Genomic DNA, 121,896 nt, shown 5'->3' on the forward strand with positions numbered 1-121,896 from the left:
TATAGACTGTGATCAAATCATCCCTTAACCTTCTCTTTGCTTTGCTGAACAGATTGTGTTCCTCGAATCTGTCACTATAAGGCATGTTATCCAATTCTTTGATCAATCCTGTGACTCTTTGGTGAATCCTCTCCAATTTTTCAACAGCCTTTTTGAAGTGGGAACACCAGCTCAACTTGACACTGTATTTTAGTAGCAGACACATCAGTGACTAGAATATAGAAGTAATCTAAGCTCTCTATTCCTATTCAATATTCCTCTGTTTATACATCCAAGGATCACATTTTAGCCCTTTTGGCCACAGAATTGCACTAGGAGCACATAGACTCATAGAAATGTATGACTGGAAGGTATCATAAGAAGTCATGAAATGCAGTCCCTTGTGCTGAGGTAGGACTAGGTAAACCTAAACCATCGCTGACAACTGTTTGCCCAATCTGCTTGTAAAAATCTCCAGTGATGGGGATTCCACAAGCTCTCTTGGAAGCCTATTCTAGTGCTTAACTGTCATAATAGTCAGAAGTTGAGTTAGAGCAGATCTACCAGCTTGCCCTGGGTATCTGCCCCTTTAGTCTTTAACCCTTTTTCTCACACAATCTACCATTTTCTGTACATAATACCAGTGATTTAACTTAACAACCATCTTAAGATTTCTGAATTTGAGTCAATATGACTGGTGCCATTTAAAACCATTTTAACAGCAACACTTAAAATATCATACTTCGTAGCTTCATTTACGTCATATTAAACTCTTTCAAAGCTCTGCCAGACTGTCTAGAGAGCAAAACAGTCTTTCTCCAGTTATTTCAATCATTAGTACAACCATTCTTCCTCTAAATAAGGCACATTTTGTCCTAGCAATGGGATTTCTGGAGAGAATTGCTTGCCATCCGAAGGTTCTGTATTTCCAGCATCTTGCTCCCAGGATCTCTTGCCTCATGCTTTCACTCCTTCAGTTCCTTGGCTCACTGAAGTGCAACATGGACCATATTCAGTGCTCTCTGTTGTGCCTCTGTCTCTGCTGCCCATTTCTATTTCTTGCTTTCACTTCTTAGCTTCCATTTCCAGTCCTTTGGTCCACTCCATGAATACCATCTTCTGGACCTCTATTTCTGCCAGTCTGGTTTCCATGGTTACCACACACTGAAAACTGAGTCATGTTGGTCCTTTGAGAATGTTCCACCATTGCACTCAACTCCCTTTGGTGGATCAATCTGATTTCTTTACTGTTGATCCTGGTTACGTGTTGTGATGGATAGGAGGAGTGTTGGCCAACTCTTGGTGACTAAAAGGTTAAACTCAGGTAGCTAAGGGGTTGGCAGGGAGCCAAAAGAACCAATGCAATACAGTGCTGAGATCTGAATTCTAAAAAATATACCTACTACCATTTCTCTGTGCGAGAATTTTAAGTTAGGAGCTATAGGAAGCAAGATGAAGTAATCAGACAGAATTACCATGTTTACAGGGAATATTGGGAATGGAAATGGAATGGGTCTTGAAGTAAGGATCAGTATGGATCATGAGTAGATAGAGAAATGTATGTTTAGTCACAATTAGGGTATTTTTCTTTGTTGTGTTGTTTGGTTAAACTTCTCTGTGTGAAATCCATGTACCTCCCTTCCCCCATTCACTATACCTAAGCTGTGCCAGAGATACCATTTTTTTTCTTAGTGTTTTAATCTGCTCTTTTCTCAGTTGCTTTGTAACACCTAGCAAACAAGTATGCTTTATTAAGTATATCTTTTTGTTTTGTTAATAAAAGTCACCTTTTTAGGGTGATGATTTGATTCTTGTGTCGTGAAAACTAACAGGTCTATGTGCGTGCCTGACTAAGACTAAGAGGTCACCTATTAAAGACTACAGTTTGTTTTCTGAGGGTTTCTTTTTTCTTTTTTCAAGCTCTCTTGGGGTAAACCTTGGGAAGAAGTTCAAATATTTCTTCCTGGTTTTCAGGATTTTAATTCAGATGATGGTGGCAGCTTATTTCCCAGGGATAGTGAATCTGTAACTCTGGGGAGTTTTTGTAAGCAGAAGCCTGTAGAGTCAAGGTATTCAAGGTCTTTTGCAGGTCTTCACCTTCTGCACTCAGAGTGCCAGAGTGGGGAACAGCCCTGACACTTGTACTTTCCTTTGTTTCCTCACCTTTACCCAAAACATAGAGAAAATAACAAACTGATCTTTTCTGGATTGTTTTCCAGATTTTTTATTTTTGAATCTCCCAGCTTTTGAAGAGTGGCTGTCTAGAAGTGGGATATCAATCCTACCAGGTACACCACTGGGATACATCTCAGGGTGCCCAGCATTGTGAGTTACCTTGTTACTACCTGCCTCCAGAGTGAGGAAGTCTCTTGGAGGATGTGGGGCCCAGAAACACTCCCTCTGGCACTTTACTCTGGGTCCTACTCCCACCCTGCTTCTTTCCACCCCTGCTCCATCCTCATCCCATCTATTCCCCCAAGCCTCTACCTTGAGTGACCCGGGGAACTAGAAGACAGCAAAGAGGGGCCCTCCCCCAAACTCACTGGTGTCAGAGGCTGGAAGTGCAGCAACCTGGCTTAAGCTTGCTCTGCTGGCTCCCAGCTGTATTGCTCTGGGCCACAATCACTATATTTACCTCCATCTCTACAGGGATGGGTGCTTGCAGCTCCTGTTGGATGCAGATCACTGTTCCTGGCCAATGAGAGCCACTGAAAGAGATGTCCCAGTCCGCACCACTTCCCACAGCTCCCATTGGCTGCAAATGGCGATCCACAAAGCTAACTCTGGCAAACTGGATCCAGCCTGCAGGCCAGTATTTGCCCAGCACTATTCTAAACTATTATGCAGAACCTGGTTCCATTTACAAAAATGAGGTTAAATCCAGATGAGTTAAATATCATTTACTTAATTGAAAGTAAATGTAAAAGGCTTTATCAGTCATGGGCTAACCCTGCCCTCTTATTGTCCACCCTTGGTTCAGAAGATGTTGTGACCACTCTTTAATCTTCAGTATTTTTCATTTATGCAAAAGACTGAAAAAAGAAGCCCATTTTTCTCCATTGGTCAGTGTAATTGAGTATGTAACAGAAAGAATATAAAATGTACTTTTAACACAAACTCATGCAAGAAATAGAGTTTCTTAAACTATATGGGTATGTCTACACTACCACCCTAGTTCGAACTTGGGTGGTAATGTAGGCAACCAGAGTTGCAAATGAAGCCCGGGATTTGAATTTCCCGGGCTTCATTTGCATCTTGCCATGCGCTGCCATTTTTAAATGTCCGCTAGTGCGGACTCCGTGCCTCGCGGCTACACATGGCACGGACTAGGTAGTTCGGACTAGGCTTCCTATTCCGAACTACTGTTACTCCTCGAGGAGTAACGGTAGTTCAGAATAGGAAGCCTAGTCCGAACTACCTAGTCCGTGCCGTGTGTAGCCGCGCGGCACGGAGTCCGCACTAGCGGACATTTAAAAATGGCGGCGCCTGGCAAGATGCAAATGAAGCCCGGGAAATTCAAATACCGGGCTTCATTTGCAACTCTGGTTGCCTACATTACCACCCTAGTTCAAACTAGGGCGGTAGTGTAGACATACCCTTTGACATTGAAGGTTGTGTTATCCTATTGAGGAAACTACATTTGCAAATCTTTTATCAAAAGTAAGATTTGCAAATCTTTTATCAAAAATAAATATGCACAATTAAAATATTTGCATCTATATTCCAAGAAGATTAAGAAACATGTTTTGTGTGATTATCTTAGCAATAAAAATCTGTAGCAGATCAAATTTTTGACAGTCTGCATCTATAGGGAGAGCGTGGCCTTCCTGAGCCTCACTTAGTCCATGGGCCACACATACCTTCAACCCCATGGAAGAGTGACCATAAAATAAGGGACTGCAGACTGTCATACAAACCACAAAAAGAGAGCTCCTTAAATGCAGAGAGAAATTTGGAAGCATATGAATTTATAAAATTGGTTGAAATTAGAAATCTAGCCAATTTTAAGAGGGTTTCTTTAGATCTTTCATACAATGGAGCTTCAAACTGTCACCACATGGTCCCAAATATTTAGGTCTTCAAATACCAACTGTTACTACATATAATTAAAATCAGTTTGCAAGCATTAATCAACCAAATCAATCTAACTAGTGAAAGGGGTAAATTGCTACTGTCTTGATTTATGGAAGACAGCCAATATTATTAAAATACCTCACTTGACCTATACACCCAATATTTCCCATTAACAGTACTGGGTTATTTATTTGTATCGTGAGAACCCCACTCTGGAAGCATCACATTTATTTTTTAAGAAAGTTCTTATAAGAAAAGTCTTGTGGGTGTAATCAAGAACATGAATTAATCTTCTTTTAAACATTTACTACAACTTTTATTGTGAGCAACATGGAAAAAATGAAACTAAATATGTCATATAATAATTATACAAACTGGTATAGATATATGTAAGTAAAATATATCTGGTTAAGGAACACAATTTTTTTTTATTCACAGGCAGGCAAATTTTACTTGCATATTTCTTCTAGTGGTCTCTCAGTTCACAACTGACTTTATTGAGGTACTGAATATTTGTTTGTATCACTAAGTTAAATAGCTATTTTCAAAAACTATGGTCCTTCCTATTTGGAATATTGAGAAAAAGTGATGTCTACCTTTATGTAGCAAACTGTTCACTATAGGTGTGTCTACACAGCACCCTAAACTCAAAATAAGATATGCTATTTGCTGGCCACTCTGTCCACACTCATCAGTACTCTATAGCTACTCTTAAAGCTGCAGATACAGGGGACAAGGTTTGCGGCAGGAAGACAGCACTCACAGCTTCCAGCCACAATGCAGCTACTAGTGTCTCACATCTGGACAGCAAATCCCAGCCCCAAACCCCACAAGAGTACCCTGCACATCCCTGGGAGCACTCCCAGGGCTCCCAGGAGTCTGCCAGGGGCTGAAAGAGGTGTGCACAGTCGTGCTCTGGGGCAGAGATCCTAGCCATCTTGGAGGTATGGGGTGACGAGGAGAACTTCCAGGATCTCTGCTCCAGATGGTGTAGTGCCGACATCTACAGCTGGATGGCCAAGAGTCTGGCCACAAATGGCTACACAAGGAACCTGGAGCAGTTCTGGACCGGTATGTCTACACTACAAAGTTAATTCAAAATAACAGTAGTTTCGAAATAAACAGCTATTTCGAAATAAATTCAAAATAGTGGAGCCTTTATTTCGAATTTGGTAAACCTTATTCTATGAGGAGTAACATCAAATTAGAAATAGCTATTTCGAATTAAGTGCTGTGTAGACACTTAATTCGAAATAGGAGGCCTCCAGCCCTTCCCAGGGAGCCATGGTGGCCACTCTGGGCACAACCAGGAAAACTTACTCTCCTCTCCTCCAGCTCCGGAGCCATTAAAGGGGTAGACCCTTGCCACAGTGCCTGTGCCAGCTCCAAGTCTGCCAGCCCAGAGCCAGCAGTGGCCATCGGGGCCCCTGACCCAGTGGCCCCAAAACATGAGCCAGCAAACCACTGACAGCCAGTCCTCCACCGCTTCCCAGGAGCAGTCTGCCAGCTCCCAGGAGTCTGACAGGAGCTGGAGAAGGTGGGCGCCTTCCTGGTCCAGGGTGGAGATCATGGACCTTATTCAGGTTTGGGGGGGATGCCCCCAAGTCCATGATCTACGCACTAGACAGAGGAATGTGGCCGTCTATGGCAGGATAGCTGCCAGCCTGGCCACCAAAGGCGACATGCGAACCCAGGAGCAGGTTAGTATGAAAGTCAAGTTGGTCTGGCGAGACCCCCACTCCTAAGCCCTGAGCTTCCCCTCCCCCTTCTTACCCTTGCTTCCCCCTTCCAACTCCCTCCTCCCAGGTTTCCTCCTCCCCTCTTGCACCCTCTCTCTTCCCCTCTCCCACCTCCTTTTCTCACTCTCCCCAGAGGTTCATCCCCCCCTGTTTTGTTCAATAAACCCAGTTTCTGTTTTTGAACATATGTGTCTTTTATTTGACATCAGGAAGGGGGGCTAGGGTGGAGTAAGTGGAAGGACATGAGGGAGGAATCGGGCACAAGCCCCTGGTGGGGAGGATCGGGGAGGCTCTGAGGGCTCCTCGGGGTGGACACTCTCCCTCAGGGCCTCCTGGATCCTGACAGCCCCTCGATAGACTCCCCGGATGGCAACCTTCAGCAAGTGCAGCCAGGCTGATGGCAACGACCCCATGAGACACACCAGTGTGCCCAGGGGCAGCTCTGGCTCCATGTGGCCGGGTGCTGTGGTGTCCCGAATGCAGGTACTCAGGGCACTCCAGGACAGGACTGCTTTGCTGTCCCTCATCGAGGTAGACAAGCAAGCAGGGAACCCTGACAACTGTCTGTCCGGGGTAAGGGTAGGGTCCCTTTAAGCACGGAGCTCAGTTAGCCTCAGGCAGCAGCCCCAACCACTAAGTCCTAACCTGATGCCCTGCCGGCACTTGTTCCGGCCAGCCTTAGCTTTGGTTAAGGGTCCACTCAGTGTGAACGTGCTATTTCGAAATAGCAAAACACTATTTCGAAATAGATTTTGTGTATAGATGCATTATTTCAATTTAGCTTAATTCGAATTAACTATTTCAAATTAAGTTAATTCAAAATAGCACTGTAGTATAGACATTCCCAAGCAAAGTTAAAGAGCTCGGGCAGGCCTATGCCTGGGCAAGGGAGTGCAGCTCATGCTCCAGGGCAGAACCCCACTACTGCCCCTATTATGAGGACCTGCACCACATCCTGGGGGGCGGTGCAGCCCCTTTCCCACCCCTGGTGGTGGACTCAGGGATGGAAACACCTGTCGTTGCCTGCCCAGGGGTCCCAGCCTATGAAGACGAGGAAGTGGACAGCATCGTGACCATGGGATGGGGGATAGGGGATGGGGGGGGAGGCAGGAAGCATGGTCCCCAAGGGGACATCTGGGCCCCTATAAAATAGGGCCTGCTGTCCAGGCCACACGTGACCTTGCTCCTGTTGCTCTCAGCTCACAGATGAGGGCAAGGCTTCAGAGACACTGTCTCCAGAGATGACTGACCATCTCTCTTTATTCTCCACAGTCAAACCATCTGTGACTGAGTGGCGCACCTGACCCTGGGGGAGTCACAGGCACCGGAGGATCCAGGAGGACCTTATGAGGGAGCACCTTTCCATCCTGTGGGACATGCAGCAAACACTGGCCCAGAAAGTCCAGTACAATGTGCAGTGGCAGACACAGATGTGGAATGAGCTGCAGCAACAGGGACTAAACATGTGTGTGACCATCCAAGATCTCCTGACCCACCTGGAGCCAGCTCCTGCTCCTGCTCCCTCTCCCCTTCCTAACTCCATTCCTCCTCCCATGCCTAATCCCTCTCCAGCCCCCCCTCCTGCCTATCTCCCTGTCCTTCCTAGATCCCACCCCCGAGGTCACTGAGGTTCCCACACACAAAGTGGGGGAGGCACCCAAGCCATGCGCCATTCTCAGCCCCAGCCTCGAGCCTCTCCTCCCCCTCCAAGGTTCTCAGCCCCCTTCCCCATGTCTAGGTTCTTATCCCCCCTCCTTCCCAGTTACTTCTACCTCAAATAAATCACGACAAAGTTTTTAACAACCAAAATTTTTTTCATTGCACCTGCAGGGAAGAGGATGTAGGGGGGAAGGGAGGGCTGTTGGAGGAAAGGTGGAGAGGGCAAAGCACAGGCCTCTAGTGGGGAGGCCTTGGGGAAAGTTACTATGGTCCTTGAGTGAAACTCTCCCTCAGGGTCTCCTGGATGCGCACTCCCAACTGATGGGCCTGCCAGATGGCAGCTGTGCATGGCTGCTCAAAGGCCCTTCCCTTCTGGCCGGCCTCTGCCCCCTATCCTGGAAGGAAGGCTTCCCCCTTCTTCTCCACGATGTTGCGGAGCACACAGCATGTGGATATCACCTGGGGGATGTTCTGCTCCCCAACATCCATGCAGGTCAGGAGGCACCTGAAACTTGCCTTCAAGTGGCTGTAGCTAAGTTGGCAAGAGACGCTTTTGCCGATGTAGCATTGTCCACACCTGCACTTACGTCTATGTAACTTAGATCACCCAGGTGGGTGTTTTTTCACACCCCTGAGTGACATATATTGTGCCAATATAAGTGGTAGTGTAGACATAGCCTCCAGTAGACTGTAGAACAATCAGTCTCTCATTGTGTTGTTGATCATTTTTACTTCAAATCTGCAGATCATGAATTTCTATTCTTATACACCCTCAAAGATCTTCAAATGACTTCCTGTACTGTTATACATCAGTTGCTAAGACCATATTGAAGATAAGTTGATCAAACATATTTGAATCAAATCAGAACTGACATAACCCTTGTGAAAACTGAAAATAGTTTTGGAGTACATTCATATGCTCCTTATCTGTTCTTGTGGGGTAGTGCAACTCTACTGTGATATCTGTGCTTGTGCAGATATAGGCCAGTTTGGCTTTGCCCATGAGTTTCATTGTGTGCTTACAACATGAAACAATCCTGGCTTTTGATTTTAACAGTAGGCAGTCATTAATTTTTTTGCAGATGCTGACTGTGAATTATGTTGCAGTTAGCTCCAGTGTCATTTTTTAAATGGCATGTTGATTAATTTATTTCTAAAGTCACAACTGATTAGTTGTAGAACCTTATTTTGTAAATTTATTAAGAGAATCTGCACAGACATCTTTCTCTTTATCAGTCATCTTTATCATCATTGCTTTGTTCTTCTGTAAGTTCATAAACATATTTTGCTTTTGTATATATTGTCAATTTGTGCTGAGAACAGAGCAACACACTTCTGCAAAATGGTTGCTTTTATTGTGCGCATAACATTGCACCCTTTATACTGGACCTTTTTGCCATGGGTGATTGCATCTATGCTTACTGAAAACAAATCTAGTCACTGCCATTTGTTTACTCTTGTATTTTATCTTTATGCCTTAGTATGCATTTTTAATTAGATAGACTTCAGCTCTTTCACTGCTTTCTAACACTTTCAGTTGGGAAACAGTTTTCATTAGCTCTACAAATATCCACTGCTCTTTTCTCACCATAACCTTGTTTTGACTTGGTTATCACTTATATCTCAAATAACTTGTCCATCTGTTAACTGGTCAAATTCACATTGACTTGGCTTTATTTCTGAAGATCTGTAACAGCGGTCTCCTCTGGCAGCTGGTTTATTGTAAAAATGTACCTTTCCCACAAGTGACATCCTTGTGTGGATAAAAATAGTATTGTTTTGAATGGCTCCATCTAGCAGTTTGCAGTCCCCTCATGAATGTATGTATATCTCCAGTGCCTTTGGTCCTGCAGTGTGGAGGACTTCATCCTTGCCTATTCCATTTACCTCTCCAGTTTTTGGGCAGATTCCTTTCCAGATCCATTCAGTCGACTTTATTGGCTAGGTTTTTTTTACATATTCAGACCCTGTATAAAACAAAAACAAAAAAACCCCTCATGACACACACAATTCTGATAAGTATGCAATTACCTCCTTATTTCTTGGCCTCAGTCAAATAATATGGGCAAGGGGTACAAGAAATTATACTCAGTGACTGGCAGGAGGCAGTTATTTAATGATTCCAGAAAATAATGACCAGCACCTATTTGTCATCCCTTTAGTATAGGCCCCACGCAGCTCTCTTCAGAAGATGAATTACTGTAATGAAGGGTCTGAAAGAGTTTGGGATGGCTAAGCCTAGAAGAATACTCAGGAACCTAGCACCACCACCCCCTTAAAAGTGTATATAATCAACAACGTTGTAACAACTTATAGACAACTTGCTGATAAACATCTCTTCAGAGGTAAAATTCATGTTAGCAATGTTATTTTGAGAATTTTTACTCTAAGCTTCAGTGAAAGCCTAAACAATAGGTATATTAAAATGGAGGTCTTCTCTTATGTATTTGGACTACAACAGTGAGGAATTTGGTGGCACTACGGAGAGTGCCCTTCATATTAAATGACAATTTGGAAGTGTTTAACAACATATGGTCTCTTCTCCTTGACATATATGATTAAGAATATATCTTTTGTATATCAAAATATAAAATACCATCTGTCATAAGTAACAACTATGATATTGGCTTTATATAGCCAATTAATTCACTGTACTTTCTAATGTAAATATTTCTCCTGTTTTCTCTTTTTTCTTGTTCAGTATCTATATTTATTTATAAAATTTCAATAAATGTATATCTAAAAAAAGTCAATACTATGACTCGGAATGTAATTAAGAATAACAATGAAAGTCTGTTTTCATTTTGTATTTTAAAGATCAAGGGCCAAATCTGCCGTTGGTGTAAATCAGCTCCCTTGGTATCATTGGATTTATATGGATTTACATCAGCTAAGGATCTAACCCAGCACATTACTTTTTCCCTTTAAAAAACCAGGTGTACCCATTAATGCAGAGTTTCACAGGTCTTTCTCCAAAAATGTAGTATTCCTTTGAGTTTATATAAGACATTCATGGCTAGTTAGGGATGTACGTTGCCTGAATGTGAATAAACTCATGGGCTGTATCTACACTGGGCCACTTATTCCGGAAAATCAGCCACTTTTCCGGAATAAGCTGCGAGCTGTCTACACTGGCCCTTGAATTTCCGGAAAAGTAACGACGCTCTACTGTACAAAATCAGCTGCTATTCCGGAAAAACTATTCTGCTCCCGCTCGGGCATAAGTCCTTATTCCGGAACACTGTTCCGGAAAAGGGCCAGTGTAGACAGCCCAGTAGTCTTTTCCGGAAAAAAGCCCCGATCGCGAAAATGGTGATCGGGGCTCTTTTCCGGAAAAGCACGTCTACATTGGCCACAGACGCTTTTCCGGAAAAAGGGCTTTTCCGGAAAAGCAGCCTGCCAATGTAGACGCTCCTTTTCTGGAAAAACTGAAAACGGAAGAGCATTCCGTTTTAAGCAGTTCCGGAAATTCATGCCAGTGTACACACAGCCATGGTGTTATAAGGGTTAATATCAAAAGCTCCAGAAAAATCAAGAAAAAGTATATAAGAATCAGGTTTAATTGAATTCAAAGCATTCTTGACTCTTGTAATTTTACAGGCAAAAAATGAACCTTTTATATTTTATTTAAATGGGCTTTTGACCATGTCAAAACTTGGAAGATTCTCAGGCAGAAGCAGTGGCCAAGCTTTGCCAGGTTAAATGAGTGAAATTTTAATAATCTAATTGAAACATGGTGCAAATTCTCTTATTGTCTACATGTGATAGTCAGACATACCTCTGAAATGTATCTCATTATGAGATACAGTGAAGACAGCTAAAAAGTGTTAAAATGTCATGCAAGTTCTGTAAAAACCTGCAGGGTGGAAACAATGCATTTTAATGGAGTTTTCTGTAGAGATAAGATACTGATATTAGGCACAAATTTATCTCTGTCATATGTACCTGCTGTTACCTGCTATTATCTGGCTATTTATTAGCACAAATTGACATCAGAAATACTAAATATTTTAGCGGAAAGTCATATATATCTGTATAGTGTGTTAAATTCCCTTGTAATGCTTCTGATTTTGGGCATATCCTTATTTAGGGTTTTAGTTATACATGTTAAAGAGCCTGGGAGATTGAAAGTGCAACACTGAAGGCATTCAGAAACTACTTGAGAAAACCTAAAATACACAACATGGGGGCACTAGTTCAGATTAAATAACACATTGTTTCAATTTTTGCTGAAAATTCAAACCAATCCCTTTATAGAGTTTGGAAAAAATCATTTATATTTTTTTCTTATATCTGAGCTTCCTGAATTTTGCTGGGTTTGGAGGTAGAAATACCAAGCAAATATGAAAAACTAGTTTTGCAATATTTCTCAGCTAAATGAAATCAGATCAGTTTTTCAGAGAATCATCCAAGGGCTAGAAATCTTATTTGATGCTCCTCTCCTGTTTGTTTAAAGCTAAGGAACTGTAAGAAATAAAACTAAAAGAAACCTTGAAATCTTAAACTTCAGTGAGGCTTGAATAGCTATAGTCTGCTCTTCAGGAGAGTGTACAAGGACACACTTTCTCCTTTTAGTTATAATAGGTAATCTCCCCAACTTCTTTGTGCCTGTTTACAGTGATTGATAGAACTGGCTTCAGACACAAGAAATATAAGTGATCACTTCAGGGAACTGGCTTCAGACACAAGAAATATAAGTGATCACTTCAGGGTATCAATCAGCATTTGAAATCTATATATGAGAACATCTGGAAAAAATAAGGACACATTTTATTTAATTTACTGAAATACTTTGGAGTGGGAAAGATCTGGAAGGGCATAAAATGTAAAATTATAAGAATATTGCTTTAAAACCAATGATAGTCTTGCTAATTAGCATTTATCTATCTAATTCATTTCTCTGTTCATCTATACCAGGGGTGAGGAACCTAAGGCCCGGAGGGCTGCCCGTGCTGGTGCTCCAGTCCTCTCTCTGTCCTCCATGGATCTGGAGCACACAAAATCTACTAGCCTGGACTCCCAAGACTCTGATTTGCAAGGGCAATATGGAGAATGTCTTACTCCTTCTCGGTGGGGGCAGGGCTCAGTGAGGGTTTTGTTGTTGTTTGTTTGAGGTTTTATGTTGCTTCTCACTTGTGTGCGGCTCCTGACAGATTTTTCTGTGAGTCAGCAGTCCCCAACCCAAAAAAGGTTCCCCACTTCTGATCTATACCATGCTCATTCCCATCCTTTGCACACTTAGTATCAGAGCTACTGTGTTCCCATGACAGTACAAGACATCAGTTAAGTTACAGGTTATTTAAAGGAGAGAATAAGAATCTGGGTTGCTGAAGCTATATCACCAGTTTATAGCATGTTATCTCTTGCTTCTTCCCTTTAATTCCCCATCTTCTGAGCTGCTGACATCTTCAGCTATTGTTGCTTCAGGCTCTGAGATAGCCTGGGACCTCACAAATCATAATATTAGCTTTGCATGTAAGCACTGCAGAGATCTCAGGGACTGTCATAGCAAAACAAAATTGCCATACTGGATCAGGTTCAAGATTGATCTAGTACATTATCCAGTCTCTGACACTGGCCAGCAGGGAAGCCGACAGCCTCTGCAGGGCTCTGGGCACAGTGGAATAGGGGTGGGGTGGGGCTCTGTGCTCCTGGAAGGGGCCGAGCCTGGGCAACCAGCCCTTCTTAGTAGTAGCTGCAGCAGCCAGAAGCTCTGGGCCTTTGAATCACCAGGCCCCGGGGCAACTGTCCCCTTTGTCCCTGTTGTCAGTGGGCCTGCTGGCCAGTACCAAATGCTTCAGAGGAAAGTGCAAAGTTTAATATCCCTTTCAAATTTTGTTGCAAATAATTATAGCTCCAGATATTCTTGATATCCAGGAAAATATCCAATGCCTTTTTTTTATTCTTGTCCTCAACAGCTTCCTGTTGCAGCAAGTTCCAGGTTAATTAGATGCTGTGTGAAATAAATCCTTTTATCAGTTCTGAATTTCCCATCTTTTAATATAATTAACTGTCCCATTGTTCTTGTAAAAAAACCTGAGCAGTCCTGTAGCACCTTAGAGACAAGCAAATTAGAGAGAGAGAGAGAGAGAGAGAGAGAGAGAGAACCATGAGCTCTCATGGGCACAACCCACTTCTTCAGATGTTATGAGATAAGGAGAACAGAAGCTGCCTATTTACCTTGTCCAGACTATTCATTATTTTATATAATGTATCATGTCCCCTCTTATTTGTCTCTTTTTTAAAGGTAAACAATCCCAATCTCCAGGGCTGGCTTTAGGAAGTGCGGGGACCAATTCAAACAATTTCAACGGGGCCTCGCAGCAATTTTGGTTGAGCAATAAAATAAAATAAAAATAACAGCACACAAAAGATCCCCAGCTACCTCCCCCGCAGAGCCCCGGAGGTAGCTAAAACCTCCCCCTCCTGTGGCGCAGGGAAACTCAAACCTCCTCCTGGGCCAACGCCCCCTCCCGCAGCACACCTGGCACACTTCTGGGTTCAGGGTGCAGGGCCCCTGTAGGCACGGGGCCTGATTCAGAGGAATTGGAGAAATCGGCCAAAGGCAGGCCCTGCCAATCTCTTCATCATCTCTTCATTTGAGAGTTTTTCCAAGTATTTAATCATTTCCATGCTCTTCTCTGAACCTCTGCCAGTTCTGCACTCATCTTTTTTAGATGAAATGGCCATTACTGTAAATAGTATTCCAGATGAACCTGCACCCGATTTATAGACACTAGAATATTCTCTGTATTATTCACTATCCCATTTTGATTCCTAACATTAGTTTTTTGTTAACTACAGGTGCATATTAATATGTTTTCACAGAACTGTACACAGTGATGCCTATGCCCATTTCTCCCTCTAACACAGAACACTGATTGAGAACAAAGTGTCTGAGTACTTGTTTCCCTCCAGCGCGTATCACTTTTCATAGGTGGACATGGAATTGCACTTTGAATATGTTGCCCATTCACCTAATTTATGAATTTTTCCCCCCTCTCCCGTTCTGACTAATCTAAATGATTTGGGGCCATGCACACATTTTAGCGGAGACGTGGTGCTGGTGAAATGCGCCTGGGGCTGGAATCGACTCCATCCTCTCGCTGGCTATGTCTAGACTTCAGGCTTCTTTCGAAAGATGCTCTTTCGAAAGCATCTTTCGAAAGAGCATCTTTCGAAAGATCGCGTCTAGACTGCACGCGGATCTTTCGAAAGAAAAATCCGCTTTTTCGAAAGAGAGCACCCAGCGAGTCTGGATGCTCTCTTTCGAAGACGGCCTCTTTACATTGAAGAACGCCTTCCTTCGAAAGAGGAACTTTCGAATGAAGGCGTTCTTCCTCGTGAAACGAGGTTTACCGCCATCGAAAGAAAAGCCGCGTTCTTTCGAAATAATTTCGAAAGAACGCGGCTTGAGTCTGGACGCAGGGGAAGTTTTTTCAGGAAAAGGCTACTTTTCCCGAAAAAACCCCTGAGTCTGGACACGGCCGCTGTCAGGTGTTTCCAGATACCTGGCCGGCACTATTGCTGCCATGGGCTCGGGAGTGCCGGATGCCCCCCGCCAGCCTGTGTCACAGGCCGTCTCTGCTTGGGGAAGGGCATGGAGGGAACAAGCAGGGGCGCCCAGGACGAACGGCGCGGGGCCTGCAGAGCAGCACGAGAGGGTCTCAGCCACCGCCTGTGCCACCAAGCGGGCAGCCCGCCTAGCGCTGCATGGACCAACCTCCTCGCTCCACCTCTCGGCAGAGGGAGGAGGCCACTCCACGGGCAGGGGCGCGAGCGGCTACGTGCCCCGCGAGCCAGTCGCCTAGCGCTCTCCGCCCCGCCCGCCCGCGTCGGAGGTTGTTCCCGGAGCTGGGGGCGGGGCAACGTTGCCATGGCTGTGACCCCACCAAGCTATTGGCTGTTGGTATGGGAACGGAAACTGAGAGGTGCCCTCTGAACCCGGAAGTGTTTTCGGAAGGCCTGGGCGGACTAGGTTTGAATGAAATTCGGCTGATTCATCGCGGCCCGGAGCGCAGGTGGAGCGGCCTCAGAAGGGTCTCAGCCCCAGGTAGAGTTAGAGGCCGCTCGGAGGCGAAGGCCACAGGCCTTCCCGCGGCTTGGTTTGGCGCCTGGGCCTTCCCGCGGCCTCGTCTGCGAGGTGTAGGGCCCGGGCCCGCGCGGCACTGGGCGAGGAGGGGTTGAGCGGGGCCGCGGGAAGGGCTGGGGGGCCGGGGGACAAGGGTTAGAGACGCGGCCCGCTAGGGAAGTGTCGCCGTTTTTGCCTTTTATGTGGAGAGTGTTAACCCTTCCCTGCGCCAGGCTGCTACCCTCGACGTGCCTTAGCCAGTTACAAGGGCCTAGGTGGCAGCGTGTTTTGCTTCTTCTTGGCAGTCGCTAATGGCTGATCGTCTGCGCTGATCGGTGCTATTTCCAAACACCCGAACGTGCCTTGGGTAACTGGCAGAAACAAGCCTGTGCGTTGCCGCCGCCTGAGCGAGCTGGTAGTCTGCGCTTAGCCGGCCCTGATTACTTAGTTGTGAACAGGAGCGGGGGGCTACAATAGTTCATGTGGTTAATCAGTAAAGCATGTACACAGCTTGATGGTTATTGTAAAGCTTGTTTTTAATTTCATGGCACTTTATTAGCTTTGGTGTAAGGAAAACCTGAGTGCTGCAAGATGCTCAAATGTGCTGGTAATACTATTAGTATTCTGTTCTGGGAGCACACTGGCTGTATGGTTTTCAGTGCTAATAATGGATCCTAGTACCATAATAAATAATCAGAGACTGCTCTGTTTGCACGTTCATGCCACTGGCAGCAGTGATCTTTCTGGTTCCCTAGCAAAGTTATCTATGTAAGGTCTCAGAGGGGTACCCATGTTAGTCTGTATCTGCAAAAACAATAAAGAATACTGCAACACCTTAGAGACTAACAACTTTATTAAGGCAAGATTTTATTCATGAAAGCTCATGCCCTAATAATTCTGTTGTTCTCTAAGGTGCTACAGGACTGCTCATTATCTGTGTAAAGGTTACTCTCCTGGCAGCTGCAATGATGTGCAACAGCACTCTTGTGTTATGTTTAGGGACCTACTTAATGGCCAGTTCAATCACTATCGCCAATTTCATGGATTTGAAAATTGGTAAATGTCATGTTTTCAGCTGTTTAAAACTGAAACTACACAGTGTTGTAACTGTAAGGTTTAGACCCAAAAGGAGATGGGGGGGGGGGGGGGGGGAGAGGGGACGGTTTACAATCCTGTTGGTGGGGGGTCATGGTATTTCCACCATCACTTCTGTGCTATCTTCAGACTTGGACCCTGAAGGCAGTAACTGCCGAGCTTCCTGCAGCTGCAGGAGGTAGAGGTGGGTCTAGTCTGGTCCTCCCTCTCCCTTCCAGAACAGTTTGCAGGGGAGGGACAGGTCCTGATCTTTCCCTGTCCAGTGGGAGGTAAAAAGCCCTCTTTGATGGGGGCACTTCTAAGAACAAGGAGACATCCCATTTCATGGGGACGGGGGGGGGAGGTCTATGAAATGTTTGTCACTACTCTGAAATTAGTAGGTCCCTACTTACGTTTAACAAATATACTTGATCATACTCCTATGTGTTTTGTCTGTCTTGATTCTAAAGAAAACACTTCTGAAAGTGCCCTTATCCTTTTTGTTGAACCCTCCAAATAAAGTGGAGCATAAACTGGTCATGTGTTGTCTTGCAAAGTCTGCCGATATCCCCAGTGATTTTACACTTGCTCTCTGCTTTGTCAAACAGCAGCAGTAGTGAGTGAAAACTGACTTGTCTTGGCAGCTTTCAGTGCAGCTATTTATGTAGTACTAGATAAGCAAGATGCAGAAGACAAGGAAATAAGCAGAATTCAATGTAGAGAATGGGCTAAGGAAGAGGATGAAAAAGCAGGAAAAAGACACTTAAGGTAACAGGAAGGTGGGGGGATAGAAGGGAAGAAGACCATCTGTATAGGAAAGAAAATGGAATAAAGCTAGCAAAGAAAATATAGTGAACAAAAATATTAGTATAGAATAGTATTCAGCTAATATTATACAGCAGGTTTCACTAGTTTTTGTAGGTTGAATTACTTTAGGAATAATTGGATACTGGTAAAACAAATAAAGTATATCTGATAAATATGAATCTTTGGCTTTTTGTTCAACATGTATCAAATATATTTATAGTGAATAGAAACATTGGGTGAGGCATAATTTTTTTTAGATAGCTTTTCAAACAGAAATAATTTAAATCAATGTGGTGAACTATTGCGAATCTGCCTTAGTTTTGTTAGCATTTTGAAAATGGTCTCGTCCCTCTTGGGTGGTCTGTGCTGCTGCATGTCTGAACTAAGAATGTGAATGGTTAACCAGTGGAAGCTGTAGCAGCACCCTGCCCACTGTGGGCAGGGAGCTTGCTTCAGCCCAACTGGGCTGTAGTGGCCCCCCACCTGCCTCTCTTTTAATCGGTTAAACACTGTTAAACTAGTTAACCAATTAAATGGGATTTTACATTCCTAGTCTGAGCTGTGAATCACTTTTCTAACTCTAAAGCTTGTTAGTCTTTAAAATGCTACCAGACTATTTGTTGTGTTTTAAGTTTAACAAAACATGTAGATGGTATCATGAGCTTTTGTGGGCACAGCTCACTTCTTCAGATGACCAGAGTAGAATGTTCAGAACCAAAAATAAGGGAAGGAGGGAGAGAGAGGGGAGAGGAAAAAAATGGGGTGGGGAGAGGCAGTGGGTATATAAATATCAAAGGGAAAGCGGAGCAGTATGTAACAGGCAAAACTGATAGTTAAAAGAAGCAGATAAGAACCATTAGTTAGCAATTACAGAGGAAGAGTACAAACACCTGTGGTTCTCAACTGGTGGTCCATGGTGACTTTTTCGGTGGTCCACGAGAACATTGTCCAAAGTCACACGGTGTGAGCAGGTGCCGCCATTAGGCTGTTTTACACCGTGTTCACAAGCATGTGGCGTGTCATCCATAGCGTCACGTAGGACGCAACCGCATTGTGTTGCCAGTAACTTCCGTCTGAGGCTCTGAGCGTCAGTGTAGCTGCCGCTGTCATGCTGAGTGGTTGCTGTCATTCGTCCTGTGTTACATGTGCTATTTTACAGGTGTGTTGTAGTTTGTTTATAATGGCAACGACAGGAAGAAATGTCAAGTGCAAGCATTTGGAGGACTATATCAAATTCGGCTTCACTTGTCAAGAAAAAGAAGGTGTGGATTTGCCACAATGTGTTATTTGTTTCAAAGTCTTCATGACTCAATGAAGCCGGCTAAGCTGAAACTTCATCTCAAAAAGTATCACCCCAACTTGGTTGCAAAAGGATGAAGATTATTTTGAGTGGCAATTATCAGGTCTGAAACGGCAGCGCCTCGACTCAAAGTGCATTCTACAATAAGGCAAGCAATGCAGTGCACGCTCCGTACATTGTTGCATACAGAGTTGCACAGGCCAAAAAGCCTCGTACCATTGTAGAGCAACTTGTGCTCTCCTGTGCAAAAGAGATGGTGTGGCTTGTTCTTGGCGAGGAAGCAGCAAGGAAGCTGAATGATATATCTGTCTCTAATGACACAGTATCGAGACAGATAAATGAGATATCACAGGAACATCAGTGAACAAGTTGTGGATGAAATAAAGAAGTCTCCATTGTTTGCCGTACAGTTGGATGAATTGACCGATGTTGCATTGTGCTCTCAGCTATTGGTGTTCGCACAATACATGGTTGAGGGAGATTTCAAAAACGAGTTTCTTTTTTGTAAGATTCTTGATACCACCACAAAGGCTCAGGATATGATGGAAATTGTTAACAATTTCTTTGAAATACATGGTCTGGATGGGGTAAATCTTGTGCGTGTCACCACTGCTGGTGAAGCAGTGCGCTCCAATGGTAACAGGAGTTTATTGCTTCATTCATTCATTCATTCATTCATTCATTCATTCATTCATTCAGGGAAGCTTTGGCATAAAAAACATTGCCTGATGAACTGAATGCCGTTTTCAAAGGGTTGGTGAAAGTGGTGAATCACATCAAATCATCGGCTCTGAACACCAGGCTGTTCAAAAAATTTTGCCTGGACGTGGGTTCTGACTTTGATGTGTTGCTGTTCTACACTTCTGTATGGTGGTTGTCAGCAGGGAACGTACTCAACAGAGTTTTTCAATTGAGAGAGGAGTTGGATTTTTTCTCCAGGCTCAAGGGAAAGAGGAATTCCAAACTGTGCTGACACACAAATTCTAAATTTGACTGCATCTTGTCGATAGTTTTGGAATCTTGAACAAACTGAATTTTCAGCTGCAAGGGAAAGGTGCAAATCTGTTCTCTCACCAAAGCATCATCGAGGCTTTTCTTGACAAATTAGAACTCTGTATCGTAAAAGTCGAAGGCAATAATGTGGTTCCATTTCCATATGTGGATGCCATGTTTGGGGAAAAGGAAGCCATTCAGACGCAAATTCTCGATCATTTGTGGAAGCTACGAGATGAATTCCAATGATACTTTCCGGAGGTGGACAGGACAAGGGATGGATTATCTTTCATCAGGAATCCATTTATAACAGATGTTAATAGTGTTCCAGAGGATCTGCAGGAGGAATTCTTGGATCTGAAAAATGATTTTGCGTCTCAAGACGTGTACCAGCAGTCTACCATAGAGAAATTTTGGGCCAGCGTGACTGAGAGTTACCCAATTCTGTCAGTGCACACGGTCAGATTTCTTTTGCCATTTGCATGAACTTGTGTGAGACTGGATTTTTCATGTTTGTTGCACATTAAGTCCAAACAGAGGAATTGGCTTGCAGTGGAAAGCCATATTCGTTGTGCATTATCAAGTACCGCTCCAAACACTGAAAACTTGTCAGTGAGAAGCGAATCCAAAAATCTGTTAGTAAGAAATAAATTTCAAACCAAAATGTTTGTAGTCTGCTCTTTCTTATGTCTCAAAAAGGAGGTAGTCCATGAAAATTTGATTGGCTTGGTGGTCCATGGACTGAAATGAGTTGAGAACCACTGTTGTACACAAAGAAACATTGGCACCTTCATTGTTTGATAATGTCCCTTATTTTTGGTTCTGATAATCTTCACTCTGGTCATCTGAAGAAGTGGATTGTGCCCATGAAAGCTCATGATACCATCTACATGTTTTGTTAGTTTTTAAAGTGCTACCAAACGATTTGTTGTTTTTTTTAAGTTTATCCTGTACAGACTAAGTTGGTTAACCCTCTGAAGCTTCTAAACTTTGACTGGACAGAAGATACTACTGACAACAGCATTGTTTTTGATCCATGTAATATGGGAAGATATTATTTTGTGAGATTCATAAAGCAGTCCAGAAGTTGGTTGGCAAACATATTTAACAGCTATAACTTTCTGAATCGTTTGGAATGGATGGGGCCTCAAATGGGTAATCTTTGTATATAAATCACTTTATTAGGTGTTCATGACAAACATAATCATTTATGTACTGTTGTGGTCGATCCTTGCTACTCTTGCATGCTGATACTACTATGAGTTATCACTTTAAAACAATTGCATGGAAATTAGACACCGGTTTGTAAATATTTTGAAGTAATCAGTTAGGAGGCACTGTTCAGTAGAAGATCAAAACACGATCTGTATTTGTTAACGCTAGGTTTTAATCTTTCATAGAAACTACATCATAGAATATAAACTACTAGCATAGAATACTTCTTGTTGAGTTGTCAAAAAAATCACAATTGAGAGAAGTCACAATTGAAGTTTTAATCACACTGTTGTTAATACAATACATTTAAATTGGTATTCTATATGCTTCCACCTGTTTTTCTACAGTATCAAAAATACTTATTTCAGTTACAACACAGAATATAGTGCTTGCTTGATATTATTTTTGAAGCCAGTTCTTGGCTGTTGCATCCCAGCCACAGCCGCCAGCCCAGTCACAACTTGTCTCCTGGTCTGTGGTGTTGGAGGGAAGAGGATACATTTTATTACTGGTAAGGAGAGAGTATGAGGGGATAAGTGTAGGGACTACAGGTGTATTCTTTAGTTATGTTTTTTGAATATGTACTTATTTCCTAAATGTTGTAGATATTCCAAACTTCACGGTCATCAGATTTTTAAAATAATAAATGTTGTAACTAGGGGTCCTGCTGGTTTTAGAGCTGGGTCTTTAGTCAGCAGCCGCCACTCTCCAGCCACACAGTTCTGAAGGCAGCACAGAAGTAAAGGAGGCACTACTACAAGCTACTTAGTAAATTAACCTTGTTGTCCAGCCCTGCAACTCTATTTTGGGTCAGGACCCTCAGTTTGAGAGATGCTGGTCTCTCCTATAAAATCTGTGTAGTATAGAGTAAAAGAACATACAAGAGAACAGGTTTTATGGGGGAGACCAGATTTCACGGTCCTCGATACATTCCCCTGCGGAGAGTGTCGAATTTTAGCATGAATGCCAGTTCAGAGGATTCCCTTTCAAGTGCAGATTTGAATGTCTTCTGAAGTAGGATGCAGGTTAGCAGGTCATTCAGACAGTGTCCTTTCTGGTTGAAATGTTCACTCCCCCTGGCACTCTCCGCAGGGGAATTAACAAAGACTCCAACTATCTTACCCATTACAAAGATAGCTTCCCTAATTATCACCTCTAATACTATTAACTCACAAACATTTCCCCTTCCCCACCTCTAATATCATTAACTCACTGGCATTCACCTTCCTTCCCCCTCCCCCCCCCCCCACATCCTTCTTCTGTTCTGTAATGTGATTTGTCCTTTTCATGTGTGTTCATTTTTTTTAAATTGTATCCTTTGGTATATATGGTTGTGACTATTTTCTTCCATTATTTGATCTGAGGAAGTGAGTCTGGCCCACGAAAGCTCATCATCTAATAAACCATCTTGTTAGTCTTTAAAGTGCTACATAGTCCTGTATTTTGTTTCAGCTACACCAGACTAACACGGCTACATCTCTATCACTATTCAACCTGAATAAATACATAGTTGCAGAAAATCAGTGCATTATTAATGTAGAAACCCAGCAATGGAGGAACACGCTTGAGCATTTGATCTCCATTACCCTCTTTTTTGAAAAGAACTATTTGGCTTTCCAAGACTCATCAGGTAAATTCACTGAACATAACAGTAATTTGCTTGGTTTGGTAGGACTTCTTGGGAAATATGTCATCTGTGAGCACCTGTATAAAGTAGTTCATAAAGGTGTGGACCTTTGCCTGTTGATGCTTCTTGAAAGTCCATTAAAGAAAGGTTTGGACAAATGAAGCACTATGAAGACACCTGTATTGTTTTTTTTCCCCCCTGGCCTTTGTAAGTTACTGGTGGATAGCAAAATCACTCTCAAGTAATTGTACAGACTCTTCATAGGATGCTACAAGTAGGAATGTAATAATGTAGTCGATTAATCAATAAGCAAAAGCTTATAGGTTAATGCTACAGACTACATGCGTTTTCTCCACCTCCGCCCTCTTCCCGCCTCCCTCTCTTGCCAGCAAATTTTTTAGCAGGCTGGCTAGCAGCCTGGCTCAGTCCTGGCTTGTGTCAGGTCCAGGACCTACCCCCACTGCAGCTCTGAATTTAACTTGTATTAGGAGCCAGGCAGGCAGGCAGCCTGGGAGCCCCACCCCACACTGCTGCCTCTGTTTTGGAGGCAACAACGTGGGGCGACAGGCAGGTGGTCCATGAGGGGACTGGTTTTAAACTGGCTCTCCTCTCAGACCAGCTCCCCCAGCACACCACACTGGTGTCTCTGATACAGAGGCAGCAACACGGTGTGGCAAGGTGCTCTTTGGGAGTGGGGCTGGAGCTTAATGGCTGTCAGCCCTGCCTCCAGAGACTATAGAATAGTCGAGTAACTGATAAGAATTCATGAGGTTAACCAACTATTCAATTAAGCAATATTTAAGATCCCTAGCTACATCATGGGGAATGTTTGGCTATCGGTGATAAAGACCTCTATGTCGAATTGGACAATGTCTGTAGCATTTTGCCACATGGGAAGTGCACTCTACTCCAAGTGCTCCTGTTCATTTATGATGCACAGTTGAAGGACTCTTTTTTTTTTTTTTTTTTTTTTTTTTTTTTCCCCCTAATGTGTGGATAACTTTCAAAATTCTGTTCATATGGCTGGTCAATTGTGAGTGGCAAGCACACTTTTTCAAAGCTCAGGCTAATTAAAACATGTCTTTGACCAATGGGAGTGACATCGCTGTTTTATTGCTTGAAAATACAATTGGCCAGTCATCGGCTATGACAGTGTACTTCAGTTTGGGGGGGCAAAGAAAAGCAATTTATTTTTTAAACTAATGGGCTAGAGTTAACATTCTAAGGCTGTCTCCTACTGCTACACTATTTAATACTGGTACACCCATTGTTGGTGTATAGTTCAATTTCTTGATGTGAATACATTTCAGTTATTAAAGTTAAAAAGTTAATAGAAACTTAGAGGAAACAATTTATTGTTTACATATACAAATTATACATGTATATGGCATGAATAAATACAGATTTACAGATCCTAGAATTCAAGTCTGTCTTACATGATAGGTATAACTCATTCATTGAAATAATGTCAAAGTTTTTTTTTTTTAATGGATTATAAATGCAATAAAAATCAAGTATTCAAAAGTTTAACAAATGAACGAGTGGTGCATTTGATCTAGGGCAAGTCCTGCATGTGAGGAGGGATCCTTGGGGTGAAGAGGTAGGGCAGTCGTGGGGATCCAGTTCCCAGACATTAGAAAGGTGGCAAACCATACTGTAGACTAGGGTTGTTAGTGTATAGCCAATCAAATGATTAACCTATAAGCCTGGGCTTCTCAGTTAATCATATCAACTATACTCACCTCTTTCCTTGATCCCTCCTGATATAGAGGAAGTGAAGTTGTGGGGCTGAGGTGGGAACTGATGCCCATGGGGAGCTAGCTTAAGCAGGCTCTCCCAGAGCTAGGGTTGCCAGGTGTCCAGTATTCACCTGGACAGTCTGGTATCTTCACCTCCTGTCCGGTTTAAAAAAAAAAAAAATTCAGAGAATACCAGACACCTAAAATGTCCTGTATTTTTCTGGTCCCGTCCCCCCCCCGCCCCCCACGGCCCAGGAGACGAAATGCTGGGCACCTGGCAACCCTACAGTCAGCGCCCAGGCCTCCCTCCTCTTCCCCCCCCTCCCCCGAGTCCCCTCCAGCTCCCAACACCCCCAGCCCCCTGACCCCAGCCCCCATGCTTACCTGGTTTCGCAAGGCTGCCGGCACAAAATGGCTGCCGACCTCTGGGTCTTACTGCTCATCTGCTCCCCTGTTCCTATCCCTGCACTCACTCTTAAAGGGGACATGCTGTTGTTTTATTTAATTTTTGCTCAACAACTTTGGCCTCCCCCCCCCCCCACCTCTTCCCCCCTCCCTTCAACAGAATATTTTCCCTTTTTTGGGAGGGAGGTCAGTATTTTTGTTTCAACTATCTGGCAACCCTACCCAGAGCCATCTCCTCCCCCCCATACCCCAAAGATGCAACAGGAGTAAAGGGGGCAGGCACTGACATGCGCGGGGGTCTAGCTTTTAAGGAATTGGGAGGGGGGGAAACATGCCTTCCTCCCCCACCATGCTTTTGCCTCTGTGAGGCAGGGGGAGCAGGTGGCTTCACAGAAGCCAGCTTTCTGCTCTTGTTGGCTCCTGCCTCGCTTCCCCCCCACTGTTGCTTCTGTGGGAGGCAGCTGAGGGCGGAGTGGAGAGGAGAGAAACAGCTCTGTGGGATCTACCTTGTACTGGGAGCTGTCTTAAAAACACCGGCTCCCACTGCTTCCCCCCTCCCAGTGTTGCCTCTATTACAAAGACAGCGGGGGGTGGGCAGGTGGGAGCCCATGCTCGTGAGGAGCTGGCTCTTCCAAACACTGGCTTCTGCCTTCTTCCCCCCCCCCCTCCCCCCCCAAACATGTAATGGCTAGAAATTCTAGCCATTAAACTTTTACACCAATAAAAGACAGTTAACCTTCCTATTAAAGACACATGTAGTTGACGGGGGCGGAGGGTGTTTCAAAAGTGCTTGTCTGCATCTTTAGATGGCTAAACATCTTTGGCAGATTTGGCCCCTGGTAACCAGACACAATCTGTTACTAATGACAGTTAATGCTTCCTTTTGTTTAATAAATCAGTTTTAAATACAAAACATGTTTTGATGAACTTAACATCCTCTCATGTAAAAAAAAAACCCTTTAAAATGATGTTTTTAAAATTTTCAGTTGAATTTCAGTTTCTGTGCAAACACAGTTTGATACAAATCCCAGGTAACAAAAAATGTTGTAAATTGTTCACTTTCTAATTAATAATCTTACTGCATGTATGTGAAGGTATGTAATTGGCTAATTGTGTGTAGTTATAGTGTGTCCTCTAGGTTAACAAAAGGAATCAATTTTTAGTGTAAGGGTGATAGTTGATATAACCATAAACACATTTTGATTGGCAAACAATGAGAGAACCTTTTTTGTTGGTTAGGAAAACACTTTCAAATGCAAAACAAGATTAAATGGATGTATGTTTGTTGATTTAAATCAATACCCTGTGTTTGTATTGTTCTTGGCAAAATAAAATTAATGTGGAAAAGCATAGCTGTTGAAGCTTGTGATAGCTTCTGGTGTGCAGAAAAGAGACTAAATTTTAAAGTTGGAGGATTTGAAACCCTTCAGAAAGGGTAGCAAATGTCTAAGCAGACGATGTAATAAACTCTATCTTGAACAACTTTGTTAGACCTGCGGATTACATGTAATTAGTGAAAGGTTTAGTTCCTCTATAAATTTGAGAAACTCATAAGGTTAGCTGCTGATGCCTCTGGTAATCTTTCCAAGTTTAAGCTAACCAATTAGGGACAAATATTTTCCTTTTAAAGATTGCGTAGCACTTACCTGTGGAGTTACCAGTCAAGGTTTAATCTGTTTAGCTTTCTGGGGAGAAGAGAGGCTATTAAAATGCTAACTTGAATTTTACCTTTCCATATTACAGTGAGGCTCTGGGAAATTTCTACCCATGTGATAATTGTGTAGGCTTTATGCAGTACATGGAGTTCTCTTGCTTAGAGGTTCCAGATGGCATATTAAAAATCTGAAATAGAGGTTATGTAGTTAAAACTCAGAAAAGTTCAGAGTACAATGCTGGGGGTAACTCATTTTTGTATTTGAGCCTTTCCAGTGGCTTGCTTACTTGAAAATCGTAGCAATGAAACTACTTTCTTTTTCTAAATTACAACTGCATTCTTTTTTAGGAAGAAGGCATAAGCAACTTCTTTATACACATCAAAAAAGTGGGAGCTTCGGTTGGGGTAAGAATTACTATTTGACTCTTGACAAGAGCAGGCAATCTCTAGTACAGTGCCAGGTGAGCAACTAAAATTTGTTCCTCTTCATATACTCATCTCAAACTTCATTACCTGATTCTTAATCAATAATTTCAAAACAATACAGGTTCACTTTTTTAATTTTGTAAAAGCATTACCCAGGAGACTTACAGCTACATAACTCATGGAGTGGGGCCTTCCTCAACTTAATCAAAAGTTACTATCCAGCCCAGATTAGCAGTGAATAAAAATTATCCTTGATACCTGCCTGGTCTACCTGAAATGAGTTATGGGGTCATTCTAGGTTCCATTGGACAAGTGGTATTTTCATCACAGAAAAAGCATAGTTGGCATTCATTGGTAGGCTTTTCTGTTTTATCAGAAGCAGCAGACAATGAATGATTATGCATGGTGAATTATCCTTTCCACATCCACTTTGAGATTGCTTCCCCCGGTCAGGTTTGAGGTCTCTTCCCCTTCCTCCCCCCCCCCCCCCCAAGTGAGCACTGAACTCACCTGAAAATGAAGGCATTAACTTGTGGCTTTTTTATTTCCTTGGTCTTAAGATGATGTAATTTTTATTCTAGATACCTGAAAAGTGATGTTTTCTAGCCATGTAGATCCCAAAAATATGTTATTTCAAAGAATACTTTTAAAAACACCAAAAGAAATCCAAACACAATACTACTCTGCTAGTGCACTAGAACTAGTAAGTGAAACTGACTACATTAAAAAAGAGATTCTGGCCAGACTATTTTTATTTAAGATGTTTGAAGTACAAAAAGTAAATGATATAAATGGTAAAAACTAGTAAGCTTAAGTGTTTATTTTAATAATTTCATGGTACTAATAACACAGGAAAAGACAATTGAATCTGTGCCTTAAGTTGGAAGAAAAATAATTCTAGTTAAAACTGTGTTATAGAGAATAAATCAAATGTGCAGATATCCACAGGTAGCTAGTTAATAAATAATGAATGGTATGTTCTCTAACATGCCTTCAACTTCACGGTCAAATTTGTTACGGTTTTTGCAGACTAAAATTATTTCTCAGGACTTTAAGACCCTTCACACTTTTCTTTTTTCCAGTTCCCAAGTATACCTTTGATTGTATCCCATTTTCTTTGTACTTTTGGCTGCATAAAGAAAATTCTGGAATTCGTTTTGTTTATGTGATTGCTGATGGTATTTTCCATGTGGTGGGAACAAACTCATTTGCTGTGGAAATATGGTCACTTGCTGTTTTCGTTCTGTTTTTATAATGTGGGGGTATGATGATAAGCTTGAACAGGCTTTATAGTCTTGAGCCAAAGTTGTGCAAGATGGGGTTTGCTCAGAAGTCGTATGGTATTAAGGAATCAGTTTTTGGCCTTGTACTGTATGTCTTTCATTTCCAAGTAAGTGTGATAAAGCAGTGAATGCTCAGAATTTGTTTCTTGAAACATGGTTTTAATTTTATAGTTTTATGTTAAAATGTAAGGTTTAGAACTTATTGAAGAGTGAGCTGTTAATGCCAACACACAACTGGGTTTTAGTGCATGCAACTAAGCAATGTACGGTAAACCAAGCAAGCCACAAAAGATTCCTGATTGTTATAAATGGAACAGTACACTTATAGTGTGTGTGTGTGTGTGTGTGTGTGTGTGTGTGTGTGTGTGTGTGTGTGTGTGTATTAAATCTAAAAATATGTAATTTCTGAATAAAAAATTGATTTGAACTTTGAAATGAATTGTCATTCAGGTATTTAACAGTGACATGGTTTAATGGTCAGTTGACACAGTATAAAACTATATCAAAGATTTGTCTTGTCATAGAGATCAGAAAAGAGGGGGAGTGCAATTAGGAATGTAATACTTTAATGGAAAGAGCTGCTAAGTTCTGTTGCTGGAATAGTCTCATTCCAAGGTATTCTATGTGCAACACTTTAAATTCATGAAATGACTGTATTGCCCCCATGTATTCAAGCTAAATGCATTTGATGTTTACTTTACAGTGTTTCTTTTAGTATAATGAGTTCATTTAAAAAAAAAAAGCTTTGCATGCTAATTCAAAGATCCATAATCTGCTCAGTGTCTTTCACATGCAGTTTTTATGATAACTGACAAGCTGTAAGTTAATTAGCACAGAACTTACTAATGAGGAAGTAAAAAAGCTTTACTTTTTAAATTAAGATTTATTGATGTACACTGGACAAAATTGAAGGAAAGTCAGTTATACTTTTAATAAGTTTCAGGCATTTCCCCTGTGCAGGTCCCTTACTAGGTAACAGCAAAACATTATTGTATGATAACCAAGTTCTGAAAAGTATGACAAAAATGCTTATCTTTAGATATTGGGATAACCCAAAACCAAAGCAATAAAATAAGGTCTGTTAATTAGCGAGGAAGACAGCTTCTTGAATTAATATGTGGTGTTAATTAACAGGAAGTCTGATGTTGTGTTGTAATTACCACCAATATTTTTGACATACTGAGTGACTGAAGGTGAATTACATAGATAACAATTTAGTAAATACTTCAGAGCTTGGGAACATTTTCCTTTGTTTCTGTTCTCTAGAAATATGGACAGACTTCTACGACTTGGAGGAGGCATGCCTGGGCTGGGACAGGTTAGTATATCACTTGTATATTTTTTCTTTTTTACATTAATCATAGCTTATAATTACAAAAACACTCAACCTTTTAGCATCAAACAACTGACTTCAATTTTGTAATAATGTAGGTATATAGAAAGCATGCTGTATAGTCTGTGCATAATGTTGATTATGTGAAATACATTGACACTGAGTATGAACTTTCAAAAATGTATAATGTTTGTAAGCATGCCGTGCATAAAAGTATAAGATGTAGTCCAGTGGTGGGCAACCTGAGGCTCCTTGGGGTTCTGTGTGTGGCCCCCACAACATTTTGTTTACCATTGTTCACGTGCAGGGTTGCCATATTCCACGGGTTTCTATCTGCGTAGGTTTTTTCCTACCAGTGTTAAAGTGTCATGCACATGAAATGAGGTGCATGCTGATTGCACATAATATAGACTGTGAGCTGTGTGCTCCCTCTGCATCCACTCAGAGCACTGCTACGGTTCAGTCGGCACATCCTGCAAATTCTAGGTATTCAAGCACAGCTAGCAAAACTTACCCTTATCCTAGGATACTGTCTTTGTTATGACAAACTTGTGGCCCATTGAGATGTAGAGCCCCTCATGTGGCCCACTCACGAGTGTGGATTGCCCTTCACTAATATAGTCCATAGAATTCAGATTTATCTGCAAAATTAAACATTGACTAATATAGAAATTGCAAATTAAACTATTGTCAATAAAATTGATTTTGTAATCTTTGTTTTTGTCAGTAAAAATACCTTTTAAGTACCATTCATGTGGTGTAAGGAAGTAGATTTCATAACACTTGAGATAACATGGTGATGTGTTCTATCTGTTTGTGGTAGGGATGTGAATAGTTAACCAGTTAGCACCACCCTTACTGATGCTTACTGGTTTTGGTTAACCAGCAGGGGCGCCCTGTCCACTGCTGGCTTGACCTTGCAAGTCACAGGCAGGGAAGTGTGTGCTTTAGCGCTGTCTCGGTGGTTATGGGGGCATCCCACTAGGGATGTTAAAATTAATCAACTCGTCAAATAGTCAATGGAATTTCCATCAACTACTCGATTACCCGATAAAGGCGCTTCTGCTTTGAAATGTAGCAACAGCCAGGTGGGCGCTTACTATATTTCAGAGGGGAAGTGCCTCATGGCATTCTGCCTTAGAAATGTACAAGAGTACGGTGGGGACTCTTGTATGTTTCAAAGACTGAAACGCTGGGTGGAGCCCTGGGCCAGTAGAGGAATCCCTGAGTACCCCTCTGGCCCCAGGCTCCATGCAGCACTTCCACTTTGAAATGTACAAGAGCCTCAATGGGGACTGCGAAATTAAACATTAACGAATTAAACAAACCCTAACCCTCTTCTCTCCTCTTCCCTCCTCCAGCTCCCCAACCTCCCCCGTTGGTGCTTCTGATAGAGGCAGAAAGTGGGTGGGAGAAGCGACTAGTCTATTAGTCCCCTACATTGTGCCCACCCCCATTTAAGTAGTTAACTGGTTAAACATTATGTTTATCAATTAACTTTATTAAATGGGATTTTACATCCCTAGTTTGTTGAAGCTATTAGAATTGTTTCTAAAAGACTCACGTGCAAGTAACATTTGCTTACGTATATATCGTTCTTAAACACAGTAATGTTGTTGTCTTTAGTAACCGGCCTGCTGTGGGGTCAAGGCCTCTCTGGTAGCCTTTTAGTTCCTGTCAGAAAAAATTTCAACTAATGTGTGGCCTCCTCCATTGTCTCACTAGATGATACCATCTGTTGTGGTTTTTTTCCAGATGATTTGCCCAGAGGTCTTAATGTTGTTTGTGTACGTACATCTCTCTTCAGAGAGGTGAGGGCAGCTTTGTCCTGGGGTGTAGCACTCTGGATGTAATGGAACTAGTTAGGGTCTGCCATAGGAGGGTGGATAGGACCTGGAGTTTAAGAGGAATGTATCTGGGGCCATGTTGGTGGAACCATTGCTATTCAAATACTGTATATCAATCTTCTTCCCAAATAGCATGGGTAAGTAAAGCTTTGTGAGCAATGTCATTGTCTCTATGTTTACTAGAAGGATTTCTTTTCTCATGACTCCAGTGGAGTTTCCCTGGGCTGTGCCCAGGAACTCATTTTGGCATGGTGGCCTGGGTTTACTGCCCCTTAATGCCCTTTCATAGTTTACAAACATTAGCTTACTCTGTATTTCCCATTTATATTTGGCTCCTCAGTCTTCCCAGTAACGCGTTTAAGTCCTTGGTTCATTGATGTAGATCATGGGATAGTTGTGAACGAATCTTTCAGATTCATAGTTTCTTACCTGTATATAATGTGTTCCTAAGTGTCTACCTGTAAACAGAAAGATATACATCTGTGATCCCAGTAACGGGTGATGCTTACTGGGTTCAGATGTACTGGGTGGGTGGGGAAGGTGGCTGGAGCAGCTTCCCATCCATGGACAGGGTGCTATAGCTGGAGCAGCCCCTCTCCATGATGAGCTCTGGCACGTTGCGGGCAGCCCACCTCCCCTTAACTGGTGAAATATCACATTTAACCAATTAACCAATTAAATTGGATTTTATATCGCTACCATGGGTATGCATCAAGTTAAAGCACTCAGTAATGTGTTTTATGCAACATATATACAACTACATCCACTAGCTGGGTGGCCAGGTCTCCTTAATTTTTTTTAATATGTGATTGTTCCATTTTCTCTTTTTGAGCTAAAATGTTCTTCACGCTCCTTTAATGCATCTTCAAGCAGTACTAAGTTATTTTTAGTTTCGCTTTCTTAAGCAGTTCTGAGATTTTTCTTGTTCCTCTGTGCTGCCAGTCTGCTTTATGACTCTTCATTTTTCTAACATATGCGTAGTCTAATCACTCAAGCTTTCACTTCTTAATCCTCTCTGAACTTGATGCATATCAAAGCTGTTCTTCAGATTTACAGTTAACTCTCTAGGCTAACTCTCTAGAATTTCCCAATTTTAATCTGAAGACAAATATAAAATATAGAAGACAATAAAATGATATTCAAAGTAAGTCATACAGACTTCTTCAGCACTGGGCCTTCAGAGCTTTTATCATATTTAAACATGGAAATGTCTCCTGAACAACTTGTGGGAGAGTGAGGGGATTAAAAAAAAAATTCTGGGTATTGAAGAGGAACTATATTGCTGCTATTGCAGGTTGCAGCTTCATATGAGCAATGTCATAGTTACTTTAGCAGTTCTGTGGCTTATTAAATAAATAGGAGAGATGTGCAGAAGATCATTTATGCCCATAGTTAATGTATTGGCATATGTCTAAATTGAATTGGATATAGACAAAGTTATCAGTTTGTATCTTGAATATTTTTGCTGGTAGCAAAGAAACTCCAGACTGAATCAGGTGGCTGTTAAACTGAGAACAAAGGAAGGTATTCCCCAGAAATACTTAGTTGTGTTAAACAAAAAATAGTCGTGTGGCACCTTAGTGCATGTCTACACAGCAGGGTAAAAGTCAAATTAAGCTACGCAACTTCATCTATGTCAGTCAAAATATCTGTTTGGCTTTTGATGCTGTCTACACAGCAGGAAGCTGAAGGAAGAACACTCTTCCTTTGACTTTCCTTACTCCTTGTGAAATGAGGGTTACTGGAGTTGGAGTAAGAAGTCAGCCAGCTCACCATTATTTCAAAATAATGGCTTGCTGTGTACGTATTCTCTTTGTATTCCAAAATGACGCTGCTGTATAGACGTACCCTTAGAGACTAACAAAAATATATATGTATAGTATCATGAGCTTTGTGGGTAAAAGCTCATACTACTACAGTAAACTTCCGATAATCCGGCACCTTTAGGACCCAGCGGGTGCCGGATTATCAGATATGCCGGGCTATCGGAAGGGGGGGCTAAGAGGGGTCTAGGGTGGTGTGGGGGGGATGCCACCCCAGACCCGTCATAGCCCCCCCCTTCTGATAGTCCGGCTCCGCCCCAGGCGTCCTCGATTGAGCCACTTCTGGTCAGTTTCAGCAGCAGCTGAACCAGGACACCTGCGGCAGAGCAGCTGGGGTGCTGCCGGGTTGGTCCCACAGTGCCAAGGGGCAGCGCTACCGGACCAACCTGGCAGCACCCCAGCTGCTCTGCCCCAGGCATCCCAAGTCAGCCGCCGCTGAAACTGACCAGCGGCTGACTCCAGGAAGTCCAAGGCAGAGCTGCTCTGCCGCGGGCTTCCTGGAGGCAGCCGCTGGTCAGTTTCATCAGCGGCTAAATCGGGGAAGCTGGGGGCAGAGCAGCTCCAATGGTCCAGCTGCCCAGAGCACTTCCGGGTTCCTGATGGTGCTGGACCATCAGGAGTGCCAGACCATCAGATGCCGGACCAATGGAGTTTTACTGTATATAGATATATATTTTTGTTAGTCTCTAAGGCAATGTTTACACAACAGTGTTATTTCAGAATAACTGACATTATTCCGAAATAATATAGTCCGTATCTACGCACAAGCAGTTATTTTGACATAATGTCGAAATAATGTCCTGCAGGAAGACTTATTACTCTGTGGGTATGTCTACACTACCCCGCTAGTTCGAACTAGCGGGGGTAATGTAGTCATCCGCAGTTGCAAATGAAGCCTGGGATTTGAATTTCCCGGGCTTCATTTGCATGAAGCCGGCCGGCGCCATTTTTAAATGCCGGCTAGTTCGGACCCCGTGCCGCGTGTAGCCGCGCGGCACGGGGTCCGAACTAGCCGGCATTTAAAAATGGCGCCGGCCGGCTTCATGCAAATGAAGCCCGGGAAATTCAAATCCCAGGCTTCATTTGCAACTGCGGATGACTACATTACCCCCGCTAGTTTGAACTAGCGGGGTAGTGTAGACATACCCTCTCTCATGTAACCTTCATTTTATGAGCATTAAGTGAAATCGGAAGAAAAATGCTCTATTTTGAAATAAGTGCTCTGTAGACGTAGCCAAATTCGAAATAAGCTATTTTGACTTGAGCTATGCTAATTGCATAGGTTAAATTGCATAGCTTATTTCGAGTTTAGACCTGGTGTGTAGATGTACCCCTAAGGTGCCACAGGACTACTTATTGTTTTTAAAGTTATAGACTGACACTGCTACTACCCCTGTGAGACTTTTAGTCCTTCTACAGAACTAGTGAGATCACTTTCATTATGACCCTAAATTGAAGTAATCTTGAAACTATTGTGAATTTCTTCATCTGATCATTTTCTTACAGATGACTTCTGGTTTTGTTGATTTTATTTTATAAATTAAACCTCATAGTATAAAAGCCTATCTAGGTCAGCTACTTCTGTTTGTTCCTCTGCTAGTATGAATATGTGGAGAATTTTATGAGAGAGTGTAAACTTAATACCTATAGCTATATAATACTGCCCTCAGAAAACTGTAACTTGTTTTTTGAACCATTCTTTGAAGATGCTTGCTTAGCAGTTGAAATGGATTACTCTAGGGCAGTGTTTTTCAAACTGTGCTCCACGGAGCCCCAGGGCTATGCGAGACATCTCCAGGGGCTCCGTGAAGTTGACAAACTGGAAACATCGATAGTTAAAACACATACAACCATGGACTGCTGGGGCTCCACATAAATGTTTGCGCATGTAGAGGGCTCCGGAGCCCAGAAGTTTGAGAACTGCTGCTCTAGGACAATAGCCCACCTCATTTGATATCTAACAATGGATCAGTTCTTATTTAACAAAACAGCTACTCAGTTAACCTTTACCAACCAAGCACTGTAATGTCTTTGGTGTCTCCATCACAAATTTCCCTCTCTGACACTCCCTCATCTCCACCTGCATTGCTACCAGATCCTTCCATAACCTTCAAGCCATCAAAACTACAAGTTCCGTCTTTCCTCCTTTTGACTTTGTCGTCTTTTGAGACAAACAACTGTACTTCTCGTCACTTATCAAATCTTACACTTGGCTACAGTTGCTTCTTGTACCACCTTTGACTTTCTCCTCAGCCCTTCCTCTACCTGTTTTCTCCATGTGGGATCTTGGTGGTTTCTTCAAAGAAAAATTATTAAGATTTGGCATTACCTCCCTCTTCCTCCCATCGCTGACAGTGAGACTTGCTGCTTGTTGTCCAACTCCAGCCTTTCACGATCAAATAACTTCTATCATCTTTTAACTTCTCTTGTTGTTCTGCTTACCCCATCTTTCACTCTTCTTTGCCTTATGCTCTCATCAGATTTATCTGTATGAGCAGGTATTGGTCTCCACAGCTTCAGAAAACAAACAGCACCAGTACAAAATTCAACCCAATCTTCCATTTCTACTGTCATTCAGTATCTCATTAAATGTGCTGCATACAACTGTTTTGAGTTTTTGTTTACAATTCCATTCTTAACTGTCTCCAGTCTGGTATTCATACTTTACTGCAAATGCATTCATTCAAATCCCTATTAACCTTTTTTTTCTGGCTTAGTCTCTTAATCTGTACTCCACTATCCTCATCTGTCTTTATGGTGGCTTTTGATACCTTTTTTAAAATATTGTTCTCCATTGGTTTTTGTGGTTTTTGTCCTTTCCTGCTTGTCCCATGGCCTCCTGTATTGTTCTTTTTGTGTCCGATCTGGAGAGCCATCCTTCTTCGCTCTTCTCCTTTCTGTGGTTCTCTCTCAAGGTTTTGTCTTCAGCCCCCTCCTTTTCCCTCCCTACACATTATCTCTACCTCTCCTACCTCATTTATCTAGTAACATGTTGCAGTGTCAACCCCTGCCATCATGCTGCCTACATTCCCTAGTCAGCTTCTGTTTCAAACATCTCTGGGCTCTCTTCCACATTGCACCTTTTGCAGGGGAAGAATTCCCTTAAAAATGAATAATTTGTCATATTCGTCCTTAGAATCACCTCTGCTGATCATGGGTAGGTAGGCAACTAGCTGTGACTCTTCCTACTCTTTCCTTTCTGCCCTAATTTAAAGCAAACCATGGTTGTGTAAATAACAAAATTGCTGTTCAGTATATGTGCATATATGTTGTATCTCCATTCTCTTCCATGTCTGATTTTTAGATTGTAAACTGTTCATGGAAGTGGTTCTTTTTTGTTTGTACAGCACCCAGCACCTTTGGGTGCCACATAATACAAATTACTGCAATTAAATAATCTTCCCAATATTGGGTCTTTGTGCAAACAGAAGGTCTGGAATGAGTGACACTCTCTATCAGTTAATAATAAATTGAAACCTAAAATGAGACCAGCGGCTTGGATTCCTGTAAATCATTTATGTATTTAAATCTCATTTTTCCCATCATTTTCCTGTGAGAGCAAAAGAACCACCCTGAAGAATTTAGTTCATGTTAATGACAATTAATTGTTAGAGTACCAAAGTGATTATTTAGAATTTGAAGACATTCCTAACTTCAGGTATGGTCAAGGAACCTATGATTAGTGTAAAGCTAATATTGCATGTATTTTTTTGGAAGCCTGATTTCAGTCAAAGTGGCATTGGACCTAATGAGAAGCAAAACCACCTTTGTGGGGCTACCTTTCTGTGTTCAAGAGGTACAAATATTTATAAATTAAAAATAAAAGTCTGTCTTAATGTTTTTCTTATACCCTCACTACTATTTTCTTTCCTTATTTCATTGCCTTCCACCTATATTATTTTTCCTTCCTTTGTAGTGTTGGAAAGCTATGCCTGCTGCATAGCTGACTTGTACCTCACGTCTCTGTTCTGCCTAGGTGTTTGCAAAAGACAAATTAGGGGGTGTAGCTCAAACTTTAAGTTCTATTAGGGCAGCAAGATAATTGATATCCCTGGGATGTGGAGGAACATCCCTTTCATTTTGCACACAATTTAATGAAGTACTAGTTGAATCCATTATACTCATCTTTACTAGTCCTTGTCCTCCATGCTACAGAATGTGTAGTGAAGTCATTTCTGCATATGCATGTTTAGTTAGTCTTGTTGTTTACTCCACTATTCTTTTTGTTATCCCAAAGGATACAAGAGATTAATTTAATAAGAGCATTTGTTGGAGCTGTCTTCCGTGAGGCTTGCAAAATAGTAACAAAGCCATGTGATTTTTACCCAAGCTAACACATCCAACCTAGTTATTTTTTCACCTAAATGTGATCAGAGTAACACGTAAGAAAGGCGTATGTTTCTTCTGTACATGTGTTAGTTAACAAAGCTCTGATGTAGAGAGCAATGAGATCATTTCCAAATATAACTTATTGTTCTTACACAACCAATTTTCATTAGTTCAATATTTTTTAAAACTTTGCTCCATTATTTTTTCATATATGTAATTGCTTCTTTGCAGTTAAACCAAATAATTGTTGTTCTGATGTGATGCTTTAAAGTAACCCATTTGATGCAGAGTAGAGAGTAATCCAGTTTTTGAGGGAGTGACCTGTATCTTATGCAGAGTGTTTGCACCTTGACTTGAAATAAAGAAAATAGAAATGTAGTTAGCTAGTTTATTTGAATAATGGACTTGCCAATTAGCCATCAAGTGCTTCCATCTGTGAAATTGTTGATCAGATGGGTTAGCTGGGATCTTTCCAGATTAGGGCATTGTAAATGGCACTTGAAAACTGTCACTTTTGATTATGAGGTTTCATGCATTGCATTGCTTGATGCAGTGGAACCTTCTTTCGTTGTTATTCTTTTTTTTTTTTTTTTTTTAAAGAACACAATGATCCCATTTATAAAATTTGTGGTGCAAGGGGGAACCTGGAAGACCTGCCTGCCACTGATCTAAAATTCTGCATATCTGCTGATCAAATCAGTGCAAGGATTAAACAAGATGTTACCAGTTTTATGAGTTTCAGAGTGAGGGTTAGTGATCTGGCAGGCACAGGTGGGTGAGATTCAATGTAGATCCTTTCCAATTTGCAAATAAAATGCAAGTTTCCTTTATATTAAGAAGAGCAACTGTTTTATTCCTGCCTTTAAGTAAATGGTGCATTGGCTTTGGCCTGTCTATACACTAATGGATATTTATGCATATGTAATTAAGCAGTTGTAGACATTTTTGTTGGTTAATAGCACACTTTGTGGATACAACACATTTCAATTACATGGGAGGAAGTCTGCAACTTTGAGCACCACTGCCTAATTAGATTAACTAGAAGACTTACCTGGTGGTGCTTGGGTCCTTCAGAATGGGAGAGCGGCAGTGTGAGGGATGGAGGAGTCAATGCAGGGCCTTTGGTTTGTGGGGAACTTAGGGCAGGAGGCTGGGAGTATGGGAGATGCAGGAGTCATGGTGGGGAGTTGAGGAGAGGCTTGGGGGGTGGGTGGAGGCTTTCTCCCTCCCACTTCCCTGAGCCTGGGGAGGGAGTCAGCGTGGGGTTTTCTCCCTGTTCTCTCCTCCCTCCCTGCTCTGGTGCTATGGCCAAGGACATGGGAGAGGGACAGGGAACCACTTACCCAGCTTGGTGGCAGACCATGTGGAGCTCCATTGCCAGCTGTCTATTCTCTTGGTGGTGCGGCTGTCACCCGTTGTAGTGCGGCATATGGCTCTCCTCTGATCAGCCTCCTTTTGGAAAACCATCCCATTTTCCTGGCACAACCAAACCCTGACTTTGTTTTAAGTTAGAAGAGGAAGCTGTGTACCAAATTTGGTGATCTTACTCATACCATTTAGGAGGAGTTCTTGAGGAAATGGACTTAGACAGATGCACATTTCTAAAATGTGTAGATGTCCATCTGCTCATTCCACTTTTAAAAGTGAGGAAGACTAAACCATGCGGATTTAGTATCCATAGGCACTTAAGCAGATTCATCTTTTTTCAACCACTGTCTACCTGGGCCTGTATGCTTCTCGTGGCAAGGGTTGTGCTACTCTGTGGCCTTTCTCTCCCTCCCCTCCAAGCTCCAAGTTTTGGACAGTTCTGCTAGGGAATACCACATACACTGGAGTAGGGTTAATTGTACCTGTATTTCATAAGATCTGTTTATTACTAGTTCATTAATAGTTATAAACTTTGGATAAAAAAGGCACATCTATATCTTAAAAACATTATTTCTCTCAAAATCCTTTATATCTGTATTAAAGATGAGGAAACTAAGGAACATTGCTTACATGATTTATCTATTGCAGAACTGTCATTGAAACCTATTTCCCTAGGCTGTGTCTAAACTACATTTTTTCCTCGAAAAAGGGATGTAAATTAGACTCTTTGATATTGCAAATGAAGCCGGGATTTAAATTTCCCACGCTTGATTTGCATAATGGCGGCCACGTTTTTTTCCTGAAATGGGGCTTTTCTAAAGAAAAATGGCCGTTTAGACGGGGATCGTTCGAAAATAAAACCCTTTTTTGAAAGAACCTGTATTCCCTCTTTCCGGAAGATCCTGTACTCCAAAAGATGGAGTACAGGATCTTTCGAAAAAGGGTTTTATTTTCGATTGATCCCCATCTAAACGTCCGTTTTTCTTTCGACAAGCCCCATTTCGAAACCCCCTCCATGGCTGCCATTATGCAAATGAAGCGTGGGAAATTTAAGTCCCAGCTTCATTTGCAATATCAGTGTCTAATTTACATCCCTTTTTCAAGAAAAGGGGTGTAGTTTAGACACCGCCCTAGATTTCAAACTTCAACAGAGATTATTTTATTTGAGTGGAATAGAACTTAATTTTTTTCCCCACTGCTTAAATCGATTTGGTTGGAAACTATTCATACTAATTCATTTCCAGAAATATTGCCAACAATGCAGCTATCCCATTGCTAAGTTTAGTCTTCTATGCTTTGAAGTCTTCAGACCAAGAATAAATATCCAGGTTGTATATACCTGATCCAGCTTGTAAGAGGTGGGCCTGGAATAGTCATGTAATTGCTGCTTCCCATAGTAATTTGCATCCACTCATTGGATTAAATATCCTTATTTCATGATTAACATTTGTTTTAGCCCTATTGAGTTTTCAGATCATTGCTGTGTCTCCAGATAAAAAGCTAAAAAGCCTGGAAAATACAAACCATCTAATGTGTTGGCAGCAGAGGTGGTTGGGACCCATCACAAGTGCTTGAGAAAACAGTTATTTTAATGTTATCCTACTTCTTCATTGCTGTACATCCCTCACAAATAGTTATTGCCAAATTTCTTTTGTTTAGTGGTTGGACTGAGATGTGATGCACCTATTCCGTGCCTTTGATTTCCTACCTGAAAAATCTTTTCATTCACATTCTTCCTAAAGATGCCCTTTTTTCATAATACATTGTCATAACAAAATGAAAACAAACAAAAATATGACAAATCTTACTATCTGTTTTCAGAGCCTCCTAGAGCATCCTATTCTTTCACACTGTATAAACTCATTGGAGCAGGGAATGCTGTATTTACATATAAAATACTAGAACTGGAAAGGACCTCAAAAGATCATCATGGGTTGTGCACCGCTGGTCTAAATCATCCCTGATAGATGTCTGTCTAATCTGCTGTTAAATATCTCCAGTGATGGAGTTTCCACAACCTCCCTAGCCAATTTATTCCAGTGTTTAACCACCCTGACAGTTAGGGTATATCTACACAGCACAGCTACTTCGGGATACCAGAGGTATCCTGGAATAGCTACCCTGCGTCTTAACAAGCTGCTCATTTTTTCAAAATATTTTCGAAATAATGGGTGTGCTATTTTAACCCTTGTTCCACAATGATTAAGGGATGTCTCTAAATAGTGCATTATTTCAAAATTTGGTGCTGTGCAGACATGCCAAATAAGCTATTTTGAAATAGAATCGAAATAAGATACGCTATTTGTGCTACGCAGATTGTGTATCTTATTTCAACTTTAGGGTGCTGTGTAGATGCACTCTTAGGAAGTTCTTCCTAATGTCCAACTTAAACCTCCCTTGCTGCAATTTAGGTCCATAGCTTGTCTTATCATCAGAGGCCAAGGAAAGCAATTTTCCCCCTTCCTCCCTGTGACACCCTTTTAGATACCTGAAAACCGCTATCATGTCCCCTCTCATCTTCTCTTTTCCAAACTAAACAAGTCCACTTCCTTCAGCCTTCCCTCATAGCTTATATGCCACTGCATATCCACAAAGCATGAGGTTCCCCTAATTAAGATGTGATGTCCGGATAGGGTAGAAGGAAACTTGTGTTTACCTATTGAATTTCTACATGAATATAAGTTTATACAAACTAAATTCTATCATCTTCCTTGAGGCTTCCTCTTGTCCATAACCAGGCGATGTTATTTCTAGCCAAGAAATAACCCCAAAATCCCTTTGGACAGTGGGGAAGGAATCTTGAAGGCAGAAATACTGGAACTTTGCAAAATGAACTTCTAGATGGTTTATATTTTCCTTAAGCAGAACTTTAACCGAATTTTTCAGGCTTTTTAGCATTTTGGGGATGAGAAGTATGATTTTTTTTTGTGTGAGAATTTACAGCATTTTCAAGGGTACTTTCTACCTCCACCCTCCTGATATCTTCAAACTTAATGCAGTCTTAATAAATTTTTATATATCCTCAAAATTTGTTTTACATTTTCAAAAATGAGTAGGAGTCTGTGTCAACTGCAAGTGCTGCTGTCTGGCCTTAGGTTCCTTACAAAGTTTTAATGACTGAAGGAGTTTTTTATTTAAATAAAGCAAGAGTACTGGAAATAGCTGTGTTCAAGTGGACACTTTATTTTAATACATTTGTTAGAAACATTATAAAATACCTTTTGATTATAGGCTCCCTTTAGCTATACATATATATTTTACTCTGCAATATAAGGCATATTTTTAATGATGAAAAATAAGCTGTTTGTAACAAAACATGCTAATTAGGATTCTGGCTGGTCATCTTTAAAATAAATTGTACTGAGATCAAATTTCAAGCCTAACTTTGATCCCATGGGCACAAAGGCATTGCTTAATCTGATTGGATCCTTGGATCCCCAAGTGTTTAGTTTATAGTGGAAAAGGCATGAGGCAGTAATTTAAACTGTGATGAAGAATAGAAAGCACATGAGTAAAATCATTTTTTCTGGAGTATAAACTTCAGTTTTATAGATCTAGCCTGACTAGCAGCTTCAGAAAATATTAACACTTTTTTTGTAAGAAATTTTTGACATTTATTTAAAAAGAAAAATTCATGGTCACCAGTTGAACAAAGCATATTTCAATTGTTTTATAAGTTTATAGAAAATAGAAACTATACTTAGGCTTTTCTGAATGGGCAGCTCACCCAATTCCTTAAAACTCTTTTAGAAGTTATTAACAGAGGCAAAGAATTTTTGTGCAAACTAATCAAAATTAAAATTTTGGGATAGATCATCCAGAAACTGATACCAAATAATTTGCATGGATATTTTGTTGTTGATAATTTTATTATGAACAAGGCCTGACCTGTCTCTGGCTATGTGGTTGCCCCAGAAGAGGCATATGCTACATATTTTAAAAAATTATTTTACTTAATGTTCTTAAAGCTGTCGTTTTCAACCCAAAGCTTTTCTGAGTTTGAGTTACTGTCGCAGGCCAATTTTAAACACTCATGTTCTGAAGCCTATCAAAAGCTTCCTGACATAATGTTGTGTTCCACATTTCACAATCCTTACCTGCATGATTTGTGGTGCTAGACTTTTTTTTTTATTCCTAATGCAGATAGAGTTGCTATTAATTTGGGTTCTTCATTTTGCTCTGGGGTATACCTGAACTATTGAATTTCTTTTTGCAGAGGAAATGAGCAATTGGCAAGTGTACTGAGACATTGAATTTTTTTGTGTAAAGTTTGATCTTATTCTAGCTAGTTTGGGGTTCATCACAGTACATGCTTTAAAAAATTAGCAGAGGTCTTGATGTTTGTCCAAGATTAGTGCTCCAGTTTTTTTCTTTGATAGTATGTGAATCAACCAGAGGGGCCATGGTTAGTTTATACATACACAATGTTTGTAGAAATATAAGCCATTGTATAGCTATAGCATGTTTGTTACTTTGGTAGACATACGGACCTAATCTTACAAACAGTTCTAAGGCTACTGCTTATTTGCAGAAGTAAATCTGGGAGATTAAGTATTTTAAAAAAACCTGAGAGCCAGATTCAGACTGAATATTTTAATTTTACTCTAAAATTCGTTTTCCCTCTGAAAATTCCTCCGTTTCTTGATTTGTTGTTCATCCCAAATTTTTGTTGGTGTTGGAGGGCCATTTATTAATTTGCTATACTGTGGGATCAGCAATATATGGTTTCTTGTTCCATTACATTATATAAAAAGAACTTTTTAAGTCTGAAGAAGCTTTTTTTTTGTCAAAGGGACTGAATAAAACGTCTATTTTTAATTCAACTATATTTTATTATCTTTTTATATGATAAATATCCTGATTATTTTACAGCAGAAATTGTACCTGTGGGTTCAAGCTCCATTTTTGTGTTTCATGGATGTATATTTTAATTCTAGGAATTACTGTGCAAGTGAGATCACACCTTTAAAGGAGTCTCTTAGGTTTTTTGTCAATTGATCAGAGTATACAGTATACGTTAGCAGAACTAAAAGGAATGTATGAAGTCCAACAAACCAATTATACGTAGCTTTTGTGTTATTACTAGTACCTGTCTCTGTAGATTGTCATATTCTTATGAACTTTAGGCATGTAATAGTCTACAGTGTGTTACCTGTTACTCACTGTTTGTAAACTTTGTTCTCTTTGGTTTAATATTTAGAAAATATAATAGTTCCCATAATTTAAAATGCTTATTCTATAAGAGTCTCTTCAATATGTAAAACAAAATAATTCTTACTCCACAGTAGTAGGTTTTCTATTTATGTCCTGATGACTTACCCTTCTACATAGTGACTTTTGTCCAGAGGATTTCTTCTGGATCGAGTGGGGGAAGTGCTTTTCTCCATACTCAGAAGTAATGTAAGTTTTAAATTAATCTTCCTCAATTGTCTTTAGGTGTAACAGCTGAAATTATGTACTCAAAGGGTTAAGTCAGCATGAAAGAATTCATTTCCACTTTAATGACCTAGCCTTGCTGGGTTAGGACGATGGGGAACATGCTTCTGACTTGTACTCCTATTGCCAATTAACACCTCCTATAACAGGTGTCCTCGGCTAGTCATTGAAGCAGAGGCAGTAGAAATAGTTTACATGCGGCTTGTTTTTCACACTAGTAGTTTAATACTCACAAAATTAAAGTATTAAAAGGTTTTCTTGCCTTGCTGGTTAAGAGATAAACATGATAGATTTGGGTATTAGTACGTTTGCTTATCTTTGTCTTGTTTTTGTATTTTAAATAGTCTAAGTTGTACAATTGGAGGTCTTGGATGCAGTGGATGGTTCTTAACATATAAGAATATAGAGTTGTTGGATATCACCACAAAGAAATATATTTGTACATCATGATATTCTCGTATTGCTTCTTTATACAGCTGTGCCCATTTGGTCAAATGTCCCTTCTTTGTTGAAATCCCTGTTTTGTTGAAATGAGACATTTTAAAATCCATCTTTCGTACAGCTGTGATGAGTAATATTAATAGAAATATTTCAGATATTTTCTATTGTTTAATTCTGACTTACTGTCAATCTCAAGTCCACTTTTATATATGTATTTTGAAGAAATATAAAACAAATAGTACAGGTGACAGGCAGTGCTTGAAAATGACACTTTAGTTCACATTTAATCAGCAGGTATTTTAATAACATAAAAAAATTGGCTAAATTGATACCAGTTCACACTAAGAGAAAGGTGGGGTAATATACCTAAAGTGTTAACAAATTTGCTAAAAGGCCTGAATAGATAACACTTTAAGGCATTAGTTTTCTTGCTGTTATAATGGCAAATGCCTTTTGTAACACTTAATCAACAAGGGCTGCCCAAGTAAAAGTCACAGCTTCTTATACTGGATAATATTTTAAACATGTGAAAGAGAAATGAAGACTCTTGGTAAATTTGTACTATTTATTTCTTATTTAAGTGAAATAAAATTAAGTTTTCAGTAAGTCGTCTAAGCAGTAAGGGTCCATGAACAGAATGTCAGAATAAACTAAATGAGGGATTATTTTTCTAAGTGATAGCTTTTATTAAAAAAAAAAAAAGCCCCTCATGCGTATGGATGAGATGATCAGCTTGAAGACAAGTCAGTTCACTAATTATCAGTTTAGAGGTAGCAGCATCTATTATTTTCTCCCTCCCCTGCTCTCCCTCCTCCCCCCCAGATCCTGGATTGATTTTAATGTGGCTGTATGCTTTGTGCTTGCTATATGTGTTGGTTGCTAAAAAACAGTTTTCCTTTGACTTTGTATAGTTATTGTATTGTCCTTATTCAAAAAAGAACAAATGAAGAAATTTCTCAGATTTTCCTCCTGTGTTGTTCATAATCCCCATTTACTCTCCTGTTTTTTCCCCAAGAAATTATCTAATAAGAATGAGGAAAAAGCAATATTTCCTGTATCTCGTGTGAAATACACTAAAAAACATTTAGGATTTTGGAAAGGACTTTTTCAGCTATCTCTAAACATCAAAATGAAGCAGAAAGGAACAAAAGCACACTTTTTTCTTTTGCTGATAAATAAGCAGATAAATCAAGTTATATATAAAATGTAAATATCTAAAAGTTCAGGTTTAATACTCCATTTACCGTAATTTAGTATTAAGGTTTATCAATACTGTGCCCCTTTGCTCAAGTTGGGAGGCAGATGTTTACTAACACTTGGTATGAAGGGTCATTGAAGGCTCTCTTTCTCTTCTTGGAGCTCACTGAAGAGCTACACAAGCCCGTTGAAGGCTGTAGTGGGAATGGGCTAAAAAAGGTGCTTTGCAATCTGGGCTATTGAACCAATAGCCCCTAGATACCAGATGCATTAGACTTGTGACCACTATTCCAGTGTATAGGTTGTAATGGCAGCCGCTTGTGGATGACACTGTGGCTCCAAATGAACTTAATGTTTCCATATGTTGAAAGTTAAGAGAATTGACAAACCAGCATTGTAAACCATAAAGTCTGTTTTTCAAAAGTCAGTGAACTAGATAATTATTTAAGAGGAATGGTATCTCATTAGTTTATTCCCATGTTTTTTTAAAAGTATTCCATTCAGTTATACTAGAATAAGTCTTTTTCTTATTGATACAGTAGCTGAGTGTCAGTATCCAACCTCCAAGAACATCTACTGAACAAAAGAATTATGTGGAAAAGTAGTAGGATTTAAGAATTCTTACGACAAACTGATAGAATTACAAGATTAGTGGATGAAAGAAAAGTAGATGATACATATATGTGATTTGATAAAGTATTTGATACTTTTTATTACTAACTTCAGCTCTCAAAATTAAAGAGCCATCTGTAGTAATATGTGGCATGAGTTGGCCTTTGCAATGAAATACTTTAGAAAAAATACAGATTTGAGTTCTTTACAGAGCAAAGATGTAAAAATCCCTCCCTATGTGGTTCTGATGTACCTACATTTGGAATCTTATGCTTATTTTTGGCCAATTCCTTTCCAAAAAGTTTTAGACTAATTGGAGAGACATCGGCAAAAATGGAAAGGGGGCTTGCAGAATGATTTTTTGTTTGTTTGTGTCTCTAATTCAAGAAAGCATGCATACTCAGAGCAACACTTAAGCATCTGTTTCAAGTCAATGTGACTTTTTCATGTGCTTTAAAAACAAGTAGTCTGTGGCACCTTAGACTAACAAATATACAGTATCATGAGCTTTCATGGGTAAACCTACTTCATCAGAGGATGAGCATACAGTTACCGCTCTGAGACTTCTTAATTTAAAGTTAAGCATATGCTTTGTGATTCTGGACCTTCCTGGGGAAAGATTGAATTTTAATATGCTGCTTGGCCATGCAATGATTATGAGTTTGTACCTGGAATGAGGGGATTATTGAGGCTTGTTTTATGAGAGGGTTGGGCAAGTCACTTAATCTCTCTATGCTTCAGTTTCTATAAAATGTGTATAATACTAATGACTCAAGTTCCCTGTAAGCCATGCACTTGTGTGGCCACTCAAGGATAGATTCAAATGCCACCCATCTGATAAGCAGCGCACCAACAGCTAGTTGTTGGGTTTTTTTTTTTCCTTTACTGGTGGTACACATGCCTTTGTGCACATAACTATTCTGCACATGGATGGAAAAGATTAGAGGGAGCATTACTATTGTAAAATACTTCAAGATCTGCTGATTGAAAAAAGCAAGAAGAGCTAGATATTTATTATTCCAGAGTCTAATAAATCAAAGTGCAAAAGATTTACTCAAGCGATGTTTCCCCTTTCTCAAATTTCATCCCGCTAATTCCAACCATACCTATTCTCTCACTTTCTATGGAGGTCCCACAAGGTCCTGTCTTAACTCCTTCTCTCCCTCAGCATCCCTCTCTTGAAGCCACCCATTCACATAATTTCCGTTGTAATTTTTAGACTAAAGATTCACTGTGTGGCCATGAGAGAACCCATTGAAAGATGATGGAATGGCCAAAGAGGTAACAGGAAAAAAAGGAAGAAATAGAGTTGTGAAAAGCGAGGGAGGCAATTTCAAGAATGATACTGTTGACTTTAGCCTCTAATAGGGTAGAAGTCAAGAGGGTGGGTTGAGAGTTTTAAGAGGAGACTTCTTCTGGTGGCTTCTGATGGTATAGTGAGTTTGTTGTTGGGTAAGTGATGAAACCATTCTATCATGGCAACATAATCCAGAGATATTTATCCACCATCAAGATAATAAAGGTGGCTGTCCATTACCAAATGTCATACTGTTTATTCTTGAGCTCCAAAAGGGACAAGAAAAGGAGCTCAGGAAGTCCAAGTAAGTTAAATTGCTATGTATCCTGTTGTAATGAAGAAGGATCTTTGTGTTCCTTTAATTATTCTAAGGAGCATGTGAGAGGTGAACTAGAGAGAGTGGGGAGCACAAGCGAGTTGTCTGTCTCTCTCAAGAAATGCACTAGCAATCTAAAATGAAGTCCTGAATCCCCTTCTGCCGCTATCCTTTAGAAAAAGTGGTTCCTGAGAAGCTCAGCTATTTCAGAAAAGAGGTGTCTTCACTTTAGCTGGTTTTTTTGGCATGGCTTTAAGATAAAATAATGACATTAGCTGGCTGTATGTAGTACAGGCAGTCCCCGACTTACGCGGATCCGACTTATGTCGGATCCGCACTTACGAACAGGGCGAGAAAAGCTTCTCCCGGTCTCCCTGGTCTGCTGGGGGGTCCAGCAAAGCCGCTGGACCCCCTGCCTCCCAGCAGACCAGGGACACCTGAGCAAAGCCGCCGCCTGGGCGGCTGGACCCCCCCAGCAGACCAGGGGGACAGAAGCAAAGCAGCCCAGAGTACAAGGTAGCAAATAGGCATATAGGATTGTGGCTGCTAGAGTCTGAGAGGTTAGGGCTACTGCTGATTGAGGTAAAAAAGGGGAACATTAATTTGTAGCAGAGGAAGTCACCTGGAATTATTCCATGTCTGGTTTGTGAGTGGGTGTGGATATATGAGATGGGGAGAGACAAGTGTGCATACATAAATGAAAGTAGATACAATAGTTAAATGGCTTTTATACAAACTGAATTTACTAATAGTTTTAACTCTTGATTTTTATTTCCAGATTTTATGCCACATAAGATTGGTCAATAGATCTCACTTGGATCTGTGTTGGGAGCATGTTCCAAATTCTACTGTACTTCACGAAGAGTTGTTTAATGAAGTTATCTATGTCTAGTCTTATACACTGTGGCATTGGAATGTTTTCAAAAATTATAACGTACATTCTTATATAATTTTTCCCTTCATCTATCATGGATTGCGCTCTTTTTCCTTCCAACTGGATTTTTTTCTGGAATTATTCCATGTTTACACAGCATTACTAAAAGCAGATGTGCCCTGTTGTCTCCTTTTCACTAAGACTATAGTACATACACACTTGACTAATGATATGCTTTGGGTTGTGAAGGGATAAAATCAGATGTGATTGCTGAGAGAAAGCCCTCACTTCTCAAGAACTACATAGTTTTACTTTAAACAGCCTGCTGTACTTTTTTACATTTCAGTAGCACATAGTACCTTCCTCAACCAATCATTCACACCTGGGACAATTGTGCTAATTTTTGAATAACTCATAAAACAAAGAGAAAATGTTTTGTTCACAGCTTTTCCACCTAGGGATTGGAGGTCCATTTTATGCTTACTGTACCAGTGTATCTGAAAAGTGCTCCTGTTGCCTTTATCTGCAAGTCTTCGTTAACTGAAAACAGATGAAGCAAAGGGAAATTGCTGTTTGTGTTGGTGCCAGTTAATCATGCTAGCCCAGCAGCATTTACATTCACACCACTGTAAGAAACACGTAGTTAATTGGTGAATTGGAGATATTTTACAGCTGAGCAAGGTTAGCATTGCTGGAAGACTTAACTCTCACTAATGGAAACTCATCACTGGTCCTGTATGTTTTGTAACAGGTTTGCACCTAGTGCAGTATTTACCAGTTTATTTGGGTTGATTTCTGGCTAGATATCTAAATTGACTTTTACGTTTAACTAGATATCATAGGGAACTTCCGCTAAGTTGCAAACAAAGATTAGTATAAAAAAGTGCTTTATGTATTTTTTCACTTAAAACACTGCAACCAATGGATTTACTGTACATAAAAGCACAATCTACACATTTAGTCTTATAATGTTGTGCAAAATAAAATAGAAATAATTGGAAAATGATGAAACGTGGAATAAATAGATAATTTATTCTGTTTTTGTAGGGGCCACCTACAGATGCTCCTGCAGTGGATACAGCAGAACAGGTGTATATCTCTTCCCTTGCACTGCTGAAAGTAAGTCTTCCATGCTCTTTGCTATACGTAGCATTTAAGAGACACAACATTGTATTTGTCCAGTATTCCATAAAGAGAAAAGCTTATAGACTTGTGGTGTTTGCAACTTTTTTGACCCGATTGCATAGAATCTTACTGAAAATGTTCCATTTATTATATTTCTGCCAGTTTTTGTTGATTGTATGATTCTTAGTAATATTCCAGTCCTTTATATTTTCAAAACACACATTTACTTCACGGAGTAAAATAAAAATAAGGGTGATGGTATTTTGGCTGAAGTTGAACTATCCCGAATCATATCCTGATTCTCTTCTAAATCATACCATAGTATGTGATTGGAATTTTGTTTTCGCTTATAGATGTTGAAACATGGTCGTGCCGGTGTTCCCATGGAAGTTATGGGTCTGATGCTTGGAGAATTTGTTGATGATTATACAGTCAGAGTGATTGATGTGTTCGCTATGCCACAGTCAGGAACAGTGAGTACTTTCAGTAGAAACTTAAGTAAATGTTTTCTCTCACATTAAATAACTGTACATCATGTTTTCCTTCCCCTCATCCCAAAACAAATAAGGTATAAGAAAGTTCTAATGATATCAATGTCTGGTTTATACCCATATTCATATTAAATGTCTAAAATCTATTCAAATAATGTTTTTTGAAATTGGTTAGTGGTTTAAGTCAAACCTATAGATCTCTCTAAGTCCTTAACTAAAGCTTTGAAATAGTCCATATGTATAGTACCACAGTGCTTAAAGTTTGTAAACTGGTGACTTTAAGACCTTGTATATCCAGTATGAAAAAAAGTATGAAGACCATGTTGCAAATTCTGGAAAGTAAGAGTTGGATGGAAATGATCTCATGCCCTTTACTGTAGTGGCACTGCTGAAACTGTGAATTTGAATCACTTCTCTGGGGCAGAATTTGTACTCTAGTGGCCGGACTGTTAGAGATATTTCCTTAGTGTGGAAAGGTGATTGGTTTTACTTGAGGTTAAGAAATTGAATTTTATGAAAAGAGGGCAGTGAACTAGGAGCTGGAATTAGAATTTATACTGGTGCTGTGTGTAGCTGAAATGAAATAGTAGTCTTAGAGGCACAGTTTCCTTAATTGCCATCAAAATTGCATGTAACTGAAATATTAGAGAATTTTGTCTTGGTTTATTTTACATAGTCACTTCACTACCTTTGTTGATGGTGTATGTCCTTTTCCAGGGTCTGCAAAAAGCTTTTTTTTTTTTTTAATCTCCCTAAAAATGGCAACAAAAGCAAATGTGAACTGGCAGTAAGCAGGGGACAAGGGTGTGCACAAACAGGAATGGAGGGGAGGACGGATGGATGGACGAATGTTCTTTTGAATGTTTTGTTGGTGGTACAGGTTGAACCTCTGTAAACTGGGTCTCTCTGGTCTGGCAACATCTGTGGTCCAGCATGACCGTGAATGTTCCAGGGCCAGAGAATCCCTGGGGAGTGCTGGTGCCTAGGAGCCCTGGAGATGGCAGGGTTGCAGGTTGCTGGCAACAAGCTGCCAGCAGGACCTGAAGCCTAAATCCCCAAAGCTGAGAATCTGGAAGTGCCCCAGCGGGTCTGCTCGGTATGGTTGGGAGCCCAGCATGCCACAGCGGGGCTGCTCAGCGTGCCCCACCTGGGCTGCCTGGAGGGGCTTGGGAGGCCAGTGTGCTGCAGCAGAGCTGCCTGGAGTGGTGAGCCACAATGGGGTTACTCAGCTAGGCTGCCCGACATGCCCCAGCTAAGCTGCTCAGTGGGGCAGGAACCTGGTGTCCTGCGAGCTGGGTTACCTGGCATGGCAGGCATGGGTTGGGGGAGGGGGGGCGGGACTGGCAGGGCAGAGGGGCCACATATGACCTCCCCGGGTCTGTCAAAATCCTTTATCTGGGACTGGTCAGGTCCAGAGGGTGCCAGACCAGGGAGGTCCAACCTGTACTTGCCGAAGAGACCCTTCTACACAGAAAGCGTGGCATTTTTTCAAGGAATGCGAGGAATATGTTCTATTTGAAAGATGCTGTGTTAGAACTTCAAAAAAATTCTCTTATTTAATTAAGCTATTAAATAATTTTGTCAGATTGTTTACATGTATGTTTATTTTTTTAAGTTACTTTATATGTAATTAACTAATGCTGTGTCTCTTCCAAAATCAGGGTGTCAGTGTAGAGGCAGTTGATCCTGTATTTCAAGCCAAAATGTTGGATATGCTGAAGCAGACAGGAAGGTAACTGTTTCACAGCAACGTCTGGAAGTTAAAGTGGTACACTGCATGGGTTTAGCTGCACATTCCTTTATACTTCATGCAAGAGCTTTGATTTGTGGGGTGTTTGTTAATGTTAAAGAAGTAATAATTGACCCAGTATTATGATGAATATCACGTGTTATGCAGCCCACTTCTCCCCATGCTTTCAGGAGATAGATTTCGGATCCAAGTGAGTGTTATAAACTTCCATCTCTGACTAGAGTAGTAAACTTTGGTTTGAATGCCCCTCTATTTAGTATATGGACTTGCTGGAAAATAACTCAATTTAAAGGACCTGTTAACACTTTCCTATTTTATGAAGTACTATCAGTTTGGATATTTTAGCTTTATTTATAGGGCTAAAGTTACATTTTTATATATAAAAGGAAAAAAATTGATAAAAGCATATGTATGTTTAAAACATTTTTATTTCTCTTTGTATCTCTCAACAGTTGTCATCTGCTTGCTCAAATTCTTTTACTGTGGAAAAAACTTCAAAATTAATGTTAGCAAAAAGCTCAGCAGCTGAGCAGAACAGTGCAAATTGCTTTTTCACTGAGTCTCTAGTTCTACTGCTGGTTTAATTGATATATTTAATCCTTTCCCGCCGTTTGTTCCCATCATCCATGTCTGAAATGGACTTTCTGCCACGAAAATTCAACTCTTTGACTCCAAGGAGTTAAAGAATAGATATTTACTTGAGCTGAAAGGGTAAAAACTGATTCAGGGAAGGTGTGGTAACAGGGTGAAAAACTGAAAGCTTGATCTACCACTGCTAATGTGCGTCCCTTAATGATAACACTCCTTTGTCGCGCACATTCATTTCCATGTTTTCACCATACTATAGTGAGTAATTTAAATGTTTCTAATGGTGCTTTTTCACACCTGTGTCTCTTCTCTTATCCTAATTGATACCCTGGTACTTCAGTGTTTCTTTTCATATCATACGTTTTTATTGCTAGGAATTTCTTAATGCCCTCTTTGTTTCAGGCCTGAGATGGTGGTTGGTTGGTATCACAGTCATCCTGGCTTTGGCTGTTGGCTGTCTGGTGTGGATATCAATACTCAGCAGAGCTTTGAAGCTCTATCAGAAAGAGCCGTAGCTGTGGTGGTGGATCCTATCCAGAGCGTAAAAGGAAAGGTACAGTAGGTTTTAAATTTTGTGAAACTACTTAATTAAAATTTAAAATAAAAACAATGTAAAATGCATTAGTTCTTGAACGTTAGACCCACCTTTCTAAAGTTTACTAAAAGTGTACTATTTTCATTTACTCCAACACGTACATCAAAAGTCCCTGAGCAAGCTTGTAGCCTTAATCCATGTTGTATACTTGGAATAATTAGCCCTAGTCAGCTGTTCAACACTTCTACCACTTGTCTTTTTTTTTTTTTTTTAATAAACAGATAATCCAGGTCTACTAGCTCAAATTTAATATACTGTAAGCTTTAACTATCTGTCCAGAATTTAATAGCAAATTGGGATGAATTCATTCCCTGAACATGAGAAGAAATAGTGCCTTATTTTATAAACATTGCACATAACTGTTTCTGGTGGTATCTGCATTACAAATGTTTTAGACGATTAAAAACTTCCCTAAAGACGTGGTCCTAGCCTTTTAGATTTTTGAGTAAAGATGTAGATGAATGATTAAGTATGTTGAATGATTATGAAAAGATTAACTTGCAAAGCACATTGGGTTGTAGTTGTCCTTTGTTGAAATCTCTTTTGTTCTTGTTTAGTTCTTTTTTTATTTCTTTCTAGCCCCATATGCCATTTTCCTATTTCCTGCCTCATGACAGCAGGGAGCAGCTCTATTATCACCTTCACAGAGCTGTCTGCAAATGTGAGAGGCAATTCGATTTTGCTCAACCACAGGGAGAGTGGATTAGAAAAACTACAGAACATACAGAAATTGGCTAGGTGGTTACTGCTTTAAAATACTGCTGAGGTGTTTTGTTTGAGCATGCACTTGCATTGTACTGTAGGCCAATTTAAAATAAATCATAATTTCATATCTATATTAATATTTTATAAATAGTTTGAAACTCTTTACTGCGTATGAAATACAGCCGTTTATATAACAAGATTACATTAAAGCTACCAACCAGTTCTTCTAAATATTGCCATTACCTCAGAGTGCTCATCTGTTATAAAATTATATATGAACTCTTTGACATCACCTCATTATGACAAAGCAAAACTGAGATCCATTTTAAATTTGGGGTCTGTTCTTAGGTGGTTGGTTGTTTGTTTGTTTGTTTTCCCAAAGCAGAAACCTTGCCTATATAAGCATTCATCAAACCAAAATATGAGTGATTACCAGAAACTAGTTTTTTAAAACTCTGGAAAATACTGTAAAGGAATTAAATTGACTTAAATATCTTAAATTCCTGAATACATAATGTACGAAAGGGGAAAGGGAAATATTTTGATTAAAATATGTACTAGATTTCCTTACTCATCAGTTTTCCCTTTGTTCTGATGTAATAAAAATCAGGACAAGTTGATTTATATTTTATCAAACTCGAATAATGTGCATTATATTACTGTGTTTTAAAATTAGAGTTCATATTAAATTACTTTAAAATGTAATGTTCTCTTCACATAATAGTTCTGATCTACAGTACTTAAGATCAAGTGTATTACCTGCTCTTTGCTACTGTGAATATCATCTTTGGGGAAGAAACCAGACTTTTTGACTTCTGTCTTTTTATATTTCCTAATATTGATTATTAGCAAGTACAGATATAGTCTGGTATTTTTTGTAAATATAAAAATAGTTCCCAACTTCTCTTATGACATTGTCTAGCTATGCCAGAAGGAGGAGAAGTGTCACTGGATGTGGTTTATTAACTGCAAGTTCATTTGTAAATGTCAAGGCGTATCTGGCAGGTAAAAGTGTAGAATGCAGGTGTAATTCCATAATAATTTACATATACCTTAGGGGGTGAGCCACATCTGGGCAGCACCCGGGAACTTGTTTCCAGCCAACCAGCTACTGGGGCTTCACTTCCTCCCCCTTTGAAAAAGGATATAGGGGGTTGGCTACCTGCTATTTCAGTTATAGTAACATGAACATTCCATTCCCAAATTCCTCTCTCTCATAGAATAACTCCTTTACCAATCCTCTTTATCTGATTATGGCATTCTTTCCCTACAGAGTATCTGCACTGGACTTCTGCCCCCACACTTACATAATGAGTTGTGATGACATAGCCTAACTTGTTTCATGTTCACACCAGCTAAACTACCAATCTGTTGGTTAGGGAAAAAATCTACCCCAGATCTCTGAGAAAGGAGTGTGACAAGTGTAATGCCCATAGCGGATCATGACACAACCTGATATTTAATAACTACTTCTATGGGTGGGGGTGTAGCTGCTACTATGCCTGTTTCAAGTGTATGATGAGAGCTTTTCCTGCACTGGCATGGACCTAAATTGTCTCTGCTCTCTTCTGGCCCCTTGGGTGGGGTATGGGTCAGTGTCCCCATGCTGATCTACTCTGAAACTGCTACAGCAAATCACTCTTGAGGAGTTTAGCCTTTGAAGGGGGGACTCCTTTTCCTAAAGCCAGTCAACAAGCCCCATTGTTTAATTTGCCTTGTTACCAGCTTCTGTGATTTATATAGCTTCATTAATGAAGATAATTTTTGTGACTGTCTAATACAGCATCTTTTAAATATAACATTCCTCTAGTCCCTTGAAAAAATTCCAAGTATTCTATTTAGATGGGTCTTTTGGGGATGTACAGGTTGTACCTCTCTGGTCTGGCACCCTTCGGTCCTGACTGGTCCCAGATGAGGGACCTCCAAGGGCAGGTAATTTCTGGCCTGCCTACTGTTGGCCTCCCTTGCTCTAAGTTTCCAGGCTTCTTGCCCCCCCCCCCAGCCCAGCTGAGCCACGCACAGGCTCTTGGTGCCCCTTTCTCCCGCATAGTGCCTGGCTACTGACCCCAAGCCACCCCACATGGTGCACCAGGACTCTCTGATCCTGGAACTTGGACTTGGGAAAACAGTTGATCACTGTCATCTTTTAAAACAAATTTTTATGTTTGAAGCCTCAGACTTCTTTTCCTTTGATTAAATGTGCCCATTTTTTTAAAACCTTTTTATCATTGTTGCTTTTCCTCTTTACTCTCTTCAAATTGTCCACATCTTTCATAAAGTGTGGTTTCCATGCTCCAGATGAGGCCTCACCAGTACCCAGTAGAGCAAAACAATCTTATGTGTCTTACATATGGCACCGGTGTTCAAACAACACAGAATGTTTGCCTTTTATGCAACCTGCATCATATTTTTTGCTCATATTTAGTTTGTGATCCATTGTCAGCCCCATATCCTTTTCAATGGTACTAGTACCTATACTTTTGTTCTCCATATTGTAGTTGTACATCTGATTTTTTTTTTTCCTTTCTAAATGGCTTGTATATATTAAATTTCATGTTGTCAAGGTTATTTTTCATTCCATTATCCATTAGGGATGTTAAAATGCGTGGTTTGTGTTGTGTGTTTGGGTTTTGTGTGTTTGGGTTTTTTTGTAAACTGGCAACTGCTGAAATTTTCAGCAATTAAACATTTCCACATGGGGAAGAGAGGCAGCTCCCCATAAGCACCAGCTCCTGCCTGCTCCTCTCCCCACACTGCTGCCTCTGAGACAGGGACAGTAGCAGGAGGGGGGCAGGAAGTTTGTGTGGAACAGTGAAGGTTAACCTATGAGCCCAGACTCATTGGTTACCTGTTTAAAGTGTAACCAATATGTAATCACATCCCTGTTGTTCATTAATGACAACGCTGAATATTCCCAGATTGCCTAAAGAGATCTGTGCAAGCTCCCCACTAAGTGTATCTGCCCTGTTTGCCTGTGTCTAAATAGCAGAGCAATTCTGTGTCTTTAAATGCACCTTTTATTTTGAAATGTATTTCGAAATAACAGGCACGCTATTCCGGCATCCCTGTAACCTTTGTTTCAGAAGTGTTGAGGGACTTGTTGGAATAGCGCTTTAGACACAGCACCAAATTTCTAATAAGGGTATGTCTACACTGCCACCCTAGTTCAAACTAGGATGGTTAATGTAGGCATTCGAACTTGCAAATGAAGCCCGGGATTTAAATATCCCGGGCTTTATTTGCATGTTCCTGGGCGCCGCCATTTTTAAATGCCCCGTAGTTCGAACTTCCTGCCCGCGGCTAAATGCGGCATGAGTTCGAACTACGGGGCATTTAAAAATGGCGGCTCCCAGGAACATGCAAATAAAGCCAGGGCTATTTAAATCCCGGGCTTCATTTGCAAGTTCGAATGCCTACATTAGCCACCCTAGTTTGAACTAGGGTGGCAGTGTAGACATACCCTAAGTTATTTCAAAATTACCTTGAAATAAGCTACGCCATTCGTTTAGTGCAACTTGCGTAGTTTATTTCAAGGTAAGGGTGCTGTGTAGACGCACCCTTGGAGACCAGAACCATTGAAAACTATTCTCTGAATATGGTCTTTCAACCAGTTATGTACTTATATTCACCATAATGCCCTAGTTTGCTTAAGAGACGATCACGTGTAACTGCATCAAAAGACTTACTAATATCAAAATATATCACAAGTACAAGTTCACCCTCATCCAGTTGGCCAATAACTATTTCAAAGAGAGAAACTATCCTTTAGGATAAATTGATTTAGTAATTTGTTCCAGTAACTTTCCAGGTATCAAAGTTGGACTGAAGCACTCTAATTCTTCTGGTCTTCCTCTTCTCCTTTGAAAAGATAGCTGCTATGCTTTCCTTCTCTGATCATCTAGGACTTCATCCATCCTTCATGTGTTTTGAAAGAAAATTGCTAATAGTTCAGCATTTGCCTTGGCTAGCTCCTTAAATATTCTGTGCTGAATTTCTTCAGGCCCTGTCTACTTGAATCCATTTAACTTACCTAAGTATACTTTAACTTTGTTCTTTTCCTAATCTTGCCTGAGAGCCTGCTCCTTTGTTAATATTGTGTTACAATTAACCTTTGCATTGAAGTAAGAAAAGGAATTAAACACTTGTCATCCATTATTAGCTCTCCTAGGTAATGGACCTACATCTTCCATTGTTGTTTTCTTATCGACAATATATTTGAGAGAATTTGTCTGTGTGAGTCTGTTTTTGTTCAAGAACTCCTGAACAATAAGAGCTAGGGCCACCAAACAGCTTGCTGTTATCATAACTTAAAGCAAGGTAAGGGTTTGGCTGTGCCAGGTTCACAGGATATATGCAGAATGGGACTGCTTCTCATAAAATCATACAGAAGAGAGAATTGCTAGGCAGGTGAAAAGGGCTGGCTGGTGGTGCTCCACTCCCCCTCACAGCCCTCCCCTACCCCCAACCACCAGGCATCCTTCAGGGGTGGCGGGCCGAAGCACCTTCCCTTTCCCCAATTCATAATGGTATGTTGCTGGCTGTTCCCTTTCATCAGGGAGCCAGGAGAAAGTATATAGTTTGCTGCATTCCTCACTCTCCCTGAGTAGCTTAGGAAGCAGATGAACCTGGACCTGCCCCATCCGGGGGACATGCACCCTTCCCTCAGCTGCTGGAGCTGTAGCAGCCTTGGAGATGCGCTTCTCACCTGGCCCTGAGCTGCTGCGGTAAGAGAGCTGGAGTAGTCCTCTCCCCGGGGCAGCTTGCAAACTGAACCCCTCACCCCCAATTCCACTCCAGAACAATGATTTAAGTGAAGAAAAACAAAAATGCATTTGAGTTAAAGATCCAAGTAACACTAGGTAAATCTTCTAGTTTCTACTATATTAATAGAACATCTTCTATTCAGTGGTCCCAAATAATATAGATGTTTCAATGACTTGCTGTCTTGGAATAGCAGCAGAGGTATTGATTGGGGTTGTCTGTTTTGCAGACTCGGAAAGACAGTACTGTATTTTTCTACACTAAAGCTGTCTTCACATCCATAAATGCAGAAACATTATTTTCAAAATGAAAGTTACATTCTGAAGAAATGGATGCCTTGAGTTCCTCACTGGTCAAGGAGCACTCTTTCCAGTGGTGTGCTGTATGTTTTCCATGCCCTTGCCTTTTTTTGCTTCACTTCAGCTGTTTGCTGCATGGGATACTGTGCCAAGATATAGTTGGCAAAGTTACAGATAATTAATAGTCTAAATACTTATTGATCTTTATTTTTTTTTATTAATTTAAGTCTATATCCTTAAATGTTTATCCCAACTTTCTCCATAGCTGTGATACCAGCAATTCTAATACATTGTCTAATGGTATTCCAGCTGTCTATAAAACAATAATTCCCAGCAGGTTTATCATAACACAAGTCACAAGAGTGAAACTTGAGTTGTTCTGATTTAAGTTGGTTGGCTACTGTTACCAGGGGTTGACTCATTTTAAAATTCATTTTAGTCCACATAGGCACTAGGATATGGGAGAAATGATGGCAGGCAGGTTTCGTCCTAATTGTAGCTACTCATTTGCTTGTCTGATTGTATACCTGTCACTTAACTTCTTTTTTCCCCAGTTTACCAATCTGTAAAATAAGGCTAACAGTGATTAACAACCTTTGTAGAGCATTCTATACTACATGGATTAAAAGCTCTGTTGAATTGCTAAATATTAACATTTTTATTTCAGTTTCTCACATTCTCACCAGAGTTCACCATGTCTTTGCCCAAAATTGTCAGATTTTTAAAAAGCGCAATTTGCAACTATTTCTCATCTCTAAATCAAAAAAATACTACAATAAATCCAATATAATCAGTACCTTTTTCCTCTCCAAAACAGCAGTCTTGATCAGGTCCCTCTTTCCTCCAAAGTGTGATAGACAGGCCTTGCAGAGCATTTGTATATGACCATCTAAAAGCCATGGCACCATTAAAAACTGTTCTGGTGAGGTTTTTTCCCCAAAAAAGCACTTTACTGGTTTTTCATTATTAAGATTTTAAAAAGTTATTCCAGGGTATTTTACCAAGAATTTCAGCTATTAGGGGTCTATTTGATCTAAGAATCTGTTTTTACATCAAAATAGGATTTGGTTTTGTTTGCACTCTTTCTGCATTAGAGTACATAGGAAAAAATCTCTCTGAAAACAGTGGTTTTAAATGCCCAGGTCATTGTAGTCAGCACTTTTAGTAAGAACAGTGTCAAAATAACTTAGCTTTTCTATTACAAATTATAGATATTTTCTCTATCTGCATTTTCTGAAGACATCAATTTTTGTTTGAGAAAACACTTCTGTTATAAAAAAATTACATTTATCACACAAAACTATTACGCAACTTGTCAGATAAAGCAAACATTATCACGTATTTTGTTTTTGAGCCAAATTCTGTCATTTACCTGAGATACTTTGAGAGCTTGAAAGATACTGAAATGTTGTTGTTTATCTCATTGGGAGAGGGCATCTGGTTTGTGGACTGATACAGAAATTGTGTCCTAGATGGGTAGCTTGCCATTTTCATAATTTCAGTTTGTTTCCAATGAGAACTTTAAATTACATAGTCCTTTTGTGTTTTTGGCTTCTTTTTCTAGAAAAGAGATATTCTGTAGCTATGAAACAGGCCAGATACATATTCTTTTCAAAGAAGAGTTTTGAAATGTGACATGCATTATTATTTATTTTACAGTAGCACCTAGAAGTTTAAACCAATACTAGGACCCCATTGTGCTAGATGCTGAATAAATACATGGTCCCTGCCCTGAAAAGCCTTCAGTCTTAATAGAGAAAAGTTGGGAGGAAGAAAGAATTCTCATTTTACATTCTGTGCATCAGTTTCTCATCTGTAAGTGACTTGCCACTGGAGGTCTATGGGAGAATGGAAATTGACCCGGATTTCCTGACTCTTAATGCAAAGTGTTAACCACATCATCATAAGCATCATATTTCCCTTGGTCACTGGTTTATGTGAATTCAAGTTTTAATTTAGAATGACAAAGAATACTGTAGCTACCATGAGAAAACATTGGATCAAATTGTGTCCCTTAGAATTTTTTGTTGACTTCCTTTATCCTGCATAAATTAAATATAATCTCTTAATTTAGTTCAAATTAACCATGACCATTCTTGAACTAAAATGCTACACAGAAACTGATATAATCTCTTTCATCTGCTTGTGTGCCAGGTGACCTCCTTTTCTTAATGGAGATCTCTCCTAAAAACCATTTCTTGCATCAAGTTCTAGAAGTCTGATTCTGCCTAAGATATGTACATCATTTCTAGATCTTGATTTGAGCCTTTGTTATGTATCTGAACTATATGTTGTCTGTTTCTGACTTAAATGTTAAGATCTTTGGAGCACAGGCCTGTCTTCCTTTGTTTAGTTTTTAGCACTGAACATTCCGTTAAATTGCATAACTTTATTTGCTATTTTCAGATGCCATATATTAAGACTAGATTTCATTAACACATAATTTCCCAAACAAGAAGAAAGCTGGACTGATCGCCAACACATTCCTTTATGCTATAACTACACAGCATGCCATCTAAATCATCCATAGCCATAGTCTTACTGACTTGGGAAAATTATCTAGTGATCTAATGGGGTCAAATGAAGGCTAGTCAAACAATTATCAGTTATGTCGTACCTAAAATAAGGACACCGAAGACCATTCCAACAGAGTTCTTCTGCTGAGTGTAAAGGCTCAGTTAGTTTCTTGAGAGGCTTCATCCTTTTAGCCATAGCTGTCTGTCATTGATTTCAATGGGCTTGTCACTATTGTATTCAAGACAGTGGTCCCCAATGCGGTGCCTATGCGTGCTATGGTGCCCGCCGGGGCATGTATGTGCACCTGCTGAGTGACCAGGGCCAGCCCAAGCCATTCTTGTGCCCTGGGTGCGTGGTGCATGCGCGGCCCTGTCCCCGGGCGCCCGGCAGCCCCAAAAGGTTGGGGACCACTGATGTAAGGAGTAGCATTTCCCCTGCTATGTATATATCAGTGTCTTTCCCCTTTGTTTGGACTGGACAAATAGCAATTGAAGAGAGAATATTTAAGTAGTCAAAATAATTTCTATAAATTAGAATTGGAGGGACAAATGTAGTATCTGAGACTTGACATTGAGATTGGCCCTTGAAAATCACTTCAGAGTATTTTTAAGCCATCTGATAATTTTTTGGTAGTCAATTTTATTCTTTTCTAGATGTGTATATATTATAAAGAATACATCCATGTTATGTTCTATGTCCCCTTATGAGTCATTAAAATCTGGAAGTATTAATCTCACATCCTGATATTCCTCTCCCCCCCCCCCGCCCCCGCCTGTGGCCCTCCAAAGGTTAATAAAGTAACCAGCCACATAAAGCAAACTTGATATCCCTTGAGTTACCTTTGCATTGCTTATTGGGTGATTTTTTTTAATTACTATTTTAAATCCTGTAGTAGATTAACAGAACACAAGATTTTGGCTGCTTTTTAATTGTGATGTTTAGTTCCTTAAATGGCCAGATTAGGAGAACTTGAAAAATGAAGTCCTCCATTTACTCCTGATAGTAGTTTCCCCTACATGATCACTCCAGTTGTGCTTCAAATCAGATCTAGAGTGATGTCCCTGGAGGTCAAAGTAGTTAATTCTGCATGCCTGATCAACTATTGACCAATTCAGTGACATTCAGGAAGAATGCCAATTGTAATACTGTACTTTTTTGGGGATGTGGACACCTGTCCACTATGAGCTAGAATGGGATCACCAGTTGATTTTACAGATAGCCCAAATAACCTACACAGATCTGTCTAATGGTAGCAGCTCAATCCCTATTGAGTGAAAGGTGGGTTCAGTGCAGTGACAAGTGAAAGGCTGAGGCATCCTAATCTAAGCACAGTAAAAATTCAGCCTTTAGTTCTGACTTGTAGAAGAGAAAAATAGAAATTTGTATTGGTTTTGATTTGTAAAAACAAAAACCAGCCAGCTGATAGCTGTTGAGTCATTAGAGAATTAAGGTTTTTGAAGCATCACATTTTTGTAAATAGAAGATCCTACACATTTGATTGTTATAGGTATCAGGTTCATATTTGTACTTCAGAATATACCATGTACAAACTATATTACTTTTCACTGGTTTTTCTTGTCCTTTGACAAGTCATTAAAAAGTTGAAATTTACATTCTCAACACTTTTGTGCATTGTGTACTCTGCATACAGAACGTTATATTCAGAAACTATGATAAAATTAGAGAACTTGCATTTAAATACATCATTGTTAAAGTAAATATTAATATTCTGATTTTTTTTATATGCTGTGCTCTAAATCAGGTGATAAATGCTTGCTTGGTAAACTGTTTTCATAGGTTATTTCAGTTCATTCTCTTTCCTGAAATAAAAGTTCAAAGTAGACTTTTCATTGAAAACTATTAAATGTTTAAATACCTTTTACCATGGTGGATGTAGAATAGTCCATTTATCTTCATTAAGGCATATAGCTTTAAAACTTGTGGCTTTGCTACTTGTGAGTTATGGATGCATGCCCTCACTTGTCAAGATAAATGTATTATACTGTAGTTGCTTCCCCTCCCAGTAAGGGTATTCAAGTTGTGCAGCTGATTTGACCACAGTAAGCAATTCTCCAAGGATAAAGAAAGAAAATGTACATACTCCTAGGAATCTCTTTCCCAGAAATAAAATTGACATTTTATAAATAATTTCCATGTTGCAAACTTCAAACACACAATCACAGCAATTCAGCTATATGAATTTGGCATGAGTCAGTTTCAGTTCTTAGTGCTTTTCATTGGAAATGGCATAAAAAGTAAGATTTCTCTGAATTTTTTATGCTGTGGGCTTACAAGGGACAGAAGATGTTCTTCACTTGTGGTTGTCTAACAGTGCATGGCAGCATAAATAACGAAATGGTCATAAACCTCAGCTGCACTTCTAAGGTCACATGTTCCATTTAATTTTTAAAGAATCTAGAAACAAACTAAGCAGTTGATAACAGGTCAGTTGCAGGTGATAAAAGATATTTTAGATGGGACATTACTTCTTTTTCCACACCTGGAATAACCATATTGTATCTCTTGCAGAGGTTTTTTGTCTTATGCACTGATAGACTTGTACGTAAACAAATTCTTGAATTTCAGGGTAAAAATGCATTTTTTTTTCAAGACCGCTTTCATATTGCATCTGTAACTTTTTCATTTCTGCACAAATAATAATGTCAGGAAAGCTTAAGTTGGAATAACAAGATGACTTATTTCTGTCTGAAGTTTGTCACTTTGTGTAGAACAACATGCCAAATACAAGTATGCTTTTGTAAAATGAGTTTCTAGATTTGCTATTGCAAAAATTTGTAGAATTGAAATATTTTAAACATTTCTATGGAACTTTGGACCTAAAATTTCCACTGCAAAAACAAACCCCCTCCCGAAGCTGTGCTCAAATGGGTCCCACTATGTAAACTACATTAATTTTCATTGGCAATGCAAAAAAATCTTTTCCTTTAAAATAAAAAAAAAAAATCTGTTGTGTGACTCTGGTATGTTAATCAATTCTGGCTCTATAAATTAAACATCATATCTTGATCTCATTTTTATACTTTCTTTTCAAATAAGTGTAAAGAAGTAAACAAGATTTTTTTTTAATGGGCAGTCTAAAAAATTGCCCTCTGTAATTCTTCAGCCTAGCACTGAATAAAAGCATAAATAACATATTGGATCATATTGAGCATAGCTACCTACAAACAGCTAAGATTATAGATGACATTGTATTTGGAGATTATTTGAAATTTGACTATGCAAAGTACATTACTCAAACTGTTGTGGGTCACTGACCCAGGGACATGTTTGCAAAAAATGTCAGTTATTGTTTTTCAGATGATTATGGTTCTTGTAGCTAAGACAGATGTACAAAAAGATACAGTTTTTATTTTGTATTGGCAGCTTCCAAATATTTAGTATCTATTTCCAAGAATTGCAATTAGTAAAGCATCTATGGTACTGAAATCCACACATCCCACAAGCTAATTATATTTGCAAGGTCAGATTGAATACATATTTTCAGAAAAATAAAGGGTTATATAAATGTGTCTTCCACTTGGCTGTTATATCACAGTTTGTTGATCTGGAGTATAATGTGTACAATTCACAAATTTGTCTGATAACAGAAAGTGGTGTGTGATTGTGTTTATTTTACTAACCAGTATATTCACAGCAATCACTTCCAAATATCTCTCCAGTAAAGATGTGTTAATTACAAAACAGACAAGGTCTTCTATTATATTAAAGCTACTAACAAGAAGACAGCAGGAATCACACATGTAAATAGCATCATCAACCCCTATTTTAGTCCTCTGTTTTGATCTGCGAGTTGTGCATAGACCAAAGGTGCTATTAAAGACTCAGTGTATGAAATAGGCAGCATTATATGAACAAAATTTATTCAACAAGAAAACAGACCTTTAACATGAATTTAACAAGCCTGAGAAATTATAAACTATCATATGCTGCAGATTCATGCAGTGATAATAAACAAAAAAGGAAAGTAAGAGGTTTTCTTAAACTAGCCAAACTGCTAATGGTTTTGTTATAAGCTGTCTACTGTTGAAATGACCTCTGAAAAGTCTTGCGACACTTTGTACCGGGAGAAATTAAATGGTCAGGATGGTGAAAGAGTTGCAGCGTGGAAAAGCATATTTATAAGTGCTACCATGCTAATCTGGAAAACATCCTAATACTATAGGCGTGTGTTGGCCTCCCACCTTTCCTCCCGGCCCTCCACCCCTTACACAGAGAGGTAATCTAAAAGCCTCATGAAAAGCTGTTACTATTTTTGTTACTTCCCTAAATCATGAACTGTATTAATAAGTACAATAAAAACTATAAATTTGGAACTACTGTAAATCCCTGAAATTCTTTAACTCCAAAAAGTGGATTTTTCCTCTGCTTTAATTAATCCTGGGAGGTTCTCTGTTCAGATTACTGTCTCTAAAGTTCCATTGTTAAATATGAGGTGACCATGTTGCTGTCATTTGATTGCATCATGCTGTACTTCAAAATAAACACAGAAAAAAGACTTTAGCTTGTACACACCTTCAAGTGTTCACCAGGGCTTTTTCCTTGAATCTTACTGTGGCATAATTAGCACCTAGTTCACCCATTGCTCATTAGTGCTCTGGACATTAATGAGTCTATTTATTTTGATATGATGCTCTAAAGGAGGAACCGACTTATTCTCACTGTGCAAAAGCAATTAGAAGATTTCACAGAAATGTAAATGTAGAGTATATTGCTGTATTTATGCTTTTATTGCGTACTAGATCTAAATTTAGATTGCAGGTTGTTGAGCATGTTGGTTTCCTTAAGACAGTTGCTATAGTGATGGCAATGAATTCCTTTTAATCTTGGTGTAGCTAAAGTATGTAGTTCTTATTGGTTGTCATAATTCTACTAACAAGCAAAATATTATTCAATTCATACTTTGTGTATTCTGTTTAGATAGGATACATGTTCAAAAAACAAGGGTAAGATTTGTGAGTTTAGGATTTCACATTGGAGTTTGAACACACAAGATGCTATTTTGGTTTCCTTTCTCCAGAGTTGTGCACACAGAGCCTGTAACCAGCCCTTACTAATGTCAGTAGTGCCATTGAAATGATGGCATTTACTTGCATGAATAATGACTGCAAACTTAAGTAGTTCTTAAATATTATATTTTGCTTTGACAGTTATACAAATACGGCATTGTGAATAGTAGTTAAAATATTTGTTGTATTATCAATATAGTGTTATAATGCCTAATTTGTCAGGAGATTATTTTTCTTTCAGAAATATACCTTGGAAAGTATACATAGATTCCAAATATTGGAACAATGATTAGTCAAAAACACCATTGCATTTTTTTATTAAGCTCCATGAGTTCTAGTGGAGTAGTCATTTAAATTTCATTCTACCAATGTAGCCATTAGAAAGTTAAATTATGGTGAAGCACTAAGTGGTGGTATCCGGCCAAATTAATGCATCTTGCTCCTCAAAGTAAATTCTTATTTGCTTGATTTTCATATCTAGAAGTCTCTGGAGGACTACACTGTGTCCCCCTGCCAGTCCCCCACCACACATACTTGCTTTGCTTTATTTGTACTCCTTCCTTACTATAGTTGGGCATTTGCTGATGTTTCCAGTTTAGAACATCAAGTAAAAATAGAAATTCAGGAGTTGGAAAACAGATAAGATGTACTTTTGATGTATAAAAAATGAAATATACTTTGATATTTACAAAAACTGTCTTGAGTAAAAGCAAAGTATGCTGAGAACATTACAAATAATTGATCTTTGTATTTCAAAGGTGAAACAGTAGATATGTTGAACTGTTTTAGAGGGACTGATGTCTTATAGGTACATTAAGTTTAATGGTTTTAAAAATCATTAAAGGAATTAAACTTTAGATTAAAATTCCATATGCTAAGCTAATTGCGTTAAATCAGTCAATCTATTTGAGAGGAGGAATGTGTGTGTCACAAGGGAGAGGAGAATATTGGGAGTTTTTTGCCTTTAACAAGAATGCATAAGGTTATCTGTCACCATGCTGTCTTGCGTAAATTGGGTCACTGACATTCTAATAAGAGGAGCAGAACCGTGACACATTTGCTGAAGGCATATTTAAGAGACAAGATGGAGAAGGATCTGACCGGTCAGCTGAGAGTCCAGGACTGTTTACGTCACTAATTTACAACTGCTTAGTGATTGATCGTGTGGCAAATTTAATATTAGAGGTAGATTAGAATCTTTTTTAAAACTGAACTGGTGCTATACACATTTAGCAGAAGACACGGGCACAAGTTGAAAAAATATGGTCTGTCTATTGGTGCAAATATCCTCCACAATTTTGTATATCATCTGTTTTTGTCGTGGTTAATACAAATGTCAGTGTTTTACTTATACAACTTCACTTACATGTACAGTGTGTGTGATAGCTAATAGGCTGCGTTTCAGTGTAAAATAGAATAAACATTACATTTTAAAATTTCTACATTAATTCCCTCCAGTTAGTTACTTCCTGTGTCCTTTAATTTATTATAATTGCATTACAATCTCACTTAAGAAGGTTAATGGATAGTAACCTAGTTTGTTTAATTTAAAGGGAAGTCCTGGATCGGTAAGAAATATTTAAAAAGTTCTTTAATTTTAAAATACAATTATTGTGTTCTTGCTTGCTCTGGAATAAGACGACACAAGAATGGGATATGGAGCTTGTCATTGTATTGAACCTTGGTGTCTAAGTGGTTTGGGGTACTGTGTGAAATACAGATTACAGTATGACTACGGTGTAAGTCTCAGACATTTTAATGTAAGATCTTAAACTGGATTTATCCTTCGTAGATTTTAAAAACATGACAAAATTAGAATCTTTAAAAGTAAGGCCCTACCACTTCAATCAAAACCATGCAGGCAGATGCCTACATTCATGTGCCTATCCCATTGACTTTAATAGAGTCCACATAGGTGCGAAGGTCTAGGTGCACAAATATGATTATAAAATTAGGAGCTAAATAAGTCAAAATCTTAGCTCGTCGTTATGAATCTATAAAGGGCAGAGGTGACAAGGACAGTTTAGTTGTATGGCTGAGTGTGTTCTAAAATAGATCTCATCTCACCAAGCAGCAGGTTAGATAATTATTTTATTGAATGAAGCCCAAAAATATTTTTTGCAAAGGTTTTTTTTAAACAATTTCAGCAAACTATAGAAATTGGCTAGATGGAAGCTTTACTTATTTTATTCCCCCCATTGGTAATGAAATAACACTGGATGCTACTTTCCGTGTTCCTTAAATCATAAATGACCTTGGTTGTTTTTTACTCTATTTCTTACTCCTGAGCATGACACTGACAAGGACTTTTTAATCCATCAGACAGTTTATAGACCCTTTCTTAGTCACAAGAAGCAAAAAGCATCTGACTAGAAGGGAATACACGGGGCAAGTTCCTTGCTGGCTATAATTTTGTTGTCATTTCAAGTATTGTGGTGGTGTAATTGATGTGACAGGACTGGGCTTTAGACACAGTCCCTTAGCTTGTGCTCACTTTCAGTTTTAGTCTCTCTCTGTCATTCATTTTGATTAAGTAAGATTTAGGTGACAAACATACATACCTTTTGAAGGGTTATAGTATGTATATCTTATGATCTTTTCAATGCTGTATAATTAAAGTACATAAAACTTCATAGTTCCATGAAGAATGTAGAATTTGGTGTTACTTTATAATTCAAGGTAAAGAAGTGTGTGTTGATGGCACAGTCAGCAGGAGGTTCTTTTTTATTAATATTATAATTAAAAGATTTTCTGGATAAAGGCCAAAAACACAGGAGAGTTGCTCATGCCTTGTCCACTGTTGCTTGGCACCATTACTTGCATTTTCTAAAAAGAATCGACTTGACATCTTGTTTTTACAGGTTGTTATTGATGCCTTCAGATTGATCAATGCTAATATGATGGTCTTGGGACATGAACCAAGGCAAACAACTTCAAATCTGGGTCACTTAAATAAGCCATCTATACAGGTAAAGTCAGTATTTGCGGATAAATTCTGTTTTGTATTGAGCAATGTTTAGTCAAAGTGATGTGGCAGGTAGTTTAAAATGCTAATATAATTTGTATATTATTTCTCCTTGCAGTAGTTAATGTGCATATAAAATTAGTCAGATATCCTCTTAAATTCTGTTTTTATAACTGTCAATATTAATACAGATTTATAAAATGAAAAAACTCAACTTTTTTGAATGAATTTGAGAGCACAATGCTCTTCATCTTTTTGGCTTTATATCAGTTATACAAGAGAAGGCAAATGGTATCCTTTTTTCAGTATTGCAGTTTTAAAACTGCTCCTGTTAACATATGCTTGAGCTTTCCAATAGCCAGGATGAGAAAATGGTGTTCTCTGCTGTAAGCTTCCCAATCATGTGATAAAAGAATAAATTACTCTTAGGGCATTTTTCAATGATTGCTTTATCGATTAATCATTATGATCTCTTTCCACTTGCTTTACTGCTTTCAACTTTTTAATATGTCCTAAACAAATATTCCATCTCCAACTCTGGTTATTATGTTGGTGACCTAGTAATTTGATGAAGTGGGGGAGGGGAATACAATAGATTATTAGAATGTATAATTGACCATTTAAAGCCTAGTTCTTTTTAGTAAAGTGTATTGTTTGATATATCTTTGTAAGGATGCATAGAATTTAAAACATTAAATTTCTCCTTTGAATATTTACTTTAATTGGTTACCAGTATTGACTACTAAGGCCAATATGCTGGTCTTCAGTGAAGCTCAACCATCTTTGCAAGAAGATTCTTCTATTTTAAAACAAGCATATCCTCCTGATTGATGTCTTATCTGTGCTCTAGTACCTTGACTTTTAGTTTTTTCTCCCCCAAAGAAAAATGTTTTATTTTTGAATGTAGAAGGCATGAATAGTTAAAAAGGAAGCATAACTATTTTCTGTGATGATTATATGAATGGTAATATATGTTGCTAAATACGTCATATTGAAAAACAATATAGTAGCCACAGTAGAACAGAAATTAGATGCTTCAACTTTTACTATCAGATAGCAGTCTTTGGGGAGTTGCCTGCTCGCCATTGTTAAACCTTGGCCTTGAACATATTGGTAGCTTTTATTATTTTATGAATTAAAACACTTTATTTAAAAATACCAAAACTATTCATACTAGTAAAATAGTTTCAAAAGGCTGAAGTATTTTTGCTTTAGATTTTTGACTCAGTGAAAACTGAAGTATAATGAGTATGAAATAACCTACTAATATTTTTGATTGGGTACAGGCAAGCCCACGCTTGCCTGTTTCAAGAGAATATATTACTGGGCTTTTTTAGGCTGTATGTAATGACCTCTCTTGTAAACCCCCATAGTATCATACTGCTTCATTATTTTTTGCAAAAGGTTAAGTAATATCTCTCAGTCTAAGATCATTGTCATTGGAGCTTGGCATATTTCGGACATAGGTTTTTTTCATTAATTGCAAGTCAGGAACAACCAGTTACATATTTCATTATTGTAGTTTGAAATTAAGTCTATAAATATACGTTATTAAGACTTATTCTTTCCACAGAGAGCAAATATATATATACACACACATTCTAAGGTTCAGTGATATGTTAACCTTATTGAAGTTGATGGCAAAACTCCTGTTGAATTTCATGTGCCACTTCTCCCAAAATTTACTAAAGTAATTTTGTGACTCCTAAGACAAGCTTACTTAAGACTTACTATAGGACTTGAGTATTGCATGATGCACATTATTTTTTTACAGTGAAACAAAATATTTAAGGCTTTGTCTACACTGCAGGATTTTTGCACAAGAAGCTTTTTGCGGAAGAGATCTTGCACAAAAGTGCATCCACATCTCGAGAGAGTCCACACTGCATGGACACTCTTGTGCAAGAAAGTTCTGATTGCCATTCACAGAATGGCCATTAGAGTACCTGTACTTTTTGTGATAGGCTCTTTTTGTGCGAAAGACCCCTGTGGAGCATCCACACACACCTTTTTCTGCAAGAACTCCTGCGCAAAAAGGAGTTATGCTTCATAGAAGGAGGTATACCTACACTGCAAAAAGCCCTCTGTTCTGTCGATTGACTGTAGATTTACTAGCACAAAAATGTGCTTGAGGTGTGGACACTCCGCGGATTTTTGCACAAAAACAACTGTTTTTGCGCAAAAACCCTGTAGTGTAGACATAGCCTTAAGGAACAATGTATTTTAAAATACAGACAGCAAAAAGGTGTACATTTTAGAGGTTTCCCATTAACCTATTGCAGTGACCATTGGTACAGTTTCAAGATAGTTGCGAGGAGTGGTGGAGGAGGTTTTTTTTTTTTAAGTGTTAGCACTTATACTCAGATAACACCTAAGAAGAATTAACTGTTACCTTTAGAAGAGCAGCGATTTCAGGGGAGACAGTATATTTAGCACTTGTAGTCCTAAATCCCTTAGGGGCTCTTAAAAGCCTCCCCTTATCTACAGTTGAGTTAAAATGAGTGTGCAGTTGAGAGAGATGGGGGGGGGGGAAATGTCAAAGTACAGAACTTTTCAGGAACTTAAGGCTGAAATTACTATAACAATAAATAGACAAAGTAACTTTGTTTTTGCGATTCTATAATAAAACTAAACATATTTTCTCTGACAATCAGCAGTTTACTATAATTAACATACAGTTGTTGGTTCACCTAAAATGCAAATGTTTAAGTATTTCTTGATATAGCATACAAATACGTGCAAAAATCTGTTTTCAACTTTATGGAAACTCTTTAAGTATTCATTGCATTAGGATTTTGAAGTACTGTAATGAAAAACTATACTTGTATTTTGTGTATCAGGTGCTAGCCAGGGTTGCTTTAAGGAATAGACATGGACATCAATAAATAGGTGAAATGATGAAAATAGAATTTGGAATATCACGTGTTTCTCTAATTTTCATGTATGTTGCACAGTAATTTTTTACATTGTGAGGACAAAACTGACAAGGATTTTCATATGCACATTGTTTTTAGAAAGTTCATCTTAATCCAATCCGTGCATAAAGATATACCTTTTAAAAGTGTGCCTATTATTTTTAGATACTAAAACAAAACAGCAAGACTTGAAGCATACACATAACCTAATGTCTTTATTGTAAACCTCTTATAGTTGGTGAGGTGATTGTGGATGCAAGGGTTTTATACTAAGTACAGGCAGTCCCCGGGTTACGTACAAGATAGGGACAGGTTTGTTCTTAAGTTGAATTTGTATGCAAGTCGGAACTGGTACATATTGTAGGGGAAACTCTAGCCAAACATTTCTCCAGAGCTCAGTTTTATTCTCCCACACCTCACTTCCCTCAGTCCTTTATTCTCAAGCTGAGGTGTCTGCTGAGAAAAGCCGTTCCACGTCTCCCTGGTCTGCTGGGGGGTGAGGGGGGCACTAGCTTCGTGTCTCCCTGGTCTGCTGGGGGAAAGCAGCTAGTGCGGGGTTGCCTCACCCCGTTTGTAAGTAGGGATCCGATGCAAGTCGGATCCATGTAACCCGGGGACTGCCTGTATATGCCAGTAACTGACAAATTCTTGTATTTAATGTTGGAAATTTAAAACAGCCGTAATATTGAAGATCTATTCTTTAAATATCCTGACTAACTAGCACCTGTAATGTTAATTACTGTTTCAGCTGTAACCACAGGACTACAGCTCAAATTATTAAAGATTAAAAATATAAATCTATACTGTATGGTAAAGATTTTTAAGTGATAATGTCAACATAAAATTCACACTTGTGTCTGAAATGCTTGTCTCTTGTTTTAGGTATGACATAAGTTTGTCGTCAGAAAGGAGACAAAATAAATCTTTTTTGTGTTTTGTTTTATTTACTGTATTTATCAGCAGTTTACTACTAATTGTCCTATTTCCCCTATTTGTATGAACCTTTCATGTGACAACAAAAGAGTGAACAACATTTATTAAAAATAGGAAAGTAATTGTTAGGACATTGTTGACACTACCTATAATATTCTTTCAAAAACTATTTTAAGTTGACTGTTTTAAATCATTTTCTTTCTAATATTTTTCATATCTGAGTAATTTTAGTGTATATATCTTTCCACAAACTTTTATAGGCTCTTATTCATGGACTGAACAGACATTACTATTCCATTACTATCAACTATAGGAAAAATGAACTAGAACAAAAGGTAAGAGGGTTTGTATTTATATATCTATTTTAAGTAAAAAGAGTGTGTTCAAACTGACACGTGGCACGTTGCAGTTTTGTAATTTTGAATTTTAACTACTAATATCTTTAGTTATGATTCCCTATCACTCTTTTCTCCATGTCATGATGTGGATATGTTAAAGTACGAAGTGAGCCTAGGCCAGGGTGGGCAATAAGCGGCCCACGGTGTGGATGCGGTTTGATAGGGTTAGCCCCGATGGGCCGTCCCACTCTTTCTTTACCTGCACATCTGTGGGTACGATCGCTCACAATTCCCATTGGCCATGGATGGCTGTTCCTGGCAAATGGGACAGTGTCTGTGAGCCTGCCAGGAAATAAGCCTGGTGAACTGTGTCTGGCCTGCAGGCTTCTTATTGCCCACTTCTGGCCTAGGCTGAACTCTCTTGAGCAACCTCCCTCCCTTTTAGAAGCCACATGAAAAGTAACTAGGAAAAGTCTATCTTATACAGCAATAGTGGGTTTTTTCTATAGTATTTTCATCAAAAAATTTCATTGTGTTGTGCTTGAGGAAAAATGAACAGGATTACCACAAGGTTTGAGTCTTATAATGGCTGCCAGGATCACCATACACCTTCTATAGGTTTGAAGGCGTAAGTTGAGGCTCTTGAATTTGAAGAAACCTACTTTGAACTCAGAGCAATATATCCAACGTATCTCAAATGTGCAAGGGCTGTATTCACTTCCAATATAACATGCTTTCATTTGGTCAGGATAGAGCTCCTCGGGTCTTCTCCAAATATGCAGTAATAGTGGTGGCCTGCTTAAATTGTTTTGGTCTGGGACTGCACAGTGTCTCTGCTGCATGTCCATTGAGTGTGACTTGTGTCAGATTTGCTTAATTTTTTTTTTTTTTCAACCTGGAGTCCCAACTAAGTCTCAAATCTGAAAATTGAAATGGACTTCTCCTGGCTTATTCATAAACAAGATTCTCAAGGCCAGGTTCCTGTCTCATTTACACCTGTACGTGAATGAAACATGCAGATCAGGAAGTGTATCTGTTGAGGTAGAGGCTGTTAAATTCATATAGGCCTAGATCCACAAAGGAAATTAGGCCCTTAAAAAAATCACAAGAACAACAGTGTGGTCCACAGAGCCTGAGTTAGGCACCCAGCCTCCCTGTACAATGAGTGGGATGAGAGAGGTGCCTGAGAATTCAGTCCACAAAAGGAAGCATACTATGCAGGGAGCTGCCTAAGGTAGTCAATGTTAAATGCTGATAAAAGAGGTCTGTCCTAAGTCTGGCTGCAACCTGGACTTAGGCTCTTATATCTGCTAGCTCTCCACAGCCAGGAACTTAGCTCCTGGAAGATGTCGTCTTAGGTACATAAGTAGTTTTCCTGCAAGAATGAGCAAAACACCTGCCTCATTCCACCAAAGAAAGGGGGTAACATCCTTATTATACCTTTTAGCTCAATGAGTGAACCACTCACCCAGGATATGGGGGAGATAGGTTCTATTGTCTCCTTCCCCTGCACCCCCTTCTTCTGGAAAGGGAGAAAGACTTTGAACGGATGTCTTCCACCTCTGGAGAGTGCTGTAATTGCTGAGCTATGGCATATTCTAGGATAGGGATGTTTAAAAATGTGCATATGTGTACACGTGTAACCACTGAAATTTATAGTAGTTACATGTTTACACACAGAGGGCAGGCAGCAACATGGAGGGCAGATGGCTCTGTGGGAGCTGGTACATGTGGGGAGGTGGCTCCCTTCCAACCACTGCTCCCGCTCCCCTCCCCCCCAACCCTCCCTGCTTTCTCTGGTGTAACCTTTAGGATTAACTGATGAACCCAGGCTTCTCGTTAATCATGTAAACGAGTACACGCTAACATCCCTTTTCTGAGGTGGGCCTCCCTTGGCTTCTCCTGTTGAAGTATTCAATGTGTATACATAACGAATCCTTCTGGAATAGGGTGACTAGACTAATTCTCTCTCCTTCCAGTGAGTGCAACAACACCAAGTTGTTATGAGTATATCTCCCTCACCTACCCATTGACTAAGTGTTTATCCAAAGTGGAACAGATTCAACGAGAGAGTAAAGGAGCTTCATCTCAGATATCCCATAGCTTTATTTGTTATGTGGGAGAAAGTTATTTGGGCACCTACAGTGAGACAACAGTGCACTTGCCAATAGAGAGAGAAACTTAGGCACCAGGGGTACTTTTACAGCAAAAGGTACTGAGTGAGTTTAGATACCTATAGAATTAGATGTCAGCCTTGTGGAGGTTTTGTGGTTTGCAGTGATGCCTAAAACTATTCATATCTGGGCTCATCCCTTTTCAGAGCAAAATCACATTTCAAGGGCTCTGTGTTTATCTGTATTTGGATGACTGGTCCAACACAACCAGATTTCCACAGTAGGTCTCTCCCTTTCATCCTGATGGAAACAAATACTTCAATAAAAGCAATCCTAAATTCTTTGGGGATGATTAACTTTTTTAGCTTTGCAACATGTTTACAAATGTTCAAAAGGCTTTTTACAATACAATTATGATTAATCTGCTCCTAAAGTTCAAATACGTTTGATCTAAGAGCTTCCTGTATATAAATTACTTTGATAGGCTGCAAATGAGATCTCTGCAGCCTTGATTAGGAATCGATTACATACTAGAAACCATCAGTCTAGAAGCACACCTGAACTTGTTCTGAGCAAGTAAATAGTATAGTGCTTTATTTAATCTTTATAAATATCTGATAAGGTAGGCACAGACTCCAGAATCCTGCATATGGTTGTCTGTAAAGTCAGTTTTTGCCTCTTATCAATTCATCATCTCCTTTTGTAGTGAAAGGTGCAAATGCTTCAAGCCTGGATTGGGGAACATATCCACACAATCTCAGTGGAACCATTAATCTTGACTTCACAGCAATATCATAGTCTTCAAAATAATTTGGCTACTATTAAAAAAAACTTTCTGGTCACTAACATCTTAACAGTACAAATCCTGACTAACATCTTAACAGTACAAATCCTGACTAACATCACAGCCGAAGACCTCAGTCATTTTAAGGGGGACTCTTACCTTTAGCTGTGTTGCAAAATAAGGGTTCTGTGATAATGATTCATGACTCATCATTTCTTTCTAGTGGCCACTTGGCCTGGAAAAACACATCCTTTGCAGATATGAATTCTAGGCATCAAAGACAAAATAAAGGGTTCTTGAAGACTTCAGCAGTAAGCCCCATATTGAAGAAGTGGGAACCAAGTCAAGTAAAACTCAGAATTCTCATAGCATCCACTTAGATTTGTCAGTTGCAATGCCCAGGATATCTGGGAACTTAATCAAAATCATACCCAAATTCACTTAGTCTTGCAGCATGGACCTTGGTACCCTAATTAGATATGAAACTTGAATGCTCATTTAAGGTTCATAAGTTATCTTGCAACTTAGCAAACCTCCATGTAGCTGTCCTCCTAAGGTGTGGGAAAATGCAAAAATATTCATGTCTTCCAACCATTTATTTTTGGAACGATTTGTTTCACTTGGTTTGATTGCTGTTAAAGCTCTTCACTTCTACAACAGCCTACTGTTTTCCACTACAGGGATCATGAATGCAGAAGACATAGCTAATGGTGCTGAGTTCACAACATCAAACTGCCTCCTCCATGTACCCAGTGGCCAAAAGCTTCTTGTGTCATCTGGCTAGCTACTAAAACTGCCGCCTTTTTCCTGACTACTACTATAATGCATAATCAATACCAAAATTTACAATAATCTGAAAATATGGGGACAATGTTAATTGTTATAAAAAAAAATAAATAGAGAAAAGCTATTGCACTGAATGTTTACTTTTTTATATACTTCCCTGAAAAAGCTTTCCATTTTAAAAGGACTGTCTGCTGCACCAGAATACTGCAAAATCCAGTAATGCTGAGTATAGATACCACTTATAAGCTGCTACTGCACAAACACATTCGAGGTTAGAAATGTCCAAAAGCATTTTTTATTTTATTGAATTCATTCACATACCTCCACAAGTACATATAGCAAATTAACTTTCTATATCTATTGGATCTTTACAGAGCTGAGAACTTCTTTTCTGCTGTAGATGTTAACTGTATGACTTTATTTTGCAGATGTTGCTAAATTTGCACAAGAAGAGTTGGATGGAAGGTTTAACGCTTCAGGACTATAGTGAACATTGCAAACTCAATGAATCAGTAGTGAAAGAGATGCTGGAGTTAGCTAAGAATTATAATAAGGTATTCACATCCAAAAAATCACTCTTCTTTTAAATAACTGATTTACCGTAGCAAATATCATTGTATAAGAAGTTGATTAGAGCTGTCTGCATAAGCTCGTTGTAATGGCCTAGAAAATAAATACTAACAGAACACTGAGTAATTGCAAGCAAATAACTTTTCTGAGACTTCAGTGCTCTCTAATATACACACACACTCTTGGACAGGCAGGATGGGAATGTACATGTTTTGTAAAATATATTAGAGTAACTTTTAAGGGATTTCAGTGGATTTTTCAAATAAGATATAACTTTGGCTATAATTTGTAGACCAAAACTTTGTGAGCACTGAGTTCCTTATTGTTAACCAACTAAAGATTTAACCATTGTTAGTACTGAATGTTGTTTTGTTCTCCAGCATCTGAGTTTGTCCCCAGTTAAGTAAAGCACTTTTATATATTTATATATATATATATGGAATCTGCATGTCTGACTATATTGACCCCTTTGAAGAGGATGAGTCACGGGTTCCTATAGTCGAGCTTTAATTCAGAATATTTTGCATTTAATTTGATTGCTCATTTCTGTTAGACTGCTACTTGACTTCAGATAATATATACTTCCATTATAGTATGTATTTGGACCTCTTTTTAAAGTCTATACAGCTTGATTCTTCACTCCATTACACTGGCATAAAACTGGAGTATCACATCCAGTTATTTGTTACATGTAATAATGACATTCCTGAGTAAATGACTGAGACTTGCCGTACTTCTGTGGGTACTTACTGGGGAAATGTATATATTAAAAATTAGCTTAACTTGCTTATTGGAAGTTGCAAAATATTAAACTTGACTATTTTATTTAGTAATTAATCAAGGATCTAAGATTTTCCATCCATGAGTGGAGTGAGTTTTGTCTTGTGCACCAATATTGATGTCATGCACGCTTGTTCGGATGTGTCACTGTGGCACCCACCAGTTACTAACAGAAGTGTGTGTGTGTGTGTGTGTGTGTGTGTGTGTGTGTGTGTCTATATGTATATCTATATCTATATATATAAACAATTATATTTAAGAAAAAATGCTAAAACAAGGGATAATTAACAAGGTGCATAACCCTGCACCCACCCACTCTGAAAATCACTCAGTTTGGAATCCCAGTCTCACTCCCACCCAGCCTTGCTCCCATTGTTCCTGCATCCATGGGCTCCCCAACCCTTACGCCCCTCATCCTGTGCCCCTTCTTTCCCCTAACTTCTGAACAGTGCCCTTTTCGTCCCAAACCCTACTCTTTCCTCCCAGCTGTGCCACCAACCCCCAGTGCATGTTTTCTGGCTTCTAAGTGGTTAATGCAACTGGAGCAGGTAAAGATTTCAAAATTTGGATTTCAAAAAAGGGGGAAGATTGAAAATACATTTAATCTTAGCTTTTGTAGACAATTTTAATATTCTCAAACTAATTTTTGTAAAATTGATGACTGGTAAGGAGAGCATCAATATGCTGGTCATAAGTACATAGACCAAGTAAAAATGTGAGCACCCAAAACAAATCTTTACTTTCACCAAAAATAAGATATAGTTAACTTCTGAAGTAGTGAATAGCAGCTTTTTTTAGACCTCTAAGTGCATTTCCCTTTCGGAAAGCTAAAGGAAAATATTTGTTTAACACAGATCATCAGGGAGAGATTTCAGATACATTTTAGACAAGCATTCAGAAAGCATGTAATGATACTTTTATTCATTTTGTATTTCCTGTCTAAGAGTCCCAAGCTCTAACCAGGAAATGAAACTACCTCAAAATTAATTTACCTTTCTGCAACTCACCACCAGATAACCATACACATACTGTACTCATTTCTACTTGCACTGAATGACATTGCTCCTCACCTATTGTTTGACCACAGTTATCACTTGACAGTTGGCAGCGAATCATTCGATGGGATTTTTCTACACACAATACCTCCCTCACTGGAGGTCTTGGGCAATGCAGTGTGGTCTAATCTTGAAGGAAAGTCACTCTGTAGATGTGTGATATATGTGAGGGAGCCTGGCTGTGCCCTGCAATTAAACCCACAAAAGGGGGCAGCTGCCCGCTGCCATGCAGCCCAGCCAGCTGCAGCATTCCGCCCCCCAGAACTGGAACTGGGGCCTGGTGAAGCTGCACCAGCAGGAGCAAAGGAGGGGCAGCTGCCCCCTGCCATGCAGCCTGGTCAGCCACTGCAGTGTTCCATCCGCCGAGGCTGATCCAGCAGCGACAACCTCACCACATCCCGATTCCAGCCGGAGCGGGGGGGATGGGTGGGCTACCACCACCACTACAGCTCACTTTGTTTTTGCTGGAAAGTGAGTGGTGATGAGTGCTGCTGAGCAGCACTGCACATTGTCAGTCCCCGTAATACACGAGGTTCGAAGGGATGCCGGAAAGGATGAGACCACAACTGGGGGTTTCAAAAAGTACAAACTGATTTTATTTTGATGACGCCAGACAATCATCAGAACAAAAATTAAACAGATTGCCAGACAACACAAAACAATTCCCTGAGGCTTTTCTAAATCACAATAATTTCCAATAACTGCCCAGGGGTTAGGAACAGTTGAATTAACACTGGTATTGTCCATAGGGCTGATTATTTACACAACTTTATACAAGGAAACAGTAAAAAACCTAAACCACAACTATTTATAAACTAACTTAGTAACTTTTTAGCCACTGTCACTTGACAAGCAATAAGGACAACTAAAAAACCAATTAGGATAGGGATGATTTGGGGGGGGGGGGGGTTATACCAGTTCTGGAGACAGCAGGAACACAAGTACCAGTCGCATGCTCATAAACAGTCTCCACTCGGGTCGACCAACTCGGAGTACGCTCAGTAAGACTCGAGAGCGGGGGGGTGCAAGGCGTCTGGGTGATCAGGCCAGGCGTTCACTCGATGCAAATCCCCAGTGAGAGAGGGGCTGCCTGCCTGTTTTATTGCCTGTGAACTTATCACCCCATAGGTTGGTTTTTGCTGCAGTGGGTGGAGTAGCAGGCCTGAGCACCAGTCAGCCCATTGGCTGATCTTTTACTGCAATGGGTGGAGCGAGCAGGGGAAGATTATTAATTTACATGCCCCTATTTGGAAAACACTCCACCTCACAGACAGAGCCCCCTATACCAGCCTCAGAGGTATTACAGGCTATGGCTCCCTGCGACGGGCAGCCATTTCTGATGTTCTGTCTCGGACACACATGAGGTGAACAGGCCTAACATTTCTTGTGCTGCCACGCAAGCACACAGCTTAGAGGAAACCCTGATGTAAACCATTAAACGCAAATGAAGAACTTCACATACAAATAAACCTATTAAAAGAAATATATTTAAATGCCTCTTAAACTAAAATAAAACATCCTAGTAAAAAATCAAGCTTCTCTTAGAACAATGAAGTTAATTCTGTACTTTGAATATTCTATTTTAACCTGTCTTTCTAGCTATTGGTGTGATTATTAGGTGCAAACTTCCACCCTTGTAGAACATTTTATAAGTTGTAAGTGTATTTTAATATAGTTTTAAGTAAATCTAAAATCTTAATCTGTTCATGAATACTTCCCTTAATCTTAATCTTTTTTGCACTGACATTTTAACAGATTTGTACCACTTTCGCTGAGCAATTTAAGCGCCTTTCTTTTTTACTCGGTTTATGCTTCTGAAATGCTGCTTTCCTTTTTTGAATTTGTTTTCAGAAGGGTTTATATTTTTATAATCTTGTGCGTCTAGGAAAAAAAACTAAATCTGAAACACTGACCTTTTTTTAATTTTTCACAGGCTGTGGAAGAAGAAGATAAGATGACACCTGAACAGCTGGCAATAAAAAATGTTGGCAAGCAGGTGAGGTATAATGATTTGTGAGGTGAAATAACCCAATTTTAATATATATTTAATTTTAGTTGCCTGAATTACAGGTGATTTCTGTTCTGTCTGTCCTCAAGTCCCTACAGGTCTTGAATTTCAGGCCTGATGAATGATATTATTTAGGCCTCTGGCTAGAGATAATTTGCAAAGCGATTGCAAAATTGTCCTTTGGTTGCAAGGTCATATGCCCGCCACAAAATTTCTTTTAATGAAGTGTAAAGGTATATTCAAAATAAATCATTACAACCCGCTGGGGAATATTGTGTATTTTCTACATCTGCTTTTTAAAAATAGCATGTCTTCTCCAGAATGGAATAGTGTATTTTAGTTTTTATTTTTAACAAGGCAAATCAGTTGTCTGGTATATTACGCTATGGCTGAAAAGCCAGTAGAAGAGTAAGTTCACTCATTATTCAGATACATTGATTGATGCCAGTACACACGCAAGCAAATACAGGTTGGACCTCCCTAGTTCAGCACCCTTGGTACCTAAGTGGTATGAATCAGAGTGTTTACCAGACCAGGAGAAGTCAATGTCTCCCTGCTGGTTTCAGGCCTCACCCCTGTGGGGCTCCCTGCCCTGCTGGTGGCCCTGCTGCTGCTGCCCTGGCAGAGGCTCCCTAGAACCTGAGCTCCCTATTGGGGCTCCTTGACACCAGGGCTCCCTAGCTGGCGCAGGACTCCCAGATAGCTCCCACTCACAGCCTCTGGGGCTCTTTGGTCCAGCTACATCCTTGACCTACTGGACCAAAGAGTTCCAGATTTGAGAGGTTCAACCTGTGCAATAAACACCTTTGTGTTACCTTGTGTTCGTTAAAAAAATAAGGACCGTAATTGAGATTTGGACCGCAAGTATGAGGAAAACTGTTAAGTCCATCCTTCCATCATGACAAGATGTAATTTCCTGACCGAGGACTTAGAAGATATTAAATTAGTGATATGTTTGATTTTAGCCTCAAAGCCAAGCAAAGAAATCTAAAATGGAAAAAGATTAAAATTGTTAAGAAAACATATTCTCAGAGTTCAGTAAGACTCAGAGGGAAATAGCTACAATAGATAGTTTTTAAAAAAACGCTTCAAACTATTTTCCCTTAAAGGAGAGGTAGGATTTATTTACATGGCATGCTGTAGTAGAACATTAACTGTATTTAAGAGGATTATGGAATATTTTTGTGTAAACTTGAATAAACGGATGTTTTAACTTACCTATATTTTTCTTACAATACTTTTTTTTTAGCATTCAGATCTGTGGAAGAAAACAATAAAAAAATAAATGCATAAGAACAATCTTTTTCAAAATTCTATCACCATTGTAAATATCCCTTCTTGTGAGCCTTAGCCCAGGTGTAATCTAGAATCTAAACAATTGTTTACTCTGTATTAACTTAGTCAGATTTTTTTCCTTCAGACATCAAACTTTTTTCTAAATGGTCAAAGTATCATGCAAAAATAGAGGAGAAAACACATACAAAAGGAAACTGTCATTTTAAACACCAAATTTTGTAGACACACAGTTGCTGCTGATGTGGATATTTGTGATTAGTTTGAATGGAGAAATTTTAAAAAACTACAGGACTTCGTAAATGGATTATAAAAAAGAAGAGTTTAAACTTGCAGCATCTATGGTACAATGTGGAATAGGTTCAATACATAATTTAAATAGGTCCTTTTTAAATAAAAAAAAAAAAAAAAAAAAGCATAAGAACTGCCATACCAAGTCAGACCAAAAGTCCATCTAGCCCAGTATTCTGTCATTTGACAGTGTTCTATGCTAGATGCCCCAAAGGGAGTGAGCAGAACAGGAAATCATCAAGTGATCTCTCTCCTGTCATCCATTTCCAGCCCCTGACAGAGTCTAGGGACACCATTCCTGTCCATCTTGGCTAATAAGTATTGATGGACCTATCCCTCCCTGAATTTATCTAGTTCTTTTTTTAACCCTGTTAAAGTCCTAGTCTTCACAGTAGCCTCTTGCAAGGAGTTCCACAGGTTGACTCTGTGCTGTGTGAAGAAAAACTTCCTTTTGTTTCTTTTAAACTTCCTACCTATTAATTTCATTTGGTGACCCCCTAGTTCTTATGTTATGGGAACAAGTAAACAAATTTACTTATTCACTTTCTCTATACCTGTCATGATTTTATAGACTTCTCTCATATCCCCCTTATTCTCCCCTTTTTTCTAAACTGAAAAGTCCCAGTCTCTTTTAATCTCTCTTCATATGGTACCCATTCCAAACCCTTAATAATTTTTGTTGCCCTTTTCTGAATCTTTTTTCCCAGTGCCAAGATATCTATCTTGAGATGAGGTGACCACATCTGTATGCAGTACAGGCAGTCCCCGGGTTACATACAAGATAGGGACTGTAGGTTTGTTCTTAAGTTGAATTTGTATGTAAGTCGGAACTGGTACATATTGTACCCCAGGTATCCCCGATTCAGCCACTGCTGAAACTGACCAGCAGCTGACTACCGGAAGCCCGAGGCAGAGCTGCTTTGCCCTGGGCTTCATGGAATCAGCCGCTGGTCAGTTTCAGCAGCAGCTGACTTGGGGACGCCTGGGGTAGAGCAGCTGGGGTGCTGCCAGGTTGGTCCCCGCAGCGCCGAGGTGTGACGCTGCGGGGACCAACCAGGCAGCGCCCCAGCTGCTCTGTCCCAGGCGTCCAGATTCAGTCGCTGCTGAAACTGACCAGCAGTGAGAAAAGCCTGGTCTGCTGGGGGGCGGGGGGCACTAGCCTCGCCGTCCCCCCCCCCCCTCCCCCCAGCAGACCAGGCTTTTCTCACCGCAGAGGACGGGGGCGGCGGGACCGCGGCACATCTCGGCGGTTCCACTGCCCGCGTCCTCCACGGTGAGAAAAGCTGCTCCGCGTCTCCCTGGTCTTAAGAACGGGGTAAGGGAACCCCAAACTAGCTGTGGCCCCCTCCCCCCAGCAGACTGCCAATATGCACCACGGTGGTCCCGCCGCCTGCGTCCTCCGCGGCGAGAAAAGCCGCTCCGTGTCTCCCTGGTCTGCTGGGGGGGGATCCGACATAAGTCGGATCCACATAACCCGGGGACTGCCTGTATTCAAGATGGATTTATATATAGGCAATATGATATTTTCTGCGTATTATCTATCCCTTTTTTAAAGAGTCCTAACATTGTTTCCTTTTTTTGACTGCTGCTGCACACTGAGTGGATGTTTTCAGAGAACTATCCACAATGACTCCAAGATCTCTCTTGAGTGGTTATAACTAAATTAGTCCCTATCATTCTGTTTATATCAGTGTTTCTTAAACTTTTTAAGACCGAGGAACCCCAAATAAATTTTTATATGAGGAACACCAAGGATTTTTGGTTGAGCAAAACAACACAAAAAAAATCTGGGGAAAAGGGTCAAGGGGAAGTTGAGGGGGGGAAAAAAAGTCGCCTACCCCTGTAAAGGCAGCCATTTTGAATTCTTTTGTTCTCTGCGGCACACTGGTGTGCCACGTAACACAGTTTAAGAAACACTGGGATATATAGTTGGGATTTTTTTTTCCAATGTGCATTACCTTACATTTATCAACATTACATTTCATTTGCCATTTTGATGCCCAATCACCTAGTTTTGTAAGATGCTTTAAGCTCTCCAGTCTGCTTTGGTCTTAACTATATTGAGCAGTTTAGTATCATCTGCAACTTTTGCCACCTCACTGTTTATCCCTTTCTCCAGTTCACTTATAAATAGTTAAATAAGATTGGTCCCAGTATGGACCCTTTGGGAACACCACTAGTTACCTCTCTCCATTCTGAAAACTAACCATTTATTCCTACCCTTTGTTTCCTGTCTTTTTTAACCTGTTATCAATCCACGAGCAGACCTTCCCTCTTATCCAATTACCGTAATTTAGCTAATATAACCCACAGGTTTTATTCGTTTTTACAACCCCGCCTCCCCCCTGCTGCAGGGTATACTCGGATGTGGGGTACAGGCAGTCCCTGGGTTACGTACAAGATAGGGACTGTAGGTTTGTTCTTAAGTTGAATTTGTACTTAAGTCGGAACTGGCATCCAGATTCAGTCGCTGCTGAAACTGACCAGCGGCTGACTACAGGAAGCCCGAGGCAGAGTTTCTCTGCCCCGGGCTTCCTGGAATCAGCCGCTGATCAGTTTCAACAGCAGCTGAATCTGGATGCCTGGGACGGAGCAGCTGGGGCGCTGCCGGGTAGGTCCCCGCAGCATGTTCTGTTTAGCTCTGGTTGAGTTTATGGAATAATAGTCAGAGGTAATGCCGCGGTGGGGGAGAGGGATTTTTAGTGTGACACACATGCCCTCCCCTGAACCATTGTGCATGCCACCAGAAACTTTAAAATGTGTCCCCCTACTATGAACAGTTAAGTGTAATCTCTGATGATAAATTTAACACACACAGAGCAATCTGCAGGTTTTGCAGTCAGATCTACAGCAGTGTTTGATTAGTTTAGTTTTTTTATTGACCTAGCTTCTAAAATGTAAAGCAGCTAAAATACTGAATGTGATATTCTGGCCCCACTGAAGTCAAGGAAGAGTTCTATCATTGACTTCATTGAAGACAGGATTTCACTTGGCTGTGTCTACACTGGTGCACCCTTGCGCAAAAGCAGCTGCTCTTGTGCAAAAACCTGCTGCCTGTCTACACTGGCCGCGTGTTCTTGAGCAAGTAAAGTGACGTTCTAATGTATGAAATCAGGGCTTCTTATGCCAGAACTCTGATGTTCCTGCTCAGGAATAAGCCCTTTTGCGCAACTGTTCTTGCGCAAGAGGCCAGTGTAGACAGGCACCATGAATTTCTTGCACAAGAAAGCCCTATGGTTAAAATGGCCATCAGAGCTTTCTTGAGCAAGAGAGCATCTACACTGGCATGGATGCTCTTGTGCAAAAGCACATCTTGCGGAAAAGCACATGCCAATGTAGATGCTCTTTTCTGGAAGAGTTTTTGCAGAAGAACTCTTCCGCAAAAGAGTTTTTGCGTGAGAACGCGCCAGTGTAGATGTAGCGTTTATGTATGGAATTGTATAAAAACACGTGCTATTATATATCCTTCCAGAATATGAAGAACACTTATTTATTAACGTGTACACATTTCTGAGTAGTATTGAGAGCTACAGGGTTTTTAGAAATTCAGAGTCAAAACTACATGTATCTTGAAGGAAGGAAAACTTGGGGGCTTAAATAGGCTGTCAGTGTCCATTAACTCACTGTTTTCTCAAATAGTTGAAATCTTCTCTGAAGTGTTCGTGTTTTAGTGATTCCTCTAACCTACATTAATATTTATTTATTTTCAGGACCCCAAACGTCATTTAGAAGAACATGTGGATGTGCTGATGACCTCAAATATTGTTCAGTGTTTAGCAGCTATGTTGGATACAGTTGTATTTAAATAATAAATTTACTGTTAGTGTGGTGCTTTCTGTGTATATTCTTCTATTGTTTCTAACACGTGGAAACCAGAGACTGCTGAAGGTATATTTGGTTAAATGGAAGACATCTGGCATCATTTGCAGTCTAAGAGCAGCACTATAACACCTTTCAGTCTCTGTTGTGCAATTACTTCTGTTTCTTTGTCAGGGTCTTTGCAGATTCCAAAGCAGTTCAAGAACAGAGAGTGGGCAAAATGTATTACGTTTTCATTTAATATTTGGGGGAAAATCAGTAGTACATATATATTTTGATTGTTGCTACATAATAAAAATACATTTACAGTCTATCTGGTTTACGATTTTTTTGTCAATATTGTACACAGAATGGACAACCATTGTAGAGTACTCATGCAGGTAAAGCTGATTTGCTTTGCATTTTTAAATTTAAAGTGAAACATTGAGCTAAGAAAACAACAAATGAAATATGACTTCCATTAATCACTGAGGTATTCTAGAAAAACATACATTTTTCATGTCAAAGTTCAAACACTATTGCCATATAGATGTCAGAACTCCATTCAAAGCAAATGCTTATGAAAATGACAAGCTGATGCACTGATGCTCATCACACCTCCAGCCTCCTTAACTTAGGCAAGTCCATCTCCAAATAGCTGATAGCAAACAACCTGAGAATATTTTCTGAAAGGATTGCATTGCTTGAAGAGTAGAATACAGAGGAAAAACTCTCCTTGCAAATAGTGATGAAATATGAGATCAATTTCTATTGAGTGTCACAATAGTGAGGTCAGAGTCTCTCCTCCTCCCACTTCAATCTGAGTAAAGATGGGAGCACTCACTCAAAGATGTGTGAGTTTCCTAGTTAATAAAGCCAAGCTGGTGGCTTTCAGTAAGACACAGCTGCAAAAGCTTCTTAGTTCTTTAGCATAATAATGTATCCCTCTTACATCTTTGTTCACACATGGTATTCTTTTTAACTAGTGAAATCATGTTTTAAGAAATGTAAATGAAAATTCATAGGTTCAGGCAGATGATGCCGTTTAAGTCCTGTTAAATGCAGATCTTAAATACAAAGCTTCAGAAGTGATTCATGTGACTTCTTGTATCAAAGAAATAACCCCATAAGGTTCTGCCTCACTGCCACTTTCTTTATGCAGTAAATATTCTATACAGGGCAAGAAGTACTTGTGGTAATCAGCTTGTTCCATTATCATCCAGACTTTTTTGATTAGGCAACTCTTATATTTAGGTCTTTAACTTAAAATTATTTGCATAGAGGACTACCATTCAAGGCAACTAGAATTTTCTACCATAATTCTTGCTACAAAGAACCATGGATTGGTGTATAAAGTTGAGAGGGTATGTGGGAATGAAGATCTATCTTGCAGTGGGAAAATGAGGATAGCTGAAAGGGAACAGACATGATGAGAGTGTCGCATGTCCGCTGTAGCCTGTATTTGTCCCTAGCATCCTGCTTTGTAACACCCAACAGGTGGAACTGAATCTGGGGACTCTGGAGCTTAGTGCAGGAACCTCTCAAGCTTGTAATCAGCTTGACTCAATTTTTCTTTTACAAACTCCCAAAAGGCATCTGTCATTTTCTAGTTTTTACTTTTCCTGCAATTTAGGAGCTTCATGGGAAAGGGAATGTGTGGCAGTTTGGGGGAGCTGGTGCGCATGGTGATAAGGGACCAAAGTATTATCTTGGAGGGAGTAAGGGAAGATTTTGAGGTAGCCTCTTAAACCCCAGCAGAGCACAGCTTCATTAGGAGCTGAGCTAGATGGGTAGTTTGATTCTCTCTCACATGCATTCACGTCCCCTACTGCCTCCCAAAGACAGTTCCTCAGCACCTGCCACTGCATATCTGCACTGATTATCCCAATTTAGGAACTATGTGGGTTAACAAAGTGAAATGTTACCATTTCTGAATGATTCCCAATTTGCAACAAAATGAAATGCAGTTGCCATGTAAAATGATGTACTCTACTGAATAAATTAGCTTCAATGTGCTAAATTGTACAACCCTTCCCACTGTTTCATCTAGTCTTTATCCCATCTCCTGATCTTCCAGTAATACAATTTCATAGTGGAGCACATGGTACTAGTAAAACAAGTAAGCACCAGAAACTATTAGGGTGTTAAATACTGGTTAATTGAATAGTCTAGTAACCTCATGAGTTCTTATCGGTTAGTTGACTATTGTATAGTCCCTGGGAGTGGGGCTGGCTCCTAATATGCTTTAAATGCAGAGCCATAGTGAGCATAGGTCCTGGACCCATTGCCAGCCAGGACTGAGCTGGGCTGCTGGCCAGCCTGCTAAAAAATTTACTGGGTGGGCAGGGCGGAGGGGTGGGAGGAAATGCATGTAGTCTATAGCATTAACCTATAAGCTTTTGCTCATCAGTTAATTGACTACACCTTTACATCCCTAGCAACTACAGCTGGTTGGCATGAAATATTGCTTCTCACAGAATTAGATCTATATTATGCTAACAATGAGTCTGTATGGCAGATACCTAAATTCTATTGGTTTAGTAATACATGAGTAAGTCATGAATGACTTCATTAGAAGTATTTACTTAAAGATATGATATGACAGCTTCCATTCTAAAACATGGTTTTATTGAATAAACTAGATCCCAATAGACTACCTCAACTGTCTCTGCTCACAATTTTGTACTTAAGTTAGGGAACCAAAAATTGAAACTCATTACTGAATGCTTCATTTCTATCTGTCTACTAACTAATGTAGCTGTTGGCTTGGTTTCTCTAGTGTTAAAAACTCTTGATACATGATGACTGTCGTATATTTTTTCCTGGGGGGGGGGGGGGAGGGAGAGAGAGAAATACCTAAATACTTCCCCCACCCCACTCTTCCTCTTTTACTGTCTTCCTCTGCCTAAACTTACCTGGTGCTTCTAATTTCAGCTTCCCTCCCCTCTCTCTGATGTTACTATTAAATATACTCTTGTGAAGTGTGGGGAAAGAGATTCACCAATAGTGGTAGACCTGGAAAACAGCAATCATGTGGCTTGAGACAAAATGCAAGATGCTGAAGCTGATTATATAAAGAACTATTAAGTTCACAGAAAAAACACTTGTTGCTTCTCCAGCCTATTTGCAACAATATTATGTATGCTTTCAGATGAAAAGATTTTCAAGTTGGTGCCCTTTTAAAAGGAAATATTAAAATAGATCTTTAAAGAATCTTTATTAGATTCATATAGTCCAAAGCCAGAAGACACCACTGTGCTCATCTAGTCTGGCCTCCTTCATGGGTATAGAATTTCCACCAAATAATTTGTAGAGTATATTTCAGGAAAACATTTGGTCTAGATTTAAAGATTCACTTTTCACTTTACAAAGTAAAACAGATTTGCTGAATACTCATAAGTTCCTCCGAGAGGAATTATGAGATCACCTTTTTCTGGTTTAAAAGTACACCTTTTGTGGTCTAGGTGCAAAAACTATTCCCCAGTACTTTGTCTAAGGGCCTCTTGGTTCCAATCCCAATATAAATTTAATTCATTTTCATGAAGATTCAGCTCAGTTTCAAATGGAGGAAAGCAATGCAGGCTTGCATTGTGATCTAGTCTGCAGTGTGTATCCATGAAAAACCACACTCAGAATAAAGATCTTGGTGTAAACATCACCAACTTGAGCTTCAATCACTCCTGGGCTACAAGAAGCTCTGTCAAGCTTAGTGGTGTGATTACCTTAAGCTAGAAGTTCTGCAGTCAGGTTAGCACCACATACCCAGAAGACTAAGGCTTAGTGCTTGGGAGAAGAAATCTCCCTCCCTGCTTGTCTCTCTCCTAGGGTGATAAGATGTCCTAAAATTATTGGGACCATTCCTTATATTAAAGGCTTTGTCTTCTATATGTAACTATATACCTCTTGTCCATCTCTCCCTCCACCCACACCAAAAAAAGTTTCCTGACATTTCACACCTGCTATCTGATCACCTACCTGCTCCCTGTGGGAATATTCCATCTTAGAGGTACCTCTTAGAGCGTAAATGGATGGCAGAAGACAAATTGCTTGATCATGGTCTCCTGTTATCTTCATGGGGGGGAGGGGACAAACAAGGCCCCTGCCCAACATTGCAGTGCAGCCTGTGGCAGACACCTGAGCTGCAAACACCTGGGTTTGCTGAGCTTATCCCCGCCAACAAACCACATCTAGTTAAACAGGAAAGCGGAGACCAACTATACAAGCAACAGACACCCCCTTGCTTCTCTGTAGTTATTGCCTCCTGAGTGCATGGCCTGGACAGAGCAGCTGGCTCAATCCCACCAACTGGGGTGGGCTGTGGCCCAGCATCCCTCTCCACCCCTCCCCCAGGGGTTCCTGCTAGAGACATCTGGTGGGGAAACCAAGCCCATAGTTCCTACCAGTAGCCATGTGACATGCCAGTGATGGCCCCCTCATTCCCTCTCTGCCCCCTGCCTCTATAACACCAACAGGTGGAACTGAATCTGGGGGCCCTGGAGCTTAGTGCAGGAACCACTACAGCTTGAGCTAAAAGCCAGCTGGCTCTCAGCTACAGCCCTGGGACAAACTCCCTTTCTCTCTGTATGTGGTGTAAGTGCCATTACATGGGACAGTGACTCACATCCAGTAGGTGTGTGGGTCACACCTCTGCTTGTGCGTCTTCACACACCAGCCCACAACTGTGGAGTCTGTGGGGATACACAACGGGTATCTGTGTCCACCTCTGCATAAAGGGGGCTGTGCTGGCTGGCTCTCAATGGACATCTGCACATTTGCATGGTTCTAGATCCAAAACTTGTGTCTCCATCCACATCCCTGTCCACAGAAAGGAGCCCTGGAGCGTTGCAGCCACTCCCCAGATAGAAGGTGCGAGTCCCTGGATCTGCAGAGCGCTAGCAGGAGAGCCCCGCTCTGCCACCAGAGGAGGGAAGCGGCTTAAGCGAGCTCGGGGCAATGGGGCCTCCCTATTCGCCGGGCCGAGCGGCGCTGTTCCAGCTGCGGAAGCCGCGGCCCTGCAGCGCTCTCCGCCGGATAGGTGGAGTGGCCCGGGCCTGGGCCACCGCGCGCCTCTCCCAGTAGGTGTCAGCCTCGTGTAATAACAGCGGGGTCTGGGACGCAGCCCCTCGCGCCGCCCTGAATCGACAGGAGCCCTCGCGACACTGCAATGTGCTTCTGTGAATCGAGCGCAGCGCTTGTGACAAATCTCTCACAAAGGAGCCCTCGCTCCAGTCCCCGCGCCCTGCCTTGCCGAGCGTCTCCCGCACGCCAGCCCGCCGATCAAATATGCAGTGACCGGAGAAGCAGTACACATGCCTGCAAATGCATTAGGGCTCTTCAGCTGTGCGGCTTATCATTATTTCACAACTTAAAGGAGACGATGCATTGCCGCTGTGTACATATGCTGCCTGAATGGAGTTTCAGGGGCGTTTTGTTTTTCCAGCGCAGCAGTTCCCTTTGGAGGGAGGGAGTTACATGGAGAGGGTGGGGGAGGGGGACTATCTTTATGAAGGATTTCGGCCCGTTATTGGGCACTGCATATTAGACGGGGAAGCCACATTCTGGAACTTCCAAGGTGAAATCAGGCCTCCAGTTTGTACGATGAAATCGTTACATTCAGAGCGAATGCTGACACCTGGGCTCATTCTGACCCCTAAACTCCCCAGCATCTCCTCTCTTCCCTTCTTCACAAAAAGGAAAAAAATTAGGAAATCGTAGGTCCTTGGGGTTTTTTTTCTATCCTTAGTCAGAAAGCTCGAAAGGTCACACGGTAATGAGCACTCACAGCAAACACACTGTCTCCCCCCACCATTCCCTTCTATCCCACAATAAAATCATCTCCTTCAATTTGCCATGATCGTCGCGACCAGGAGCCAGGTGATTATCCTAATTAATGTCTATCTAATTAAATTACTGTCAGCGGTTAACCAATGGCAGGAGCCGTTTCATCCGCTCCACAAGCAGCAAGATCAAAAGTGAGTCTTTCCTTATTGCTGCATAGTGTCAATTGGCCAATCTCTTCTCCCAGGGAAAAAAAAAGTAAATCAAACGTTGGGGAAGCGTTTGGTGGGAGAAATGCTTTCTGCCTCGGGAGGGTCCCAGGATGTCTAGTTTATGTTAAGAGGAGCCCTTTAGAACCAGAGACTGAAGGGTTATTGTATTGGTGCTAGAGCTATGCAGCTGGAGCATTGTCTTTCTCCCTCTATCATGCTCTCCAAGAAATTTCTCAATGTGAGCAGCAGTTATCCACATGCAGGCGGATCTGAGCTTGCCTTGCATGATCATCCCATTATCTCGACCACTGACAACCTGGAGAGAAGTTCACCTCTGAAAAAAATTACCAGGGGGATGACGAATCAGTCAGATACAGACAATTTTCCTGACTCCAAGGACACACCAGGGGACGTCCAGAGAAATAAACTCTCTCCCGTCTTGGACGGGGTCTCGGAGCTTCGTCACAGTTTCGATGGATCTGCTGCAGATCGCTATCTGCTCTCTCAGTCCAGCCAGCCCCAGTCCGCTGCCGCTGCTCCCAGTACCATGTTCCCTTACCCCAGCCAGCATGGACCCGCTCACCCAGCCTTTTCCATCGCCAGTCCAAGCCGTTACATGGCTCACCATCCTGTGATCACCAATGGAGCTTACAACAGCCTCCTGTCCAACTCTTCTCCACAAGGTTACCCTACGGCAGGCTACCCTTACCCCCAGCAGTACGGCCATTCCTACCAAGGGGCGCCTTTCTACCAGTTCTCCTCCACCCAGCCGGGGCTGGTGCCCGGCAAAGCTCAGGTCTACCTGTGCAACAGGCCACTCTGGCTGAAATTTCACCGGCACCAGACAGAGATGATCATCACCAAACAAGGGAGGTAAGCGGCACACGCTGCTGCGGCTGCCCGGAGCGCTTGGACTCGGGTGGTGGGGCTGGGACTCCGAACTCTACCCTGCGGAGACTTTTGAGGGGGGCGACCTGCGCTAGATATTCGGGGTGACTGACGATCGAGCCCCCCAAGTCCATCGTGAAAATGGGGAGCTGGACGGGGTAGGTCACAGGGGGCGCCTGCTAGGATGGCTCGTGATGTGCTTGCACAAGGTGTCTGGAGATGGGGTGCAGGTGCCCACCTGGCCAGCAGTCCCTGCAGGGAAAGCCCCCAAAGCGGCTCCCGTCTCCTTTTGTCCTCATCCCTTTTTCAGGCAGCCCTTATGTTCTCCTGTTTGTGACTTGTGGTTCTCGGCTTAACGCGGTGCTGGTGGGGTTTGTGTGTGTTTTCTTTTCACAGGCGCATGTTCCCTTTCCTAAGTTTTAATATTTCTGGTCTGGATCCCACGGCTCATTACAATATTTTTGTGGATGTAATTCTGGCCGATCCCAACCACTGGAGATTTCAAGGAGGCAAATGGGTTCCTTGCGGCAAGGCGGACACCAATGTACAAGGCAAGTTATTCCAATTAACACTTTTCCCGACACATATTTAGGTGAGAATGGTTAATTAAAGCCTTTGTGGACTGGCTCGGGCGACTTCTTAAACGAGAATGGGCCAACGATGCTTAAAAAAATAAGAAGAGGGAGGGGGAGTGAAGGGTGTTCAGAAAATGCTATTTTAATCCTCCCCGGTTAAAACGAAGGGAGCATCGCCGGTAAAGCGCTGCTAAGTTTAATGCGAATCATGGAAACCTTGTGCGTGCTGCTACAGTTGCAGGAAGCCGGGTGTGTGTAATAATCGTGGCGCATTTATTTGTTTCTTTAGGAAACCGAGTGTACATGCACCCCGATTCCCCCAACACTGGAGCCCACTGGATGCGTCAGGAAATCTCTTTTGGGAAATTAAAACTTACAAACAATAAAGGAGCCTCAAACAACAACGGGCAGGTCAGTGAAACTCACACACGCTCTTTATTTGTTGCTTCCAATAAAACCCTGAAAATTCAAATCAGACCCCTAAGTTAAATCAGACTGCTGGTGTAAAACATACTAGTTTCTGTTCCTTAGAATTGTACATGATTTCCGAGGAAGAAAACAAAATCCTGCAACAAAACCCAGACCAGGCTCAGGAGTGGGGTTTATGTATATGGGAGGTGAGGGCATGAATACAGGCGTTCTGAAGTGAGGTGAATCTGTAGCTATGCTGCTAAAAAGGGACTAGGTGAGGTCTTAGGGGATGCATTTTGCCTTCGTTGTTGAGTCAGTGCAACCTCTCTGACAGCTCGGCCACGGCTTGTTATTCAAACGCTTTCCCAAGGAAAAATACCGGGAAATATCCGCCTTTTTCTCCCTCTCCTCGCTCCAGTGTAGCTTCTGAGCCCCTTTGTCCCCCTCCCTTTCTATGCCTGACAGATGGTGGTCTTGCAGTCCTTACACAAGTACCAGCCCCGTTTGCATGTGGTGGAGGTGAACGAAGACGGGACGGAGGATACTAACCAGCCGGGCCGAGTGCAGACTTTCACCTTCCCGGAGACTCAGTTCATAGCTGTCACCGCCTACCAGAACACCGATGTAAAGAGCTTGGCGCTGTATTTCACTCGCGGCCATCCTCACCCACAACCGGCCAGCAGCGCTTTGCTCTGTGCAGGTGCCCGCAAAACGAGAGGCAGCTAGACGCCGTGCAGAGAGCTGGCCGGCATATGATTGAATCAGGCCGGTTCCTTTTTGTCCCCCGGCAGAATCCATGTGGCCAGGACCTAGATGTGTACCCCTGAAGTTGTAATTCTGTACCTTTGGCTAAAACTGTCAAGAATTGTGAGCCCCAATCGGAGCACGAGCAAACGTGTGGCTCACATTGCTGTATCTTTTCACTGAACCTGGCTAGTCTCACGAATACGCACAAGTCTGGCGTGAGGACTACAGAGTGAATATTTCATAGGGGCGCAATAGCCATCAGTTTCCACTGTGAACATCTTAGGAAGCCGAGCGGAAACCGGGTCGGCATGTATTATATTAACACTAGAGTGTATTTGCCAATAGTTGTTTTCATTGAAAAGCGCACATTTAATTTGATGGGATTTTTAGCAAGTTTGTAAAGAGCCACTGATGCTGCTGACTGTGTTGGGGGTGATGGAACGTTTTAATCTGAATAAAATCCTGTTAATGTGTAGTCAGATATTTTTCTCTCTCTCTTTAAATGGCATGCATTAAAAGTCGTTGTGTTCTGTTTTTGAATAAGACAAGTGTAGATACAATAATCTCTTAAATATAATATAAACAACTTAAAATATTCATTATTTCTTATCCTACATTTAAACTTTAATTGAGAACAATTACATTTAAAAACAGACTGAATCAAAATTATTTCACCTTTTTGTCAGTAACTGGAAGATCGATCATATTAACCAAAACCTTTATGAATAGGCTAAGCTTAATTTTTATATTTTGAAGAGCGGCAATTGAAGTAACTAATGAAAAAAGATTGACCAGTCCCACTTTAAAAATGTGCCTGAAGTACTTTGTCAATTGTCATGCTTTCATCATTTATTGGTGCGAAAAAAATAGTAATTGATCCTCTGTTTTCTTTCCCAGATTACACAATTGAAAATAGATCACAACCCTTTTGCAAAAGGCTTTCGAGACAATTATGATACGTAAGTAAATTGTATTTTATTATCCATCTTATCGGATGCGCCCACGTAGAGTGGTAGAGACTCTATTTGGTTTAGTATTTGGGGTTGGATTAAAAATCTCCCTAATTATTTAAACATTGAAATATTAGGTATTAAGCTTTAAAAAGTTCTCCCAGATAAGAGAAAGCAAACGCAGGCTTCTAAAGTCGGGACTGGATTTCGGTAACTTACTAAAAATGAAATTCATTTTTGTCGCTAGAATTTTTCTTGAAAAACTTTCGAATTAATTTGAACGCATGTGTTACTAAGAGGCAAAGCTGGAAGAGGCTGGCTAGCACATTCAATACAGCCTTGTGCATTCTGGGGCCAGATGCTCTTCTCACCCCCTCTGCCTGCATCTGAGGCTACGTGTGACTTTGGCAGTTGTGATGTTCTTTCTGGCATATGACTTTGTGCCCGTTCTCGAGTTCCCGTTTATTCAGGCTGTGTATGTAGGCTAGGAAATAAGGACCACTTATGGGAGCTAAATTACTGAATATAACCGACTCTTGAAATCATTCAGGATCCTATACCGAAAGTTTTAAAGAAAAATTCTTCTATTTCTCACTATCTCGCTTTTCTTTTGGTTTTTATTTTGCTACTCCTATATATCGATAGTTATATATAATGGGAAATGTTTTCGTAGAAAGAAAAAAAATCCATAGGATATGTTATTAATGTATCCAAAATCATCCTAAACATATCGGACATGCATATTGGTCTAATCTTTGAGCGAATGATGGTATGTTTTGTAACTTGTCACTTGACTTTAGGGGTTTGCCCCCTCCTGCTCCTTTTCGGGAATTTAATAGAACATCCCAAAATATTGTACTCTGCTCAATGGTCCCTGTTAGGAAGGTTTGGAATAGATAGACTATTTAAGAGTACCCCCGCTGAAGTGCTACTTCTGAGTACTTCCCTCTACCTCCCAACACAGTGGAGTGAAAGCAAAAGCAAAAATGAGGCTAATGCCATCCCACACTCCCCTCCCATTATTGTGACTATAGAGCAATAAAATCAACAAACTGCTCTAGCACTTGCGTCTATAAGTGAGAAACATCCAGAGAGTGAGTGGGAAGGGCCCGTAACCCAATGCTACTCGAAGACCTGGTGGGAGATGGGGAACTCAAACATCTCGGGAAAGCGCACGGGTTTTGCGCCCCTGATTTTGCCTGAGCGCCTATTAAATGGGAACAGAGTGGGATGACCACCTGCCAGGGTTGGGCTCTCTGTTTAGGGGATTTTTTTATTTTTTTCTTTCTGAGTAAGAGAAGCGTATTTGTGTTTTAAGGAGATGGAAACAGCCCCCACAGATAAAGCCATCTCCGGATCCCAATGGAGTTTGTAAATTTGCCGTCTAGTAAGGCCCACACTGAAAAATGCACTACAATATGTGCTTAATTTTAAGCAGTTGCTTAAGTCCATCCCTATTCAGCAAACCAGTTAAACCCCATTAAAATAACGAGATGTATACACATACATAAAACTAGGCAAGTGCTTAAATGCTTTTCTTAACCCGGGCCTAAAACTGGGATCAAGCCCCAGAGCGATCGCTTTGCTTAAATGTAAAGTAGCTGATTGTTGCTCAGATTTATTCTTATTTGGGAAATATAATTGTAGCTCATTCACACCCTTTTCCCCAAATGTAAAGCAATGTGCAACAAGTGACCGGAGGGAAAACACCGGGGTTCTGGTGATTTGGATAAGAGCCTCAAAGGAGAAGTAACCTCACTATCTGAGCATACAAAATAGGTCATTGATGCAATGCAGAAGAGAGGACGTGGTCTGTGTAATTTAAATAAGATTTTTCTACATATAGGATAGGCCATAGATGAAAACCCGTCTGGACTTCTCCAACCACAAAATGTCTCTGCTTTCTTTTCTTTTACATTATAAATTTCACATGTATGTCACTTTAAAAAGAGCTTAAATGCTGTCTAGCACATGGCATTTGTTTAAGGGCCAACTGTGTTCTGGGTAAGTAATTTCAGGAGGCGTGGAGGGTTAATTAAAGCACAGTTTTAGCCTGAATGAAATGCACACACTAACTGTTCATCCATTAGGCTATATTGGGAAAAAAATGGGCGCATCTGCTTTTAAAATTCCTTAAGTAGGTGTTTGAAGATTAGCTGAATTTAAATTCAGTAAAATCCTGTTAGTTGGTTTATGACTTGAACAGAAATGTCAAACCGCAGAGATAAATTTTCAGTCTGCCATTCATGCTGTTTTGCTACAAATGGACAAGGTTACCTGTTGCGCATATTATGGGACTGGTCAATTTTCAACAATGTAGGATTTCCCAAGGTCCCAGAAAAGGTGGCAACATCCACGAAGGTGGGATGTTAGCTGACCTGTAGATATTAAATGAATACAAACAAGAAACGTCAGTCTTGAAGTCACGACCCTACTAAATATAAACGTGAGAGCAAACTCGTTTTCAGTTTGTGTTGGCCTATTTTTTTAAGACACATGTAAAATGTGAGATCCGCTTTGCGAATGGCAGGTGTAAAATCACCTGATTTTGTAACTCTTCTGTCCTCAAATAGCCTCCCCAGTATTCAGTATCACGAGGAGCCAGAAGTGGAGGGATGTCCACCTGGTCAATTGGTTTCTTTACATCCCTGACCGGCCCCGCTTCTGCCCCGGTGTTTCTGGGCATTACATTTTAGGGGTGTCTCTAAGGGTGACCCGGGTCGCCGCCGCTCCGTCCCGAGCCGTTCTTCCCCTGCCTTGGCTTCTTGAGCCAGGGAGCAAGCGCCGGGAGAGCCCTGGTCCCGCTGAAGTCAATGACAAAAGTCCCGTTGGCTCCAGCGGACCCAGGGACACCCAGACCTCTGCCCTTCTCTTTGGCAGGATCTACACGGGCTGCGACATGGACCGGCTCACGCCTTCCCCCAATGACTCCCCCCGCTCGCAGATCGTGCCCGGGGCCCGCTACGCCATGGCCGGCTCCTTCCTGCAGGACCAGTTCGTGAGTAACTACGCTAAGTCCCGCTTCCACCCCGGTGCTGGCGCTGGCCCGGGGCCGGGCAGCGACCGCAGCGTGCCCCACACCAACGGGCTGCTCTCTCCCCAGCAAGCCGAGGACCCCGGGGCCCCGTCCCCGCAGCGCTGGTTTGTCACCCCGGCCAACAACCGCTTAGATTTCGCCGCCTCCGCTTACGACACGGCCACTGACTTTGCTGGCAATGCCGCCACCCTGCTGTCCTACGCAGCGGCCGGGGTCAAGGCGCTGCCCCTGCAGGCGGCTGGGTGCACGGGGCGGCCGCTGGGCTACTACACCGACCCCTCGGGATGGGGCGCGCGTAGCCCCCCGCAGTACTGCAGCAAATCCAGCTCCATGCTCTCCTGCTGGCCCAACAGCGCAGCGGCGGCCCGGATGGCCACCAGCAACCCGTACCTAGGGGAGGAGGCGGATAGCCTGGTCACCGAGAGATCCCCCTTGCCGGGCGCTGAGGACTCCAAGCCCAAAGACTTGTCTGACTCCAGCTGGATCGAGACCCCCTCGTCCATTAAATCCATCGACTCCACTGATTCTGGGATTTACGAGCAGGCCAAGAGGAGGCGGATCTCGCCCTCGGACACCCCGGTGTCGGAGAGCTCCTCTCCCCTCAAGAGCGAAGTGCTGACCCAAAGGGACTGTGAAAAGAACTGCGCCAAGGACATCGGCTACTATGGCTTCTACTCCCACAGCTAGACTCTGCCCCGTCCCTTCCCGTCCCTTTGCATTCGGTCGCCCACCGCCACGCTCTCGAGTGAATACAACAGTCCTTTTGCACAGCAACTTCTCAGCAGTTAGCGCACTGATCCCAACTTTAGCTGTTTCTTTTTATGTCCCCCCCGAAAGAGTTTTAGCTGTAATTCTCGCTCCCCGTTTCCCTTTCTGGCGTGTAAAGAAACCCTACAAACCCTTCAGGAGATCTTGACATTCATTGGCACCCGGTGCTGGCGCTGATATATAAGAAAGCAGCAATTCCGCCGTAAACTCTTCCCACTAATTCTCCAAATCCCATTGATGAGCAGGATGCTTGACTCTTAAAACCATATACTGTAGCGCTTCCTTCCTTTTCCATGGATGGATAGTTGGGGACGTTAGTGATGTTAGTGGAACAAAGCCTGTGGAAATGCCTGTACATAGTGTTTAATTTATTGTAACGAATGATTATACTTCTTTTGTTCCCATTGTGAAGTCTCAAACTAGATCATGTTTAATTTTTTTCAGTTTCTCCTCTCTCGACCCCCAAAGTTCAATCTCTGTTCTAAATGCCTCTGGAAAAGCAAGATATCCCATAGAAATAGCTAACACGTAATAATGGGTTTCTCACTTTCTTGAAATTCCTGGCATGGAATAAACTACTCTGTGCCCTGGGTTGACACCGCTAAGGGGTGTCTGTGCTTGACCCTCAAAAGAATAGAAATCTATCTAGTCTGAAAGTCGATTAAGTAGCGGGACGCCTTCAAACTGCCAAGTAACTGCATCTGTATTTTTTTTTAATCTTAAAGAGGAGTAGCTCTACAGCAACATTATTTTTTCCCTTTTTGTTCATCTCACCCCTCCAAGTGCCAAATCCATTACCGGTTTGTGCGGGTGCCAAAAATGCTGACAAACAGTTTCCAAATGTCTTTACAGTTTCTCCCCCTTTATTTATATTGCTGTAAATCGTTGTAATGAATAACCTACAAACGATATAGACGACTGAATTGTTGGTAATCATAGTGTAGTCCAGTGAAGATGAATTGTGAGTTGTATATTTTACTGCATTTAGTTTTGGAACTGACTTTTTCATAAAGTAGATAACTGAATCTAACTTTCTAGGGGGTGCACTAAGCATTGCGAGTCAGAGTGATCCATCCTCTACGTCTCTTGTTACGTTTGAGAAGGAGCATTAACCCCCAGGCTCTCCCCCGTGGAAGTAGAATAGTAAGTCTTTAAATTCTGAGTAGCAAATCTATACAATATAAGCATTTTATATGGAAAAAATACCAAGTGAAATATGCATCAGGCAAAATAGTCAGCCAAGATTCCAGCCGATGGGGAAATTCTCCTAATAGAAATTCAGGGTCATAAACGTGTGTATATTTTTGGCTCTTCTGTAAATCTAATGTTGTGATTTTTATATTTGTTCTGTTATGTCTGTGGAACTGAATGATTTATACAAGTGCAAGCTCCATTGAGATGTTTTGTTTTTTGCCCGTTTGTATTGTCTGTGTATAACAAGTAAAATAAACCTGGCAAAACGTTAACGTGGTGTTTGAAAGCAGTTTACGTTTTACAAAGGGGAAATTGAAAATATTTAAGTGAACTAGGGAGAAGAAATCCCGTGGATGCTAAGGGCAGTTCTCTTTATAACCGTTTCATGGTTTTTTTGAGTTAAAAACGTGCATTTTGGTTTCCTGTCCTAGCGTGTTGTGTAGTTCCAGGTTTGCATTTTGGCTTTCCCATGGACACAGAGGAGACGTGGGAGAGGGAGGCTCTCTCCTTTCCTATAGCCTGGCCAGTGCATTGATGTCTGCCCTAGGAAAAGGGAAAGAGGGTTGAAGTCTAATCGGAGTTGAGCGGTTTATACCCAACGATGTAAAAAGCATGTCGGGAAACGCGGCTTTGTCTTATGTTTCTGTGCAGAGTCGGTGCTGGGTGCTTACAGGACAGGAGCTGAGGCTAGGGAGATGTTTTGACACAGTGTCCCCTGAGGTGAGGTTATTGGAAAGGCGAGCCCAGGATTTAGAGGCTGAGTTCTTTGGCATTTGCTTGAGCTTTTGAACAGGATGCCAGACGCGCTGTGTGCCGGGTTAGGCTCCGATCCGCTCCGGTGGCTCCTTTCCTGGTAGCGAGGGGAGTTGGACGCAAGTCGCTTTGTATCCTTCGGTGGCTTTTTGCGCGGCACGTGAGCTGTGTGAGCTCCACGCCGGGGTGGCTTTCTCCGTCGAGGCCGGAGGGGCTGCACCCCGAGGAGCAAACGTAAACATGTCCCCCCCCCCTTTCGTCACCGCGAGAACCAGCATCTTTCTAGCCCCGGGACGGCGCTGAAAATCGCGCTAGCCTGCTGCAGGGAGCTGCCAGGACACGTCGGACGAAGAGACGCGCTCTTTAGCCACCCGAGAAGCGCGGGAGCGCTGTGGAAGGGCCACACGGAAAGTTTGAGCACTGCAGAGAGAAATGGGCAAGAATAGCTAGAGCCCCCGCTAGCGCAGCACCCGGCGGCTGCGGCGCCTTCCGCCAGCCCCCGCTAGGCGGCTCTGTGCGGAGCCTTATTGTGTCTACCACAAGCGACAGTATTTTGTCCTGTTTTTGTATTAAGAAGAAGGGACGTTAAACAACACAAGTGCGCGCTTCCAAATGGCAGGTGCTGGTAGCCCGTGTGCGCAGCGCGCGCTCCGAGCGCCTTTCCCGGGAACTCCGTGTGCCCCACAGCTCAAGTCTCCAGCGCTGGCCCTGCGGCACAGCCCCTGCCCAGCCCCCGCCGGGCCGCTCCCCGCGCCTGCCCTCCCCGGCCAGGGGCAAAGCGGCCGCTGCCCCGAGGAACTCGAGCGTGCGCAGCCAGGGCTGCAGCGTAGGCACTAGGCTGCCCTTGTCCCTCTCTCTCCCCTAGGCTCAAGGGATCCGTGCAGGGCTGGGGAGGTGGCTCCCCCTTGTCCCTCGCTGCGCTTCCACCGCCCAACCCCAGCAGCCTTGCAAAAAGCGGCGGGCCAAAGGGCTGGAGTCGCATTGGCAATGCGTGTGCAGGAGCCGGCCGGGCTGGGGCTGAGAAGGGGCGGGGGGAAGCTACCGAAGCGGTTAGTGCCAGCAGCACCCGAGCCCCGAGGGAGCTGCGGGCTCAGAGGAGGCTGCGAACAGGTCTGGATCCCGCTTCAGGGTGAAAAAGTCGGACTTCAATTATCGTCAAGCCAAGGCGTCTAAATGCCCCCGAGCAGCCTGCTCCGTCGCGCACGCAGGGCGCTGGGGTTTTCAGGGGACCTCATTCTGGTGCTGGTGGAAAAATTGTGGGAGAGAGAGGCGGGAAGGTGGGGTGCAGATGAGTCGCATTATTGTTTGGTTTTCGCTGCTGTTGCTGAAATGTTGCCAAGCTCCATGCAGATCTGAGGCAATGGGATGCTTAATTTCTTTTAATCTCTCACTTTGTTTGGCTGTGAGGTAAATGTCCAGGAAGGCTCTGGCTACCTGTGCTCCTCTCAAACTGCAGCCGAATATCAAATGCAACGGCTCTCCTGACTGTAACCTGAAACCCAGCCACTGATCTTCTGAGAGGAGAGCAGAGTCTCGCTCAGGTTATCAAAGGCGAGCTATTGCAGGCACAGCCCCTGGAGAACGGCGTTTATTTCCTAAATATTAATCCAGCCTCTAGGATTCAAGGCAAGTGTTGAACAAACTGTAAACGCGAAGCAGACTTGGAACACAATTGCTGAACAACAGCATAGGCGTTAAATAGGGTTGTTTGTATGGATTTTGTCTTAACCCCCTCTCTATCTCAGCCTTAGTGAAACTAGCGAGGATGCGTTTAAAAATGAAAAATGTGGCAAAAGCAGCAGCCCAGAGGACGCTCCCTAGGAGCAGGCAGCTTGCTCAAACAAGCCCTCGGTCCCACCCCCCAGGGGTAACTCGTGCCTCTCTGAACTGCATTGACAGAGTCTCAGAGCCACCCCGACTGCATTCCTATGGCCAGGGTTGCTAAAGCAGGTGCACGCAGCCCCGCACGCTTGGAAGCACTTGATTCCTGTGCACCCACATTTGTTCAGGACATCAGTGTTTCTTGTGCCCGTCACCAGTAAGGTGCCTGCCGGGACACTTGCCTGCTGCGCCCATACCAGATTCCCGGTCATGGCTCAGACTACAATGAGCACCAGCCTTTGAATATTTGTGGGGGCAACCAGCACCAAAACATTTGACAGAAACCGGTCTCTGATTATGTTACTCTTGGAAATGGTGCAATTTCATGCTCCCCCTCAATGTACTGACCCGACAACAACACTGCTAGTTTTTAAACAGTACAGTCGGAAGTAACTCTAGGCGTTGTCCCTCAGCCAAGCCACTTATTATATTTGGTTAATTTTAACGTAATTGTCCTACAGCTGCACGAAACAAAATCGAATTAAAATACAAACGGCTTTTATTACGCCATAAACACATTGAAGATCACACTTGGAGGGAAATCCCTGAAACTGCTCTCCTTTTTGCTTAACCAGAAATATGAAAGGGAGCTTCTGTCTAAAAAAATAGAGAAATAATTTTGTACACAGCCCCAGATCGCTAAAATGATCTGAGGGGTATTAACATATTCCGATAATCTAGCGGGTTATTGGGCAAATGAATAACATCTGGGGATCGTTCTTGGGTTAGAGAGTTTGCATAAACAGGCTTTACTGTACATAGCTAGTTAATATTGCAATTCCATAATTATTTCTACAGGAGGTTTGAAAAGGTCCACTGAAGTAGAAAAGGCTTACTACGTTCAGTAGGTAGGTAAAACAATGTTTTAGCAATATTACAAGTGTATATATATCGAGCATAGACTAATTGACAATAAAGTATGTGTTCAGATAAAAAAATCAAGTATTCAGTTTCTGACCTAGTGTATGCATATAACGATGTATTTGCTGTGTTTTTCAGTTTACCTGTAGCAAAACCTCGTGACTGAATTTGTTAGATCAGCATCTAATTGCATGAATTTAATATGAAATTTAATTTGTGTTAATATTCCAGGCATAACAAGAGGAATTTTATTTTAATTGTACTGTATAATAATGAATAATACAGTAATACGAAATATAGTTGCCCTCCTTTATCTAAATGACAGAACAAAACTTTCTCAGAAATAGAGAACAAGTAGAATGAAATATACAAGGCTATGTAAAATTCTTTTACTGGTAATATTTCTTGTATTCCCTAACATTTCACATTAATACCATATCATATATAAGACAATGATTTACGATGTAGCATATTCTGCAAAATTATGCTATGCAAATTTGATGACATATTGCATATTTTAAACAAGGCTTTAATTACTGATTGAAATGTTTGCTTATGTCATTTTTGAATGCTGAAGGAGAGAGATGATTGTGGATAATGTGAGTAATAGAATAGTGATACGGATAGGAGGATTTTTACTTGGCACAAAGAAGTAGATGGATAACGAGGTTACTCAGAGGTAAAAGACATCCTTGGAAAGTTTCTCTGGCCATTTCCGTCCAATGAATCAAGCAAGAGTTATGTTCTTAACCAAGTCCATGCCTCTTCATTGTTTGCTACTGCAGTCCTAATGCTCGTCAAAAAACCTGCTCTCACCTTCTTTAGTCGCCACTTGATGGGTTATGTCTAAACTAGACTGAAAGGTCCTAAGAAGACACATACCTTTTATTACTTGCCCAAAAAGTAATTAGAAGAACAATAGGTTGGAATAACTGAAGGGACCCTGGACATGTTTTACGGCTAAATTCCCTACACCCTGAAGGGGAGCCCTCCTGACCAATGATTCTTCCATCCCCAAACTGGCAGACCTGAGTTTCAATAAGTGTGAGGATGAGAGACCTAGCTTGCATAACTTTGATTATAGTGCTGCTAAAATTGTGGTTAAAAAAGTCTTTTGTTTTCCCTTCGAACTGTTAGATGCTTTTACATTTATCCCACAATTTCCTTTACAAGCTGGAATTTATCTTGTTTGTTACTGACCCAAAGGTAGTTATTTGGCACGTTTCTCCAATAATGTTTGACTGGTTTTGAATGAGTAGGGTCTGGGAAAAATCAGAGAGCATGTGCATGGAGAAATTATTTTGCATTAAGTTTTTTTTATGTTCAGTTGAGGGAAACTTTCATTTTAAAAGAAGAAACTCATTATACATGTGGTCTGAGTTACAATGTTTTCCTAAGGGCGCAAAATGGTTAAGAAATAAAGCCTCTGTAAACAGATGGAAAACAGGAGACTTTGTATTCAGTGCCCCATTCTGTTAAGTTATCTAAGAACATGCATATATTTAGACAGTCACACATTCAAATAAACATACTCGCTTTGATTTCAATTATTAAAGTATGTATTTATTTGAATTTATGACAACATATGAGAATACATTAACAAAATGCACTGGGTATTTCAGTATATAACCAGTTGAATTTCTCTTTTAGCCTATTCAGATAGCTTGATTGTCTAGAGCTTTGTTATTGTGTATAGGTAATATTTTCCATTGCACACAGTTAAAACAGCTATATATATACATATATGTGTGTGTGTGTGTGTATATATATATAATGGCAGAGTAAAGTCTGTCATTGGAATAGCAATTTTTTTCACCTTCCTGTAAAATCTTAATGACAACACACACTAACAGGCAATTACTTCATATTGAAACAAGAAATAATCAGTGGTGACTTGGAATGTGTCTTGGGAGGTGCTTTGGACAATCTACAGTTACCATGGGCCCCGATTCTCCAAACACTCACACGGGTGAGTACAGAGATGAAAATAAGTGGTTGCGGTCCTGGTGCACAGCTCTGGCAAGCAAAAGCCAGCAGGGAGCTATTTAAAGAGCTGGCAGGTACCTGGGTTGCAACAGGACAGTACCTGTAAGAAATTTTAAGTTGTTTTCACCGCTGGGTATCTTTAAGCATAATAACAGTCTCAGTGGCAGAGCTAATATGATGGTGGCCTTCAGGTGTAGTGTGAAGCCTTTTCAAGCACACTATGCTACTAACAAAAGGAGGTATGTGATACACATTTTTACCCTGGACTGGAAAGTGATTCTGACCTACATTCATCTGGCAGCAGTAGCCCCAAGCCAGCAGGACTTGGGCATGGGAATGTGTGGTGCTATGACCCATGTCATTCATTCACATTTGGCCTGGTCAATTCTCCATCATGACATGGGGTGGCAAGGCCAAACCTGAATGTTGCTGCAACACTGCATATTATATTGCAACACCCAGAGGGGGAGCTATGCCTAGACCTGGAGCATGCAAGTGCTGGGTGGACTTGCTCTCAAATCTACATCCAATGTTCAATTTTACCCCGGTTGCAAAACTTGTCTTTGCCACCAGCCAGTCCCATTGGGACTACTCACTTGTGTAAAGTGTTATCAGGATCAGGTCTTCATTAAATAATATTAAGATTCAGGCATCTTTAACTGACCAATTAGGAGTGCACTTTTATTAACTTATTGTTTTGGTCTATTGAGTTGTCTAGTAAGATTGTTGAGTTACTGCAGTATCTCCCACTGTGTAATAAATAATATTGGATTACATGGGATTATTTTTCAGTTTTTCTATAGTTATGCATCAAATTATGACTCAATGTAACAGTCCACCTATAAATAATGAATGGTCCTGTAGCACCTTAGAGACTCACCAAAAAATATAGATAGTATCTTGAGGTTTTGTGGGCACAACCTATTTCTTCAGATTTGCCATGAAGAAGTGGTGAGTCTCCAAGGTGCTACAGAACCATTCATTGTTTTTAATTTTTTTTTTTTAGTTACAGCCTAACACAGCTACCCCTCTGGCACCTATAAATAGCAATACAGGCAGTCCCCAGGTTACGTACAAGATAGGGACTGTAGGTTTGTTCTTAAGTTGAATTTGTATGTAAGTCGGAACTGGTACATATTGTAGGGGAAACTCCAGCCAAACATTTCTCCAGAGCTCAGTTTTATTCTTCCACACCTCACTTCCCTCAGTCCTTTATTCTCAAGCTGAGGTGTCTGCTGAGAAAAGCCGCTCCGCATCTCCCTGGTCTGCTGGGGGAGGCGCTAGCTTTGCATCTCCCTGGTCTGCTGGGGGGAAGCAGCTAGTGCGGGGTTGCCTCACCCCGTTTGTAAGTAGGGATCTGATGTAAGTCGGACCCATGTAACCCGGGGACTGCTTGTACTTTACTTTTTATGTCCATGCTATGGCATTCATTTAAGCAGGATTCTTCACTGAAATACATTTAGTCCCACATTGCTGCTCTGTCTTTGGTTATCCATGGAACAAACAGAACCAGGCATGGGACTGGAAGTAGAGCAAGACAGTATTAAATGCCACTACCACCAGTGTGCCTCAACCATATTTTGATGTTAAAGAGTAATTTGGCTTCATGGCTCAGCTCTTGAAAGGTATTTAGGTATCTAATTCACATTGATATGAGGATCTAGGCTGTGTCTGTTCAACAAGGCTGCCAGTATGTATCCAAGTTTGAGTGATGATATCTGCCCACTTGGAACTGAACCGAACCCATCAACTTATTGTAAGAGCTGCTGTCAGGTTGTAAGCATTTCAAGCAAATAATTTCTTTTTGTAGAAATGTCTGCCGAAGAGAAAAAGTTCCTTGGTGGAGAATGGGTAAAATATAGGACTTTTCAGGGCCCCATCTTTCATGCACTCTTTTCTGGAATGCTGGGGAAAGCATTTTGTTCTGAGGACTGTGGATCAATAGGAAATTCAGGTCTACTCTCTGCATACTGCTTAAGCATGTAGGTTTCAAAACCTTTCACCTGGTTACCAATTCTCCCCTTCCTACAGGCAGCATGGATACATCTCTTTTTGTGCTACCAATGGTTCCCCCATTGCAGCTGCAAACCTCACTATTTCACCTAATGGTGAAGACTCACTGGCAATAATCCAAGTGACCATTTACTTTATAGGTACAGTACTACTTCTAGCAGGGAATAAAGTGGCTAACTCCCATTTCTGTACCCTGATTATTAATTAAATAATGAAAGCATGCCATTTTGCACATAGGCATTATAACCCGCTTTGAAGGAGTGCCCTCTTTGTACTGTGGCTCACTTTCTCACAGATTTTGGTTTCTTATCTGTTTCACATGGAGAGGAGAGCATTTGATCCATTGCCACTACCAATATGGACCACTTCCACATCATTGACTTAGTGGTAAATGAATCTGCTTCCTACTATCAATCCCTGAACTATCCAGTTATTGAAAGCTTTTAGTTGTGAGGTAAACATTTTAAAAGTGCTGAAGTAATTAAGGGACCGATTTCCCATTTTCAAAAGTGACTTAGGCACTTAAATCTCATTGACCATCAATGGGATTTATGCTCCTCATTCATCTCAGTTCTTTTGAATCCCCCCCCCCACACACTTGTTAAAAATAATGATTTTTAGAGTTCAGAAAGTTAATTTTTAATAGTGAAAGCTGTAATGTTGTTTATTAACTTTATATGTTTCATAAGTTTAATTCATTTTATTCTATTTTAATTTTATCATGATTCTGCTCAATGAATAGAATTCCCATGTGTTGTTTTTCTTTTAATTACAAATCAATTCCATGTTTAATGTATAGGTAAATCAGAACAAGAAGTGTATGAGGCATAGAAAGGACCAAAAAGTGAGAAATTAAATATCTTAAAACTAATATGAAAAATCTTCTGTACCACCAAACAAACGAAATCCTATTATAAGCTTTATACCTGGAGCTATGTGTGAGAGAGAATCATTTAAGTGTAAATGTAAATTGATTAATGCCAGGTGATTCAGTGTAGAATACTTTTGTTAGCAACAAATATGCACTGCTTTTTCACAAAGGCTGTTTAAAAATAATTGTCCTATTAGGCTTTATTCTGACCATTTAAATATATGTTGAAGTGTGATGCCCCAATCCTGCACAGATTTATGCACATGTTTATCTTTACACATTGTGAATAGTTCCAGTGGGAATATAAACAGCACAAAGTTGTGGATGTGACTTGCTCAGTAATCTGTCCTTTGTCTCTGCTATCATTAAAATGTAGCCCTACATTAAGGATCACATCCTCTCTTCAAAAAGGACCAGCAGAATGTCTAAACTCCATGGTGAAGGATTAATTACATCTCACTTAATACTTATTTTGATTCCAAGGCTACAAAATAAGTTTTAAGCAAGAACGAAGTGGTGCATATGTACTGCTGTGCCCCACCATGGCCATCAGCACTGGGGATTAAATGGGAGGCCTCTGGATTAGAGCTGGCAGTTTTGAAAACGGAAAAGAAAAATTCAGCTCAGGTCAATCTGAAACTAAATTTTTCAGTAAATTACAAATCAGAAAAAAATTATTTTGGATTGAACAAAATGATTCATTTATCTTATGGGCATTTTAAACCATTTTTAAAATAAAACTATAGAACATTTGGAAATGAAAGGTAAGATTGACAAGAGAATCTCCCCCATGGTTTGTAAAACCAGACTCTCTTGGCAGATAGGATACTGGGCTAGATGGACCTTTGGTCTGATCCAGTATGGCAATTGTTATGTTCTTAGCCTGAAAAATTGTTAGGTTTCAGTTTGGCTATGTTGAAATGAACAGTTTCAACATTACAGAATTTTTTGACAAACTAATTTTTTGAAAGTGACACGACTATGCAAAATGTTTTGATTGTCCCAAATCTGCTTTTTTTGGGCAATCAAAGTTTGCTAAAAAGTTTGCTCATCTCTATTCTGGCTCTATACCACGAGCCTCTACTGCTGAAGGTAAAACAACTAGCTCTATTAACCAAAGCTTTATCAAATTCATCAACCCCACCCACCACAAGAGAGGATAAGAGCACCACAATGAGTGGGTTATATGATGGCCTTTGTGTTGCTAGTCCTCTGAACCAGAAAATTTTACCCACAATTTTTAAGATGAGTTTAGATTAGGAAATATATGTGTCAAGTTCTTCTTGAGTCTACGAATTTGATTGACTTCAGTGGATACCACACCTGAATGTTTGAAGGCAAAATCTTATCTTATGGTTGCTGTTTTTTAAATAGCTTCGGTGTAAAAGGTAACCAAATTTGTAAGCAGCTGTTTCTCTTCCATATATTTTTGCTATTGGATGGTGTAACTGGTATGTTGTTACCTCAACAACCTCCCATATTTTGCTGAACCATTCGTTTACCGTTGGTCTATATTTTCTCAGTGATGAAATAATGAGAGATGAGAGATTAATTCTTTATTTCCTTGTGTGTGATTGTGTCCACCAGGAAGCCCTAGGAGGTTTACTAAAAGGTCATTTGGTAATAAATATCTGACCGTTTTTGAAATTTGGTTATGGATTTCATCCCAATATTCTTTACTGACTGCCCATATCCATTCACCATTATTTCTCTGACATTTATCCTCATTCAATCTTTCTCTATTTTTTAGCTTGACTTGTGTACGGCACTGTTGAAACAGTATTTTAAAGACAATTTCTTTTATCATGCTGAAGAAAGAGAGTGCTGGTACTCTTTTTCCAGATCAAATCCCATTCCTCTTCTTGGGTAAATTTTCTAACCAGGTCCTTCTCCTAGCATCACATATATGGACATTTTTTGTTAGGAATGTTGCTTTGCAAATATTGATATTCATTAGTTATTTTTTTTTTCTTAATTTTACCAGATGCCATCACTTCTATTAACAGGCCCATATGCAGGAAGTTTTGTGTGGGGGGGGAGGGTGCTTTTTTTGTAAATGTGGACCACGAGGGTGTGATCGCTCCCCTTCATAGTCCCACAAGTAAGCATGCTCTGGTCAGCTGGGGGAAGGTTGGGGTTGATTCCCACTCCCCCCAGGAATGAGGCCCAGCCTGCACTTGGCCTAACTCCTAGGGATGGGGGAAGGGAAAATCAGCCCTAGCCTTCCCTCAGCTGAAGCATGCTTACTTGGGGGATCATGAGGGTGCATTCACACGCTTCATCCCTCTGCATTCAGGCTTGGGGAAGGAGGTCCCTTGAACCTCACCCAAACACTAGTGCGACCCCAAGAGGCGAATTGGGGAGCTGGGTTCTTCCCAAGTAGCACTGCAGCCAGCTCTTACTCCCTGCAAGGCAAGATGGGTCTGAAGCACATGTTGTATTTGTGTCATTGTTGGCTTCCCAGGCAGCTAGGCAGAAACATGGGGCACTCGTTACGCAGGTGGGAGTCACTCATTAGAATACCACACTCACTATCAACAGGCAAACCCTCCTTTTGGAAGCATGTGAGGTTTAATTGGCTCCCACCTCTCACCTTTTTGGTGGGGGAACCTGGGATTTCTGGCCACCCATCAGCCTCAGCCTAGTGCCTTGGGGAGAAAGCAGTTCACACAGTGGCCAGAAATGGGCTTCTGCCAAGCTGGGGGCTGTTACAAACTCAGCATTTAGTTCAGGCCAGTTTTTAAAGCAGCACTGAGCTAGCTCAGGCCTTGGGATGTAGGGTAGGACCATTGTCATCTTCTCGGAGCTGGGATAGCTGAGCCACTGGGGCTGTGGGACCTGCCCAAGGCCACCAAAGAAGTCAGTGGCAGAACTGGAAAGCGACTTTGGGAATCCAAATGTTTCTGTTCTGACCATCCATCCTGTTTCAGCATTACCCATGGAGAGCTGCAGCCCCAGAAAGCCTGGGTAAAAATGAAGCATTAATGTCCCTGCTGGAGGCAGCCCCTCTAACCCAATGGAAAGATGGAGGCTTCAGGGACAGAAATGCTGTTGTCCAGCTTCTGAGAATTTAACATAAAAACATGGTGCTGGAACTAGCAGCAGGCAGCTGGGCTGGCTAATGTTACCTGTGTTGGTGAAGCAAAGTGATGGCCTTTGACTGCATTTCCCTTGCTGGCCCTGCCTCTTATCCCCTCTAGTAGTTAGAGTAGCGGAGTAGGAGTTGGGGCTCCTGGACTACTCCTAACTCAGGCACTGTCTTGTTGCCATGGTCCTTAGCAGATCCCTGTGGGCCCAGTTTCCATTGGGAACATCCAAAAAATCAGGCTGTTAGCCACTGGATGCCTCAGTTTCCTTCTTTACAGTGGGGGTTGTGACAGCTCTCCCCTTTGTACAATGCTTTGCAATCCTTAGGTGGATTGCTTTTTCCCCTGGAAAGGGCCGAGTCCCTGAAATCTCCACAGATAACAGGGTGCCCTTTTGAAGGCAGCTCCCATTTGCACAGAATACCCACTCAAGGCACAAACAGGGAATGCTCACATGTGCCACCCTGCTGGTTTGGACACGCTAACACAAGCAGGGCTGCCAGTGTTTGTTCACTTATATAGGGAAGCTGGAACCCAGTGATGGGGAGCCCTACCCAAAGCTCTATCCACCCTGCTATGAGATCCCCATGGGCCAGGCCTGGGGAGCTGTGAGCCCCCAATGTGGACAGACCCAGCATAGCAGGCAGTGGACAAATTGCATCGTATTGTGACTTTGCTTTTGAGGGCTGGGGTCTGTGCTAATCCTGCAAGCTGGGTGTGGTCCTGTCTCTTTCCATATGCAAAATAGCTCATCACCCAGAACAATGCAGTGCTGTTAAATCCCCTAACAAGAGGTGTCTGTCAATGGGTGAACCACAGGGAGGCAGGAGAACAGAGCTATCTGAGCCTAGGGGATAGGTGGGCACATTCCCTCCCCACCCAGCCTGACTCTCCTATGGAGTCACAAACAGAGAGATTGCAGAGTGGGAGGGCACATAGTGCACATGAGCAAGGACGAGGTGTGTGATGGTTCCTGTCCGTGTGCTCCCAGGGGGCCTGATTGTGAATCCAGTCACTATCATTTTGGGTATGTACACAGCCATAAAAAAACCCACAGCATGCCAGGGGAAGGCTTGGACCGATTTCTTTCCCCCTTCCCCTTCTCCCAGGAGTGAGGCCAGCCAGAATTGAGACCATAGGTGTGTGTGTATGTTTGCACCTCTCCTGCATACGGGCCTGATTAAATTTTCTGTAGAAAACAGTCTTTCTACAAAGTTGAGAAATCTAATGCCTTACTTGAAACTACAGGTTTCATCGGAAAATAGGCCATGCAAAACTATTTTTGATCACAAATAAGTTAGAACACTTTCTTTACTAAATACCTAGCCAACCATATGTACTCATGGCTCTCCCAACTTTTAAAGCTGTCCTGTATATTACTGAGGTTAAGATTTGGAATTAGGTGTCATTGGAAATAATTTGTCTTGTCTTTAGTTCTATCCAAATCCAAATCATAGCCTTTGCTAAAGGAAGTGTTTACCTTTCTGGAAGGCATAATATATTTTATTAATATATTGCTGCCTAGTGTGATTTTTACATTCCTGCAGTTTTCTTGTTCAATAAATGCCTAGTGTTTGGTTAGAGCTGGAGTACCTCCATACCACTACTGCTTTTAGCTGACTAGCTTGATAGTACCATAGACTATTCAGAACATTTAGTGGGTTTGGACAAAGTATCTGCACTCACTCTTGGTCTTTTCTTATTGCATGTAAATTATAACATTCTCTATATTTTAGTTAGAATTTTATCTGGGATTACCATAGAAAGAATTTGTAACAAGTAAAATATCCTTAACAAAATGTTCTTTCCAACCAAGACATTGCATAGTTCCACCAGCATGCCAGATCTTTTTTTTTTTTTTTTTTTTTTGCTGAAGTAGTGGTTTAACATATAAATCATGGATATTTTCAAGCTTGTTTGAGATTTGAATCCCAAGTTATCTTATAGAATTTGTAGCCTAGTGGTGCTCAAATGTTTTCTGCAGGAATACAATTTTAGAGTCTGGAAATGTATACTGAGCATTTTAGATTGACATAATTTACTTTAAATTCTGATTCTTTCCCAAAGCCATGGATATCTTTAGAAACCAATTTTAGAGAAATATTTAGTTTATATTAAATAATAGTCCCTCATCTACATATAATGCTATTTTTGATATGTTCCTGTACATTTATTCCTGTGATTGATTTCTTATGCTCTATGAAACAAGCTCCATGGCTAGTGCAAAAAAAGTAATGGAGACAATGGACATCCTTGTCTAGTCCTCTGTGTAATTCAAATGGAAGGTTTAACTCCTTTACTTAGAAAGCTGTTTTGGGGCTGGTGTAAAGAGCAGTTATCCATTTGAGAACTGGATACTAATGTCCCGGGGAGGGGGGGGGAACTTGAAGCAGACTATTCTGTCAAAGATTTCTGCTATGTCAACAGACAATGAGAGAAATCAGTCCTTTTTTTCTGACTGGCACTATGGATAATTCCGAGTGTTCTACGAATGTTGTCTGACATTTATTTATCTTTAATGAACTCGGTCTGAGCTGCATTTATATAAGCTGAAGAAATGGACTGCAATTAGCTAACTAGTATTTTTGTTAAAATTTCTGACATGAATCAACAGTGATATGGACTTATAGGAGCAACATAAGGTAAAGTCTTTGCCAACTTCAGGAAGAAAAAATGCAATAGGTTCTTTCATAGGTTATCTTCCCTAACAGAACAGTGTTGAAGGTACCTCTCAAGAGGCCCATTAAATATCTTGTAAAATTCAGCTGGAAAGCCATCAGGTCCTAGAGTTACCACTTTTCATACTTGCTATTGCCTTTACATTTTCTTCCTCTGTTATTTCTTTACCTAAAGCTTCTTTATCAATTATGTTTATCTTTGAAAAATGTGTTACTCCCAGATATTTTTGAGGAGTATCTGAGGAATAGAGGTTGGAGTATCTGAGGAACAGAGGTTTTTATAATACACAGGGAAAGCAGCATTTCATAAGGATGTGCAATTATCTTTTGCTTTTTGTTTTTAAATGGTGAAATAATAAGTTGTTCTTGAATGCGAAATGCTTTGACAAGGTCCCTTGCCAAAGGATACTAAGCAAACTAAGCAGGTATAGGACAAGTGGGAAGGTCTTGAATCAGTAACTGGTTAAAAGATAGAAAAGAAAGGATTGGAATAAGGTATCCCGGAGGTATCCCTGTAAACCTCACTTCATGAGGAGTAAGGGATGTTTCAGAATAGCGATCTATTTCAAAATAAGTGCTGTGTAGACAGCGCCAAATTTTGAAATAAGCTATTTCAAAACTAACTTGAAATAAACTACACAATCTGCGTAGCTCAAATTGCGTAGTTTATTTTGAGCTATGGGTACAGTGTAGATGCACCCCAAAGGATCTGAAGTGAGACTTGTTCTCTTCAAAATATACATAAATGATCAGGAAAAGAGGGTGAATAGTGTGGTGGCAAAATTTGCAGATTACATAAAATTTCTCAGGATAGTTAAGTCCAAAGTTGACTGCAAAGAGTTACAAAGGGATCTCACAAAACTGGATGACTGGGCAACAAAAAGGCAAAATTCAGCAATTACAAAGTAATGCTAACTGGAAAACATAATCCCAACTATACATACAAAATAATGTGGTCTAAATTAGCTGTTACTATTCTAAAAGAGATCTTGGAGTCATCGTATGTATTTCCCTGAAAATATCTCCTCAGTGTGTCGGCAGCAGTTTAAAAAAAAAAAAAAAAAAAAGCTAACAATGTTAGGAAAGCTATGAGGAAACAATGAGGAAGTGGGTCTGGCCCACGAAAGCTCATCATCTAATAAACCATCTTGTTAGTCTTTAAAGTGCTACATAGTCCTGTATTTTGTTTCAGCTACACCAGACTAACACGGCTACATCTCTATCACTATTCAGGAAAGCTACAGACAGCAAAGCAGAAAATATCATAATGTCAGTATACAAGTCCATTCTATGGCCACTCATTGAATACTGTGTTCAGTTCTGGTCAACCCATCTCAGAAAAGGTGTGCTGAAATTGGAAAGAGTACTGAAAAGGGCAACCAAAATTATTGTGGCTATGGAACAACTTCCATACAAGGAAAGATTGGAAAAGACTGGGGCTGATCATCTTAGAAAAGAGATATGACATGATAGAGGCGTATTAAATTATGAATGGCAGGTAGAAAGTGAATAGGGAGGTGTTATTTACCTCTTCACATAACATAAGAACCAGCAGTTACTCAATGAAATAATTAGGTAAAAAACACACAATGCACAGTCAACCTGTGGAACTCATTGCCATGGGATGTTGTGAAGACCAAAGTATAACTTGCTTCAGAAAATAATTAGATAAATTCATGGAAGATAGCTCTATTTTTGGCTTTTAGCCAAGATGATCAAGGTCACAACCCCATGCTCTGGCTATTCCTAAACATCCAACTGTAGAACCTAGAACTAGATGACAGGGGATGGATCATTCAAAATTGCCCTGTTTGGTTCATTTCCTCTGAGGCCTTGGGCACAGGGCTCTGTCAGAAGACAGTTACTAGGATAGATGGACCATTGATTTGACCCAGTCCGGCCTTTCTTATGTTCTTAACTTTTTGACACAATAGCTTATCACTTTTATTCCTTTTCCAGAAAACATCTGCTTTGAATGACTGAGGGATTTTTTCAGTAGCGTCTGAAATCAATATATTACATTTTATATCAGTTAGCTGTTGACATATTTTTTGATTCTGTATTTTTATGAATCTTTTATAACTCTTTTATCTCCTGTTCTAGTTCTTTGTTGTCTTGAGCTCTTTCTTTTTTTCAAGTTGAGAGGCTTTGCTACCAACTGGCCCCTAAATACTGTTTTACATGCCTCGTAGAGAAAACCTCTTCTTATATTGTTCATATCATTTATTTCAAAATACTGAACAGTGTTCTCTTTAATTACTGCAATCCAATATTTGCCCTGGGGAGTTAAGATATATCTACTCCAGCTATGTAATTTACATAGCTGGAATTATGTATCTTACTTTGACTTTTCCATGTAGTGTAGACCAGCCTAAGGAATCTACCCCAGATATAATTTTCTCATCTCCAAAGTACTGAATTAAAGAAGTTCTTAAAATATTTTGTGCTCTTGGCTGTGAGCATACATTGAGTACATTAGCTTCAGAGGGTAGCCGAGTCAGTCAGTTACAGAAAAAAACAACAAATGGTCGGATAGCACTTTATAGACTAACAAAACATAGAGATGGTATTATGAGCTTTTGTGGGCACAGTCCACTTTGTGCCCACGAAAGCTTATGATACCATCTACATATTTTTTTAGCCTATAAAGTGCTTACCAGACCATTTGTTGTTGTTTTTTGAGTACACTATTACTAATAAGCCAGCAATTGTGAATTATTAATAGCAGTGTAATTGTATAACATTAAATATCTCCTCTTATTCTTAAATGATCTTTAATCTGAAAATGTACATATTTAGTAAGCATTATGGCTAATCTGCTTTTCTTTTCTTTGGTCAAAGCAAAGAAATGTCTGCTAAAGACAATCATCTTTCATGTCAGAATTTGCCCCTCCTGAAAATGTGCTTCTTGAGGAAGAATACAATGAGATTAGAGTTGTATTTAAAAAGCATTCTGCCAAGGCATTTTTGCCCTTTTAATTGTATCTTTTAGCCCTTTAACAGTCAAAGATGTTACTTTAAAAGGATAAGCTATTGAGAACAATAATTAGTTTACTGAAAAATTTGAAACTGTGATTCTTTAGCACATGGGTCTCAAACTCAATTTATCTTTGGTCCAATGCCAGTCCTCAAATCCTCTTAGTGGGCAACCCTCTCTGGAGGGCTCTAGGGTCACAAGGGACTCCGTGTGCTTCCCTCCCATGTGTCTTCTGGCCCTGCCTGCCATCCTGTTCCACTATATCCCCTGGCACCACCTGCTGCCCCCAAACAATTTAACCCCCCCCCCCCAGGGAACTCTGGTGCCACCACTGGTAGTGCAGCAGGGCTTGAGCAGCTTCTGGCTGCTAGCTTTCCCCCACTGCAAGCATGTCCCTGTGGCTTGGAGGAGATGTGTGCAGAGCCAGCCCATCCTGGGAGATGGTGGCAGATTGCTGTGTCTCTCCACTTTCCTGCAACTCCTGCGAGGCTGGAGCACACAAAATCTACTAACCTGGGCTCTGGTGTGCAAGGGGAACATCTTACTCCTTCTCAGTCAGGGGCTGCATCAGTGAGGGTTTGTGTGTTATACTTTTTTTTTTTTGAGTGGAGATGCCTCCCTTCTAGAACTGGAAGGGTCATAGAGTCCAATCCTCTGCCTTCACAGCAGGGCCACATACCATCCCTGACCTATTTTGCCCCAGATCCCTAAATGGCCTCCTCAAGGACTGAACTCACAAGGCTGGGTTTAAGCAGGTCAATGCTCAAACCACTGAGCTATCCCACCCCCCAAATGCTTCTCATGTGTGTGCAGCCCTGACTGATTTTTCTGTGGGTCAGCAGCCCTTGACCCCCCCAAAAATTCCCCACTCCTGGTTTATATATCTGTAATATCTTCTTGTGTGTCCGAGATTTGGAGTTTTATTTAAGTGTCTGGAGTGCGTTGTTCAAAGTCTCATATTGTATAATGCAGTTTTTGGAAGCTAAGTGTTTAAATGGGAATCACCATCTGTAGTAGTTATTTGCCCTGATTAATGTTGTTCTAATTTCCCCCAGCTCTCTTCTCTTTTTAAAGGTTAGGAATGAGAGGTAATGGCAAAACTGAAGTGTGTGGATTTTAAGTGCAAGCTTTGAATGCTCTCTGGCTTTTCTACACAATTGAATATTTCCGCTGATAACGGTGATGTTTCCCAGTTAGATCTCTGGATCTATTATTTTTGCTAAGCCCGATGTAAGGCATCACATCTTATGCAACCTTGCTATTTTCACCTCTTCCAAAGAGTTCAGATTTAATTAACAATTTCACAATTAAAGTTTCTATATTCTGGAAGAAGTTTCCTCCTTCAGCATTTTAATTCTGTCACTTAATTCTGATATTGTAACTTTTCTCTCTCTTTTCTGTATCATCCAGTTTAACCTGAACTCCACATCATCAATGCCATGTGGTTCTGCAGCTCTCTCTCTCTCTCACTTCAGACTAGTCTCTAGTACAGTGACTCTCTTCTAAATCAGTAACTTCCTTCTTTACAAGTAGAAGCTTTGTTTTCAAAACTCTTATGACCTTTTCAATAGCCCTAGACTGACTGATAAGACTGCCATCTTATTTTAGAGTTTGAGTGGTTTATCCATGCTGCCAGCAATAATACTCTTCTTAGTGAAATATCTTTTTAAATTTTCGGAGTTGGATGGGCAGGGGCAGAAGAGGAGAATTTGGCTTCTGCAACCCCCTGCTCAGTTTTTTCAGAGGAATTAGTAGACTTAGTGGGTAAATGGAGATAATTACTTTGCCATCTCCTCCCAGTTCAGATTTCAGGCAGACATTTTAGGTTGTCCCTTGCTAGTCTCTTTTCATCCCTAAGGAGTAAAAAAAAAACAAACAAAAAAAAAAAAAACCAGAAATTATGATGAGTGCACAGTCTAAAAATAAAACATACAGTAAGTTTATAATTCACAAATGTGAGGTAAAACAGATTGAATTTGATGTGGCAAAAATAGTAAAGAGCTTCAAGGCAGGACAGACATCCATGGTCTGAGTAGGGGGGACTGGAAAATGATTTAACACCACCAGCATGTTGTGATCATTTTTATTGTTTTTTCTTTATGAAAATCCATGAGATGCACAAAAAGATAAGTGACTTACAATTTGTATGTTTCAGATATTGCACAGACACAGATCTGCAAGAGAATTATGGAAATATGCAATTTTACAACTTGTCAAAGTTGCAAAACCAGAAAGTGCTACCTAGATACAACATGTTAGGGCAGGGTAACAGTGATAAAAAAGGAGATGACACACCCTAATAGGGAGAAGAGGAAATAGGCTAGGGGAAAAGAGGGAGGGTAGGTAGAACGGAGACCTGGAATTCTTTGAACCATCTTATAATTATTATCCAAATACATCTAGAAAGAAGGTCTATATTTCTTCAGTTTCATATAGCTGATCTCTATGGGAACAAACTTTTTTTTTTTTTGGATGCTAACTCAGATATGCCTGAATACCATAGTTCTATTCTGGGCATATAATTTTGTTCAAAATGTCCTGGACATTAGGGAGATTGCACAAGATAAAGGCCTTGCCTTGCTGATGCTATGACAAAAGAAATGATTCCTAATGCATATGCTCTGGAACAATTTTGAAAGGCCAACCACATATGGAAAAAAGTGCACATAAGAATTTAAAATGTTCAACTTCAAAGCCAAATCTCAGCCACAAAAGATCCTAAATTATTTATCTGCTAAAATGGGCTTAAATTCATTACAAAGACTCTGGCTTTGGAAGATTGCAATAATCACGCAGTCATAGGTTCAGGAATTAGGATTGCATT

General features: G+C 40.7%; 2 protein-coding genes across 4 annotated transcripts; both read left to right on the forward strand.

Annotated features, from left to right (window-relative positions):
• Nucleotides 1-15,347: 15,347 nt before the first annotated feature.
• PSMD14 (proteasome 26S subunit, non-ATPase 14) lies at nt 15,348-87,738 on the forward strand. Of its 3 annotated transcripts, none has more exons than XM_006114835.5 (12): nt 15,348-15,504; nt 26,685-26,797; nt 29,312-29,363; nt 49,966-50,037; nt 50,397-50,516; nt 52,196-52,266; nt 53,275-53,425; nt 69,638-69,745; nt 73,850-73,924; nt 78,040-78,165; nt 81,950-82,012; nt 87,319-87,738. In XM_006114835.5, exons 3-12 carry the CDS (start codon nt 29,316-29,318, stop codon nt 87,415-87,417), a joined length of 933 nt encoding a protein of 310 aa, XP_006114897.1. In that variant the 5' UTR covers nt 15,348-15,504; nt 26,685-26,797; nt 29,312-29,315; the 3' UTR covers nt 87,418-87,738. The 3 variants fall into 3 exon arrangements, with proteins under 3 accessions (XP_006114897.1, XP_006114898.1, XP_006114899.1); XM_006114836.5 differs by having other exon boundaries at nt 26,685-26,741; XM_006114837.5 differs by lacking the exon at nt 26,685-26,797 and having other exon boundaries at nt 15,366-15,504.
• Nucleotides 87,739-93,334: 5,596 nt separating this feature from the next.
• On the forward strand, nt 93,335-102,230 carry TBR1 (T-box brain transcription factor 1). Its single transcript, XM_006114838.5, has 6 exons — nt 93,335-94,269; nt 94,681-94,835; nt 95,149-95,270; nt 95,736-95,894; nt 96,915-96,976; nt 99,848-102,230. Exons 1-6 carry the CDS (start codon nt 93,578-93,580, stop codon nt 100,689-100,691), a joined length of 2,034 nt encoding a protein of 677 aa, XP_006114900.1. The 5' UTR covers nt 93,335-93,577; the 3' UTR covers nt 100,692-102,230.
• Nucleotides 102,231-121,896: the final 19,666 nt, after the last annotated feature.

This window comes from Pelodiscus sinensis, chromosome 7 (genome assembly GCF_052426305.1).
Source record: "Pelodiscus sinensis isolate ZL-2025 chromosome 7, ASM5242630v1, whole genome shotgun sequence".
Taxonomy (NCBI): domain Eukaryota; kingdom Metazoa; phylum Chordata; order Testudines; family Trionychidae; genus Pelodiscus; species Pelodiscus sinensis.

What these genes read in the sequence shown, in the direction of transcription:
- PSMD14 (XM_006114835.5), top strand. Translation starts at nt 29,316, where the DNA reads ATGGACAGACTTCTACGACTTGGAGGAGGCATGCCTGGGCTGGGACAG. An exon ending in AAAATGAACTAGAACAAAAG is followed by an intron (nt 73,925 to 78,039) that starts GTAAGAGGGTTT and finishes TTTATTTTGCAG; the next exon opens with ATGTTGCTAAATTTGCACAA. An exon ending in TAAAAAATGTTGGCAAGCAG is followed by an intron (nt 82,013 to 87,318) that starts GTGAGGTATAAT and finishes ATTTATTTTCAG; the next exon opens with GACCCCAAACGTCATTTAGA.
- TBR1 (XM_006114838.5), top strand. Translation starts at nt 93,578, where the DNA reads ATGCAGCTGGAGCATTGTCTTTCTCCCTCTATCATGCTCTCCAAGAAA. An exon ending in ATCATCACCAAACAAGGGAG is followed by an intron (nt 94,270 to 94,680) that starts GTAAGCGGCACA and finishes TTCTTTTCACAG; the next exon opens with GCGCATGTTCCCTTTCCTAA. An exon ending in CCGCCTACCAGAACACCGAT is followed by an intron (nt 95,895 to 96,914) that starts GTAAAGAGCTTG and finishes TTTCTTTCCCAG; the next exon opens with ATTACACAATTGAAAATAGA.